The 144,179-nt window shown below is 41.6% G+C and overlaps 2 protein-coding genes across 4 annotated transcripts; one reads left to right on the top strand and one right to left on the bottom strand.

Moving 5' to 3' along the window:
- Positions 1-21,740: 21,740 nt before the first annotated feature.
- Positions 21,741-45,474, bottom strand: slc26a2 (solute carrier family 26 member 2). Of its 3 annotated transcripts, XM_080201633.1 has the most exons (4): positions 45,360-45,465; positions 35,787-35,867; positions 31,068-31,683; positions 21,741-25,828 (listed from the first exon to the last, which is right to left on the bottom strand). In XM_080201633.1, the coding sequence occupies exons 3-4, from the start codon at positions 31,680-31,682 to the stop codon at positions 24,299-24,301; spliced, it is 2,145 nt and encodes a 714-aa protein (XP_080057759.1). In that variant the 5' UTR covers position 31,683; positions 35,787-35,867; positions 45,360-45,465; the 3' UTR covers positions 21,741-24,298. The 3 variants fall into 3 exon arrangements, with proteins under 3 accessions (XP_080057759.1, XP_080057758.1, XP_080057760.1); XM_080201632.1 differs by lacking the exon at positions 35,787-35,867 and having other exon boundaries at positions 45,360-45,474; XM_080201634.1 differs by lacking the exons at positions 35,787-35,867; positions 45,360-45,465 and adding an exon at positions 44,914-44,928.
- Positions 45,475-82,270: 36,796 nt separating this feature from the next.
- pde6a (phosphodiesterase 6A, cGMP-specific, rod, alpha) lies at positions 82,271-136,180 on the top strand. The gene is made up of 22 exons (XM_080201631.1): positions 82,271-82,917; positions 90,616-90,768; positions 92,747-92,836; positions 99,256-99,396; positions 99,503-99,577; positions 99,668-99,732; positions 104,611-104,677; positions 104,821-104,868; positions 106,223-106,372; positions 106,454-106,597; positions 106,707-106,772; positions 107,751-107,897; positions 109,815-109,922; positions 112,676-112,785; positions 112,893-112,980; positions 118,866-118,966; positions 119,101-119,208; positions 119,486-119,549; positions 122,299-122,373; positions 122,585-122,668; positions 127,792-127,948; positions 128,667-136,180. The coding sequence occupies exons 1-22, from the start codon at positions 82,450-82,452 to the stop codon at positions 128,723-128,725; spliced, it is 2,568 nt and encodes an 855-aa protein (XP_080057757.1). The 5' UTR covers positions 82,271-82,449; the 3' UTR covers positions 128,726-136,180.
- Positions 136,181-144,179: the final 7,999 nt, after the last annotated feature.

Below are 144,179 nucleotides of genomic sequence, written 5' to 3'. Positions count from 1 at the left end.
CTTTGGGCTAAGAGCAAACAGGAGCACCCGGAGGAAACCCACGCATACATAGGGAGAAAGTGCAAACTCCACACAATCACTAATCAAGGCCAGAATTGAACCTGGGTCCCTGCGTCGCCATTTCACCCAGGTTACAGAATATTCTGCTAGGAGAAGGGAGTAAGCCAGAAGTTGTGGAACATATCAGTATCAGTATCAACAGCATAGAGAGAACATGTGTTGAGGTCCAATGGGCAGATTTTCGTGAGCTGGGTTGGAAGTTAAAAAGTACGATCTCAAATGTGTAGCCATCTCTGAATTATCCCTACTGCCTTGCACAAGTAAGAGAAGAAGTAAGGAGATAGAGAGGATCAATGCATGGCTAGAGTCATGGTGCAAGAGGAACGTTTTCAGATTCTTGAGTCAATGGGACAAATTCTGGCACAGGAAGTACCTCTTCAAAGATGAGAGGCTGCCCCTCAACAGGATTGAGATGAATATTTTCATGGGGAGGTTCGCTTGTGTGGTTTAAGAAGGATTTAAACTAAATTGCCAAGGGCTGGGTACCAGCATGTAGGGATGGAAAAGAAGATTAAGGTGCATAACTGAGCATGTTGGAAAATACTAGAGAAGGGAGTAGTACCATATTAGATAAGGGTAGACTAAGAAGGAATACAAAGAATAGAAAGACATGATGACAATGTAGATATGTAAAAGCACATAGTGCGGTGAATAAGGTTGGCAAACTACCAACAAAAGGAACCTCATGGAAATATAGTGTAGGGACTGATGGTGAAGACTGGGCACTTAAATAGTCCCTTGATCTGTGCTCCTTATCTCATGGTAGCGTGGTACCACAGTGGTTAGTGCTGCTGCCTCACAGCGCCAAGGACCTGGATTCAATTCTGGCCTTGGGTGACAGTATGGAGTTTGCACATTCCCCCTGTGTTTGCATGGGTTATCTCCGGTTTCCTCCCACAGTCCTAAGACGTGGAGTTTAGGTGGACTGGCATGCTAAATTGCCCCAAGATGTATAGGTTAGGAGAACTAGTGGGGTAAATATATGGGGTTATGAGGGTAGGGTCTGGGTGGAATGCTCTATTGGAGAGTTGATGTAGACTCTATGTCTGAATGGCCTCCTTCTGATAATATGATTCTATGTAATTTGCTATTAGGGACAGAAAGGATGACGTATACTTAAAGGTGCAGGGCAAAGCTAGAATACTTTTACTCAGGAGGAAAAAGCTGACAAAATATTGGGAAACATGGAAATGGTAGAGGTGATGGTCAGGATGAAAACTGGTAAGAAAATTGAATTGGAAAGGCCGGCTATGATTGGAATGGATATGTGGTCTGGCCTGACGACTTGCATCTTTCGCATCTCATCCACCAACTCCTCCACCAAAGAGTCCACTGCAGTGTCAGAGAACAGGGGAGCAGACTCTCTCCCATGTTGCACTATCTCTTCCTGCCAGAACACACCTTCCCTTTAAAGTAGTGTGAGCTGGCGTTGTACAAAGCTGGGCTGCCTACTGAGGCATGCAGTTACTCAACAGTATGTTTAGCACTGCTTACGCACAGCAATCATGAAATTTAGCAGACATCAAGAGGTTGGCTTGCTGCCTGCTTCAGCAGAAGGCCAGAGGTTAATAGTGTATCACAAAAGCTGTGCCCAGTTTTAAGGACTGTCACACTTTGCATCCCCTCCCCTGAACACCCCATTGATGATACCACTAAAGGAATCAGAGTAACTATCTTGTGCTTCTGTCTCGAAACACACAACTGGGGGAGGGGAGGGATTTTTTTTCTATTAATTATAAATGTAACCTCAAAAATAAACTCAAATATTTTTGCAGCCAGAAATTGCTGCTTATAAAGCTATTTGTTAACAAATGGTGCGGATGTAATAAAAAGTATTTTTTAACTGTAATTTTTTTGGATCCTAGAATAACAGTAGCTTAATGAGTTTAACATATAAACAAACCTAACAAAATATACCAACAAGAATGTCAAGAACTGCAACAACTTTAATAGTTGGTCAGGCTCTCCCGCACCCACCTCCCAATGGATAATGAGATTTGAGAAGGCCTGTGACCCAGAGCTGTCATCAACATCGAAACCAGCAGCACCCAGCTGCTTGCTTACTGCAGGTCAGTCGGGACAGAATTACAAAACATCCAACATCCATTATGGTAGGAAGTCACTGCTGCAAGCATTATCTACTTAGTAAAGAAGTCAGTGTAAAGTCCATAGATAGGGTCTTGATTGGTGGAAGGAAAAAGGGATTGTAAAGTCAAACAAATATTCCTGACATAAAACCTCCTGGTAATTGACTATTAATTTTCTAATCTGGCAGCCTGTATAAGGGGAAAGAGTCAAAGCAGATATCCAATAAGTTGGAATGGCAATTGAACATGTGTATTGTTTTTCTTCAGATAGCAATTCCTTTGTACTTGTGTTTGTTTCTGGATATTTGTCCAATGTTAAGCATTCAAAATAAGCTGATAGGTGTCAGTCTGAAATTTGTTCTGGATTGTCAAATGTGACAAATCTCTTTGTCTTGTCAAGACACTGTGAATGCGAATGAGAAATAAAAGTTGTTATCACCAGCAGCTTACATGATAAGAGGTTACGGAACTCTAAACAAATGTTGTTTAAAAGAATTTTGAAGAAAAGTACACTTTGCATGAACAATAATGCAACATTAGTCGAGTAGAAATTTGCAATCCAATTCACCCATGCATAAAATTCTATTTGGATTGCATAAAAGTGAGGAAGTGAGAGTAAAGAAACCTCAAATGAAATATTAAAAGCTGTCAGCATTGAGTGTTTCCTATTCATTGTTGGAATAATGTAACTTGATCCACTCTTTGGAAGATCACATACTCAGGTTTGGCAGTTAGCAGGATGGTAAAACTATCATTGTTACTTTATTCCACATGCACATGGCTCAGAAAAACAGAAAATGCAATCAGTGATCCTAAGCTTCTTCAGAGTACTGCACACCTTCATTTTTTTTCATCCATCCTTAAAATTACAAAGCCAATGCTCAGAGTGGACCGGGCAAATCCAAATTCATCCACTGCTTGCTCCAAAAGCCAAACTCAAAATTCAGTTGAGTCCAATTCAAGGTCCCCTTGACAGAGACAAACAAGATCCAAGCCAACAAGACGAGGCACTGCATCCCATCTTGTGCTTGATCCGACAATGCTTGACCCCAGCCAAAAGGCCAAGGAGTGATTGAGGTTGCCCTCAGACTATAATCCTTAAGCAATTAGTGAACTAACAAAGACTTGCATTTGTGTGCAGTTACATTAAGTCACTGTAAGAATTTTTGTTATACCTTGTTCAGTGAGATGTAATTGGGCTTTAAATGCCATCCTAATGTCATATGGCAGATGTCTTCAGTTGTGGGTGTTTCCAGCCCCCACAGACAAAAGTCAGAAGGGATGCACTCCCACTCTAGAGAGATCTCTATGGACTTTTAATGCTGAAATGAGGCCTTATGCCCATCACCTAGAGTAGAATACCACTTTGGAAAGCTGCCAGCCAACCAGATTGGCAAGCAGCTCACTAATCCCAGCAGCGCCCCTTGACAATGCACTGGTGACTTTGGGACTACACAGAATCCCACAGACCAAAGTATCAGGAGTCCAGAATGCAGGTTAGTCTTGGATCTGTTGATGGGGCATGGAAAGCAATCCAGAAGGGGTAGGGGACTGTGGTGCCATATTACAAAGGCCATGGATGCTTCACCCAAAAGGGGAACACCTTTGGAGAAGACCTTTGATCAGGAGAGAAGGTACTTGAGGAGGCAAGCCCCCGTCTGTTCTCCATACAGTGCAGACTTTTGCAGTTCTCATTTGAGCCCGGCTGCGGGAAAATCCTATCATACCTGACAGTGACTAATGGGACAATTGTCTAACCTCATCAGTTGGCAGGAATCCAAATGCCCCAGAGAATGGGGTATTGGCCAAAATTTGGGATTCCCAACTGGCTGAGGACTCTTGGGATTCAGCTGACCTGGCCCACAGGCTCCGCTCAGTCCCTGTCCAGGGGATGGTAACTCGATAATTATGCAAAAACGCTAATTTGAATGTCTTTTGTGGTTTTGACAGGCCATTCACCAGCCTCCCACCATTCACTCAGTTCACAAATGGAAATGGCACCAGGTGGGGTTGGCAGTTGCTGGCCTTAAGTGGGGGCATGGCATGTTGGATCCCAAGGGTCCAGAGGAGCACCAGGGGCTCCTGTGGTTTCACGTCCTCTTTTGCAATCATTTTGAAGAAATCACAATCTGTCAGTCAGGCTTAGGCTCTTGTTAACATTGCGGCCAGGATCAATGGGATACTTCAGATCCCGTTCAAACGTAAAGGGAAATGAAAATAAACAGCTGGCTGGAGCAGGAATCCATTGAGCGGGCAGCTGAATCTTTTTCGAGACACTGCACATTGAACTTGTTAGAAATCAAAGGGTTCTATTGAAATGAAAAGGGCTTCAAAGAATCCAACTTGCTAAGAAGTCTCAGAAACTTCAAAGCAAAGCTGTGTGCATACATTGCAGCTGAGTGCACAGCTGTGTAGAATGGACCCCCTCCCTGCAGCTTCAATAGATGATTTTTGAAACGTTCGGAAACCAGAAGATATGCATCGGAAATTGAGTAGTAACATTTGACAGGGAGAGGGTCTGTAATGTTCCTGATAACAGCTTAGGGGTCAGTATGAAGTCATTTTGCAGCACTTTTGGTCTGGTGTCACTTGCTGATTAGGAGAGGTAGAATTTGTGCCACAGTTAGTGGGGTAGATGATAACTATAATATGTTTGATTTGATTTATTATTGTCAAATGTATTAGTATACAATGAAAAGTATTGTTTCTTTCACACTCTACAGACAAAAATAGAGAAGGAAATGAGAGCGTACAGAATGTAGTGTTACAGTCATAGGAAGGATATAGAGAAAGATCAACTTAATGCGAGGTAGGTCCAATCAAAAGTCTAATGGCAGCAGGGAAGAAGCCGGTCTTGAGTCGGTTGGTACATGACCTCAGAATTTTGTATCTTTTTCCCAACAGAAGAAGTTGGAAGAGAGAATGTCCGGGGTGCGTGGGGTCCTTAATTATGTTGGCTGCTTTGCCGAGGTAGCGGGAAATGTAGACAGAGTCAATGGATGGGAGGCTGGTTTGCGTGTTGGATTGGGCTACAGTCACGAGCTTTTGTCGTTTCTTTCGGTCTTGGGCAGAGCAGGAGCCATACCAACCTGTGATACAATTGAAAGAATGGCAGCTATGATAGAATTGATACATTGGGGTTCCACCCCTAGTATATTCAGCTCCTTGGTATGGAAAACACACTCTGTCTTCATTCCTTACTGCAAGGGGCATCAAAAGTTCTGTGAACACATCCAGGTGACACCCAGCAAGACCTTGCCAGGAGACTTTACCAATATGTTGACATTTAAACTCTATTACCAGACTTGCTATAACGTACATAAATAATAAATCATAAGACAAGTGCCCAGTGTACTTAAAATGTAAGCTAAGGAAGTCAAATGTGTATAAGAATGTCAAGGGTGTTAATTACAAACTGGGTGGCAATTGTGGTGGGAGAAGTAGATGCAGGAGGATATTGGAGTCTGACAGGGGTCATCTAGACTCAAAATGTTAGCTCTATTCTGTCCCCACAGATGCTGTCAGGCCTGCTGAGATTTTCCAGCATTCGCTGTTTTTGCTTCAGATTCCAGCATCCGCAGTATTTTGCTTTATCTTCGAGAGGATGAAAGTGTTTTGGAGTTGTGGGAAGCAGTTGGTGCATCAATTACCCTTGCCCAAAGTTCAATACAAGAAAGGTTAGTAATGAGGGTGTTGCTTTAAGAAAGTGCTTTACGTAGCGAAGAGTGGACTGGGAGAGCATGCTACACTTGCATTTTGTTCTGTGATAATGCCAGCAGGTAGCACAAACTGATACATGTACCAAAGTTTGGTGAATGACAAACCAAGCAATGTGAGGCCCCAGGGTCTTACCCTTCTTTGATTTGAGTAGGAGACGGTCATCAGCCAGTTGTGTTTCTTTTGCCTGCTATCTTGGCGCAGTACCCAATTAGCCCAGCAGGAATCATAGATTAACAGATTGTGTCTAAAAAATGCTATTCAATAAATTGGTGGCAGCAAAACCACTCGTCAGCCACTCAGCTCTTCAAGGGACAGTGATCTGTTGATGCCAGGAATCTTTGGAGTTCTTTTAAAGGGATACAAGGTTGTCACATCCAAGTTTGTGTGGTACAATTTACAGTTTCCACACTTCAACATTAAGAATGGCCAATGAATTGTCTTGGCAGCAACACCCACAATCTACAAATGAATAAAAGCTCGCATTACACAGGTTACATCAGAATTACAAGGAACAATGATGAGGCCCAGACCAAGTACAAACCAGTGTGCAAAAAAAGCCACAAAAAGTAGTCTGCGCACTTAAATGCTGTCTAGAAGTAAAAAAATGAAAAGAGGGAAAAGGAGGCTGTTGAGGGAAGTGATATTAAACAAAATTGAGGAAAACAAATGCAGAATGCAATTAATTCACAATCTTCCAATATTTATGCCCCACACATCCTTCACATTCTGCCCACAAGAGCAACATTCAGGAAGCAGAGCTTAGAAGAAAAAAAACACATTTCAGTTCAGACAACGGACAACATACAATCTATCCTCCAAAATTCTCAGATCTGACCTATGATGTGGAGAAGCCCCATTTTCAATCCCCCTCAGATTTCATCATCCTAACAAAAAAAACCTTCAATTTCTGCTTTGTTCTCAGAATAAACATTTTCTAGCCTGCAATTTTAATGATTCATTATTCCATGCAGCCTTGTGTAGTTGAGTACTGCTTGACACCAAGGTGACTACATGAGTATTTAATAGAGAAGTGGAAAAGTTTCAAAAGACCAGGAGGAGGGAGAGGAGGGTAGTTGTTTTAAAATTATCATTTCACTCGACCAAAATTGAAAATGAATATTAAAGTCTCCAAAACTAAATTAAATGCAACAGACCTTTTTCACCGATATGAAGCCACGGAGCACAAGCTAATAAATAGCCGATGAGACCCAATTCGAGGTTAAGAACATAAGAATGAGGAATTTTGGTCAGTCAAGTCTGTTTGGTCATTCCATATGATCATACCTGATGTTGGGTTCCACCTCCACGGTCCTGCCCACATCTCTTAATTCCCTTGAGGGACCAAAAAGCTGTCTATCCCAGCTTTAAATATTTAATTACTGCACATTCACAAACCTCTAGGGTAGAGAGTTCAAAAGATTTATCATTCTTTTGGTGTAGAAATTGCTCATCTTTGTCTTAAATGATTGGACCCTTATCCTGAAACTTTTGTTTTAGATTACACAGCAGAGGAAACAATCTCACAGTTTGTACCCTGTCAAGCTGCTGCATAATCATCAATGTTTCATTGAGATCACCTTTCATTCTTCTGAACATCAGACAGAATAAACCCAATTTACTCTGCATCTCATCTTAGGACAACCTCTCACTCTACAAATATACCTGGTGAACCTTTGTTGTACTACCTCTAATGCAAGTATAACCTCTGTGAAATATAGGGTCCAAAATTGCACAGTATTCCAAGTGTGGTCCTGTGATGGTGGCAAATGGCACAGTGGTGAGCATTGCTGCCTCACTGCACCAGGTTTGATTTCGGGCTTGGATCACTGTCTGCGCAGAGTCTACGTGTTCTCCTTATGTCTGCATGGGTTTCCTCCGGGTGCTCCAGTTTCCTTCCACAGTCTGAAAGACATGTTGGTTAGGTGCATTGGCCATGCAAAGTTCTCCCTCAGTGTACTCAAGCAGCGCCGGAATGTGGCAACTAGGAGATTTTCATAGTAACTTAATGTAAGCCTATTTGTGACAATAAAAAACAAACTTATAAATGACTTTGGTTTGAGTTTAAGTATAGCAAATCTTGTTTATTTTTACACTCACTTTCTCTTGTATTAAAGACCATTTGCTTTACCAATTGCCTGCCATACATTTATGTGAACCTTTTATGCTCCATGTGAACCATGTCTCTCTTAACATCAATGTTTACAAGTTTCAAACCTTTCAAAAAATATTTTGCTTGGGCGTTACGAGCAAAATAATTAACACTTCCCTAGATTATACTCCATTTGCAATTTTGTTGTCCACTCGCTTATCCTGTCTATACCTCTTTCCAACTTCGCAGTATCCTTCCTACAGCTTACTTTTCCACCAAAGTTTGTATCATAAAACTTCCTTAATAATATATTCCAGCATTTCTCTGGTGATTAATCAGGTGAACTGGCCTGTAGTCCCCTTGCTTCCTTTCAATGTCCTTTCTTGAATAGCAGCATTACATTTGCTAACTTCTAATCTACTGGGCCTGCTTCAGAATCTCAGAAAGTTTGGAAATTCATAGGAAGCACATCCACCATCTCTGCAGCTGCTATTTTTAGAACACTAGGATATATCCTAAGGATTGGCCAGATTTCAGTCACTTAGTACTTTTTTCTCTGCCACTATTAGTTATCTCAATTTCCTCATTCTTATTAGCCCTCTCTTTCTGTTACGAAACCTAATGCTTCTACTACTAAGATAAAATATTTGTTCAATGTCTCTACCATTTCCTCATTACCCATAACATGTTTTCCTGCCTCTGCTTCAAATGGATCAACAATTACTTTAGCTACTCTCTTCCATTTTGTTTATTTGTAGCGCTCTTACAATGTTTTTTATATTGGTTAGTTTATGCACATTTTATTTTTCTCCATTTCTATCAATTTTTTGGGACATTTTGCGGGTTTTTAAAATGTTCCCAATCCTCAATCTTACTACTTTTTTTTTGTAACATTAAAAGTCTCTTCTTTTAATGTCATGCTATCCTTAATCCCCTTAGAGAACCATGGGTGGATTGTTTTGGCTGAGATTCTGCTTTTTAATGAAATGTATTTTTGTTCAACATTTTAAATTGCTTCTTTAAATGTTTCCCACGGCTTCTTTATCACCATATCATTTATTCTATTTATCCAATCAACCTTAATCATCTCTCTCCTCAAACATAGCTTACCAAACAAATACACAATTCTTGTTTGCAATTAGAGGTATGTCCTTTTCCAACTTAATGTGGAAATCAATTGTAATCACTATATTCCAGAGGATCATTTAGTATGACATAGCCAATTAACCCTGCTTCATTGCACAATACTAGATCCAAAATAGCTTTATCCACTTTTAGCTTTACAGCATATCGTTCTAAGAAAATGTCATGAAAGCAATCTATGAACACATCTTCCTGAGCACCTTTTGGAATTTTTTTTGGTTTGGTGTACATGAAGATTAAAGTCCCACACATAATTACACTGCTATTCACTGAGGATCTGGGGAGGGAGTATGAAAAGCTGGGAATGGAATTAAAAAGTAGAACCGACAAGGTGGTTATCTCTGGACTATTGCCTGAACCGAGTGCAGACGGGCGTAAGGTTGATAAGATTAAGGAAGTGAATGGGTGGCTCAGGGATTGGTGTGGGAGGAATGGGTTTGAATTTATGGGGCATTGGCACCAGTATTGGGGTAGGTGGGACCTGTTCAGGCGGGATGGGGTTGGTCTGAACCGTGCTGGGACCAGAGTCCTGGCGAATCGTGTAAATAGGACTGTAGACGGGGCTTTAAACTAATTGGGGGGGCGGCGGTGGGGTGGAGGGTGCAAGGGTAGGTGACATTACGGGGGCTAAAGTTAAGGAGACGGCACAGGTAAGGGAAGAGGCCGAGGATGTCCCAATAATAAAGGGAGTAGAGGGCGTGAGTATGGTTGGTGGTGTTCTGGCAAATAGGGTCCAGGTGAAGGCTGGGATGAAGGCACTTTATCTGAATGCACGAAGCATTCGGAATAAAGTGGATGAGCTGGTGGCACAGATCAGCACAACTGGATATGATCTGGTGGCCATTACAGAGATGTGGCTGCAAGGTGACAGGGACTGGGAGCTGAATGTCCAAGTTATTATCAAGTGTTCAGGAAGGATAGACGGGAGGAAAAAGTGGGGGGCGTAGCTCTGCTGATTAAGGATAGCATCAGGGTGGTAGCAAGGGATGACATAGGTACCAAAGAGCAGAACGTGGAATCGTTGTGGGTGGAGATTAGGAAAGCAAAGGAAGGAAGACGCTGGTGGGTGTCATCTATAGGCCCCCGAATAATGATCTGGAGGTGGGGCGGGCTGTTAATGCGCAAATAAGTGCGGCGTGCAGGAATGGGACGGCCGTAGTTATGGGAGATTTCAATCTGCATATTGATTGGTCGACCCATGTTGGATGCGGTGGGCTCAAGGAGGAGTTCTTGGAATGCTGCCGGGATAGTTTCCTTGAACAGCGTGTGTTGGAGCCGACGAGGGAGCGAGCTATCTTGGATCTGGTGATATGTAATGAGGCGGGTAGAATTAGGGACCTTGCGGTGAAGGATCCTCTTGGGGAGAGTGATCATTGTATGGTGGAGTTTCTGGTGCAGGTGGAGGAGGAGAAAGTGGGTTCCCAGACACGCGTCCTTTGTTTGAACAGAGGGGAGTACGGTAGGATGAGAGAAGAATTGGCGAATGTGGACTGGGGGGAGCGCGTTGGAAGGTAGGTCTGCTGAGGAGCAGTGGATGATCTTTAAGGAGATCTTTCTTGGTGCTCAGCAGAAATTTATTCCGATGGTTAAAAAGGACCGTAGGAGGAGAGGTAATAAGCCGTGGATAACGAAGGAGGTGAAGGAAAGTGTTAAATTAAAAGCGGAGGCGTTTAGAGTAGCTAAGAGTAGTGGGCGAGAAGAAGATTGGGAGAGGGTTAAATGTCAACAAAGATTGACAAAGAAGTTGATAAAGAAGGGTAGGAGAAACTATGAAGCTGGGCTAGCGCTTAATATAAAAAAGGATAGCAAGAGTTTTTATAAATATATAAAAAGGAAGAGGCTGGCTAGGGTGAACGTTGGACCCTTAGAGGATGAGAGGGGGGACTTAGTGGTAGGGGATGGGGAAATGGCTGAGGTCTTGAATAACTTTTTTGTTTCGGTCTTCACAGAGGAAGACGTGAATAATTTGCCGGGTGTTAGCGATGAAAAGGTGGTAGGACTGGAGGGTCTCAATGACGTTATTGTTACTGGAGAGGCAGTGCTCAACAGACTGGAGGGACTGATTGTGGACAAGTCCCCAGGACCGGATGGAATGCATCCGAGGGTTCTGAAAGAAATGGCGGAGGTGATAGTGGATGCCTTGGTGGTTATTTTCTAGACGTCGCTGGATTCCGGGGAAGTGCCGGAAGATTGGAAAGCGGCTAATGTTACGCCGTTGTTTAAGAAGGGTGCCAGGCAAAAGGCAGGGAATTATAGGCCGGTTAGTTTAACGTCTGTTGTAGGTAAAATGTTAGAATCCGTCATCAAGGAGGAAATAGCGAGGCGTCTTGAGGGGAATTGCTTGATAGAGCAGACGCAGCACGGTTTCGTTAAGGGGAAGTCGTGTCTGACAAATTTATTGGAGTTCTATGAGGATGTGTCTAGGGCGGTGGATAAAGCAGAGCCGGTGGATGTGGTCTTTCTTGATTTTCAGAAGGCGTTTGACAAGGTACCTCACAAGAGGTTATTGCAGAAGGTAAGGGGGCATGGAGTTGGGGGTAGGGTGTTAGCGTGGATAGAGGATTGGTTGTCAAATAGGAGGCAGAGAGTGAGGGTTAATGGGTGCTATTCGGATTGGCGGTTGGTGACTAGTGGAGTGCCCCAGGGGTCGGTGCTGGGGCCTCAGCTATTTACCATTTATATAGATGATCTGGAGGAGGGAACCGAGTGCAGGGTGTCGAAATTTGCTGATGACACCAAGATTGGTGGAACGGCAAATTGCGCGGAGGGTGTGGAGAGTCTGCAGAAGGATCTAGATAGGCTGGGTGAATGGGCCGGGAAATGGCAAATGGAATTTAATGTTGGCAAGTGCGAGGTGGTCCACTTTGGTGGGAATAATGGTAGGAAGGACTATTACTTACGGGGTGAAAAACTGCAGCAGGCGACGGTGCAGAGGGACCTCGGGGTCCTTGTGCATGAGTCGCAAAAACCCAGCCTGCAGGTGCAGCAGGTTCGTGATAATGGGATGCTGGCTTTCATAGCGAGGGGGATTGAATATAAAAGTAGGGAGGTCTTGCTGCAGCTGTATAGGGCATTGGTGAGGCCGCAGCTGGAGTACTGTGTGCAGTTTTGGTCGCCGTATTTATGCAAGGATATTTTGGCCTTGGAGGGAGTGCAGAGGAGGTTTACTAGGCTGATACCGGAGTTGAGGGGGTTGAACTATGAGGAGAGGCTGAATAAACTAGGCTTGTACTCGTTAGAGTTTAGAAGAATGAGGGGAGATCTCATTGAGATGTATAAGATGATGAATGGGATGGATAGGATAGAGGTGGAGAGGCTCTTCCTGCTCAGAAAGGACAGTAGGACTAGGGGGCACAGCCTCAAGATAAAGGGGGGGCGGTTTAGAACGGAGTTGAGGAGGAACTTCTTCACTCAAAGGGTGGTGAATCTCTGGAATTCTCTACCCGTTGAGGTGGTGGAGGCTGCCTCGCTAAATATTTTTAAGACGCGGGTTGATGGGTTTTTGATAAGCGAGGGGATTAAAGGTTATGGGGAGAGGGCAGGAATGTGGAACTGAGACATGACAGATCAGCCATGATCTTATTGAATGGCGGGGCAGGCTCGAAGGGCTAGATGGCCTACTCCTGCTCCTATTTCTTATGTTCTTAAGTTCAGATAAATTGCAGGGAGGATGTTAAACGGTGAGCAAAAAAAAATATTTAAACAATCAAATTGCAATTATTCAAAACACACTTCACACTGGAATTAATGGATTCCAAAACAAATTAAATGCCCTTAAAGTGGGGTATCTTACTTAATGTTTTGTCCAACTGTTAGGGTGCCTAGAAACTATTGCCATCAATATAGATTATTGTCAGATTTTCTCCACCCTATAAGGATTTTCTGAGCCACAGGGCAAGATCTTGCCGGCTGTTCATGCTACTGTTCTTTGCAGCGAAGTCTGAGAATTTGGCATCCAGCCAAATCTCCGTTCACTGCAGCAGGATGGGAAAATCCGGCCAAGATAAATGGTGGGAACATTCGGCCCCAGTCTTTTCTCACTAATGTCCTTATGTCATAGTTTATTATTAGGACAACCCCTCCTCCTTTTTCCACTCTGTCTGTCCTTTTAAAATGCTGTGCACCCTGAAATATTTATTTCCTAACTGAGGTCATTTTGTAACAATGGACAGGATTCTCCGACCTTGTCCGTACTCGCCCAACTGCCAACAAGAACAGAGAGTTTGGCATTCAGCCAAAAATTCGTTCACTGCAGCAACACTGGAGAAACCCTGCCACAGATAAGATCAGAGATTTTTGGCCCATGTCTAATGGTGACTAGATCTAAATCATTTCTCTATTTGTGTCATGAGTTAGTCTTCTTATTCCAGGTAATCAATGCATTCAGATAAAGTGAATTAAATTTTATTTTCAATTATTCAATTGTACATTTGGAAAAATGCCATTATGTGTTCAAAACTGAAGAAAACAGTGTGCTGATGTCTATGGTGCTTTAAATCCAAAAACAAACTTCTCTGTTGCTTTCACTTAGAGAAAAACAGATTACATTGATTGATGGCCCTTGGATGTAGTTTAAAAAGAAAAACTAATTATATGTTGTTTCATTTTCATTGTTATGTTTGTAATTGTTTTTACCAACTAAATCTATCATGGATGCTTGCCTGTGTTTCAAAAGTCCTGAAAAACCTCTCAGCAGTTTGGTTGACATTTTTCAGTTATTTGTGATGATACTGTGCCTTTAAGAAATGTATTTAGCGGGGTATGTTTAAAAATCAGCTCTTGTTTACCTGGCACCAATCTGTGTGAAAATCAAGCAGCTTCATGTTGGGAAGGCAGGTGAATAACTGATCCTAGATAATGGGGTATTTGTTTAAATTTGAGCTAAGGGATTTTTGTTTATTTTTTGGTTTTTCCCCTTGGGTTTCAGAGTAAGGTTTAATTAGGTTGATTGACAAGAGACAAGGTCATTTGAATAGGCAGAACTAAGCTTACAAGGGAAAATGTTTTAGTTTCTGCTTGATCCTGAAAGAAACAAGAAGTGTTTCTTTCTCTAGAAGACAGGTGTATATCTCTATAAGTGTTCAATGGCTTGAGGACTGATGGCCCACAGACCAGAATGTAAAATTGTTATTTGCTTGAGGGGTTACGTCTGTGAGGAATATTACTTAAATTGGAATTAAGAGACATAGTTAAAAATTTTATCTTGTCATGTTTAAAGACTTCAATTGGTAAAATTTAAGCTAATTCATTTTGTTATAGTTAAACCGTACTGTTAAAGCTTGTTTTGACAAGTTTCCTAGTGGGTCAATGGAATCACACCTAGGGTGGAACATCTTTTCCTCATACTAATGCCAAAATCAAAAAATGATTGGGTCTAATTTAACTTTATAATCTACCTTGGGGCTTCCGATTTGGTCCTTAATATTTTAAAAAGATTATTTTTCTTTTGATGTGGTTTTAAGTAGGTGTTTGTTTCTGTAACTGATTGCCCAGTTGAAAGGATTTAACTTTGCTTTAAGTTTATTTATTCCACGATAGTGTATGTTTGAGTTATGCTTTGCTCACCAAGTAAAATCCTTCCCATTGCTATCACACATCTCCTGATGTCTGCCCCAAGTGGAGACTGAGTGATTGGCTCTGGAGGAAACATCGATGGGATGTGGAGCAGGCATGTAGAAAGTATTCATTAGTCACAACTAAGCTTACATTAACACTGCAATGAAGTTACTGTGAAAATCCCCTAGTCACCACACTCCTGTTCAGGTACACTAAAGGAGAACTAAGCATGGCCAATGAACCTAACCAGCATGAATTTCAGACTGTGGGAGGAAAACCAGAGTACCCAGAGGAAACCCACGCAAACACAGGGAGAACATGCAGACTCTGCACAGACAGTGACCCAAACCGGGAATTAAATCCAGTTCCCTGACGCTGTGAGGCAGCAGTGCTATCCACTGTGCCACCGTGATGCCCGCTGTGGGTTATACAACTGGGCCAGAGTTCCAGTAAGTTGAGGCAGGCCTTGATTGCCTACCTCCACCGCCACCTTGAGCCTTCCTTCAGCACAAGGAGCATACATTTGTAAAATTTACCCTTAGAACATGTTTACAAAGTCAGAGGTTTCCTGACACAACCTTCCCACCTCCATGTAAATCTAGCCATTTAAATTCTAACTTTCACATTACCCAAAACATTGGAGTCAATGACACTGAGGGTTAGTTCAGTGAGATTGTAAATCTTTATTCTTACCAGATAAAATGATCAGATGAGTTAAATCAAATTCACTTGAAAGATAATGAAATCATGACAATATTTGTTCCAATGTCCTACAAGTAAAATATCTCCTAGTCAGTGGGAGAGCACCATCCCAATTAAAAGCCCACCCAGGGCCATTCCAAGATGCAATCTCATCACTTCTGAAGCTACACAGTTTAGTGGAACAGATACTGGCCTTCCCTCTCTGGGACCTTGCTCCAAATCTGGCAGGGATCAATTTGACAGCTAGAAGTATGCCACGCAATGCCTGGAAATATCTGTTGGGCAATGGGTTTGAGTTGTATCAATCTATTTCCTTGAATCATGAGCCTATAGCACAAACTAGTGTTAATCTGGCCCCAACAGTAGTGTCGCTCACTTAATCTGAAAGGCGGTTGGTGCGGAAGATGGAAATTGTTCGCACTGATGTAGAAGGGAGTGCTTTCTTCAACTGGCCCATGAGCTTCACGGCAGTTCTATTCCAAATGTCAAAAGTGAGAATTATTTTCAGCTTTTGATCATTATTATAAAGAACAAATATTCCTAAACAATTAAGCAAATATTAATAAAGAAAAAACCAATCAGTAGCATAATGTATTTTTTATTTAATTAGGTCAATGGAATGCAATCAAACTAATCAAAGTAACAGTAAAACATTTACAAACAATTAACAATCCTCTAACAAATATTCTTTATAAAACATTAAGTTGGTAAGACATTTGACAACAAAAAAGATTTATTTACAAAGTATTTTGACTGTATAAGTGAATACAAGCATGTTGTAAAGCAAAATCTCTTTCCCTTTTGACTGAGCCATACCATAACACTGGACTGAATCTTGTGCCCTTTAAAAAGAAAGGGAGGAGCAGGACCATTTACAGGTGCAGATCTTACACTGATTGCCAGTGTGGGAGATCTTTCTGGAGATGGCCAATTTTTTTGGTTGTCTTTAGATGAAGTGCCCAATTTATATTTGGATCCCCAGGCTAAAGGCCCAGCAGATCTGCACGCTGAGGAGGATAGCAGCCCCACCGCATGATGGGGATTGTGAGGGCTCTTCCATTTTGAGGTGTGCTCTGAAGACGTATTCAACTGAATAAAATAAACAGGTGATCATTGCTGGTAGGCCGCTCCTGGGGTGGGGAAATTGTGCTACAATATGGCCAGTAGCCACAGCAGTCACCTACTCATAACTGGCTTCTGAGTGTGGCGATATGAGTGAGCTCACAGCAGAAGGCCTCGCAGGGTCACCAGACCAGCCACTGCAAGCTTTCTCTGGAGAATCCCTTCAATGAACTCAATCGATCCACAAATGACAGTTAACTGTTCAAATTGATTGTTTGCCATTGCCTTGAGGAAAGCCATTGCTGGTGATGACTTGTCTCTGGCAAGATCACCCAGAGGCAGGAATGCCTTCAAGCATACCCCCAAGGGGCCTGGAAGGTTTCAGCCATTGTACGCAGTCATATTGTTAGTCATGGTCCAATTTGTAATGAATAGCAAAGAGTAGCCATGAGAGTTTCCAATTAAATTCATTCTGCCTTGGACAATGCCACAAGAAATTTTCTGGTAGATTTAAAACCTATTGTAAATACTTAACTTTTATACTGTGCTTAATGCTAAAGTTCAATATATTATCTGACAGAGATTCTTCAGAACTTTTAGGCAGGATATGAGGCAACTAGAACTTTGTACTTGGACAAACCTTGGCTTGCAAAATTTCAGTCTGATGCCTGTGAATAGAAAAAGTGTTTAACTTTCAACTGAAAATTAATTATACCTTCCCGTTAATACATACACACTAGTGCTGTGCTCAAAATCATCCCACAAGGTCTCATTCTTAATGCATTTAAAAACAACAAACCTTACAGTTAAGTTTCCATGCCATTTCATTCAATTTGTATTGAAACCATCAATAACACAGGACTATTCTATACACATAACATATTATAATTTGATACAAACACAGGATTCTGATGTTAAAAACATTTCAGTAATACATCTCAAGGACTGCATCATTCACAGGGGACGTTACAAATAAACATTCAAAAGGTTTGAAACCAAGCTATGATTAAAGAACTCCATTTCAAATCCAGTTGTTTGATTTTTTTTTCTTTAAAACTTGTTTCAAACCCTTGGGTGTAGGGATTTTTTTTTAAAAAGCAATTCAGCATTAATTTTGTTGAACATCAAAGAGTATACGAATGAAGTTTCAAGCACTCTCCAGATGAATCAACATTAGGCACTGAGTAACAAAGGTATTGATAAAAGAACTAGCCCGTTCCTTCAATTCTACAACAACAAAGATAGAATCCCTGCAATAAAGGAGGCCATTCAGCCCATCAAATTTGTACTGACCACATTCCACCCAGGCCCTATTTCCCTGATCCCACACATTTACCCTGCTAGTTCCCCCGAGACTAAGGGATAATTTAGCATGACTGATCAACCTAACCTGCACATTTTTCCAGTGTGGGAGGAAACCAGAGCACCTGGAGGAAACCCACACAGACATGGGGAGACTGTGCAGTCTCTGCACAGGCAGTGACCTGAGGCCGGAATTGAGCCTGGGACGCTGGCGCTGTGAGACAGCAGTACTAACCACTGTACCACTGTCCTGCCCCATAGAATCATTACAGTGCAGAAGGAGAACATTTGTCCTATCGAGTCTGCACAGACCACAATCCCACCAAGGTCCTATGCCTATATCACCAAGTATCTAGTCTGCTAGCCTCCCTGACACCAAGGGGCAATTTAGCATGACCAACCAACCTAATCCACACCTCTTTTGGAATGTGGGAGGAAACTGGAGCACCTGGAGGAAACCCACATGGACATGGAAAAAGTGTGCAGAGTCTGCAAAGACAGTGACCTGAGGCTGGAATTGAACTCGTGACTCTCATGCTGTGAGGCAGCAGTGCTGACCCACTGTGCCACCATTCCACCCTTAATCCTAACAAGGTACATTAAAGGTATGCCCTCATGGGAACTGGCAACTGCCTTAATGGGGAGATATCTCCCATCCTGTCTGCCATGGGAATTATAGTGGAATGGGGGCGGGGCGGAGGGGGAGGCTTTGCAAAGGTCCACTGAGCTTGGGTGGGATTCTCCAGTTTTGGGGTGAGTGTGGCTGGACGATCCCACCTAATGACTTTGTTAGATAGCTTGATAAAATATGCCAAACACAAAGAAATGGAACGGACTAGTGTTAAAAAGAATGCAAATCTGTTGCTAACAATGGGAGGGGACATACTGGTCCTTGGCACAGCAAGTAATGGTGGTAAACCAGAGTAAACAAGATTATATAACACCATGGGCTGGCAATCTGAACTAGCCAAAAGTCAAAAAGCAAGAGCATACTGAACAAAACTGCAAGGATAATCAATGCTAAATGTAGGTTATCTCCTGAAAAGAAAACAAAAATCAGGCAAACATTCAATGAATAGAAGAACAAAAGGCAATAAAATAAGAAAATGTTTCTTTGAAATGGATATATATTTATTCATCTCTTGCTACAAAGACTACAAAACCTCAAACATTAAACACGTTCAAAACTTCAATTATTCAGTTTGTTGTTAATTTGGAAAATATATTCCATGAATTATCAAAATTAGCTGTGTGAACTATATGCCAAAATCACTGGCAACATTACACCATCAAAAACATCTTTGAGACAGTGGACAGAAAATTCCTCCCTACCACTTCAAATTTGTAATCTTTAGCCAAGTTAGGAAAAGCTTTGAAACTATGATTTCCCCATTCAAAAATAAATATTGCAAATTGGGTATAGCATTAAGCAGTATTCACAGTAAATGTACAGTACATTACAATATTAATACTTTAGCACTATGCACACACAAATGTCACCTGTCCCACTGATAGACTGGGAGTAAAGCAGTAGGTATTGATTACTACAACAGAAGCAGTTTTACAATATCATAACGCATTATCATCTTCATTCAATAGGCATGCAGCAAATACAATAAAATATTTGCAACCAGACTGTAGGCAATATAAAAATATTGCATCTTTCAAAAAATTTCTATTGATCAGTGTTATAGGTATCAAACTTAAATAGATAATTCCTTCTAAGGTCAACTGCACTCCTACAATTCCAGTCTCTTGTGCATTGTTGTGCAACTCCCTTTGCCTGACCACTATGTTGTCAGCTGTCTAGGCCTTGAACTTTGGATTCTCCTCCCTAGACTTCTTAACTCTTATTCCGCCTTTAACATGCTCCATAAAACCCAACTCTTCGACCAAGCTTTTGACCACCCGTAATCTAATCTCCCCTTTGACTTTTGTTTTGCTGTTGTTTGACTGCACTCCTGTGAAGAACGCTGCAATATATTAATCCATTCTAGAGGCTACACAAATGAAACTTGTTGTTGAAAAATCAACTAGAATATTTCTCGCATTGAATTAAGTTTGGCTAATAACAATCATAATTGGCTGCAGATGAAAATGAAAGTGAGTAAAATGTTGTGTGAAAGGTAGCTCTTGGTTTTGCTGTGTAAAAAGTAACAATGAGTCAAGTCTTTTATCCAGAATACTTTACAATTTGGAGCATCTCCATGTGCTTGTACAATATGTAGAATAATATTTTTGCCTGAGAAATTACTGATGTTGGCAATCTAAATTATTGGTATAGTATATTTCTTGGGAATCCCTGAACTTAACTGAATCACAAATAAAAAGAGCAGCATCAAGAGTGTAGAATTTTTTTTTGTAAAACTAAATATACAATACAAACTTTTAAAAAAGAAACACTGGCCGGAATTCTACAACCTCATCCATGGCTGGGATTCTCCTGCCCTGCTGCAGTGAATGGAATTTTGGCTGATCGCCAAATTCTCCATTCTCGCTGGCAGCTGACGGGATGAACGAGATCAGAAAATCTCGGCCATTATAAAGTATGCGTCTGATAACGTAGCAGTCACATATTCCACTTCTCTGCTTGCTCCACAATCACATGGGGTGTTGAATCTCAAAACATCAATATGCAGGCATCATGAACCTACCCAATCCTAAGTGGGATTGCTAAATGATTTTTTCACAGGAACAGAGACAAACGGTTTGTGCCATTTCTCCCCATAATGGTGTTGGATAGAACCTTAACCTAAAAATTCAAGGTTGCTAAGTATGATAATGTAGCTTGAAATATTTGACATTCAAAATAAAAATAAGACCTTCTATCATTATGAGACTGTCTGCAGCCTCAGGGTAATAAAAATCATCATGGGGGAAACAGAAAGGGAAGAAAAATAGGGACAGGGAAAAACAAAAGACTCAGTAGGGAAACCTGTTCTGCCTTGAAATGCTAGCTCACTGCGAATGGCAAAGTGTCAGGGAAAACATGTCAAAAGTAAAGGAGAAAAGATGCTGCATGATATTAAAAGTCAAAACTGGAAGTTTTCATAAAGGCAAATGTACAATTTGCAGTAAGGATTGCAACTAATAAACATAAGAATAAACAATTAAATGGATTAAAATATTCATAATCAGTTTGGATGATAAATATATAGAAATTTATGCTATTTTTTAATTTAATGCTTTAAATGCACCATATTGCACAATTTAAACTTCATAGTCACAATGGGTTTCTTTAGTTGTGCCAATCACTTCTTTTCAAAAAACATGAGCGAGTTCTAGCAGCTCCGTTCACTACAGGTTCAGACACCAGATCTCGTGAACAGCCAAAAATGGGATTTGCACAGGCGTGATCCTAGCTTGAAATCTTCCACACATCTCCACTGGCAGCATGATCAGGTTCATGCTCGGAAATGGAGCGAACTTGATTTCCATCAAGGACTTTATGCTGTAGCTTCCACCCATGATGCATCCCCCGACCCAGATGCGAATCACTACTGGTTTTCAAAAGAGAAAACCAATTTTGATGGCCATGTTGGGGGATGGGGGTGGGGGCAGTGTGCAGAGGTGCCTGGAGGCCCCAGGGGTTGAGGGAGAAGGTTGAGCATTGTTCTAGGTACCCACTGTGCCCTCAGGCAGTGCCAAATGGGTAATGCCAATGGGGCTCCAGCAAGAGGCTTAACCCTCCTCCTAAGGGGTTGGTTTCCTTTATGCGTGGTGGAAGGGGAGAACCTGCAGAGAGGGGAGAGGGTGTGATGGCTGTGAAGGGTTTGAGTGCCCACAATACTGCCTTAGTGGGGGGTGTCACCTGGATGCTTTTGGGAGTGCTCTTCCTTGTCTATGGGGTAGGAGGATGCAGTTTAGGGGAATTCTATTTTAAATGCAAGTTGAAGTGTCCTTTAAAGATGCTGCCTCAATTTTTATGAAGCAGGCCTAATCAGGCTGCGTCAAGTTGATGCCATAAACCACACCTCCCCCCCGCCCTCCACCTCCCCCCCCAACCCATCCCACCACCCCCCAGACATTTCTGCACTAAATGTCAGAAAACCTGGGCTGAAAACTTGGCTGCGCTTCTGGAGAGAAGCCTGACACTTAAACAAATTTTGGGAAAATTCCGCCCTGTTTACACATTGAAATGTAGAAAATTAAAACAAAGGCTGCAAAATGGGACAAATGGACATCTTGTTTTCTGTCCACGTCTGTCAAACAACTTGAATTCAAGTTAAGTAAAAATCTAAAACAGTTCTAGATAATCTAAAACAGATTCCCCTTTCAGGCCATATCGACGATTTCAAAACAGTGAGTACCTTCATTTTATCAGTGTTTTATTTTAACAAAGGCAATTACTAAAAAGAATCACCATTTTCCAGATATCTTCACAAATCCAAAAATTTATATTTATCTAGAACTATGCAGAGGCGTAGGAAGGAATATTTTTGAATATTCCTTCGTACACCTCTAATTGAATTAAAAAAAGCTCTTATTCTTATAAAAAAAAGAATTTTCGAATGCCACAAGTGCAATTATAAGGTAGGATATGTCATCTGAACTCATGCAACCTCCAATAAAAATAAGCAGTTATGCAATGTTACGGTCTCTGTTTTGGAAGTACTCTACACTTGATAAGATGTTCAGATTTCAGATATTTGTCTAGGCTTCTTACAAAGAGTTTCTGTGCTGTGTATTAGTATTTGAGTCTATTGTTTCGAGCAATGGGAGTACTTCCATGCTGTCAATGCCACTTACTGTTGGATTAATTGACCAGCTAAGCTGTCTGACTCTTTCATATTGCTTTACAATGAAAATGGTTAAATATAGCAGCTTGATTATCCTTCAGAACGCCCATCATTAGTGCAAAACTAATTACTGTTCAAGGCACATTGCAGAAAGACTACTGCATTTGCAAACTGAACTTCAGCTCCCCATTGTTGGCAGAATTATACACATTAAAACAAAAATCAATAGATTAAACCCCAGGTTTTTCAATTAAAAACCTAACAGAAATAAGGGGAAAACTTACAAGTAAAATAATGAAGTAATTCTCCTACAATTTTCTTAATGTAAGCTAATGATTTACAAGTTATTGGAATACTATCAAAATATATACATTATAAACCATGGTCCTTGACATTATGGGGTATATTTAAAAACCATCTCTTCAAGTTAACCTGCAGACTTAGCTAGTCAGTAATAAGGAACTAAGTATTTTAATGATAGGTGTATTCTTAATGCTAAGATCACGATAGACTGAATTTGCGACTTCTTAAAAGTAAAGTTTGTTATATAAAGTCACTAGCGGGTTTCCAAAGTTAAAAATGAGTGTCTTTCTTGGTTTAACTTTGAAAAAAAACAAAATAAATGACTGATGTAGTCATTCCACTGGTTAGGTCAGTGAAGCATCAAGTTGCTAGTGCATCATCCGGAACGTGCAGAGTTTGATTTCGGGGTCAGCTGTGCCAAAGTATGGGGATTTGTGCCAGCGCAAATCATTTGGCATTAGGTTCCTGGGCTAAGGAAGGGAGATAACACCAAGTCAGTCAGGTCTCCTTCACTTTATTGCTTTAAGGCAGAATGTATGCATGACTATAAACTGGAAATCGGGCTCAGTTATGCACTATTCCAAAGTTGATGTCAAGCCGACACTCAGGCATCACAAAAGGAATAAAACAGCAGCAAGGACGAGGTGGGAAATAAAGTATATCTCACCAAGAGTTAGCACCTTGTCTTTAGGTGGGAGGGAAATGAAGAGATCAAGAGTGAAACATGGAAGAAAAGTTCAGAATAAATTACAAATTTATGCATTTCCATTTTCTATTTTAAAAAAAGAATCATTTATCTCGAAAACTACTGCTGTTTTGGATCTACGCCAGCACAGAGACACCGCAGCATATATTTCTTTTTTCTTGACACATTTTCCCAGTTGATGCATGGTAGAAGTAGTTGTAATTACATTTGTTTCTGCACCTGGAATTCACAAATAAAAGATTAAAACCGAGAATCCCTAAAAACTATGTAAAATTGAAACTGTGCCCCCAAGTTAAACACTTGAGAGTATGATAAAGGCATAAGCACATTATGAGTTGAAAAGCTAAATACGGTTTAAGCAGTACTTCATCATTAGCCTGCTGAAAAGGGCAGATCTATTTAGTTCATAGTCTGCTTGACATTGACTATGGACTATGAAGGTGTTTTTTCATATTATCTTTCTCAAAATTCACTTCTCAACTCAGCAGCCTCCAGGAAAACGTTGCTAACAACCAGTTCAAACATTAAACTTCACCAATGTTAAGCATTTAAAAACCAGAAGCTTCCCCTGAAAAGAAAATGAATTTAATTTAAACAAAAACTATTCAATATTATTGCTTAGAAACCTCTGCATTTCCTAATCCCATCTCATAATAAGCATCCTGACCAGAAATATACAAAAACACATGTGAAAACAAACATTCTGCAGATGCCTGTAAAATAATGAACCAGGTGAAGAAATTATTTCAGGTTGCTTTGAAACTACATGTTCAAGTTTCTCAAGCTAACAATGCTGGACAGTATTCCTGTATTTGGTCACAGTTGAATATTAAAAGATGTTGTTTGCTTCCCAATCACCATTCTTTTGGCGTACATTTGAAGCAAACATGACTGCATCATGAACGCTGTAGAATACCAATGTGTGGATGTCACCATTTTCAAAATAGCCTCCGCTGCGAAGACTGTCAATAACTGATGCATTACAGTTTGACAGGAGAAGTTGGATTCCAATCTGTTTGTAATCTTTATAGACTTCCTTCACCGTCGCTATACCTGCCGTATCCAGGAATTGAATGACTGAAAAATCAATGATAACTGTATGGAATTCAAACTCTTGCTTGGAGAGCTGCACCGTAGCCTCAGTCTTCCCAGTAGTGTGACAATTCACAGTCGCCTTCTGTTTCATTTCCCGGATTATTTTCCTTTCTGCTTTTTTCCTCGCTATGATTATGAGAGTTGGGTTAACTCCTGTCTGTTTGTAGAGGTATTTTTTGAAGAACTCTTTGTTTGCGTAGTACAATGGGGCCTCAAATCTAAATATTTTGACACCAGACAAATTTTGAAGATTCTTATATCTTCCCACATCTTCGTAAATTTCTGTCCCCTCCAGATGGCCGAGCAGAGCGGCTCTTGGCACTTGCGTTCGTGCAATGACACAGATCACAGAAAAGCTAACCCCAATTAACAGTCCTAACTCTGTGCTGACTAAGGCTGAAGATAACATTGTGACAAACCATATGACAGTGTCCACCTTGCTCACCTTCCACATTCTGGGCAACTCAATAAATTTTCTCAAAGCACCGCGGAGATTCACAATGGTTATGACACCTAGTACACACTTTTGAAGAGAGTAGAAAAGAGGTGCAATCACAAGAAGCACAAGGAGAAGCACTAAAGCAGTCACTATACTTGAGAATTGTGTCCGGCAACCCGTGGACTCTTTCACAAGGGTTTTGGCAAGAGCAGCACTAGTTGTGAAGCAATGAAAAAATGCCGGTATAATGTTACAGGTCCCAATGGCAAACATTTCTTGATTGGCTCTCACTGTATACCCATGCTTCTTGGCAAACATCTCTGAAAGAGAAACGGTAATTGCAAAACCGATTATAGAAATTGGCAGGGCATCAGCGGCAATTCGAGGTATCAAATTCCAGTCTGGTGAGGTGGGGGCCATAAATCCAGTGGGAATGTTTCCAGCAATGGTAGAATTAAACTTGGTATTCAAGTCAGCATAATGAGAGACCAGAGTAGCAAAGACTACAACCAGAAGCTCGCCTGGAATTGGTGCTTTTAACTTGGCTTTACAGCACTCATTTATTTCTTTTAAAGGCACTAGCACCAGAAGGCACACCAGGCTGGTGACTAGATCGCAGATGTTAGTAGTGTGGATGTTTTTGAAGATGTAAACCCAGGTTTTCACAAGTGAACCGGGACCATGGGCGCGTGGAATGCTAATCCCCAGAAGATACTTAACTTGTGAGGTGAGTATAGTGAACGATGCTCCAGTAGCAAATCCACTAAGTAAGGAGTCAGACAGATACACTGATATAAAGCCCACTTGGAAGATGCCCATGGCCACCTGCAAACAATGTGAAGAAAACCACTGTAAGTAACACAAAGGTCAGAGAGGTAGAAATAGTTGACTGACTACGTTCATGTGGTGGTTGACACTTAATCCCCTTTAGTTTTGCACATGTTGCATTCTTCAAAAGGCTTAACATAACAATTAAATTAAATAACCAAGCAAGATATGTTGTTAGAACCTTGTTATTCAATTGTACAAATGAAAAGCAAATGGATGCTGGAAATGAACAAGAAGAAGAAAACATTGCAAGTGCTCAGAGATCAATTAATATCTGGAAAAAAGATGAGTTGGCACTTCAGGTCTGCACTCTCTATCAGAAATTATTGAACTGCACTGGTCTTCTAATAAGAGTCAGAGAAATTGAGTTTATTTGTTAACGTCACAAGTAGGCTACATTAACACTGCGATGAAGTTACTGTGTAAATTCCCAAGTTGTCACACTCCAGTGCCTGTTCAGATACACTGAGGGAGAATTCAGCATAATCAATGCAGCTAACCAGCAAGTCTTTCAGACTGTAGGAGAAAACCAGAGCACACAGAGGAAACCCATGCAGACACGGGGAGAACATGTAGACTCTGCACAGACAGGGACCCAAGCTGAAATTGAACCCAGGCACCAGATGTGATCTTCGTGAAGCAATAATGCATTGAAATTTCCCTGATGTATGGAATTGTGGCTATAATTAGGACAACTAGGCAAGCCCTTTAATTGACTGCATTGGACTTCACATTCTTACTTTCAGAGACACTATTATTTCTGTCTGGCACCAGAGCATTACAGTGACAAGTACTAGGGCATCATTTATTGAGCTCAGTTATCTTGAACTGAGACTTAAGTCATATAAGGTAACAATGTCCTAGTGGTTTTTTTGTACAAATCATGAGATAGATTTAGAAAAATAAAACGATGAATGGAATTAACGGCAATCAATATTTCAGGTATCCTGTAACTGTCTTTTAGGTGGCCCTTATTTGGTTTGGCCTATGTGACTCCAGCCTTGCACAATCCCATACTAACATGGTTGGCTCCTAAATGCCTGAACAAGCCATTCAGATGTGCCAAAGAAAACTCGTTACAAGCAATAAATGTTGGCTCTGTCAACAATGCTTACATTCCATAGAATTCCTACAGTACAGGAAGCCATTCTGTCCATCAAGTCTTCAGCAACTCTCCAAAAGAGTATCGTACTCAACCCCTAGCTCCACAACCCCCTCTCCTCCACCCCAGTGACCATATCCTTGTAACCCTGTGCATTTACCATGCTAAACCACCTAAACTACAGGACACTAAGGAGCAATTTAGCGTGGCCAAGCAACCCAATCGCACATCTTTGGAGTGTGGGAGGAAATCGAAGCACCTAGAGGAAACCCACGCAGATACAGGGAGAACATGCAAACTCCACACAGGCGGTCACCCAAGGCTGGAATTGAACCTGGGTCCTTGGTGCTGTAGATTTAAAAAAAAATCATACAACTAGAATTTGTAAATTTAAGGTTACCAACAAGCAAAACTGCAGATCGAGATTGATCAGCCGCATTTGGTTGGCAACAATGTTGCTTACTGTCACAAAGATCCAGATTCAAATCCACACTCGGGATTCCAGTACATTCCTGTGCGGGTCAGAGTGTATGCATAACTTTTGGAAATGCCATTTTTTAGAAGAATTATTCATTTACAGGATGTCGGCATTGACAGCCAGGCTAGTATTCATTACTCATTTCTAGTTGCCCTTGAGAAGATGAAGGTGAGCCAGTTTCTTGAACTTTTGCAGTCTGTTAATCTGAGTCCCAGCATTTTTTCTTGGGTGGAAGTATTTTGAAGGAGAACAAAGAGATTACCTCCAGTATTGGCTTCATTGACAGCACAAAAATAGATTGGTCATTGTCATATTGCTCTAAGTGAAGGTTAGCTGGGCAGTACTACATTGTTTTGAGATATCCAATAGTCATGAAAAGTGTTACATAAATGCATATCACTCTCAATTGCTTAAGGGTCCAAATAATCTGCTTATGAACTAATCCTCATATTTCAATCATTCCCTAGTTCTCTGCCAAATCTCAGTTTTGCCCTCCACATTGATACCAGACCTAAGGGCGGCAAGGTGGCACAGTGGTTAGCACTGCTGCCTCACAGCGCTAGGGACCCGGGTTCGATTTCTCAGCTTGGGTCACTGTCCGTGTAGAGTTTGCGCATTCTCCCCATGGGTTTCCTCCAGATGCTCTGGTTTGCTCCCACAGTCCAAAGATGTGCGGGTTAGGTGGATAGGCCATGCTAAACTGTCTCTTAGTGTCAGGGTGACTAGCTAGAGTAAATGTAGGGAGTTATGGGGATTGAGTCTGGGTGGGATTGTGGTTGGTGCAAACTCAATGGGCCGAATAGCCTACTTCTGCACTGTAGGATTCTATGGTCAAAAGATCTGCTTATGGTTGTCAAATTCCAGCCTCCTCAGCCCAGTGAGACAAAAACCCAGTACCATCCCCCCGTGATGCTAAATTTCAGGGCCATCCTTGAGCAATGACAAAGCCCACAGCATTTCTCAGTACTACCAAAGTGTGTGACAAGCCCAGTGCAGCCAAGCTTTACTTCTCAACATCTACACACCAATAAATATCAAACAACAACTGTCTCATTTGACTGTTCCCTATTAAGCACTAAAACTGATAAGGGATAATGTTTAAGAACATAAGAACATAAGAAATAGGAGCAGGAGTAGGCCAACTAGCCCTTCGAGCCTGCCCCACCATTCAATAAGATCATGGCTGATCTGTCGTGGCTCAGTTCCACATTCCCGCCCTCTCCCCATAACCCTTAATCCCCTCTCTCATCAAAAACCCATCAACCCGCGTCTTAAAAATATTTAGCGAGGCAGCCTCTACCACTTCAACAGGCAGAGAATTCCAGAGATTCACCACCCTTTCAGTGAAGAAGTTCCTCCTCAACTTCGTTCTAAACCGCCCCCCCCTTTATCTTGAGGCTATGCCCCCTAGTCCTACTATCCTTTCTGAGCGGGAAGAGTCTCTCCACCTCTATCCTATCCATCCCATTCATCATCTTATACGTCTCAATGAGATCTCCCCTCATTCTTCTAAACTCTAACGAGTACAAGCCTAATCTATTCAGCCTCTCCTCATAGCTCAACCCCCTCAACTCTGGCATCAGCCTAGTAAACCTAAGTATAAAATAAAAGAATTAAAACATTAAAAAAGTTGTTCATTTACAGTTTTCAAAGAATAAAAGAGCTGAACTATGAAACATGGGGCTAAAAGTGCCAAGAATTGCATGAAATGAAAAGGGAATTTGAATTGTGGAATCATTGTCAAGCAATGTTGTTTTTTGCCTGTGGCCTAGTTACCCCTACCATTATAAAAAGTGCTGACCCGATGCAAGTAAAAGCATGGGAAATCTGCATGTTGATCATCGCAAAACTTTTCATTCCCTTCTGCTTTATTTTGTAAAAGCATTTTAATCTTAACTTTAAAACTATTTTAGTTATTCAATTTACTATGGGAGTTTTGTGTCTCTATTTGAAGAAAAATGATCTGCTAGGTCCCAATTGAAATTGGTAAACTATTTTGAAATTGGTAAACATGCTAGGGGGCATGCAATAGGCAAGGGACACACTATTATAAGTAACTGAGTGAACATAATAGCATGGTACATAGCGACAGAGATAGGCCATATGGCACCTTGCACTGGCTCCATTATTCATGCAGATCATGACTGACTGATATAGGCCTCAATTCCATGCTTCTATTCAAGTGCAGAAGCAGGGTCTTATTGGACTCAGAATGATACTCTATTTCTATCTCCATATATGCTGCCAGACCCACTGAGTTTTTCCCTAGCATTTTCTAATTGGATTCCTACTTTTCCACTGCTCTCAACTCCACTATAGTTTAAAAATCTTGTCCCAAGATTTGAATTTTATCTTCCTTTTATAGAACCAAGGCACTTGGCCTTAAAATTTTTGACTTGCTACTTGTTCCTTATTTTTCCAATGACAGATGTGAGAACAACTCTTTTCTGTCAACTCCTTTGCTTGAATAGAGGCATTACATTTGCTATTTTCCCCAGTTCACTGGAACCTTTTCAGAATCTCAGGAATTTGGGACAATTAGACCCCATTCCTACACTCTCTTTTAAGCTTGTGGATTTAGGCCATCCCAATAGATGTGAGCGAGGTTGTTTTCTGAAACACATGTAAATATTGTGTGTCACTATCCATCAAAACCATTCCTATTGGGCTTTTTTAGTTTAATAGTTTTACCGCTATAATGATGCTGAATTTCCACCATAATAGAGGCCAGAAATATCTGCACCTTGGGCACAAACCAATCACATGGCTTAAGGTTACAACATTTTGGGTGCAGGCTAGGCAGGCAAGTACAATGATGCACCAAGATATTCCTTGATCCTTGATGATCCAATCAATTCTACCTCAGCATGTCTCACCTGGTGACAAAAGTTGTCTACCCCAATCATTACAGAACCTCATGACCACCCTGATCATTACAGAACCTCATTATTTCTCACAATCACACTTGCTCAGGGTCCTTTCAAATTGTGATCAGATTTCCTGGTACAGCTGGTATCTTGGTCTTCATAATAATTATTGGGCATTTGTATTTTTAATTTATCCTTATTAAGAGCTGCACCATATTTCTTGGGTACCCTAAAATGGATTTAGTTATGCACACATCATATTAAAAATTAAATAGCTGCCATGACAGTTTGTTCTTAAACATATACTGAGCCTATGTTTGTGAATGAAGGCTAAATGAATTGTAAATTTAAATTTTCATACAGACTTTCATTTGACCAACTTTTTTTCATGTTGATTTACAGTTGAATATAAAAAGTTATTAGCAGAAAATTTAAGTGTAACTGGATAATCAACAGAATGGTAAAGGCAAAATACGTGGATGCTGGAATCTGAAACGAAAACAGAAAATGCTGAAAAATCTCAGCAGGTCGGACAGCATCTGTGGAGAAAGGATATAGCCAGTGTTTTGAGTCTGGATGGCTCTTCACCCGATCTCTGATGAAGGGTCATCCTGAATCGAAATGTTTGCTCTATTTTCTCTTCACAGCTGCTATCAGACCTGCTGAGATTAATCAACAGAATGGGTTCAATATGAATCTCAGATTGCCCTCACTGAGGAACTTCCAGATTCATAAATACATCACTGCATTGATTCAGGGTTTAAAATGGTTGGCCAATGTTCACCTTACCTGATAAACCCCAGCCATAAAAGTCAATGTTGTGGCAATGCGAACGGCAAAACAACTTCGACCACATAGACCAGCAGACTGATTGAACGTTTCAGATTGGTAAGTGCTATTACCATCATCATAGATGTCAAACCCAGCCAACTGTAGCTCCCGATCCACCACCTGACCAATCATTAAGCAAAGCACACCAAAGATACCAACTGAAATGTGCTTTGATGTTCCCATCAGGAAGTAGATGATGCAGGCAAAGAATGAGGTGTACAGCCCATATATTGGCTCCTGCCCTGCGAGCAATGAATAGGCTATTGACTGAGGAACGAGTAGGATGCCCACTATCAGACCAGACATAATATCGCCCAAAATCCATTCTTTCCATTTGTATTTTGGAAACCATCGTATGGCAGGAAAGAAGTCAAGAAATAAGTTTTTTACTCTGGTTGGGGTGCAGGAACAACACTTTTTCAGCCTTTTCACTGCAATCTTCTTCACGTCTAACGTATTCTTTTCTTGCTCTTCTAAAATAATGGGAGAATATTTTCTGTTCTTCATATCAGGAGAGGCCATGGTACTGAGTGCCAACATGCTATCAGCATTGTTAGCTTCTGTGGAAGCCATCCTGCAAACCGTATAAACACATAGAAGAAACTGGTCAGTCATGATTACAATAACTGATGTAGTAAATGACATTTGTAGCAAGATCAAGCATTTTGAATGACTTTACCAACATTGACCAAAATTGTATCCTCGGTCAACTAGACCACACAAGTTTGAATCATTTATCTGGAAACCATGTCTCTTAGAATTATTTAGCTTATCTCAAATAGCTTGCTTATTCCTGCAACCAAAAAAGGAGTAAATGGTGTGGCTCAGTTGGTAACACTCGCACCTCTGACACCCAAGTTCTGGATTCAAGACTCACTCCAGGGCTTGAGTGCATTGAAAAACAAAATCAAAGCTGACACTCGGGAGCAGTAGAGGGAGCACTGCACTACTGAAGATACTATCCTTTAACGTTAAACTAAGGATCTACATGCCCTTTTGGTAGGCTGTAAAATATTCCATGCCTATCTTCAAAAAAGAGCAGGGAAATTATCCCTCATGTCCTGATTGATATCTTTCACTCAAATCAACATCACAAAACAGATTGTCTAGTCATTATCATGTGGTCAGTACATTCATAAAGTTGACAGAATACACTTGTTAGTCTGTTATGCAGACAGAATGGAAGCATGAATGTGGTAACAAATAAATTTCTATCATTTGACTAGAGCAAACACGATGATTTGCAATATGCTCCAAGACACCCAATATCCTCCCCCCACCCCACTGGAGTCCACAGGCATCCAATTTGCCTGAAGTAGGGCTCAGATAGAGATTGTTAACAAAGGGGAGCTACATTTAAACATTCCCTCTACACTCACTCTCAGTTAAGCCAAGATGATGGCTGCAAGAAGACCAGCTCCATGTTTCCAGGAGGCAAATCCCAACAGGATGCAGTGGAGGAGAGGTGGGCCACTAAATTGGATAGAAGAACTAAAGCTAACCAGGCTAAACCCTCTTGGGATGAAACAGCAGCTGCAGTCATTGCCAGGAGCCTGACAAGGTATCCAATGTCAGAAAAAAAATGAATGATCTCATGTGTCCTCCTGGCATCAATCCTCTCTGTCACCCTGGAATGTACGTTAAGAAGTCTCACAACATCAGGTTAAAGTCCAACAGGTTTATTTGGTAGCAAAATCCACTAGTTTTCAGAGCACTACTCCTTTGTCAGGTAAGTGGGAGTTCTGTTCACAAACAGGGCATATAAAGACACAAACTCAATTTACAAAATAATAGTTGGAATGTGAGTCTTTACAGGTAATCAAATCTTAAAAGTACAGACAATATGAGTGGAGACAGGGTTAAGCACAGGTTAAAGAGATGTGTATTGTCTCCAGACATGACAGTTAGTGAGATTTTGCAAGCCCAGGCAAGTCGTGGGGGTTACAGATAGTGTGACATGAACCCAAGATTCTGGTTGAGGCCGTGCTCATGTGTGCGGAACTTGGCTATCAGTCTCTGCTCAGCGACTCTGCATTGTGTGTCGTGAAGGCCATCTTGGAGAATGCTTACCCAAAGATCAGAGGCTGAATGCCCGTGACCACTGAGGTGTTCCCCAACAGGAAGACAACATTCTTGTCTGTTGATTGTCGAGCGGTGTTCATTCATCTGTTGTTGTAGCGTTCCTGGAATGTCACCATTATTACACTCCCTGCCAATTATCAGCCTCCCAACACCTGACTCTCACAGACCTTAACCCTCACCCACCCATCTCCCCCCATCCACCCTCATCCGACCAATGTGGCCAGAAAATTACCCCAATAATGCATATAATTCTTTTTAAAGATTATGATAAACACTTCAGGAAAAGCATATATAACAACAAATCTACAAATTATTGCAATCCTTTGGTCATTGCCACCACACAAAATACGATCCCAACACAAGTTTTACTTTGCCATATTTCTTTGCCTCAAATTCCTAAAATGAACGTCATGAAATTGCTTGAATAAACAAATCTTGAAAATCATTTAGGCACAATTTAAAAATCTGACAATTAACAGTGGGAGGGGGAAAAAAAAGCAGTAAATGAATTAGTCTCCTGTGCTTTCTTTGCTCTGAAGTTTCTAATTTCCTCACCTTACAATAGTCTTCAGTTTGTGAATGCCGAGCAGGAACCAGTGAGAAGCATCTATTTATCAAGCAGAATTTCACAAGAATACAGTCCCCATTTCCCGGTACTCATTTGTTAAAGGGTATTTAAACATTGCAGCATTCCATTCCTGGAGTTGCTGTTTATTTTGCAACAATGCAAAATTTAGAAAAAAAAAACAAGTGCAAATTATGGCCAAGTTCCTGAGATGCCAAATATTGGGCCAGAACTTCCATGAAGTATCCATCGCAGTCCGATTGCATCTCTGCTCCTATTTGCTTAGATTGAAACACAGCCATACCTTTCTCACCTAATCTCCCAACTTGGGCCAGGTGAGGAAAGTGTAGTTCAGTGGGTTCCAGTGTCCTTCAGTCAAATGTAGGAAAGTTTTTTAAAGTTTATTTATTAGTGTCACAAGTAGGTTTACATTAACATTGCAATGAAGTTACAGTGAAAATACCCTGTTGCCACTCTCTGGCGCCTGTTCAGGTACACTGAGGGAGATTTAGCATGGCCTTTGCACCTAAGCAGCATGTTTTTCGGATTGTGGGAGGTAACTGGAGGAAACCCATTCAGACATGGGGAGAACATGCAAGCTCTGCACAGACAGTGACCCAAGCTGGGAATTGAAGTTGAGTCCCTGGAGTTGTGAGGCAGCAGTGTTAACCACTGTGCCACCCAAATATGGAGCTGGGTGGGTCGGTGGGTGAAGGTCAGGTGTTGCAAGGCTGAGAAAAGTCAGAGAAAGTAAAAATATACCCCTAGGTAAGTGGGTAGGATAGGGTAAAGTGTTTGGGGTGGGTACCTAGGCCAGTTGCCAGAAGGGTAGTCTTGGGGAAGGGTTTTTGGAAGGGAGGGTACACATGGGAGGAGTTCAATACTCTAGTAGGCCAGAAGTTAGAAGTGCTTTTAATTCTTTTAACTTTGCCTGACTAACTATTTTTGTATGACAATCAGAGTCATCTGAAGTCTCATGATTTCAAAATCAGAGTTTTGGATGATTCCAGTGCAGGGTAAATGCCCCAGAGGTATTTGAACTCCCCAGGCAATTGCCCGGCAATTCTCACTCGGAGTTCCGAGGGGTGGGAGTCTCAACTAATCTTTGGGGTACCTACAGAGTACAATGCTCTTGAGATCAGACTTTATGGGTCAGTGTTAATGCCCACAAAGTTCTCTTTTAATATTGGCCTCTGTTGTAGTAGGGACGGCATTTGAATGAGCAGCATGGTATATTGTGCATACTGATTTTCCTAGCAGATTTTCCTCCCCATCATTCAGAAATATCGCACCTTCTGACTCTCTGAGATCGGTTATCGAGATAAAATCTCTTACATTACATGGCTGGGATAAATGTCTGAGTAGGTTTTTGTCTCACTTAAGCATGTCCCTTTGACAAATGTTTAAAATACATCAAGTCTTCTATCAAGCACAAATATACTTAAACAATCTAGATATGATGCAAAAGTAGAAATAATTCCTTTGCGTGTATCTTCAGCATCCCTCATGGTGAATTTTAAAAGATGAACCAGAGAGAGGGAGTGATGTTGCCTATGGAGACATCTACAGGTGGGGCTTTGCCAGATCTCCTAGGTGAAGAATTGCCCAGCTTTTGAGTGGCCTATCTAGAAATTGATCAAATCTACAACAGTCACAATCAGCCCTTTCTCTGTATTGTGATGTATAGGTATTAGCTGTTATGGTCCAACATAGAATCATAGAATCCCTACAGTACAGAAAGAGGCCATTTTGCCCTTCGAGTCTGTATCAAACACAATTCCACCCAGGCCCTATCCCCATAATCCCACACATTTTTCCTACTAATCCTCCTGACACGAGGGTCAATTTAGGCAATTATATATCGACTGTAAAGATTAAACACGCAGAACCAGAAATAGAAAACAAATAGAAAAACATGAAAGAAAGTATAGAAAAGAAATATTGCCAAAGGGGAAAGGAAAAAAAAAAGACAAGGAATGAATGACAGATGAAATCCTAGCAATAATACCACACAGAGAAAATAAACCCACCTGAGTATGATGAAATTGAAGAGAAATTAAACACAGTCTAAAGAGAGCTGGTATAATGAGATGTCTGATGAGGTATTAAAGCTGCAAAGGAATCACAAAATGAGAATTATGCACCAGAAAGTGAAATCTTCGACAGATAAAGAAAGGGATAACAACAGATAGTGGGCGCAGAAGAGGCACAGGTGGTGAAAAATTGTTTGAAAGAGGCAAAAAGATGGACAGATGTGAATTGTACAATGGTCCACAAGTAAAGCATTCTTCAAGATTTGGAGGCAAATGATGGGCCAGAGGTATAGAATGTGAGAGGAATAGAATGCTTTGAAATTGACAAGTACAGGAAAAGCTCCTGGTATAGCTGAAATAAGAACAGAATATCTAAAAGCCCTTGGAAAAACAGATTTAGAAACTATCATGATGTTTACTGAACGATGCATTCCCAAGAAACCTAAAGCAACAGACAGTAATTTATAACTATCAGCTTACCCAATCAAACTGATCTTGAAATTCATAACAGAAAATTAAGCTAGCACAGTTCCAGTGCATCAATATTTCTAATTGTACTATTTTTCCATTCCTGGAAGACATGGGACACAGATTCAATTCCCAGCTTGGGTCACTGTCTGTGTGGAGTCTGCATGTTCTCCCAGTATCTGCATGTGTTTCCTTTGGGTGCTCTGGTTTCCTCCGACAGTCCAAAAGCAGTGCTGGTTAGGTGGACTGGCCATGTTAAATTCTCCCTCAGTGTTCCCGAACAGGCGCCGGAGTGTGACAACTAAGGGATTTTCACAGTAACTTCATGGCAGTGTTAATGTAAGCCTACTTGTGACACTAATTAATAAACTGCACCTTAGTCATGTCACTTGCAATTGGAGGTCAATTTTCACCTTTACGGTGAAGATACTAAGCTCTTCTCTCAACCCTCTGGCTACACTCTTCCTGTCAGAAACACCATCTCTTATCAATTCTTGGATGAAGTACAACTTTCTGAGGCCAATCATCAGGAAAATTAACACCACTGCCTTTGGTCCCAGTTACAGACCCTGTCCCCTCACCACTGATCCCTTCACTAGTCAAGCTACGTGCTTTAGGCTGAACCCTGGCCATTTGCATTCTTGAATCCTCACTGACTCTGGACTGGGCATCCTATTGATCATGATGTGGAGATGCCGGTGTTCGACTGGGGTAAACACAGTAAGAACTCTCACAACACCAGGTTAAAGTCCAACAGGTTTATTTGGTAGCAAATGCCACTAGCTTTTGGAGTGCTGCTCCTTCTTCAGGTGAGTGGGAGTTCCGTTCACAAACAGGGCGTATAAAGACACAAGTTCAATTTACAGAATAATGATTGGAAGGTAGTTTTTACAGATAACCAAGTCTTAAAGGTACGGACAATGTGAGTGGAGAGAGCGTTAAGCACAGGTCAAAGAGATGTGTATTGTCTCCAGCCAGGACAGTTAGTGAGATTTTGCAAGTCAGGAAAGTCGTGGGGTGTTACAGATAGTTGTGACTTAGTGTGATCTTGGGTTCATGTCACACTATCTGTAACTCACATTGTCTGTACCTTTAAGATTTGATTAGCTGTAAAGACTCAAATTCCAATCATCATTCTGTAAATTGAGTTTGTGTCTTTATACGCCCTGTTTGTGAACAGAATCCCCACTCATCTAATGAAGGAACAGCGCTCCAACAGCTAGTGGCATTTGCTACCAAATAAACCCGTTGGACTTAAAATGTGTTGTGAGACTTCTTACCATCCTATCGATCATCAGCACTGCTTTATTTATACCATTGAACCACTGGCTCAGGTAGAAGCCACGTAGCCATTGAAAAACCAGATACAGTTCCTTTAATTTTGAAATCAATATAAAAAAGTCACTTATTAGAAGCTGAACTACCACCCACTTATTAGAAAATGGGTAACCAGCTGCCATTTGGCCAAGGAATCAGACCTGCACTGATTTATCAAATTAGAACACAACAGAAGAAACGTAGCTAAAACTGATAAATAAAATAATTTAAGCATATCGGATTTAGATGGCAGGAATTTAACACAATTGAAATGAAATTGTTGCATGTGAGAAAGGATATAATTGTATTAGGAACAGTTCAGAGAAGGTTCGTCAACTGATTCCCAGGGCAAACGGCTTGTCTTATGAGAGACAGGTAAGACCTTTCTCCATCAGTATTTGGAAGTTTGAGAGGTGATCTTATTGAAACATACAAGGTCCTGAGGGCACTTGACAGGGTGGATGCTGACAGGATGTTTCCCCTTATGGGGGAAGTCTAGAATTGGCTTTAAAAACAAGATTTTAAAATTGAGAGGTGAAAATCTATTTTTCTCTCAGAGGATCGCTAATCTATGGAATTCCCATTCCCGGAAAGCCGAGCAGGCTGGGTCACTGAATATATTCAAGGCATAGTCAGATAGAATTTTGTTCAACAAGGGTATTCAAGGGCTATTGGTGGTGGTGGAGGCGGCGGGGGAGCAGGAAGTGAGAGAATTCAGGGGCAGGGGAAGATAGGGTACAGACAGGAAAGTAGACTTGAGGCCACAATTAGATCAGACATGATGATAAACAAGGGCATCAAAGATCAGGACCTATTGGTGGTGGTGGGGGAAGGAGGGGATAATAGAGGAGGGTAGGGGAAGATAGGGTACAGACAGGAAAGTAGAGTTGAGGCCACAATCAGGTCAGCCATGATGGTATTGATTGGCAGTGCAGGGATGATGGGCTGAATGGCCCAGCTCTGCTCCCAATTCTTAACGTTCTTGTGAGAAAGTTTGGATTGAACTGTACTCGAGCCTTAGGGCAAATAACCTTTCAATTGGTCATGCCCAAAAGGATCTAAATACTTTGAGACATATGATAGGTAGCCCCCTCATCTCAATCAGAAGCTTGTGGGTCAAGCTTCCACCCAAGATCCAGACACTACAAGTCAGGTCTTACACTCTCGTGCAAAAATCAGAATGCTGCATTGCTGGAAAACCTATCCTTCAGCCCCTAGTTTCCAGACAAACAGTTTAGATGGATGGTAAAGAGCTCATGTAACAATTCAAATACAGCAGGTAGCATTTCCCACGATCCTGAACAACATTTCTCCTGAAAAAAATTTCACCATTTTGCATAAATTGCCAAGAGGCAGTAGTAATAATCACAGACACTGGCAAGGCGATGGCTTGGTGGTATTATTGTTAGACTATTAATCCAGAAACACAGCTAATATTCTGGGGATTCGAGTTCAAATCCTGCTTTTGAATTTGAGTTCAATTAAAAAATCTGGAATTAAGAATCTATTGATGATCATAAAACCATTGTTAATTGTCGGAAAAAAAACATCTGGTTCAATAATGTCCTTTAGGGAAAGAAATCTGCCATCCTTATCTAGTCTAGCTCCAGCGCCACAGCAATGTGGTTGACTCTCAGCTGCCCTCTGAACAAGAGCATCTAGGGATGGGCAATACATAGTGGCCAGCCAGCAATGCCCACGTCCTTCGAATGAATAAAAAAAATTTACTCAGAGATTCTGGCAAGCATCCATGTTACCAAATGTTCCTGGCTGGAGAAACAAATCTGACACTGCCCTAATGTTTTACCTTCAGTTATATCTTCCTGTGAAAATACTCAAGCCAAGAACATTCAGTAACGTTGATTGAGTTTTGGATAGGGACAGTACAAGTTAATATTTCACTTTATTACCACAGTCGGATCGCTGTACTTTGATAACATGTATTGCAGCTATACCTGCATTCTTCACTTTCATATAGACCTAATCATTTGAATGCCAAATTCAAAGTCATTCTTTTCAGAGCAGTTAATCATTTTAGATCCAACTCCAACAGTCATTTCAGTTCATGCATTCGACCTAGTTAATTTGACAGTTTTACATCAGGATAAAATGTCTTATCAATCTGACAGCAAGTCATTAGAAAAATCAATGATTAAAGCAAGTTAGCGATGAAACAAGATCAACTTGGACAATTATACATGTAAGATTACAGAGCACTTCAGTGAGTGTACATTAATAGAATAATGACTGAGATTATGAGTTTTTCAGCATAAAAGATCTAATGCATTCACAGAATAATCCTCCAGTTTAGTAATTGCATCTTGCATCTTTTATGCTGAGTGATAATATGAGAGTGTGAATTTATGGTTGATTATACTCAAGTAACAAGATTAGCAATGTCAAGTTACAAACCTTGCTAACATTTGCAAATTTCCCCTTTATATAGGTCTGGAATTTGGATTTGTAATGATGGCAAAACTCTCAGCACTCGCTGCCATTGTAATATCCAGTGAACTGCAATTTCTGGCATCTACTCATGCGGTTAAAAGTGGAAGTTTAGAAATCAACAGTCATTTATGTCTTCATAGATGCAATCAGTACAGAACCAGTGAATGAATATTAAGTTCATTTTTGAGGGTTTTTTGCATTATTTTCACAGTTAAAAACATTGTTTTATCAGGTGTTACTGAGTTTCTAAACTTCTGAACAAGTTCTTTGGTCCTGAAAAACTAATTTTACAAGCATGGTGTCTCATTCTCTCAAAATATTAATTAAAACAAAAAACAAAAATCATATGATATTTCGGTTCATAACTTTAACCAATGTGTATGTCTAAATCTTTGTTTTATTGTTTCTTTGCAATGGTTAAAGCATGAATTATAAGCCGTGTTTTGCAATCTGTGAAAATTCTTCAGCCTGATTGGCGGCGCATCACTGTTGCTGGATGCCAGAGATTGGACCAAGTATAAAGCCACATCAGAATAGAGCTTTTCTTTGCAAGGTCAGTGGTGAGTGCTGTCCCTTTACCACTGATCACGGAAGCCAGGTCTATATATGTAGTGACACAAATTAGTAAAGGAAATACAAGCAGAAACGTTCCTGCCTCAACCCGTCCACCCCCTCAAAAGAAAACACTAATTGCAAAGGCATAAATAGATAACTCAAAATTATACTGACAAAAGGCACGGGTAATAAAATCCATCTTCATAATAGAGATATATGTAACTCCTTATACTTGTTGAAAAGCAGAGGACATGGATTGAAGACAATAGTCAGTAATGCAGAAAAGAGCCTGAGATTAGCTTACTTTCTAGATAATCCTAGAGAAGTTAATGCCTCATGATTACATAAAACCAGTTTACAAGTAGTTATTATTGTTATATTAGGTGAACACAGCAGCCAATATAGGTTTAGTTAAGTCTCTTGACCATCACGTTGATTATTAATTCATTCTGTTATTTGATCCTGTTGGTTAAATACCAGTGACTTTTCCCTGCCATAAATACCTAAACCAACAAATCATTTGGGACATTGGGTAATGGTCATCCAATAATGCAATAGACTCTCATAATGCCTTGACTTTGTGCCAATTCCTAGTATCAGACTTGAAATCACAATCTTCTGAGCCAACAGCCAAGAGTTCTACCAACTGAAAAAAGTTTACACTCACCTTTAGCATCTAGTTACAGGAGGAGAGTTTATTTACGGCTTAATTGGGTTTACTGGGACACAGTAAGGTAGTGAATTTTGATGCAGTAACAAGTTTTACAGATCACAAGAAATTCAATTACAAACCAGCTTACTTATTATCAAAACATGGCAGTTGTATATACCATACACAGTAAAAGTTTGCTGCAGTCATCACAAGGTGGCAAAACCATATTAGAACTATAGCTGGTTATGGTGGGGTTGCTGCCTCAGTTTAAAATTAGTTTTAATATTCAAATGTTAAAATGAATTCAGTAAGTTACATCTGTATTTTAATTTAATCAAAAAAATAGTGCTCTAACTAGATTACAGAACCTCTAAACAGCAGCATCTGGGGCAGCATTGGCTCCTAGTGCTGTGGATCCATCCCACTTATACTGTAGGCTGGTTTCGTCATACCCGTGGCAATAGGCAAACAGTTGGACACACCCAATGCTTGACAGTCACAAACTTATTTTATGTTTACCAAACCTTTATTAATAGCTCATATGATCCATGTCCATGTGGGACGTGCATTCTTGGCTGTACATCCTTTCTGCCACCAGCGAAATTAATTCTGTTGCTACTCTGGATATTGTGACCTCATGAGAAGCTGACAGAAAATATTGCTTCAGGTGGGTCCAGCATCCCTCAAGAGACAGAAACACCACCTTATTAGCTTACTATTCTAAACCAGGCGTCCAAGCATGACCCTGCTACCTTGTCTTCTTATATCATTCTGGTCCACTGTTTGGAAACAATTAATCAAAAGATTACCTTGTTACATTTTATCTACCATTTTGGTTGCAAAATTCCCAAAACATTAGCAAATAATGAAGAATATTTCAAGTGGAATTATGGCAACAGATATGCAAGACAAATTTACAGTAAACAGCAAGATTAGCAAAATAATGTATATATTGTGAGATTACATCCTCTGATGGAGGTGGGGATGGGGGTGGGGTGGGAGTGGTGTTGTTGGTTATCTTATTTAGCTAGATATGCATGCGGATTAGGTTAACGCCATCACACTGGCTTAGATTTTCATTCTGGCTAATGTGGACTTGGGATCTGCCTTCCCACCCCACCCATGGTTAAAAAAAATTCTCACCACTTGCCGCAATTCAGAAAATAATTACCAAAAGAACTTGGGCCAAGAACTCGAGAAAAAGAATATCCTTTAATGGAACAATTCCCTCTTACATATGCAACTGCAAAAAATTAAAGGCTGCAGTTATTTATTTAAAACATATCAAAAACAGAACTTCAAAGGTTTGCAGAATTCGTATATTCTATAAACTATTCGAAAGATTGAAAACTCTTCCACCATGCCAACAGAAAATATTGGTCTAGCCTGATTTTGTGAAGCCATGATCAGTTGTCTTTTACAGTATTAAACAACAGATGCTTTGATGGCACACACTTACATTCTTTTGGATTACACAGATGTTGTGGTGTTAATAGGACATTAGCAGGTCTGAAAATTTAAAAAATGATAACGATAAGGGTGAACCTGTCTACCATGACAATATTAAGAAAATTAGCAATACAATAATTGAACTAAATAATATATAATTTAGAGCAACATAAAGTTATTGGCTCAGCTGGTAACATTCTCTCTGTTGAGTCATGAGATTTTTAAAAATTTATAAAGTTTATCAGTGTCAACAGTAGATTTACATTAACATTGCAATGAAGTTACTTTGAAAATCCCCTAGTCACCTGTTTGGGTACACTGAGGAACAATTTATTATGGCCAGTGCACCTAACCAGCACAGCTTTCAGACTGTGGAAGGAAACCAAGCACCTGGAAGAAACCTATGCAGAGACAGAGAGAATGTGCAAAATCCACATAGATAGTGATCCAAGCCAGGAATCAAACCCAGATCCCTGATGCTCCAAGGCAACAGTGCTAACTGCTGTGCCACCATGCCGTCTAGGTACTAGGGCAGCACAGTGGTTTGCACTGCTGCCTCACAGCACCAAGGACCCAGGTTTGATTCCAATCTTGGGTGACAGTGTGGAGTTTGAACATTCTTTCTGTCCCTGTGTGTTTCCTCCACTACCCTTCCACAGTCCAAAGATTTGCAGGTTAGGTGAATTGGCCACACTAAATTGCCCCTTAAGTGCCCCAAGGTGTGTAGGTTGGGTGGAGTAGCAATGTAAATATGTATCATTATGAGGATAGGGCCTGGGGAGGATGCTTCGTTGGAGTGTCGGTGCATGACTTCCTTCTGCAGCATAGGGATTTTATGATTCTAAACTCCATTCTTGACCATAAGCACAAAAATCAAAGCCAACTGTTCAGTGCAATACTGAGAGACTGCTGCACTGTCAGAGGTGTTGAAGACATCTTAAACCTAGACCCATCTGTCCAATTACATATATGCAAAAGATTTCATGGCCCTACTTCAAACAAGGGCAGGGTAAATTATCCCCAGTGTTCTGGCCAATAGTTATCCATCAATTAACTTCACAAAAAAATTATCTGGTCACATTTCACTTATCTCAACTAGCCTGAGTACTCTTCCAGGTTTAAGCCACACATCAGGAAATGAGCACACAAAAATCAAGGCTGACATTCCAGTGCCATAGAGGGACTACTGCACCATTGGTGGTGCCATTGTTTGGATGCGACATTAAATTTGCCTGCTCAGGTGGATGTAAAAGATCCCAAGGCACTATTTCAAAGGAGAGCAGGGGTTTTATCCCCAGTGCCCTGGCCAATATTTATCCTCAATCAACATGACAAAAATAGATTATCTGGTCATTATCAGATTGTTGTTTGAGGGTGTTTACTCTGCACACATTAACTGCCATGTTTCCTATATTACAACAGTCCCCACACTTCAAAAATACTTCAATGGCTGTGAAGTGACTATGCCGGTCATGGGGTCATGAAAAGTGATAAAGACAGATCTTTTTGTTTTTTCTTGTATGTCTGTGGACAACAGAGCAGCCTTTCAAACATGGGCAACTGCTAGCCTTTGCAGAAAGTTACACCACGACCTTTCATTAGAGTTAGCCTTTTAGGCATTTCTTTTATAAGTGAGTACACCAAAGCAACAACCCCTCCCCTTAAATAAACGCCAATTGTATTAATATTATTTGTAGGATACAGTTCATACTGTAGGGACATTATTCTCCATGACTAACAAGTATTCAGCTGAAACCGGACTGTTCCTAGAATAAAAATCACGTTTAAAATGCTTATTAAATCTAAGTTTAGTACATTCTATGGAAGACCAATAATCATTGTGCACCCCTTAAAAAATAAACAACATTCGGGTTGCTATAACATTTCGGTTATCTCAAGGATGCATGCAACAAAACTGCAATATCTTGATGGAAACCTAGTATTGACCCTGTTAATCGTACTCTGCTGTAGTCTGTTCCTAACGTCCCAAAATGGTAAAAGAACTTGCATAGTTAGTTTCAACTCACTTACAAAGGAAATGCCTAAAAGGCCAACTTTGACGAAAGGTCATCGACCTGAAAGGTTACCTCTCCCCACGGATGCTGCCACAATTGCTCAGTACTTGGAGCATTTTCGGTTTTGTTTAATTTTAAGATTCCCCTCTCCCTGGTTAGTTTGAATTTGATGTGGAGATGCCGGCTTTGGACTGGAGTAAACACAGTAAGAACGTCTTACTAGTTTTAATTTCACAGAAGCCGGCACAAAGTTGGGAATGTCCATCTATTTTTTTTCTCCGAGAAGGAGCAGTAAACAACAACTATGTCAGAGGTCGATTTCGCGCAGCATGCAATGGATGTTTCAAAAAAACATTTCCTCTTGAGCAGGTAACCTGCCACCTCACAAAGGGATCTACTGTTAAATGTCACAAGTCAGTGGTGCGGATCAGGGAGAACCCCAAATTGTCTTTAGCTTGCAATACAGTAGCCTCTGACAACAAGCAGAAGTGTAACTCAATCTACTTTCAGAGCCACGGGAATGGATTAGATCACATTTTAAAAAGAACACAATGAAACTGTTGAGTAATTTACAACATGGGAAACAGAAGGCGCGATCGCGGTGCTGCTCAGTCAATTTCATTGCAGCTAAATTGCTCTGCCTCGCTGTACAATGAACTCACTCACCTCAGCCAAGCTCCTGGCTAGCGATGATCACAGTGTAACAGGTAATCACACTCCAGCCTGACCTGAAATGGAATAATAAATTGTAGCAATATTTCTTCCAGCTGATATCACCCAGCGGGCCATTGGCCACGTACGGCGCCCCCGCTCAACGTCAGCGCCACCTGGCCATTCCATTGGACATGGCTGAAGTGAGCCCACCCACTGGCGCCGGGGCCGCCCTTTCATTGGCCGGAGCTCCGACCATGTGCTGCCAAGCGGACCTGTATGAGGCCTGCACTGCTTGGCTCAGAGCCCCGGCCCACTGATTGTCACTGTATCCAGTCTGCTTGTTCCTGCAGCGCTGATTCTTCTGCTGCGACTGAGTGCCCGGAGATTCCCTCCCCCTTAGTGATCTCGCTTCTCTGTCTTTTGACTAATATCAAGCCCAAGCAGTGCCCTATTTTGTCAGCTTTGGATCTTGTTTGTCCATTTTATGGGTACCTTGAATCGGATTCAATTTGAATTTGGTATTTTAGAACAAGCAAGGAATGGATTAAGGATGCATCTTGAGCGTTGGTTTTGTAATTTAAGGATGGAATAAAAATTTTGAAAAACATTTCCTTTGTGATACTCCTAAGTGCACAATTTGTAGTAACTTGGTCAAAAGAAGCACAGGGCTGGCAGCTGAATATTCCAGTGTGTAAGTATTTTAGACGAAAAAGAAGAGGAGCTAGAAGAGGTGGGGAAGTAGCAATACTGGTTAGGGAGCATATTGCAGCAGTACAGAGGGTGGACAATTTGGAAGGATCATGTAATGAGAGACTGTGGGTAGAGTTCAGAATCAGGATGGGCGCAGTCGCTTTGCTGGGAGAATATTACAGGCCTCCCAACAACCCACGGGAAGTTGAAGAATGGATATGTAAGGAGATTCTGGATAGGTGTAGAAAAAATAGTTTCAGTGGGGGAACATGTGACATACAGTGACCACAATTCTGTAAACTTTCAGATAGTCATGGAAAAGGAATGTTGTCCTCTGGGTAAGCTGCTGTATTGGGGAAAGCTTACTGCAGCCAGATTAGGCAAGATTTGGTGGTTGTTGATTGGGAAAGGCTATTTGAGGGTAAATCCACATCTGATATGTGGGAGTCTTTTAAGGAGCAGTTGATAGGAGTGCAGGACAGGCATGTGCCTGTAAAAAGGAAGGATAGGAAAGGTAGGATTCAAGAGCCGTGGATAACCAGAGAAATTGTGGGTCTTATCAAAACGGAAAAAGAGGCATACATAAGGCCCAGGCAGCTAAAAACAGATGAAGCACTGGAGGAATACAGAGAAAGTAGAAAAGAACTCAAACAGGGAGTTAGAAGGGCAAAAAGGGGTCACAAAATATTCTTGGCAGACAGGATTAATGAGAATCCCAAGGCATTTTATACATACATGAGGAACAAGAGGGCTGTCAAAGAGTCGGACCTCCCAAGAACAAATACTTTGCATCAGTATTCACAAAGGAGAGAAACGCGTTGATTGGTAGTGTCTCAGAGAGATGTGTAGACCTGTTAGAACAAATCACAGTTACAAGGGTGGAAGTGTTAGGTGTTTTAGGAAGCATTAAGGCAGACAAATCCCAAAGGCATCTGTCCTAGATTACTGAGGGAGACAAGAGATGAAATTGCTGGGCCTCTAACTGAAATCTTTGTTTCTTCATTGGACACAGGTGAGGTCCCAGAGGATTAGAGGATAGCAAATGTGGTCCCGTTATTTAAGAAGGGTAGCAAGGATAACCCGGGTAATTATAGGCCAGTGAGTTTGATTTGCATGGTAGGGAAATTGGTGGGGAAGATTCTTAGAGATAGGATCTATACACATTTATAGAACCGTAGAATCCTACAGTGCACAAAGAGGCCCTTCAGCCCATCGCGTCTGCACTGAACACAATCCCACCCAGGCCCTACCCCCATATCCCTACAAATTATACCCACTAATCCCTCTAACCTATGCATCCCTAGATACTAAGGAGCAATTTCTTAACATGGCCAATCAACCTAACCCGCACACCTTTGGACTGTGGGAGGAAACCAGAGCACCCGGAGGAAACCCACGCAGACATGAGGAGAATGTACAAACTCCACACAGACAGTGACCTGAACTGGGAATTGAACCCAGGACCCTGGAGCTGTGAAGCAGCAGTGCTAACCACTATGCTACCGTGCCACCGCACAGTACTAACAGAATAATCTCATTAGCGATAGACAACGTGGTTTTGTATGAGGGAGGTCATGCCTCACAAATTTGGTTGAGTTTTTTGAGAATATGACAAAAATGATTGATGAGGGAAGGGCCGTGGATGTTGTCTACATGGTTTTAGTAAAGCATTTGATAAGGTCCCTCATGGCAGGCTGATGCAAAAGGTTAAATTTCACAGGATCAAAGGTGAACTAGCTGGATGGGTACAGAACTGGCTTGGCCATAGTATAGGGTAAACAATAAATGGCAGAACCGTCAGGAGTATAGATATACAGAGGGATCTGGGTGTGCAAGTCCACAGATCCTTAAAGGTGGCAACATAGGTGGAAAAGGTGGTGAAGAAGGCATACGGCATGCTTGCCTTTATTGGACGGGACGTAGAGTATAAAAGTTGGCATATGATGTTGCAGTTATATAGAATGTTGTTAGGTCACATTTAGAATACTGTGTCCAGTTCTGGCCGCCACACTACCAGAAGGACATGGAGGCTTTGGAGAGAGTACAGAAAAAGTTTACCAGGATGTTGCCTGGTATGGAGAGTCTTAGCTCTGAGGTGAGATTGAGTAAACTAGGGTTGTTCTCCCTGGAAAGACGGAGGTTGAGGGGCGACCTAATAGAAGTTTATAAAATTATGAAGGACATGGATAGGGTGAACAGTTGGAAGCTTTTTCCCAAGTCGGAAATGACAAACACAAGGGGTCACAAGTTCAAGGTAAGGGGGGCAAGGTTCATTACAGTTATGCGGGGGACGTATTTTACACAGAAGGTGGTGGGGGCCTGGAATGCACTACCAAGCAAGGTGTTTGAGGCTGACATGCTAGGATCATTTAAGACTTATCTAGATAGCCACATGAACAGACTGGGAATAGAGGGATACAAACGGATGGCCTAGTAAGAAAACACATGATTGGTGCAGGCTTGGAGGGCTGAAGGGCCTGTTCCTGTGCTGTATTGTTCTTTGTTTGTTTCTTTGTTAGTACATAAGAACATAAGAACATAAGAAATAGGAGCAGGAGTAGGCCATCTAGCCCTTCGAGCCTGCCCCGCCATTCAATAAGATCATGGCTGATCTGTCGTGGCTCAGTTCCACATTCCCGCCCTCTCCCCATAACCCTTAATCCCCTCTCTCATCAAAAACCCATCAACCCGCGTCTTAAAAATATTTAGCGAGGCAGCCTCCACCACTTCAACGGGCAGAGAATTCCAGAGATTCACCACCCTTTGAGTGAAGAAGTTCCTCCTCAACTCTGTTCTAAACCGCCCCCCCTTTATCTTGAGGCTATGCCCCCTAGTCCTACTATCCTTTCTGAGCGGGAAGAGTCTCTCCACCTCTATCCTATCCATCCCATTCATCATCTTATACGTCTCAATGAGATCTCCCCTCATTCTTCTAAACTCTAACGAGTACAAGCCTAATCTATTCAGCCTCTCCTCATAGCTCAACCCCCTCAACTCCGGAATCAGCCTAGTAAACCTCCTCTGCACTCCCTCCAAGGCTAAAATATCCTTGCGCAAGTACGGCACCCAAAACTGCACACAGTACTCCAGCTGCGGCCTCATCAACGCCCTATACAGCCGCAGCAAGACCTCCCTACTTTTATATTCAATCCCCCTCGCGATGAAAGCCAGCATCCCATTCGCCTTCCTGACCACCTGCTGCGCCTGCAAGCTGGGTTTTTGCAACTCATGCACAAGTACTTGAATCCTAACATGGAACTTGTATGCATGTCAGAAATTTGAGCACACGTTTCCCTCTAAAGACTTTTGCTCAGCTGTAAACCAATATCTTACCTAGTTACGTTAAGAAATCTGACCTGTTTGCATGCCATTATACGCTCAAAAACAAGTTACATATTTAAATGAGTTTGCAATCTGTTGCCAGCCATAAATATTGTTCAATCAATGTTGACAAATCTAAAAGGAACATTAAGAGTTTAGAATCTTTACTGCATTAATTAATAAAGCTATCTTTGAAATTCTGGGGATTTATTCATCGTTGTTGCACAGAACTGAACATCATCTCAGTCCTCCATTCCAGCAGTGACTATACTTCATTTCATTGCCTGCAAAAGACTTTGAGAAAGTCTGGCGGTCATAAATAGCGCTATATAAATGCTGGTCTGTTTTGTATAACGACTCATACAGGAGGTGACCATCTATTTCAGTCACTGACATACAGTTTTTGATTTTGATTTGATTTATTATTGTCACATGTATTAACATACAGTGAAAAGTATTGTTTTGTAAGCGCTATACAGACAAAGCATACCATTCATAGAGAAGGAAACAAAAGAGTGCAGAATGTAGTGTTACAGCAAGAAATTGCATTAAAGCATTGTTGGAGAGTTTAAAAGAGAATGGAGTTTTAGAAGGATAGAAGGAGTGTAAAAGATGGAATTAGAAGGTATACTGGGCACAGCTTGCAAGAAGTTGCCTTGCTCTGGATTGACACTGGAGTTTTACACTGGAGTGATAAATTAAAGATCACACTCTTTGATTAAATGGATACAATTTTGGATTGAGGCACACATAAAGTGATCGGTCAGCTCTGGGCACTATGCTCGACAATGCATTTGTAAAGAGACCATATAATTTCCAAGGGCAGATCACATCTACATTGAACCATCAAGCTTCCAGCATTCACACCCTTTTGAGTAAAAATCAAATACTGTACATAAATTAACTCATAAATTAACAGCCTCAAATGTAACAAAAATCAAAAAATTCAACAGAAACTTATTAATTTCAAATGGCATTCCTGGGTCTGACGATGGACTCCAGCTTCTGCGATGCCTGTTAGTCATGGAAGGTCTCAAGTTATAGCGTCATAGAGGTTTGCAGCATGGAAACAGGCCCTTCGGCCCAACTTGCCCATGCTGCCCTTTTCTCTTAAACCTCTAAACTAGTCCCAATTGCCTGCATTTGGCCCATATCCCTTTATACCCACCTTACCCAACTAACTGAATAAATGCTTTTTAAAAGACAGAATTGTACCTGCCTCTACTTCTACCTCTGGCAGCTTGTTCCAGACACTCCCCACCCTCTGTGTGAAAAAATTGCCCCTTTGGTGACTTTTGTATCTCCTCTCTCACTTTAAACCTATGCCCTCTAGTTTTAGACTCCCCTACCTTTTGGAAAAGATATTGACTATCTAGCTGATTTATACCCTTCAATATTTTACAGAGCTCTACACGATCAACCCTCAGTCTTCTGTGCTCCAGAGAAAGAAGTCCCAGTATACCCAGCCTCTCCTTAAAAGTCAAACCATCAAGTCCCAGTAACACCCTAATGAATCTTTTCTGCACTCTTTCTAGTTTAGTAATATCCTTTCTATAATAGGGTGACCAGAATTGCACACAAGTGTGGCCTTACCAATGCCTTGTAGAACTTCAACAAGATGTCCCAACTCATGCATTCAACGTTCTGATCAATGAAACCAAGCATGCTGAATGCCTTCTTCACCGCTCTGTCCACTTGTGACTCCACTTTCAAGGAGCTATGAACACGTACCCCTAGATCTCTTTGCTCTGTAACCTTCCTGAATGCCCTACCTTTAGCTGAGTAAGTCCTGCCCTGGTTCAATCTACCAAAATTCATCACCTCGCATTTAGCTAAATTAAACTCCATCTGCCATTCATCAGCCCACTGGCCCAATTGATCATGTGTACTTGTGGACACTGCATGCTCTTTATCCAGGGACACCTGGGTTCAAACATAGCTGTGAAGCAGAGGCAGATAGTGTTGAGCCAAGCAATCTCCTCAACCATCCACTGCCTAGACATTCAATGGTTTACCTTGACTAGGCCTGGGAGCAGGCTAACAAAGAGGTCGACTGTCCTACCCATCTCCCTCTCCCTGCACACTGGGTGACCAAAGATCAGGAGTGTGGGGCTGAAGCGAAATAAAACTTTAAGATTGAAGCTCCCTCAAATAATAAAATAGGGGCTGCAATCTTGGGCAACCTAAGTATATAGAAAACATGGACTCCTCTAGATTGCAGAAAGTACACGTGTCCTCGGAGTCCTAGAACCATTTTAGTCTCCTACTGCACAGGACTGCTGCATGGAACATCTTCCATACCAAATCCCTGATGGAAAAAGGGAGCACTTGCATATACAGAGCCTCCCAAAAGAGGCTCCCACCACCTCCAGACAACATTTCTAACAATGTATTGTTCACCTTAATTGCAGCTTGCTTGTTAAGAAAGTAGATAATCAAGCCAATGTTGAATAGGCCTGGTGCAGGACTTTAAAAGACTGTACAGGAGCTGTTGGGCATAAAAAGAGCAGCATTTTTTATTTTCAGGGAAAATTTTAGTGTCAGGGAAAGCAACAAGTTCAAATTATAGAAGCTGATAAGGCTTCAAGCACACAGGCAAGCAGAATAAAAGTGATTATCAGGCCCGTCTCCAGTTTCCCCTTACATTCAACTGAGGATCACTTTAAGTATGGCTGCCTCCCAACTTATAAAACAAATGGTTTGACGGCAAGTTGAGATGGAAATTGAGTTAGAGTCTTAACTATCCCAGTTGACTCCAATTTATATGTATGTAGTAAAAAGCCCCCTCCTCCTCAAGCCACAAATGTCCCCCTGCCCCCGCCCTCCCCCCACTCATCCCTATCGGAGCTCTGATTGTCTAAACCCCAAGGTAGCATAAACATTGGAATGCATGGACAATCGGCAGTAGTTTGTGAGTGAATCCTTCACCTGATTTTGTTCCTATGACTACTAATTTTTAGCTGCAAAGAGAGCAATGTCAGAACAAAACATGGCACAAAGATTTGGAAACTATATTTGCTTAATATTTTTAAAAATCTTTTAATCTAGCACATCTGTCATTTATGTCAACTTTACTCAGTTGGCAACATTCTCGTTCTGAATCAGAAGCATGTGGGTTTCAGACTCAATTAACAATTGAAAAGACAGAACCTCAGTTGAGCTGCCATCTTTCAGATATATTAAACCATGGCCCAATGTGTCACTTCAGGTAGATGTTGAAGATCCCAATGTCACTAGTTGTATAAGAGCAGGTAGCTGTCCCTCAAACATAATATATGTCCCTCAAACAAGCTAACAAACCGGCCATGTCACTACTGCATGTGGGATTTTGCGTGTGTGTACAATTCCCTACTGTGTATGCCTGGTGAACAAAATAACTCCTTCAAATAAATAAAAGCAAATTATTGCGGATGCTGCAATCTGAAACCAAAAGACAAAATGCTGGCAAATCTCAGCTGGTCTGGCAGCATTTGTACAGCGAAAGGAGCTGACGTTTCGAGATGACTCTTTGTCAAAGCTAAAAGGCATAGAAATATTTAAAGGTGGGCGGGGGGGGGACACAAAAATCCTGTCAGAGAGAAGAGCAGTGCTGTGGGCCAAGCTTAACAGTTTTAAATAAACAGGTTCTGAGTGAATTGAAATTTCACAAGAATGTCTTCAATCATACCATGGGTCATCCTTCCTCAATCTTCTACTCATGCTGATTTTCTTTTTCATTAATGCAGTACATAAACATTCAAGGGTCTATTTCTTCATATTTTATACCATACATTTCTGCTTAATTGAATGAGGTGCCCTGATGGGAGATGTTTGAAGGGTCCCTAAACATTTTTGCTGCCCAAAATCTCAAGAATTCTGAAGCGGATTCTTTTTCTTTTAGGCTTCAGTCTCAACCAAGTCCTAAAATGAATTTTCCACCCCCAGTCTTCAAATTCACAGTTGCCTTTTCCAATGTGGCAGCAGCTCCCTTGCTGGGCAGGGAGAATTCCAGCCTCAGAACTCATCCTATGAAGTGTAGCTGGAATGATTAGGCTTTCCAAGAAGCCAACTCGATTATTTGTTTCCTAAGAAAGAAATCACAAGTGAAGACACATAACTACAAGGAATCCAATCTCCCTAAGGCAATTACAATGACATTTGTAGATTGTGGACCAGTTTCATCTGAACAAATGGCCACAAATATGTTCAGTCATATTTGCCAATCCTTATGCATTGGTGCATTGTCTGTCTGATTTTCCTCCCCTTTCCCGAGATCCTTTATATTTAAAAGCAAAATAAAAGTTTATTTATCTGCTTACATTAACACTGCCATGAAGTTGCTGTGAAAATCCATACTCCAGCACCTGTTCAGGTGCACTGAGGGAAAATTTAGCATGGCCAATGCACCTAACCAGCACATCTTTCAGACTGTGGGCGAAAACCCATGCAGACGCAAGGAGAACATGCAGCTCTGCACAGACAGTGACCCAAGCTGGGAATCAAACTCTGGTCCCTAACATTGTGAGGCAGTCATGCTAACCACTTCTAGGGATTAAGCTGAAGGGTCCACTCATGAAAAACTAACACATCTGTCCTCCTCAAAAATCCTACCTGACCTGCTGAATATTTCCAGTGTGTTCTCATTTTTTCCCCAGTAAATGTCAATCTGGCTACACTTGGGAGAAAAGGGAAAATTCTTTTACACCAATGAAGATCTAATCACTGAAACCGAGATTAAATTATTTGTCTCTTTCTCAAGCTCCCTGCCAGTAATTTCATTATATAATTCTGCACAAAATAACTAACACTTATTTGCTTAACATTTAGATAAAAAAAGTAGAATGAGAACATTCAATAGAATGCAAACTTCAATCACTGGCAGCTTGTTTTTATCAGCTCTTTCCCCATAGCTGTTACCATTGTGAAAATAAAATCACTTTGTATGGATCACACAGAAGCCAGGTTGAAATTTCAATGCATCAAGTTCCATTAATATAAATGTATTAAGGTTGGAGTGGTTGGGGAGGCGGGGGTTGGTGCAAGGATGGGGGCAATCTTAGGAGGAGGAAAGGAGGATAGGAGCGGAACCACATGCATTTAGGATATGCTTTTACTGTCAACCATCTCTGAGTGATAACATTCTCCACTCTGGGTCAGAAGGTTATGAGATCAGCACCCACTGTAGAGACTTGAACTGATTCAAGTTGCTGTTGTCATTCTAGTACTGGTATAGTTCAGTATTGAGGAGTATTTCACTGTTTAAAATGCTGAGGTTTTGGATGAGACATTGAGACCCCCATCTGCCCTCGCAGTTAGAAGTTAGGATATTTAAAATGGTCCAGGAGAGATGTCCTGATTAATATCTCGCTATCAACCAAAACTTCATTGCTGTTTGTGTGCAAGTCAGTTGCTCTATTTCCCTGCATTACAGCAGTGACTATGGACAAATTTTTACATTTTGATTCGGGATCCCAACATCAGGATTTAAAATGGGTCTTAATTCTTCAATGCACTGGGAGCAGGCACCTGACAGTGATTTTTCCAGAATTGGCAATTCAGAATCAGAGAGCAGATTTGTTGTCCAGTTAATGGTGGATGGTTTCACGAGGCCCAAAATTATGGAAGAAACTGGGCCTACCTTTGCAGGTAAAGGGAAGCAAGAATGCCTTCATGTTTTGTGGTCTTTTCAGTAATTAAAAAAAAGTTAAAAAAGGCAACAGCTGCTTGGTCACTAACGTGGAGGGAGAAACCCTCTAATGGGCTGCTCTGGCCAGAAAGGTGAGCAGGGTCTCAAAGCCTGCCTGGAGCACTGGACCCCTGGTCTGGTGCTGGGGGTCCATGTCCAAACAGATGGCCTGTTCCTGACACATTCTGATAATTAGTCTTAATTAGCCATAAACCTACTTTAATTGGCTAGTCACTGCTTGTGGGCAGATAGCCCTACCACCGCCGTGTTCTGCCTCCTGGAAAATGGGCCTCATGTGGCTGCCACTATACTTACCCTATCTGAGGGCAAAAATTCTGTTCTAAGCTTCAAAAAAGCACTGCATCAACTGTAGTTTTGAGTATGCTTAAGTTAGATGGGGCGTTGTGTAAATGAAAAGGGATAAAAATTCGTCAGAGGCTCTAGTATAATAAAACAGGCTGTATCACATAGACAGGCCATAGTACACAGTGCTTAATATTCAATTCAAATGCATATCTGTTGCTGCACAGATCCGACACCGCCCATTTTGCGCCACCACCCCAACAAAATTTTTAACTCATGTTCCTCCTTCAATTCCTCCTAATCGTGCCAATGTCCCAAAGATAAAAGGGCAGTGTTCTAATCCACTGTGACACCTAATATGCATCACTCATATTTGTTAGCTTGTGGGAGACATCTTTCCCTTTGATTAGCTATAAAGTATAACTTTATATCTTCACACATTTATAGTTAACTGTTGTCTGGTACTGCAGCTATTACATTCATGTTGGTTCCTCATTGCACTCAGCGATTTAATGTGTAAAATATATGAGGCATTTCAATATGGAAAGACATTATGGGTGGAATTCTCTCAAGCCCCCGCCAGCAGGTTCAATGTGCGCATGGGGGAAGAATATGACGGCAGAAATCGGTTTCACACTGCTGTGAATTTACAGCAGGGTCTTTTGATGGTTGGGGAGTTGGAGGACGGGGTGGGGGGGGGTGCGAAATCCCCACCGGTTGGTGTGAACCTCATTTGCAGGCCCGGCAATGTATGGATTTTGCTGCCATCACTGGTTTTCCACAGGTACAAGGGGCAAATGATTGCACACATGTGCCACTGAGATCTCCCTCTGATCAGACAGTGGCCCTTATAAACCAAAAGGGTTTTCTCTCTCTGAATGTAATCACTGGAAACAAATCCTTCAACGTTTGTGTAAGTGTGCTACGCAGGCAACTCTGACCATCCTCACCAACGCGCAGGCACCACAAGTGTTTATTTCCCCCCTACCCATGGCAGACCTGGCTAACAACATCATTACAGAACCCATAAAATGTCCCAAAGGAGAGATACATGATTCAATAAGGGTAACAATAGAGCAGACTATTTGATTGGTAGATATGAGATTCTGCTGCTTGGACCACTGAACTGGAGTGCTGCTATGAAAGAGTGTCCAGGATTATTGTCAACTGCTGCACTCTGCACATAACCTCACTCAGCAAAGGAAGCAGGAATTTGCAGAGGGGGGAGAAGGAGGAGCTGGATGCCTCCCCTGATGAAGAGGAAGGGGAAGACAATGCTGCTGATGAGGGAGTGGATGCAGCGTCACTATAGGTTATCGATCTCTGGTAGGTGGGAACATAGGATTCTCTCATGGGAACAGACATCTTTGCTTCATTTGCTTTTGTTTTACTGGCTGCATTAAAATTGATGTTTTCACCTCAGCACCATGATCCTGTGTACATGCCGATCTGAACTAAAATAAATACTACTGGCACTAGTTGTACTGCTCAATTGCCATGTTCGTGCCAACAGGACCAGGGCAGTACCTGTTTATTACTGTATGTTCCCACCACTTCTGGCACCTGGAAGGAAAAGTGCTGCAGGCCCTTGGCACAAGCAAGCCAACATGCATAATATATTGGAAACTACATGCATTGGTTATTTGGCAGGAAGTAATAGATGTTTCAATGATACATTCTCCAAACGGGGACAATACCTTGCAAAGAATGCTGTCATGTGCACACCTGCTAGATTCACAGTAATCTGGCTGTTGACACTGCTCAGAGAGGGTTAACACCACCTGCTGAATTACCAGATGCATCCCAAGCCCTTGGCTTTACAAATGAAGCCCAGCGTTGAATCCTACACATGTCAGGGTGCTCAGAGGTTCCACTACAAACAACGAATGGTGTATTCAAAGGCTCACACCATCCGAGACTGAACAGGAACTTAAGTGCCCATGACTGCTACAGCAATCAGCAACATAATAAAACTACATGAATAAAGTGAAATTGAACATATAAATACAATTGAACTGTACATATTCAGTGATAAGATACCTGTATCTTTTGTTGTCATTACATTTTTTTCATCTTTCTTTTCCTATTTAGTGCTAAATATAATGGTGCAGTCTCAACATCCACAGCCTGCTGACTGCTATGCCCTGTTGCCTGACGTGACCTTGGTAGCCATCTTTTGGTGGTCTGAGGCTGAGAGCGTTCCTCCCTGCTGGTGTACAATAGGACCTCCCTAACTTGTTGAGGAGAAGGAGCACCTGGGGGGTGGTTGAGATATCGGATCTCTCCTCATTGCTGCACCGTACCTAAGCCTGGAGTGGTAGGGCAGATCCAAGTGATTATTCGGCAGCCACTATCTGGGACTGGCCCTCCAAGATGTCAAACACCAATTCCTTGGAGTAGCCAAGCACCCACAGACCGGAGCCATGACAGCAGACAGATCTTTGTGGATTTTTCTAGCCTTTGGCCAGTCTGCGCAAGACCTCTGGCAATGCTGCCTAATGTTCTCCTACCTGTCTCTACATCTCCAACAGGTCCCTAAGGGTCAAACCCAGAGACAAGCTATCTGCTTTGTGCTCAGGAGCGGCCTGGTGTCCAGCAGTCCTCCGAATGTCAGAGACAGTAGCCTTCACACTTCCCCATCAGCTGGGAGCACGTTTCTGTGATGTGCTCACCAGATGACCCTGAGCTTAATCTAAAACATGCAGCCACTGAAGTGACTGTACCTATGTTGATAAAGGGTGCAGGAGAATGCTGTGAAGGTGCTTCCTCTGAGATTCTGAGACATCATGCTCACAGGTAGAGCTCGAGGTGGAAGTGAAGCTGGGGGAAAGATGTCTCTCCTTCTTGCTGCAAGAACCTGTAGGGCAGAACGGAAAGCATTAGCTGATGGTTATGCACAATCCCTTTTCTCTACATTGTATGAGGTGTTAATCCTGTATGTTTATTTGTGAACACCAGATTGAAGGCATATTCATTGGATTGCCTATAAACTCCAGTCTCTCCATCTGTGAATGCTCATTCCTGTCCCACAGATGATTCAAGCAGAAACCTGACATAGTCACACTCAGGAATACCTTACTGACAATGTTGTCGACAACATAATTTCCAGCCCTTGGAATGGGATGGAATTCACCCCATGAATTACAGCAATTCAAGAAGTTAGCTCACCAATATCTTCTCAGGGGCAATCAGGGATCAGTAATAATGCTATGAAGTCTTGCAGCACAATGGCAGCATCCCTACCACTAGCCAGAAGCTTCAGTTTCAAGTCCCACTTCAGGACTTGATGGCCACAGAAGGTGCATTCATAACATGGCCAAACAGTTTGACTATCAGCCTGTGAATCCCTTCAATACACCTGATGGCAGATCATAAGAGCATGAGTGGCCAGTCAAACTGCAGAAAGCATGGCAAACCAGTGCAGTGCTTTGCCACACATGATCATGGACCAATCCCAAGGAAGTCCATGGTCACCACTACCTTCATCAGGCATCATACTTGAAGGATGAGGAGGAATAAATGCTGGTCAATCAGTAATACCTATAGCATGTGAATTAATAATGTGTCTATATTTTATTTTATAACTTCCAAAGAAAAAATATCTAAATTGACGATTGTTAAGAATCAATAAAGATCTGTGCTTAACCACTGTTATCTGAATGGTAATATTAACTTGATTAAATCTGTTGCCAAGGTTATTTATTATTGTCACAAGTAGGCTTATATTAACACTGCAATGAAGTTACTTTGAATATCCCTTGGCACCACACTGAGGGAGAATTTAGTATGGCCAATGCACTTAACCAGCACATGTTTCAGACTGTGGGAGGAAACTGGAGCTCCTGGAGGAACCCCACGCAGACATGGAAGAACCTGTGGACTCCAGATCCCTGGCACTGTGAGGCAGCAGTGCAACCACTGTGCCGTCATGCCACCTCCTAGATAAAGATGAGATTTTTTTTATTTTAATCCTCTATGTAATCTTCTCACAGCTGAAAGTGAGTCAATGATTGAGCCACAACAATAAAACTAATTTAACATTTAATTACTATTCTTCAGTAGGAAAAGCAAAGGCTGTAATTTACTTCACTGCTTTGTGAAAGCAAGTATCATTGGAAGTACTTTCAATTCATATTTACATCAACAAAATAAAAGGTTTATTACTCTGAAAGGTGCTAAACTGCAAGAACACAATTCGGTTTACGATTTCTATACATGAATCATGGAAAATATTCATAATTCAACCACTTAAAATATTGTATTCTGGGGGTCTTAGTGGAGTAGCACCGAGATATCAGTGTTCTATGTCTAAGAACAATTGACAATGGTTCATGTGCCACACACAGCAAGTGCCTGTCCTCCTTCACACCTTTAAGGCAACAGGACCAGTGAAACTGGATATAAGGGAATATACCAGAACAGTAATCTGAAAAATAAAACTCAAGAACCATTGATTATACCACATATACTAACATAATGTTTCTATATTTCATTAGAACAGGAATAACTCTGAAAAACTTCACAGTGATCTCACCAGAATCACTCTGTCATCCTGCATTTACTTTCATTTAAAGTTTTTTTTATTCAGTTGTTGGGTATGGGCATCGCTGGCCAGCCAGCATTTATTGCCCAACCCTAGTTGCCCTTGAAAAAGTGGTGGTGAGCTGCCTTCTTGAAACGCTGCAGTCCACATGCAATGGGTTGACCCACAATACTATTAGTGAGGGAATGCCAGGATTTTGACCCAGAAACTGTGAAGGAACGACGATATATTTCTAAGTCAGGATAGTGAATGGCTTGGAGGGGAATTTGCAGGTAGTGGTGTTTTGTTGCCTTTGTCCTTCTAGAAGGAAGTGGTTGTGGGTCTGGAAGGTGTTGTCTAAGGATTGTTGGTGAATTTTGCAGTACACCTTGTAGATAGTACACACTGCTGCTACTGAGTGTTGGAGGTGGAGGGAGTGGATGTATCTGGATGTGGTGCCAATCATTAAGATAAAAGTGAGATTTAGTTTTTAGCACTTAATTGAAAACATAATGAGGATCTGTAAGGTATGGCATTTTTCAAAACTCACTTGCAATCTAGGAGATTGTGAATTATCAGGTTGATGTATTTGAATATTGTGGCCGCATTACATATTTCCTCTATTTACATTATAAATAGGAAGTGAACAACTTTGGTCTCAAAGCAATATGGGCCAGCTGGCGTTACATGTACATAACACAAAAGATTTACCTTAGATCAATCTGGAGATACCACATCGTCTTGTTGCACAATTGGTAGTTCCTGCAGCTAATGTCTATGAAATGGAATTCTTATGCTCAAGTACATTAACAAGTGGATCCATTAGCTCTGAAACACCTTTAAAACATTTCACTATGTCTGGAATACCAAAGTACATTTAATGATGTGGAAATGCTGGTGTTGGATTGGGGTAGGCACAGTAAGAAGTCTCACAACACCAGGTTAAAGTCTAACAGGTTTATTCGGTATCACATGCTTTCGGAGTGCTGCTCCTTCCATCAGGTGAGTGGTTGCAGTGAAGAGGTCTTTATTGAACTTGATGCATGAAGATGTTGGTATATTGAACTAAAGCCAACAACTGCCAATCTCCAAATGCACTACTACAACTCATCCGCTTCATCCTGGACCACAACATCTTCACCTTCAACAACCAGTTCTTCATCCAAACATATGGAACAGCCATGGGGACCAAATTTGCACCTCAATATGCCAAATCTTCATGCACAAGTTTGAACAAGACCTCTTCACCGCACAGGACCTTTAACCCCCACACCTGATGAAGGAGCAGCACCCTGAAAACTTGTGATACTGAATAAACCTGTTGGGCTTTAACCTGGTATTTTACAAAGTACATATACTTATCTTTTAATCATTTTTCTCCAAAAGACTATATTGATTAAACTGAATGATCCATTGAGTTGGATTGTTTGATAATTAATCTTGCATCTTTTCCCAGGCATGATACTGTAGGTGGAAAAAAGTAACCAGAAATTAACTATTTCTGTTTATCATTTCTTTCATTCGTGGGACATGGGTTTCGTTGGCTGGCTAGCATTTATTGCCCATTCCTAGTGGCCCTTGAACTGAATGGCTCACGAGGCCATTTCCAAGGACAATGTAGAGTCAACCACATTGGCTCTGAAGGCATGTGTAGACCAGACCAGGTGTTCCACCCAATCCCACAGTGGGTAAAAAAATTATTAAAATGCACGTTACCTGAATTCTGCGCCTTTCTGTTCTTTGTCACGCAAAGTTGTCCTCATCAGCCTTTGCCTTCACTGATTAAAAAAAACTGTTCTTTAAAAAACTTATCTTTGCATCAAGTAAAATATTTCACTGTGCAGTGCACATTGCTGAAAAAGTTAACCTTTATACTGCTTATATTTTCTTTGCTGCCGCTTACTTTGTAAATCACAAATAGAGCAATAGGTTAATGATGCCATTCAGGCTCATGGTGCTGAATTTAACTGGGAATGGGGTGTATTGTTTGACCCCCCCACCCCAAAAGAAAAGTTGATTGCAAAGTGGACTGACTTTAAACAAGGCCACCCCACAGTGGTAACACGCTGCCAATCACCCAAACAAGCTGAGGGTTGGACCTCCACCTTAAGAATGGTCAGCAGCAGCTCTGACAGTCAGCAGCACCAGAACTCAGTAGTGAACACTGGGACTACCACAAAGTATCATAGTCACCAGAGACAAGTAAGTTGGGCCTTTTAGGGTGGAAAGTGATCGGGGAGCCTAAGAGCAATGATGGGGGGGGACGGGGGGTGGTGTTTTGAAGGCCAGACAAGGAGTACAGTGTGAGGGTTATGGTCTTAGAGGGCTTCCCCAGATGCATACATGGCATCCCCCTTCCTGCCTATTTTTCTCTCAACTTTGGTGAATAACATGGCCAACCTGCTTGCCTAAGTTCTACTACTCGGGATATTATGGCAGTGGAAGTGGGTTGAGGTTCTTAAGTAATCAGGACTTAAATAGGCCTAAATGTTGTTGGGGGGGGGTACTAGAAAGTGGGCATCTCACTCACCCCTCTACCACCATATTATGGGGACTGGGTCAGGGGAGGGTGGGAAGGCAGTAGGATACCCTGCCATCATATTTTAGGTGTCACTTCTACCCTCTCCCACCACTGAGAATGTGCCTAGATTGGGGAAGGGGGGTGTTGGGGGCGGGGGGGGGGGGGGGGGGGGGGCGGGTGCGGGTGGAGGAGTGGGGGAGCAGAGTGCATAAGATCCAGCCAATGGATTCTCAGTATTTAAAAGATCTCTAACTCTTCCAAATCATCTCCCAACACCATGTTAAAACACCCTGAGCCTGAAAACATACTTGTTCAGTCTATGGAGATCTGTTGAAACTGAACCCTGCTCACATCAGCACTCTGAAGAAAGGAGATGCCTGTAGTTTTCTTTTGGGTGAAGTTGCTTACACTCTCACAGGGAGCAGGAACTTCCTCAGATAGGCTCCGTTTTCATCAGGAGTAGGACTGATACCCTGGGCCCAATTCTCCCATTGCGACCTGCAACTTTTCTGGCAGGTCCAGTCCGGATAATTGGATGTCGGCCATTTTGCAGGATTTGTGCATGTGTCGGGAATGCACATGTGTCTTCCAGTTTCGGAGAACAGTTACAATTGAGACTGTACTTGAATCCATCAGAAGAAGTCATTTCTTCTTTTAATCATTTAAATCATCTTTTTTAAATTAAATATATTTTGTAAATATATTTTGATTTTTGGGCCCAGCATAGAACTTGTGGGGCCTGGTAGCATCTCCCACTGTGCCAGGAGTACTTCATTCTGGTGAGGTTTACAGTGGCTCCCCGCATTTGGGGAACCAGCTGGAGACCCCACCAGAATGAAGGGGGGCAATCATGGCCCCTAGGGGATCGGATGGCAGGGGTGGTGCCCCCTGGGCATGGACACACTGTCAGTGCCAGTCTGTGCCCCCGGCACTGCCCAAGGGGCAAAGTGCTCATGCCCAGGGGGCACATTGGCACTGTCCACCAGGCATTAGGCAGTGCCAAGGGGGTGGGTCCTGTTGTGGGCAGGGCCTAGGGGCGATTGGTGGGGGTAGAGGGTCTTGCTGCCATTCTGCATGGGGATTGTTTTGGGCTGGACGGAGGACAGTGATTGGAGGGGGCTGGGGGGTGTGGTGGTCTGCAAGAGGGGTGGGCTCTGCCTCCTGGGGGAGGATCAGCGGGGAGGGATCTGCCAGGGTGAGGGGATGGGGGGGTTTGCCACTGCTGTGGGGGGCAGCTGGGCTTGACATTGGGGCAATCTGGAATGGGGAGGTTCAGGGCTGGTCTGGGAATTGTTGTGGGAGCCATGATGGGACTGTGGGGGGGCTGGAGGGGCAGCACTGTGGGGGTCCCAGGATGGCTTGCGATTGAGCTGGCCAGCAAACGGGGAGACTGACAGATAGGAGTTACTGTGCATGCTCAGAGTTCTGGAACTGGCAAACTCCGGCACGAATAGCAACCCCCCCCACCCCCCCAACCCCACCCCACCCCTGCGATTTTAGTGATATTCATGATTTGACCTCTGCATTGCACAGAGTGGGGAGATTCAGGTCTGAAGTTGCACTGAAAAAAACAGTTGTGATTTAGAGCAGTTTTCTCACCAATTCGGCACTTTTGGGAGGATCCCTCCCCCCACCCCCACCACCTCTGTTTTCACACATGCAGGCAAAGGAGAAATTTCCCAACCACCTGGTTCTTGTGCCACAACAAACTTCATCAGAACAAAATTCAGAAGTATGAAACAGCAGAATTAAAACAGCTAAAGCGGCAAAACAGCTGTAATCTACAAAAATGTTAGTAAAAACACAAAACCCCTTATAAATTGCCGTTGGCATGTGTTAATTCTGATACACAAATCTTGTTAATCAATATTTTATTCATTTGCGAATACCGAGGATTAGGAAAAGTTGGTTATGAAAATTTGTTAGTATTTTATATCTGGGAAGAGCTAAATTGAGATAAAGAAATTGTTTCATTGGAAATGAAGATTGGTTGTTTCTAGAACACAAGGCTGATTCATGAAGCTTGTTTTATTACTGTAGCAAATTGAAATTCCACCCATTCTGTTATTGTAACACAATTTCATTATCCTGACAATGTAGCTTTATAGCTCAAGGCAAACATTATTATGTTACCAAATCTCAATGTATTATTGCTGACTGAAAAAAATTGAGCACCAGAAAGACAAGTTACACAGGTATTGAAATATATTTTTAAGCGTCAGCAAAGTTCACATAACAAGCTGAATGGGTAACAAGTGCTGACAAAGCCAACAACACGAACACCCTGTGACATCTGCAGCTGGAACTTCCAGAGTCAGTGTCCTAGAGGTCGTCCATCTTCCAGTCTCAGAATGTTCCTGGAGATCCATTGTCAGTCTCAGAAGATCCATCTCCCAGTCTCATAGTGTTCCCAGAGATCTATCCTCATTTTCAAGAGGTCCATCTTCTTTCTTCAATGGTGGGTTGGTGCAGTTGCGCGCCTTTCCAACATTGTGCCTCGACATGATGGCTGACTATGCACCATCCATGTTAGCCTCACCATTGAATCCAGAGCAAAATCGCTAGGTGCATAATTTTGAGTTTGGGAGATGGAAGATTTGATGTGTTTTCCCATCAGCTGCCACAATGTGTGACACTATACGCTCCCACCACGATTGGTCTCAAAATTTAAGAATTCTGCCCTCTGCATTGAGATTCTAATGTAGCTCCAATATTATTTTTAAAAATCCAGTCCATTATGATCTATAAACACTGGCCCATTGCTGTGGTGTTCCAAGCTCCAGGGTTGGGGCTGTCTCCATTTTTAACACTGGAGGCAGCCCCAGGCATTGTTCAGATGAATCCCAACATTTGTATGCCACATTATATGAATGTCTTGCATGCTGGCATCATTGATGAAGCAGCTGAAGATTTTTGGGCCTAGGACACTATCTGGAGGAACTTCTGCAGTAATATCTACAGCTGAGATGATTGACCTCCAACCACCACAACCATCTTCCTTTGTGTCAGGTGTGACTCCTACCAGTGGAGTTTCCCCCGGTTCCCATTGTGCTAGGGGTCATTGCCACATTCGGTCAAATGCTGCCTTATTGCCAAGAGTAGTTACTCTCATCTCATCCCTAACATTTAGCTCTATTGTCCATGTTTGGAACCAAGCTGTAATGAGGTAAGAAGCTGAATGATCTTGGCAAAATCCAAAGTGAGCATTCATGAATAGGTTATTGCTGAGTAAGTGCCACTTGATTACACTGTTGATGACCCCTTCCATCACTTTACTGATGATTAAGAGTAGACTGAAGGGGTGATAATTGGCCAGGTTAGATTTATCATGTTTCTTGTATACAGTATATACCTACACAATTTTCCACATTGCTAGGTAGATGTCAGTGTTACAGATATATTGGAACAGCTTGGCTAAGAGCACAGCAAGTTCTGGAGCACCTCTTCAGGACTATTGTCAGAATATTGTCAGGGCCCATAGGCTTTGCACTATCTCAGGTTTCTAAATGAAGAAAGACACAAGGGTTTGTTTGAGGTGAAAGGGCAAGAAGAAATGTAACCAATGCATGCTTACAGCTATGCAGATTGTAAAGCAAATGATGGGTTGAGGGGGCTTTGGGATGTGAGAAGAGGATTTGCCATGAGTATGTTGTCACCTTGAATGGATTTAGCTCTGCCACTGGTCGCAGCCTCAGCAATGACTGCTCCAATTATGACATCATCTCCTCTATGCGGTTAAAGTCTTGCATATTCATCTACCCCCCCCCCCCCCCCCAATTACTTTGTCCTATCTCCAGTTACGCATATCCTTGTTATGGAAGAGAGAGGTGAGCTTGCCAGTGAGTGTGGCACAATGTGTTTGGATGATGTGGATGTCATGGTTGAATATCTATCAGTATATGAAAGTTTGTGGATTAGAGACTTGCCACAGTGCTAAAGATGTGATAGTGCGATATGGCAAATGAATTATAGGTATGAGCTCTGATAAGGATTGTTGATAAATGGGCAAATGAATGTTGGATATGAGCTGTGATAAAGAATGCTGTAAGTGAGCAAATGAATGTTAGGTACGAGCTGTGATAAAGATTATTGATAAGTGAGCATTGAGCAATGTTTGGGGTCAATTGGGCAACTTGTGGATATGACTCGTGAAGATACGTTCACTCACATTGCCTATACCTGTGAGATAATTGCTGTTTCTATTGATGCAAACTACTGGAGTTGACCACCATGGCCAGCTTGACCCACTGCCATCTGAGAGCTCGTCTGGAGGAATCCACATCCCTTTTGATTAGATCACATATTTCCTTCTCTTCGCCTCCTCCAGCAGGTCAGCTAATGCAGTATCAGATACCAAGATACATACTCTCTCCCTTGTTGTGCCATAGTACACTTTTTTTACCTACACAAACTACTTATGTTCGGATGAGATTGGAGGGCTCAGATAGTGCACTAGAAAGCTTTAGATTGGCTAGGAGGGAGTTGAAGAGTGAGTTGAGAAGGGCTAAAAGAGGACATGAGAAGACTTTGGCTGATAGGATTAAGGAGAATCCTAAGGCATTCTATAGGTATGTCAAGAACAGAAGGTTGGTCAGGGCAAGATTAGGGCCAGTTACAGACAGCAGGGGGAAGTTGTGTGTGGAACCGAAGGAGATTGGAGAAGTATTGAACCAATATTTCTCTTCGGTGTTCACGCAGGGGGACATGAATATAGCTGAGGAGGACATTGGGTTGCAGGGGTGTAAAATAGACAGTATTACGGTTGATAAAGAGGATGTGCTGGAAATTCTTGAGGGGCTGAAAATAGATAAGTCCCCTGGTCCGGATGGGATCTACCCTAGGATTCTCTGGGAGGCTAGAGAGGTGATTGCAGAGCCTCTGGCTCAGATCTTCAGGTCGTCATTGGTCTCTGGTGTAGTCCCGGAGGATTGGAGGATAGCGAATGTTGTCCCATTGTTTAAGAAGGGGAACAGAGACTTTGCCGGGAATTATAGACCGGTGAGTCTTACTTCTGTTGTGGGCAAGGTTTTAGAAAAAATTATTAGGGATAGGATTTATAGTTATTTGGAGTGTAATGAATTGATTAGAAATAGTCAGCATGGTTTTGTAGCGGGTAGGTCGTGCCTTACTAACCTTATTGAGTTTTTTGAGAAGGTGACCAAAGAGGTGGATGGGGGTAAGGCAGTTGACGTGGTATACATGGATTTTAGTAAGGCGTTCGATAAGGTTCACCATGGTAGGCTTCTGCAGAAAATGCAGATGTATGGGATTGTGGGTAATCTAGGAAGTTGGATCAGGAATTGGCTATCAGATAGGAGACAGAGGGTGGTGGTGGATGGTAAATATTCATCATGGAGTGCAGTTACGAGTGGTGTGCCTCAGGGATCTATTTTGGGGCCACTGTTGTTTGTAATTTTTATTAATGATCTGGATGAGGGTATAGTTGGGTGGATTAGTAAATTTGCTGATGACACCAAAGTTGGAGGTGTGGTAGATTGTGAGGAAGGGTGTCATAGTCTGCAGGGAGACTTAGATAGGTTGCAGAGCTGGGCCGAGAGGTGGCGGATGGAATTTAATGCGGAGAAGTGTGAGGTAATTCACTTTGGTAGGAGCAACAGATGTGTCGAGTATAGGGCTAATGGGAGGACTTTGAATAGTGTGGATGAACAGAGGGATCTAGGTGTGTGTGTACATAGATCCCTGAAAGTTGGGAATCAAGTAGATAAGGTTGTCAAGAAGGCGTACGGTGTCTTGGCGTTTATTGGTAGGGGGATTGAATTTAGGAGTCGCAGTGTAATGTTGCAACTGTACACTACTCTAGTGCGGCCGCACTTGGAGTACTGTGTGCAGTTCTGGTCCCCGCATTACAAGAAGGATGTGGAGGCGTTGGAGAGGGTGCAGAGGAGGTTTACTAGGATGTTGCCTGGTATGGTGGGGAGGTCCTATGAGGAGAGACTGAGGGATCTAGGGTTGTTTTCGTTGGAAAGAAGGCGGCTAAGAGGGGATCTTATTGAAACATATAAGATAATTAGAGGTTTAGATAGGGTGGATAGTGATAGCCTTTTTCCTCGGATGGAGAAAGCTAGCACGAGGGGGCATGGCTTTAAATTAAGGGGGGGTAGCTACAGGACGGATGTCAGGGGTAGGTTCTTTACCCAGCGGGTGGTGAGGGATTGGAATGCCCTGCCTGCTGCAGTTGTAAATGCGTCTAGTTTGGGGGCGTTTAAGAGATCTCTGGATAGGTTTATGGACGAAAAGGGATTGGTATAGGCTAGTGGGTCATTGTTTTTGTAACTGGTCGGCGCAACATCGTGGGCCGAAGGGCCTGTTCTGCGCTGTAATGTTCTATGTTCTATGTTCTATGTTCTACTCCAGTAGCAGTTCCAGTGCCTGCTGTAGTCAGAATAAACATCCCCTTTAAGTGGTACAAAAACTCAGCTGGAAAATCTCAGCAGGTCTCACAGCATCTATGGAGGAAGAATTATGCCAATGTTTGAGTAAGAATGGCTCTTTGTCAGAGCATGTCAGAGGTCAGAGTTTTAAGTGGTGCCAGCCTTACCATGAGTTAATCAGGCTTCCAATTAAGTCAGACAGCTACAAAGGGATTTTCATGCAATTTAATAGACAGCACAACTTTGGTGTTCTGCTTGTACCAGTAGCAACCGGCATGATTTAGTTGCTTAGTGCAATCCTCAAATTTGTTTACGGGGGCTATCAAACTTCCACCCTTATGTAGACTGTTTGGCCAATCACAAAAAAAATTCACCAACCCTCTTGCAAAAAGCAACCTAACTCACTCTTAAATATATCTATGCTATGTGTCTCCACTGTCTATCTGGGCAATTCACCCTTTGCAGAAAGCACTTACTCAAAACTGTCTGTGCATTGTCCCCCTTCTGAGCTGCAGCTTTTATTCCTGGTTCGAGAGTTTGTGAAATCTTAGTATCTTGGTCACTGCTAAATGTTTATTTTTAATATATGCAGCATTAAATGATGGATAAATGTAAACAAATGTAAGATAATGCCTGGTTTATGGATTGATTACAATATATTAAGTTATCTTTTGTAACAAAAAGTGTAACGTTACAGGGCAGACATTGAATGCAGTAAATTAATTCAAGTATAGCATAGATGTTGCAGACATTGGCTTTCTTGGCATGAGAAAATTATAAAAGAGTCAGTCAGAGTCATGGTTTATGTTGGCCACAAGCCTTCAATTCACGGCTGCTTTGCTACAAGAGTCCTTACAGTTCTACTTCTTATCGTGAATCAGGCGAAACAGATAGGCCCTTTTGGTTTATAATTGATTGAAATGGAAACACATTGATTCATGCTTCTTATTAACAGCGTTGCCTTGTCACACTTAAAACCAATTTATTTACAAAGTACTGCACTCTTCACTTCATGTCCTAAAGATAATTGACTTTCTTTAAACCTGTAAGTTTACAATTAGGATGCAAAGGAAAGTGGGTTGGGATGTGAAATGTTTTACGTTACCAGTATTTAATATTGGCATATTTACAAATTATGATGTTTTGTCAGAATCCTAAAGAGTAAAAGTGGAAATTTATGGAATATATTTTCTACTGCCAATAAACATATTAATTGACAATGAACATTTTATACTGAGTACTGTGAAATCAGAACTTATTCATTAACTTGGAAAAACATTTTTTGGGAGTTAGAAATGCTAGAAGGATTGCAACCTGGCAATGAATCCAGGTTTCAGTTTGTATTTTTGTAAGGAAATGGAATGGTTTAGTTCATGTCTCAAAGTCTAATGAGTCAGAGTTTGAATGATTCACTTATTTAATAATTCATTTACTCCAAAACGTTACAAGTGGCTGTGCCTTTAAACAGATGACCAAACTAAAAAAACAGTTGCAGTAGTTTTAATGTTCATGAGCTCAGAAATCTTTTTCAACATTGTAATTTGCCAATACCCATTTTTCATTACGGAACAAAATCGGGAGTAACTCCAATAAGTTTGAGTTTCCTATGAGGAGTAGGTGGTCGTGATAGCTGAAGTTCAGGGAATTGTTACTCCAAAGGCCAAATTGGTTCCTCTGCTACAGGGTTTAAAGATTCAGGCTTCACAGGACCTGTGTATAAAAATACTTTCTGCCTAAGCAGACATGTCTACGTGGGTCACTTGTGTCTATGCAATGACTGGTGAAGGGCATGCAGGAATTCATTAGCCATAAATCTATAGTCAAAGGATTTCCTATACCGCACACTACTAGCAACTCCTGAGTTACATCTAGCAGAGTCCTTAGAGGTGCAGATCTTGTAGTCATAGTAACTGCTAATGATCAGACTCCTGCTGTAGAAACCTCATCCTTTATATAAAAGAGGAATGGTTTCTTATCTGGCTTCAACATGTGTCAAGATCACACTGATGCAGGGATTCACTATCTTTAGTGTTACTCATATCCCCGTCTATACAGATCAGTTGACACGCTGAAGTGTCCCAATAGAAGTCTGCCAGTCTGTTATTCAAACATAATGAGATCCTGACTCTTATGAATACTGACATCTCTCAGTGTCTCATAATCTAAGATATATTCTACTTTTCTATTTTTACTATCAAAATGGATAACTTAAAATTTCTCCATGACTCGCCTTTGGGTCTTTTTCTGATTGGTTTGATTTGATTTATTATTGTCACATATATTAGTATACAGAGAAAAATACTGTTTCTTGCGAGCAAAACAGACAAAGCATATTGTACATAGACAAGGAAAGCAGAAGCTGCAGAATTTAGTTTAACAGTCATAGCTAGAGTGTAGAGAAAGATCAACTTAATACAAGGTCCAAAAGTATGATGGCAGCAGCAAAGAAACTGTTCTAGAGCGGTTGGTACGTGATTTCAGACTTTTGTATCTTTTTCCTGATGGAAGAAGATGGAAGAGAGAATGTTTGGAGTACATGGGGCTTTTCCAAGGCAGCAGGAAGTGTAGACAGAGTCAATGGATGGGAGGCTGGTTTGAGTGGTGGACTGGGCTTTGTTCACGGCCATTTTAATTTTTTGTTGTCTTGGACAAAGGAACAATACCAAGCTGTAATTGTGAAAGGATGCTTTCTATCGTGCTTCTGTAAAAGTTGGTGACAGTAGTAGTGGACATGCCAAATTTCCTTAGCCTCTGACAAAGTAGAGGGTTGATGGGCTTTCTAAACTATAGTTAAACTAGAAACTTAAGCTCTCTACCATTTTCACTTCATCCCGGTTGATGTAGACAGGGGCATGTTCTCCACTATGCTTCCTGAAGTCAATGACTATCTCTGTTGATTTACTGACATTGAGGGAGAGATTATTGTCATCACCAGTTCATCAGCTTCTCTGTCTCTTCCCTGTACTCTGTCTCATCATTATTTGAAATCTGACCCACTACAGTGGTGTCATCTGTAAACCTGAAAATTGAGCTGGGGAGGATCTTGGCCACACAATCGTAGGTGTATAAAGGGTATAGAGAGGAGCTGAGGACTCAGCCTTGTGGAGCACCGGTGTTGTGGATAATCGTGGAGGAGGTGTTGTTGCCTATCCTTACTGATAGCGGTCTGTGGATTAGGAAGTCTAGGATCCAGTTGCAGAGAGAGGAGTGGAGCCCTAGGCCATGGAGTTTGGAGATTAGTTTTATAGGGATAATGATGTTGAAGGCTGAGCTGTAGTCAATAAATAGGAGTCTGACATAAGTGCCTTTGCTATCCAGGTGTTCCAGAGTTGAGTGTAGGGCCAGGGAGATAGTGTCTGCTGTGGATCTGTTGTGGTGAAAGGCAAACTCTAGTGGATGCAGGTAGTCTATGTGGACGGAATTGACTCGTGCCATGACTAATCTTTCAAAGGACTTCATAATTGTGGATATCAGAGTCACTGGGCAATAATATTAAGCAACTGCCTGGCATTTCTTTGGTACAGGGATAATGGTTATCTTTTTGAAGCAGATAGGGACCTCAAGTTGGTGTAAAGAGAGGTTAAAGACATCTGCAAATACCTGCCAGTTGATCCACTCAGGATCAGAGTGCTCGTCCCAGTAACCAACCAGGTCAGTTGCTTTCCATGGATTGACTTTCAAGAAGGTTGCTCTGACATCTGCAATGGTGACTTGGATACCGGTTCGGCTGAGGCTTCCAAGGGGCAAGGCATGCTCTCGCTGACCTCTTGCTCAAAATGGGCATAGAATGCTTTCAGTTCACTGGGGAAGGGTGCATTGGTGCTGACAATTCTACATGCTTCATCTTGTAGCCTATTATGAAATGCAGACCTTGCCATAGTTTATGAGAGTCTGTGCGGGTAGCCTGAGACACTAAGTTGGCAGGCAGTGACTAGTGGGATGCCACAGGTAACTGTACTAGGACTCCAACTGTTCACGTTATATATTAATGATTTGGAAGAGTGAACTAATTGTATTATTTCCAAGTTTGCAAATGATACAAAGTTGGTTGAGAGGGTGAGCTGTGAGGAGGATGCCGAGATCCTTCAGTGTGATTTGAGCGGGCATACGTGTGGCAAATGCAGTTTAATGTGGATAAATGTGAGGCAATCCATTTTGGCAGCAATAAAAGGAAGGCATTATTATTTGAATGGGTGTAAATTGAGAGTGGTGGACACTCAGTGAGACTTTGGTGGCCTTGTGCATCAGCCGCTGAAAGTAAACACATAGATACAGCAAGCAGTAAAGAAGACAACTGGCCTTCATACGAAAGGATTTGAATATAGGAGTAGGGATATTTTGCTGCAATTGTTCAGAGATTGATAAGGCCGTACCTGGAGTATTGTGTGCAGTTTTGTGTCCTTATCTGAGGAAGGATGTCCTTACTATAGAGGAAGTGCAGTGATGTAGAGGAGAAATTTCTTCATCCAGAGAATGAGGAACATGTGGAATTCACTACCACAGAAAGTGGTTGAAGCCAAAACGTTGTGTGGTTTCAAGAAGAAATTAGATATAGCTTTTGGGGCTACTGGGATCAAGGGATAGGGGGGGAAGATCTTGAGAAGAATTGTTTGATAGAGCAGACGCAGCACAGTTTCGTTAAGGGGAAGTCGTGTCTGACGAATTTATTGGAATTCTATGAGGATGTGTCTAGTGCGGTGGATAGAGGGGAACCGGTGGATGTGGTGTTTCTTGATTTTCAGAAGGCGTTTGATAAGGTGTCGCACAAGAGGTTGTTACAGAAGGTCAGGGGGCATGGAGTTGGGCGTAGGGTGTTAGCGTGGATAGGGGATTGGCTGTCAAATAGGAGGCAGAGAGTGGGTGTCAATGGGTGCTATTCGGATTGGCGGTTGGTGACTAGTAGAGTGCCCCAGGGATCGGTGCTGGGACCTCAGCTATTCACCATTTATATAGATGATCTGGAGGAGGGAACCGAGTGTAAGGTGTCGAAGTTTGCAAATTGGGCGGAGGGTGTGGAAAGTCTGCAGAGGGATCTAGATAGGCTGAGCAAATGGGCAAGGAACTGGCAAATGAAATTTAATGTTGGCAAGTGTGAGGTTTACCACTTTGGTAGGAATAATGGTAGGAAGGACTACTACTTGCAATGCAAAAAGCTGCAGCATGCTACGGTGCAGAGGGACCTGGGGGTCCTTGTGCATGAGTCGCAAAAACCCAGCCTGCAGGAGCAGCAGGTGGTCAGGAAGGCGAATGGGATGCTGGCCTCCATAGCGAGGGGGATTGAATATAAAAGTAGGGAGGTCTTGCTGCAACTGTACAGGGCACTGGTGAGGCCGCAGCTGGAGTACTGTGTGCAGTTTTGGTCGCCGCACTTGCGCAAGGATATTTTGGCCTTGGAGGGAGTGCAGAGGAGGTTCTCTAGGCTGATACTGGAGTTGAGGGGGTTGAGATATGAGGAGAGGCTGAATAAACTAGGCTGGTACTCGTTAGAGTTTAGAAGGATGAGGGGAGATCTCATTGAGACATACAAGATGATGAATGGGATGGATAGGGTAGAGCTGGAGAGGTTCTTCCCGCTCAGAAAGGACAGTAGGACTAGAGGGCACAGCCTCAAGATAAGGGAGGGGGGCAGTTTAGAACAGAGTTGAGGAGGAACTTCTTCACTCAAAGGATGGTGAATCTCTGGAATTCTCTGCCCGTTGAAGTGGTGGAGGCTGCCTCGCTAAATATATTTAAGACGCGGGTAGATAGGTTTTTGGTAGGCAAGGGGATTAAGGGTTATGGGGAGAGGGCAGGAAAGTGGAACTGAGCCACTTCAGATCAGCCATGATCTTACTGAATGGCGGGGCAGGCTCGAAGGGCTAGATGGCCTACTCCTGCTCCTATTTCTTATGTTCATATGTTCTTAGATGGGACCAGAATATTGAATTTGATGATCAGCCATGATCAAAGTTAATGGCAGAGCAAGCTCGCAGAGCCCAATGGCCTACTCCTGCTTCTATTTTCTATGTTTCTATGTTTCATCAAGGCAATATTTCACCATGTGTGGCAACAAGGAGTCTGAGGAAAACTGAATAAATGAGACTCAGGATAGAACTCTCCCTTTGCTATTGGTTGGAGCCATACCTCGCGTGAGGGAAAATGGTTGTAGTTGTTGAATATCAATCAGCTCATTCCCAGGACATTGCTGCAGGAGTTCCTCAGGGTAATGTCCTATATCCAGTCATATACAACTGCTTTATCAATGACCTCCTCTCCCTCATAATGTCAGAAGTTCACTGATGATTCCATAACATTCCTCACATTTAGGAAGCATTTAGATGAGCACTTGAAACATTATCGCGTACAACGCGACAGATCAAGTGCTGGAAAATGGGATTAGAATAAACAGTGCTTGAAGGCTTGTGCAGACATGATGGGCCAAAGGGCCTCTTGCTGTCATGGAGAAATTTCAAGTTATGCATTTTGATAGTAAAAATAGAGAGGTTGAATATTTCTTAGATGATGAGATACTGGGGAGATGTTGACTTTCAGAAGAATCTGGATATCCTTATATTTGAATTACACACATTTAATATGTCGGCAAAAGTAGAGAGTATTGCTGATGATTGCATTATTCACTTCCATTCATAATTTCTAAGATAATTAAGCATAAAGAAAGATTTGGACCATAAGTTTTAAGTTTATTTATTAGGGTCACAAGTAGGCTTCCATTAACACTGCATTGAAGTTACTGTGAAAACCATGCTCTGGCACCTGTTGGGTACACTGAGGGGGAATTTTGCATGGCCAATGTACCCAGGCGAAACCCGCACAGACATGGGGAGAACCTGCTACAGACAGTGATCCAAGCTGGGAATTGATCTAGGGTCCTTGGCATTGTGAGGCAGCTGTGCTAATCATCGTGCTACCGTACTGCTGATAAACCACACAAGCGTTAGGCAATGACTATCTTGACTGTAATGTTCAGTGCCATTTTCAATTCATCAGATACTGAGGTAGTCTATGTCCAACAAGACCTGGGCAATATCCAGGCTGATAAATGGCAAGTTACATATGTGTCATGCAAGTGCCATGCAATGACTGTTTCCAACAAGATTCTATTTCTAACCATAATCCCTTGACATTCGTTGAATCCCCTTCTAACAAGAACCTATTATCTAAATGCTTCGTAAATGTGAGGAGTGTTGTGAAATCATCTGGAGGGTTTCCATTGATCAAAAACCTAACAATACCAGCCATAATATTGTGGTTACAAGAACAGGTCAGTGACTAATAATTCTGCAGTGTGTAACCCATCTCCTGACTCCCCAAAACCTGTTCACCATCTACAAGATACAGATCAGCTGTGTGATGGAATATATTTCACTTGCCTGGATGAGTGCAACTCCAACAACACTGAAATCTCCAAACCATTCAGGACAAAGTAGTCCATTTGATTGGCACCTGATCCATCACCTTAAACATTCACTCCTTCCACCATTGATGAACAATGACAGCAATATGTACCATCTACAGATCCACTGCAACAACTCACGAAGGCACCTTTGAAGGCACCTTCCAACCCTGTGACCTCTACCACCTAGAAATACAATGGCAACAGATAAGAACACCTACAACTTGACCTTCAAGCAATGCACCTTTCTGACTTGGATCTTTATTGGCATTCCTAACAGCACTGTAGGTGCAGCTGTTCCAGATGGGCTGCAGTATTCAAGGTGATGGCTCACCACTACTATCTGAAGGAAAGCTGAGGAAAGAAAACAAATGCTAGCCTTATCATGAAGGAAGTTTAAAGACTGATCCAGAAATTGAGTTCTGAATATATATCTTCACATCACTAAGACCACCTGTTTTCATCTCAGTAACATTGCCTGATGTCAAACTTGTCTTAATTGATGTGCTGCTGAAAATCTCATTCACATTTGGAAACAAATGGACTTATTATGTCAGACAACATGGTTTTGTGAGGGGGAGGTTGTGCCTCACTAATTTGATTGAGCTTTTTGAGGAAGTGACGAAGATGTTAGATGAAGGAAACACAGTGGGTGTTGTGTACATGGACTTCAGTAAAGCCTTTGACAAGGTACCTCATGGTAGACTGGTATGAAAGGTGAAGTTACGTGGGATCAGAGAACAGCTGCAAAATGGATTCAAAACTGGCTTGGGCATAGAAGACAGGCGGTAGCAGTAGAGGGTTATTTTCTGAATGGAAGGCTGTGACTAGCAGTGTTCTATAAGGATCAGTTCTGGGATCTTTGTTGTTTGTAATATATATAAATGATTTGGAGGAAAGTACAGCTGGTCTGATTAGTAAATTTACAGACGACACAAAAATTGGTGGAATTGTGGATAGTGAAGAAGATAGTCAGAGTATACAACAAGATGTAGACCGATTGGAATCTTGGGCACAGAAATGGCAGATGGAGTTTAACCTGAACAAATGTGAGATAATGCATCTTGGAAGGTCCAATGCATGTCGGAATCATACAGTAAATGGTAGAACCCTTAGGAGCGTTGATAGGCAGGGAGATCTGGGCGTACATGTCCACCAATCACTGAAAGTGACAATGCAGGTGGATAAAATAGTCAATAATTCATATGACATGCTTTCCTTCATCGGTCAGGGCATTGAGTATAAAAATTGATGGGTCACACTGTAGCTGTATAGAAACTTAGTTAGGCCTCATTTGGAATACTCTGCACAATTCTGGTCACCATGCTACCAGAAGGAGGTGGATGCTTTAGAGAGGGTACAAAAGAGGTTTACCAACTAGTTGTCTGGTCTAGAGGGTGTTAGCTATGAGCAGAGGCTGGATAAACTCAGTTTGATCTCAATGGGATGACAGAGGTTGAGAGGTGGCCTGATAGAGATTTACAAGATTATGAGTGGCATGGACAGGGTTGAAAAGTAAAGTACTAGGGGACATAGGTTTAAGGTGTATGGGAAAAAGTTTGGAGGAGATGTGCGAGGCAAACTTTTTATACAAAGAGTAGTGAATGCCTGGAACACACCGCCCAGCGAGATTGTGGGAGCAGGTACAACAGCGGCATTTAAGGGTCATCTAGATAAATACATGAATAGGAGGGGAATGGAAAGATATGGACTCCATAAATGCATACGGTTTTAGTTTAGGCAGGCGTCATGATTGGCACAGACTTAAAGGGCCAAAGGGCCTTGTACTGTACTGTTCTTTATTCTTTATGATATCTATATGATCTTTCTACTTGACTATTGCAATGCAATCCTGTCTGACCACCTAGTTCTTTGCCTTCACAAGCTTAGAATCATTCAAAACCACGTTGCCCAAGACATACTCTGCACCAAATTCCACTCATCCACTTTCCCTGTGTTACTTTGAACAATCACTGAAACAACATCAATAAGTTCCACCCCATCATCAGACTCACCATGGACTATTCTCTGGAATCGGTTGCATTCTTGGACACACACATCTTCATTAAGGAGGTTATCTCAGCACCTCACTATACTGCAAGCCCATGGATAATCTCACGATGCTCCACTTCTCCAGCTTCCACTCTAAACACATTAAAGAAGCTATTCCCTACAGACAAGCCCTCCGTATACACAGGATCTGCTCAGATGAGGACGATCACAACAGACACCTCCAGACACTGAAATGATGCCCACATAAGAATAGGATATGGCGCTCGACTCATCGATCGACAGATCCGATGCACCACCGTGAAAAACTGCACTGACCTCCTCAGAAGTCAAACACGGGACACGGTGGACAGAGTATCCTTCATTGTCCAGTACTTCCCTAGAGCAGAGAAGCCATGACATCTTCTCCAGAGTCTTCAACATGTCATTGATGAAGACAAACATCTCGCTAAGGCCATCCCCACATCCCCACTTCTTGCCTTCAAACAACCGCAAAAGCTCAAACAGACCATTGTCTACAGCAAACTACCCAGCCTTCAGGAGGATATTGACCACGACACCACACAACCCTGCCACTGCAACCTCTGCAAGACATGCCAGATCATCAACATAGATGCCATCATCTCACATGAGACACCATCCACCAGTACACGGTTTATACTCTTGCGACTCGGCCAACTTTGTCCACCTGATACGCTGCAGGAAAGGATTTCCCGAAGCATGGTACATTCGGGAGACCATGTAAACATTACGACAACAAATGAATGAACACCGCTCAACAATCACCAGGCAAGACTGTTCTCTTCCTGTTGGGGAACACTTCAGCGGTCATGGGCATTCGCCTCTTTTCAGGTAGGCGTCCTCCAAGGTGGCCTTCACGACACACGACAATGCAGAGTCACTGAGCAGAGACTGATAGCCAAGTTCCACATGTGAGGACGGCTTCAACCAGGATCTTGGGTTCATGTCACACTAATTGTAACCCCCATGACATGCCTGAGCTTGAAACATCTCACTTACTGTCCTGTCTGGAGATAATACACATCTCTATAACCTATGCTTAATGCTATCTCCACTCACATTGTCTGCAACTTTAAGACTTGATTAGCTGTAAAGACTCGCATTCTAATCAGTATTCTGTAAACTGAGTGTGTGCCTTTAAATGTCCTGTTTGTGTTCAGAACTCCCCACTCACCTGAAGAAGGGGCAGAGCTAGTGGCGTTTGCTACCAAATAAATCTGTTGGTCTTTAGCCTGGTGTTGTGAGACTTCTTACTACTTTGAAGAGACCAAACATAGACTGGGTGATTGTTTTGGAGAACACCTCCATTCAGGATGCAAGCATAACCCTGAGCTTCTATTGCTTGTCATTTTAATTCTTCATTTGCTCCCACCTTTCTATCCTTGACTTGCTACAGTGTTCCAATGAAGCTTAGTGCAAGCTCGAGGAACAGCACCTCGTCTTTCACCCCGGAACTCTACAGCATCTTGGACTCAATATTGAATTCAACAACTTTAAATCATAACATCCTGGTATGTGCATAATTTCAGTCAAACACTTGGCATCAGCCTCTCCATTATGAGCCAAATCCCAGCAGGAGGAGACATTAAGTACTCCCTCCTCTGCCCTTGATAGCAGGCAGGGGTGGGCAAGCACCAAACACAGCAACTCCCATGGTGTCTAATTTCATGCTCCTCCCTTCTGTCATCCCACTTCCAAAATTATGCCCAAAGCAGAAACTTTATCCCTGAGCATTCAGCTAGGGTAAAGTAGGGAGCTGGGGAACATCAGAAAGCAGCAATCTGGTTGCACAAAATTGTTGTGAAAATACATTACTTAATATAGTGCATAGGATCCTAGTGATTATGATGCTACAAGTGAACACCCTTTAAATCCACTTTCCAGTCATGTCAGTCAGTTTGTGAAGCCAATTCAGCAGCTTTGTCCTTGGTTGGAATTTCTGCGGGGACAATTCTCCAAGCTCGCTGCACTGTTCAAGTAGCAATCGAGCTGGCCAGTGACCTGGAGCAGGCAATGCGGGGCCACAGTACATACACCGATCTCCATGCTGGTAGATTGGTACATGCACAATGGCCCACTCAGGGCTAATGCTATCGGCCTCTCAGGTGGGTATAAGGCCTGCCCCCCGATTTCTGGTGTGAACCAAGCTGAGCACTCTGTGATGCACAGAGTATCAGAGATTCATTCTGGAAATCTCGCTAAAAAAATCTAGTTAGATTTTCTCCCATTTTCCCGCACGTTGGGGACTGAGAATTCTTTGGGACAATCTCGGCCCTGATATTCTAAGCTGTGCAAAAATTTAAATCCTGAAGCAGCATGTGATTTCCTGCCACTCATAAGTAAGTTCGAAACTGACCTCCTGGGCCTACAGGGTTATTCTGGTACTTTGTACTTCTGACTTGGACAGTCAATAGTTGAATACACACTTTTGGACAGGAATCACACATGATTTTATGATAATCAATTTCTAAATAGTTGGAAAGCAGCATATTTACCTGAGTAACATTTATAAGACCCTTGTCAGACCCCACTTGGAGTACTGTGCGCAGTTCTGGTCGCCTCACTACAGAAAGGATGTGGAAGCTCTTGAGATGGTGCAGAGGAGGTTTACAAGGATCTTGCCTGGATTGGGAGGCATGCCTTATGAAGATAGGTTGAGGGAGCTAGGTCGCTTCTCCCTGGAGAGACGAAGGTTGAGAGGCGACCTGATAGAGGTTTATAAAATGTTGAGAGGGATAGGGTGGATTCTCGGAGGCTATTTCCCAGGGCTGAAATGGTCACTACGAGAGGACACAGGTTTAAGGTACTGGGAAGCAAGTACAAAGGAGATGTTAGGGATAAGTTTTTCACTCAGAGGGTGGTGAGTGAGTGGAATCGGCTGCTGTCGGTGGTGGGAGAGGCAAACTCGCTGGGGTCTTTTAAAAGACTTCTGGATGAGTATATGGGATTTAATGGGATTGGGAGTTACAGACAGTTCTATGGTCTGGTAGGTATGGTGCAACTTGTGGGCTGAAGGGCCTGTTTGTGCTGTAGTGTTCTATGTTCTATCAGTTCCTAATGTGTCCATCCAATGACTTGTACACCTTAAAGGCATCTCCCTTACACTTTTGGAAAGTGTGATTTCTGCCTGATGGGATAATCTACTCTGTAGTGACACAGTGGCACAGCAGTTAGCACTGCTGCCACACAGCACCCAGGTTCAATTCCTCAGGTGATTGTCTATGTGGAGGCTGCATGTTCTTCCTGTGTCTGCATGGGTTTCCTCCTGGTGCTCTGGTTTCCTCCCATGGTTCAAAGATGTAAAGGTTAGGTTGATTGGCCACGCTAAATTGCCCTGTGTGTCAGGGAAATTATCAGAGTAAATATATGGTATTATAGTAGGGCCTGGGTGAGATTGTTGTCAGTGCAGCCGTAATAGGCCAAATGACCTCCTTCTGCACTGTACAGTTCTATCTTCAAAACTGCATTTTCAATAACTTGTGTTGCTCTGTGTTAATGTCGAGTGTTTCAAAATACATTTCTAAAATAGTGTCAGCTATTACACCTACTCACTGCTACCATTACAAGAATAACCTTGTACCTGTAAGGCCCATGCAGATAATCCGCAGATAAAGATGTCTTCATCCTGTTATAAGCATTTAGATCAACAAGGGATGACAGGAGGATTTTCTATTCAAACCCAATCCAAAATGTTTCAATTCTTTATTTTGTGGGAAATGTTTCAGGTTTTAATTCAAGTAAAATGTGAACAGAATTTGAAAGTGTATCCTTACATTAATAATGCAACATGCAGGAATATAAATTCTTGTGTTTGTTCCAATTCACACAGGGTTGATTAAAAGGTTACGTTATGCTACAGGAGCTTACTACTCATTAACTGAATACATTTTACTATGCAAAGCTACAAAGAGTTGTTTCAATTCTTTGTATAATTAAAGAGACATTGGGGATTAGTAGTTAAGATTTGACATACACAATTGCTCATCTCTTAAATTGAAATATAGCTTCTTTTGATTAGTTCAGGCTTAATCAATGTCATGTGATCATCAATTGTAATCCTACTTTCACCTTCAGCATCACTGAAAGCTGTTAAGTGGTGCAACTTGCCTTGGATCTAAGTGGTGTTAGTAAGCTTGCTGTTTCCATGAAGCACTGTTACTCCATAAACTCTGGAATGGAAGGAATGATTGTATGTTGTTAGTTTATTTCGGAAAATTTATTTTGTTACTGTGCGTGGCAAAGGAAAGGAAATATACATTCCAAGATGAGTGCAACGAAAGAAGAAGTGGAGAAATTCCTGGACAGTAATCCTGCCTTTGCCAAAGAATACTATGATTCAAGACTGCGATCTCTACATGTTGCTAACTTGCTGGGATCTCAACAAACAAGTATAGATGTCGAGACTCACCGGAAGGTAAACTGTGTCGAGGAAAGTGAAATAATTTTTGAGCTGGTTCGAGACCTGCAGGATGTTAATATGGAAAAAACATTGTTTAATATACTCAGGAGGATTACATTTCTCCTTCAAGCAGATCGCATGAGTTTGTTCCTGTACAGATCCAGAAATGGCACCCCTGAACTTGCCACCAGGCTGTTCAATATTCAGAAAGATTCTACTTTCGAAGATTGTTTTGTTCAGCCAGATTGTGAAATAGTTTTTCCTCTTGACACTGGGATCATTGGATATGTGGCTCAGACTAAGAAAACAATAAATGTCCACGATAAAAGAACGGTACTGGATGTATTTTTTTTTAATTTCAATGATGCACTATTATATATGATGCTGTAAATGCATTTAATATAATGGCATAAGTTTATCTATATACTTTGCATTACAACGTTTATAGAAACTCCATTGCCAAGCAAAGGAATTTACCCGCATATTTAATTTTCATTGTTTATACTTCTCAAAACCATGAAATGTGACTTAGCAAGAGAAAACAAAATATTCAAATTGAGTAAAGGAATAAAGTATACTGAGGAAGTAGATATAAAGAAGACAGGGTAAAATGGACTTGAAGAAGCTAACAGAAAGACAGGGTTAGCAGCATTATGAAGAAGTTATGATAAGGAAAATCATGTGAAGGCAAATAATGAGTGTCTCACTCATTTTTTTTCAGAGTGCAAAAGCAATAAGAAATAGAGTTATCGATTGTGAGAGAAACAAAGAGTTACAGGAAAGAGATACACAAAATTATCTATAAATGTCATTAGAGGTAAACTAATATGAATTAACATTTAAATTTTAAGGATTAAAAGTAGGTGTGTTTACTTAAGCAATAAAATTGAAGGGGAAAGTGTGATGAATGTATAACAGCAATTTTGTTATCAGAAATGAATAACTAGTACAGCATTAAAAAAAAGTTCAAATAGGACTTGACCTGCTGAATTCTTAAACACAATTATTACCTATAATGAAGCTTCTGCTGGCACTGGACGGAGAGCTGTCATATACTAGCAAGTATGAGAATCCAATTTTATTTTCAGTAGCAATGAGTGCTTCCTAAACCACATCTCTCCCCCTCCTCCCCACCACACCCCAAACATTGCATAGTTCTTTTATGCTATTTCAGCAGATTTTGCAGCATAAAGGACCTACATAATTTATTTTCAGCAGAAGGCATTTTGAGAAGCTATTGTTGTTCAAATGCAAATCAGATTAAGAGTACGTTAAGATATATGACCAAAAAAACAGCAGATTTAATTACATGAGCACTGCATTGAATAATCAAACAGGGAAGATGCAGAATATTATATGGAAATACATAGCAGAAAAAAGCTTAACAATTCGCTGGAGAAACTGCTTCATGCTTTGTATGTCTCCCCATTATATTTGTGTAGTCATGTAAATAGGTTTAAGATATCTGTAATTATTTCCACCTAATCACATCTGCAAAGGACAATTTTTTTTTCCTACAAATACAGATGATCTAAAACAAATACCAACTGGTTTTCAAGCAGGTACTGTATGTACGAATAATAAATCAGTACTTCATTGGTAATAATTAGGACCGACAGAGCTACTGTAGGACCAGTGCAGCGCCAGTTGTAAGTGAGAAATTTTAGCTTCTTATATCTCTACATTTTAGATTCAACTCCACATGTAAAAGGATTATAAAAATGTAATGCATCACAAAATGTGTTTTTAAGAAAGCATGGTGAAAATACTTCATTTACATAACTCCATTCAATTGTATAAAGAAACCTGATTCTATCCAGATGAGTTTTTGACACGTAAAGCCTGCCAAAGCAACATAAAATGGAATAGATAAATGTAGTTTGCTGAGTTTATTTCTTTAATTCTAGCTGCAGATTATGTAGAACTGATGTGATTCATAAAAATTCATATTTTGCAATGTAATGGGAAGAGATGGGTGACACGGTGGCACAGTGGTTAGCACTGCTGCCTCACAGTGCTAGGGACCTGTGTTCAGTTCCAGCCTTGGGTTACTGTCTGTGTGGAGTTTGCACATTCTCCCTGTGTCTGTGTGGGTTTCCTCTGGGTGCTCCAGTTTCCTCCCATAGTCCAAAGATATGCGGTTTAGATGGAGTAGCCATGCTAAATTGCCCTTTAATGTTAGGGGGATTAGCAGGGCAAATAGGTGGGATTATAGGGATGGGGCCTGGGTGGGATTGTGGTTGGTGCTGACATGATGGGCTGAATGGCCTCCTTCTGCACTGTAGGGATTCTATGAAGATGTACAATGGACCAAAATGAGAATAAATGTGATATTTTATTCCTCTTTGATACGGGTAGTAGACACAATATTACTCACAATAAGTATTCCAGGAATTTGCTCCAAAAATGTCATCTTTCTGCTTATTTAAATATAATTTTAAATGCATTATTATAGTAGGTAAGAAGGTATATTGTAACAAAACATTAATAGGTGACTCTCACTGACAGCAGTTTGCATATTCAGTGTTAGTCTGTAGCATTCTTTCTTACAAATATAAATTTTCAGTGGCCCCAAAAAGCCATTTAATCAATAGTTACAGTAATTACTACATGATGATTAGTGATGGAAGAAAACCCACTGGAAATGCACAGCAGCTAGTCAGCAATTGTGAAAAGATAAGGCTAGTTAGTTGTATTTCAGATTTGCATAATATGCTAGGCTGTATTGATTTTATAGATGTTTCATAAAGACTTGAGTATTAAAATGAAATGATCAAATCTAACTAATCCTGTCACACTTATAGCTGCAATGGATTATTTTGTAGGTCATACTCTACAAGCTGATTTAGTGGGACATCTTTGTCAGCACAGTTACTAGTTGTAAATTGTAACTTTTCAAAACATTTTGCATTTTATAATCAGAAAATTAAACTACTATGATTGAGTATACTTGATCATTTATTAATTTCAAAATGAACTTTCAAAGTAAAAGCAAATGTAATCCAAACCTTTATACTTTTATGTCTTAAATCTAATGTTGTACATATATCCCAGATATTATCTTACTTAGTATTGTGATCAAATTATTTTAATTGAGAGATCAATAACTCACTTTTGAATCATAGAATGGTACCGCATGACATAGAAAAGCATCAGTTGGTCTGACAAGTCTGTGCTAGGATCGGACAATACAAAAGTTTCTTGTTCCCTATAACACTTAGGGCATGATCCTACCAGTCATTCATGCCATGTTTTGCTGCAGCAAGGCTGGAGAATTTGGCGCCCAGTCAAATCTACATTCACTGCAGCAGGATGGGGAAAATCCCACTGGCATGAACAGTGATAAGATTCTGGCCTTAAACTTTCTAAGCTATCAGAGATAATCACTACCTTTTGTGACAGGAATGTCCTTTATTAATATTTATGGTTATAATTAGGGATGTTTACTTATTTTTCCGTGATTCATGATTCATTATTGTGCTTTCTTATATGCTCGAGCACATATGCTAATATTTTCCAATATGATTGGGGATTTCTACAATCATTTTCATGTATTGTTGGAAGTTTTTTTTTGTTTCAGTTAAGGATAATTATTATCATATTCATTGTTTTAGTTTTACTTTGTGAATTCAAGTTACGTACAAAATTGTTTTCCGATATAGTTGACTCTGTGAGAGGGATATGGGTGATCCCGGTATTATTTTGAAGGATAGATGTGTTTGCTACATTTCCAGGTACAGGCTTTTTTTAGACATAGATATGTTTGAACAGGCACTGTGTCTAATGGGTAAAAATGTTATTTTTTAAATTCATTTGTGGGACATGGGTATTCCTGGCTGGCCAGCATTTATTGCCCATCCCTAGCTTTCCTTGTTAGGAGCTTAGTTGAGAGTCAACTACATTGCTATGGCTCTGGAGTCACATGTAGGCCAGACCAAGTAAGGACAGCTGATTTTCTTCCCTAAAATACATTAATGACAATTGGTTTCATGGTCATCTATAAATATTTAATTCCAAACATTTTTTATTGAATTCAGATGCCACCATATGCCATGGTGTGATTTGAAGTCAAGTCCCCAGAACTTAGCTGACTTTCTGGATTAATAGTCCAGCAATAATATCACTAGGCCATTGCCTCCCCTTATAATGGTAGGCATCATGGAAAGAGAAGAGATTGTGATGACAATGGCCCAAATATGGGATCAGAGTTTTGGGTCCAGTATTTTTATGTCAGGAAATGAGCATGTGGATCCCTGAATGAAAGACTATGTGGTGGTACTCAAGGTCCAATTACATTATATAACATTCCAGTAGTTATGACAGGATACTTCTGTATCTAACTACATTTAATTCTGTCTGTCTCAATCCATTGTTAAGGATTGTCACCCCATTGCTGCTGATGGAATGGCTATCAAAAAATTTATCATTGCTTAATATTTAATGTATTATAACTCAAATCTGTGACAGAGAACTGTAAAGCAAAGAAAATATTTTGTGATCATGTATCATAACTCACACTTGTTGTCATTACTAGTAGGATATGCAATTGGAATATATTCTGAATATATTCCATAGTCTAATTTTTTCCATCATTAGAAAAGTACCTTTGCAGCAATATAATTAATGAAAAGTTTGTTAACCTGCTGAGAAAAACATTTTGATGCTTCAGGAATAAGTTTAATTCCACTAGATGGAAGTTGCATTATAAAGTGTGAACAGATAGGATATGCTCATAGAATCCCTATAGTGCAGAAGGAGGTCATTTGACCCATCGCATCTGTATCGATCATAATGCCACCCAGGCCCTATTCCCGTAACCCCACTCATTTACCCTGTTAATCCCCCTGACATGAGAGTAAATTTAGCATGGCCAATCAACCTAACCCGCACATCTTTGGACTGTGGGAGAAAACTGGAGCACCCGGAGGAAACCCATGCAGATACAGGGAGGAAGTGCAAGCTCCACACAGACAGTAATCCATTGCCGGAATTGTACCCAGATCCCTGGCCCTGTCAGGCAGTAGTGCTAATCATTGTCCCATCATGTATGCTATAAATGATAATGTACCACTGACACTAGACTGTCATGTGTTAGACTCTTCTTTTTCCTCTCAAGACAGAGAGAGAAATGTCGTAACTATGCCTAATTGCAACATGTCTACTCTGTAACCCGTTTAGAAATTGTATCAATAAACATGTGTTCAGCAGATACCAGAGTATGTCTACAGTCTGAGTACCAAGTCCCATTACTAATGTCCAAGGTAGAAGGGCCCTATCTCACAACATGGTGACAATGAAAGCGGAATAGATGGGATTTTTACAAAAATTGTCGAAGTATTAGACTCCCTTCAGAATGAGAGAAATCCCCACCAATCCCCTCACTCCACCCACCACTATGGAAGTTTCGGAGGGCACTCTTCTCCTTCACAGCCATTGATATCAGGACTCTCCCTGACTATCATCAGGACTCTCCCTTCCGCTGCTCCCCCATTCTGTCATCAGGCTCTTCCTTTCACCTCCACCACTCACCATCACACGTAAGGGGAACCCACACCCATGGAGAAGGGTTACACTCCCCCCATGCCAGAGCCCCCTGGGCATTTCCCACTTTATGCACCTAATTGGCACTACCACTTGGCAGTACTCCCTGATGATCCCTGACACAAGGGTGCAATGCACATCCTTGGCACCCAACCTCCAGGACCTCCTTGCACCTCTGTCTCTGGCATGATTACCATGACTGGTTTCTGCTTTTAAAAACCAGTAGTGATTTAACTGGCATGGCATCATGCCGCCAGGGCAGGGAGGATACGTTGTGGGTGGATACAATGGCATAAAGCTGATTAGTTATATTAAAATATATTCAGATACATGGAAATCAGATTCATGCTCTTTCTGTGCATGAACCGGATAATCCTTAGAAAGGCAGGGGAAGATCTCAAACCAAGATCTCACCAGCGCAAATTCTGTTATGGCCACTAAATCTAGCAAATCTCTCAAAATGGGATTTGCACCACTGAGGAGGGAGGGCCTCGAATGTAAGTTTGAGATCAGTGTGCCCATTCTCAGAATCCTGGTGTTACTGGTGTATTTACGCCCCGCCCCTCCACCTGACTGTTTGACCCTCGCTGGCACTCTGAAATTGCACTGAGTACTGTAAAATCAGTGAGAAAGGCACCTATGAAGCCAAAGAATTTCACCCCACTTCTCTCATCTTATCAATTACCATGCAATTTTGCGAAGATTGCATCCATAGGCAACTTTTTGGCTCCTCTTGCCGCCGTGAATGCAAGTTTGAAAGGCCTGCCTTCGTGGAATTTGCAGCACGGGCCAGATAATCATAGTCATAGTTTCATGTTATAAAGTAAGATAGCATACTTGAGGGCAGTATGGTATAAAGGGTTAACAGATTGGATCTGTGAACGTGTGACGTAGATAACAACATACCACTAGCCTGTCACGTATTCAACTCTTTCGAGAAATAGAGAGAAATGGTGGAATCATGTCTAAAAGTTATGTGCCTACTCTATAACCTGTTTAGAAGCAATACCAAAAGAAGTGTTGAGCTAATACCAGAATACATCTACAGACTATCTAAGTCCTAAGTTTCATGCCTGGACCCCAAGACAGAAAGACCTGATCTCAGAACAGAAGTGTGATAGACTCCTTACTTTTTTCCTACTGTCCAGCTGTTTCAATGTCACTGATCCTTAGACAGTTCAGGTGGCTGTTTGAATAAATATAAATTGGCACATATCATTGAAGTATTTGGAGTACAGTTCGTTTTTAATTGGCTGCTGAGTGGTCTCCATCATTGCCTGCTTACCAAATAAAACCTGACACAACACCTTGCAAAGCCCTTTGAGACAAGTTTAACACACATGGACCCACAAAGAAAATTTGGACCATTGTCATTATGGGTGTCTTTAGGCCCTCCAACAGCACCTTCATCACCACCTCACCCCTTCTCCTACCCCCTTCAAGACACCATACACATCTTGCTCCCCAATCCCGTGGAATGTAACCATATTAAATTTGGCCTTCTATCATTGCAAGTTCAAAGCCTGGTCCTGGCTTTGGATGCCTGCTTTGGTCACTCAGATTGTCAGTTTAATGAGGGAATGAATATTAAAATTGACTGGGCCTTGAACTGCTAGTGTATTACACCAGCTTTCCATTCTTGAGTTCAAATTCTTCCTTTTGTTAAATGTAATGCCGAATCAAAATTTTCATATGTTAAATAATTCTGTATTTAGCCAGTACTAAGATATTTATCGATGATCGTGTTGAATTGCTATCAATAAATAAAAACATGCCAATATCCATTAATGACAGATGATTACACTAATTAATACTCCCTATAGGAGAATTTTTATTAAAGACTACTCAGTAGTTCCGTGGTGCTTGTTGAATAGGCCTAAAAACCACTGCTGGCCCTCTTCCACTCACCTGCATCTTTCACCAGACTTGCTATTCTGTGAACTGACAGCAGTGGAATGTTGCCAAGTTGAGTTTCAATTCCTAAATTTCCCAAAAAGAACACAAGGATTCAAAATCGTTCCAGTTTTCACACAGTTGAAAGAACCCTGTACATTAGAGATTAATTGGTCTACAAGTCTTAATGACCGTTGACAAATATTCTAGGGAATAAACTCTAAGCAGGTTCATATACTCACTTTTAAAGCTGGGATTCCTCTTTTTAATTTAAATGTTGCATATTCCAGCCAAAATGCTGTCTGACTTGGACAAGCTGGAGTTGATAATTTGCCTCACACTGACCTGCTTCATAGTGGTAAAGATAGTTTAACACATTAAAGTAGGAAAAAGTCCTTTGGAATTTAGGACCTGATATAGTAATGATACTTTCTGGAGGTGTCCATAATAGATTTTGTGATATATTTTGAGAGTGTTCAAATGGCTGCAATTTTCACATATAGTTGTCAAAATTTGATGAACTACTATCAGTACAAGGAGGTATGATCTTTGAACATTGTTTTCCATTATATTGATTGACTATTTTCTGTTTTGTAGGATGATCGTTTCTGTGACTTTGTGGATGTCCTTACAGAGTATGAAACAAGAAATGTCCTGGCAACCCCAATACTGAATGGAAAAGACTTAGTTGCTGTTATAATGGCTATAAACAAAATAGATGGAGATCATTTCACCACAACAGATGAAGACGTAATAATTTTTCAGATTTTTGGACAAATATATTGTATACACTTTTGTCTACATGTATATTTTGAAAATTAAGGCATTGAAATTCCACATCTTTTCCAACACATTTTTAGTAATGATTTTCTTTTTTGATGACTGAAAGATAGGATGAATAAAAATTGTGCTGGTTTTCTGGCGTACAATGACAGTTGTGCGTCTCTACTGCTGTTTGAGGCCCTTTCATAATGCTTTAACTAATGCTTTTAAAGGGTTATTTAATCATTGGCATTCTGGAAACCCACGAGTGTTTCCCCCAAAGCATCAAGCGTAATTATTCCTCCAATACATTGGGTGTGATCTTGCCTGCTGTTCATGCCACGCTCCCGCTGCAACAAAGTTGGAGAATTTAGTGGGCAGTCAAACCTCTGTTCACAGCGGTAGAATGGGAAAATCACACCAGTATGAATGGTGATAAGATTCTGGCCATTGTCTTTTATCCAACTGTCTACCATAGTCTTTTTCACTTATTCTAGCTGCTCTGACATATAAGCTCAGGGTTTAGTGATCATGTGGTATGAAAGGTTCAAGGGATTGAGATATATTTTACTGTCATGCAGTTTGTATTGGGAGCTGATACTGACTGTACCTTTAAAACTTGCCTCACACTGAAGTGTTGCCTCTGTTGTATCATTTGCTTAATATTCTGAGGCTGAGAAATGACATACTCCCGGTGTCTGATATCCACTGAGTCATGAATCCATAGGATCCCTACAGTGCAGAAGGAGGCCATTCAACCCATCAAGTCAGCACCAACTCTCCAAAAGAGCATCTTATCCTCTGAAAGATCATCTTATCCAGCTACAACCACTACCCTGCTCCGCCCTAATCCCTGACCCTGCACATTTACCATGGCTAGCCCACCTAACCTACACATCATTAGACACTGAGGGGCAATTTAACATGTCCAATCCACCTAACCTGCATTCAGCTATAGACCGATATATGCTAAGACACCTGTATGGACTTGTCTTCACTATGCACTTCCTAATTTCCATCATTCTGGTCTATCGGAAAAAATGATGCCAAATACTTGTGGACCTGCTTTTCTAAAGGAAGCAGCTCTTGAGGCCTTTTACTGCTGGCTCTAGTCTTTTTACCCTTTCATTTTGTGCACCTTACTTTTGTAACAAGATTGAGGGAATTAGCTAAAGGCTAACTTTTGAGGTGTTATCCTCCAGATGTCTATGTTTTTTATATGTATGTTGATATAAAAAAAGTGGAGATGTACATAATACATAAGTACATTGGTTTCACTCTGTTAAAATGGAATACAGATTTTTTTTTCAAGAATAGCATATTTTTCTCTCAACAGTTCTGAACTTGTTATTATATAGTTCACTGGTTACATGCATAGTTCATTCTGGGTAAATGGACTTGGAAAGGCTGTGAGTTGGCATGAAAGATATCAAGTGCCATGGGGAGTGGCGGGAGGACATGAGTATAAGAACTTGTGGGTGTCACTAGTTAGAGTGCTTCAGATGGCACCGAGTTGTAAAGCAGAGGACATGAGGGTCATGGAAGGATAATGAAAGCATGGGTAAGTCTTTTTGAACTTTGCTTTCAAAAGGTTCCCGAATCCAGACTATATGGTTCACAACTCCACTAAGGGGCTGTGAACCACTAATCATGGGGAAGGTGGCCCACACCATGAAAATTGCAGGAGTGAGGAGATGCTGACCCCCCCCCCCAATGAAACTGACACGGTCAGGGGCCAGCTCCTACCTGCATCCTTATCTCACATAAATGAAAATTTGGGGCATTGAGAATGGAGTTAGGAATCCTAGAAATGGTCTTGACTGCCATTATTAAGTGGCTCTGGAGTCATTCCAGCTTTGCGAACATTTGAGCCCTAACATCAGGGCAAATAGACCGGTGAAGTTTAGAGACATATGTTTATTAGTTTTAGTCCATTATATTAAAAATGCATTCTTTTTACTTACAGATTTTGTTAAAGTATGTCAATTTTCTCAACTTAACACTCAAGATCTACTATTTGAATTATCTCCATGGGTGTGAAACCAGGAAAGGGCAGGTAAAGCTAAAATAAGGCTTCCTTGATAAAGGATTGGAAATTTCTGTGTAAAGTATTGAATATAAGATTTGACATACTTTATAGTTTAAACTTAATAACATACTTATGACAAGTATGAACAATGATAGAACTGTTTTTAATCAATACCTGTAGACAAAAGTTAAGATCATTCCTAAATAATGATTTGTCATTATCATACAAAGAATTTGGGTAAGAATTTCCCTTTATTCTTAATGAAAGTATAAACATGCTGTCAGAGTTTTCTGCTTGCTCAAATACTAGTTATGATTTTTCCACCTTCCATTTTAATCGAGAAGGCAATAGGAGCTGGCAAGCAGAAACAGAAATCCCATGTAGCCACTATCTGCACACAAGTCTCCACAAATGCTGCACTTAGCAAATAGATGGAATCGTCTCTCATGTATTTAATGTTTGGTAATTACACAATGGAAGTAATCTGAACCAAAGAACGATTAAAATGAGTCATCACCGATATCATGAAATGTGTTTCTCTCAGTCTATTTTACACTGCTTTTCTTTTTTAATGCCCAATTTTCATCTCCATTAGCTTCAATGGATTCATTAAAGTGTAGATATAGCTGATTACATCCCTGTTGGTGTTTTTATATATCTACATGAACCATCTACCTAGTTTTACTGCTGCGTTTTTCACATATCCCATAATATTCATTTTCCAAGCAGCAACTAATTTGCTTTTAGAGGTAATTACGGAATCTGTTTTGACAATGATGCTTTGGAGAATATTACATTCCAGTCATCATTTGTGTACAGTGTTTTTGAACTAACTTATTAATTTTCCTAGTGTTGACTTTCAATTGTGAGTTGGCTTTTTACCAGCCAATGAAATCAATCTACCATTATTTGTCTTATCTTGGAAGTCTATTGGATTTTTATTTAACCGTCGCCACTTCAGAGAAAAATCTCGAACACCATCCTTGATAATCTACAGCAATGGCTCTATTGATTTCACATCACATTCTCAAGTTATGAATTTGCCTTCTAAAGGGGGAAGCAAATTTGTACACAATAATCCAACAATAGCCTAATTAAATTTATCTAGAAATTCAAATTATCACTTTGCTTTTGAACCCTATGCCCTAGATCAGATTTTAGCAAATGTTACTTATTGCTTAGATGCTTCCAGATCAATCTGCTGCCTGTGTACCCCTGCCAGCACAATGTTTTAATATGTCAATTCCTTTGTTGCACAAAATGTACCAAATAAAATACATTCAAACATCTTAGTTGTACCATGAGCCATTAGTATGACCAGTGTTTGTTCAAGCTTAGGCACATAATATTTGAAACAATGGCCGCGATTCTCCCAAAAACACTGCATTTCAGGATAATTTCTAGATCCTGATTGTTCTGTCAGCTCTGCTTTTCACTTGAATCTCCACACTCTGTGCACTGCAAAGGTCCCAGTCATGAATCTTATTAAAAACCTGGGCATGGGGGAGTGGGTGCTATTTGTGCCAGAGTTTGACAATTCTGGAGCTCTGCATATACACAGTGGTTGAGATCTCTCAGTCTCCCCATTTGCTGGCCAACTCAATTGCTGGCAAGCCTGGGACCCCCACAGTGCTACACCTCCAGCCCCCACCATGGCCCACCCGCAGTCCACAGCAATTCTCAGGCCAGTCTTGATCTTCCCTGTTGTGGAGCGCCCCAATGTACAGCCAGCCACCCCCCCAGCAATGGTGATCCCCTCACCCCGGCAGATCCTCCCGCCCTCCCTGATCCCCCCGGCAGAGCACCAGCCCACCCCAATTGCTGCCCTCCCTCCATCCCATCCCAGACTGATCCTGTCTGCAGAAGTAGGCAATATAGCCTTCAAGACTCTCTATCCTAGCTACAGGGAACAGTGTCTATGCCTCTAACAATGTTGTCCCCGATTATGACTGCATTTCTCTTTTCTCCCCCCCACTTGAGTGGCTCCCTGTACTACGGAGCTATGATCAGTTCACTCATCCTCTCTACAGTCCCTGATCCCATCCACACAAGGAGCAAAAACCTCAAACCTATTGGACAAGGGCTGGGGCTCCTGCAATTCCTTTACAAAGAACAAAAAGAACAAAGAACAACCCAGCACGGGAAACAGGCCCTTCGGCCCAACGAGCCCGCGCCGCCGCATCACCCTACACCTATTCTACCCTGTGTGTCTACGAATGGAACCCCTAACTTAGCCAGATTCAGGGGAGAATAGGGTCAATTTGGTAAAACCAATCAGCCTAAGAGCACATCTTTGGGGTGTGGGAGGAAACCAGAGCGCCCGGAGGAAACCCACGCAACCACAGGGAGAATGCGCAAACTCCCACAGACACAGGCCCAAATCCATGTATCTGCACAGCTAGCAGTGCTAGTCACCGAGTTGTTGCGGCGCCCGTCTACCGGTCCACGATCAAGCACACACACCGACACGAAGTACTAGGCCACTCCCGGAACTTCCAAGAGCAGCCCACGCACGACCCACCGTGTGCATGCCCCTCGTTTGACATGAGGTGGACCTCCACCTGCGGAATAAAAAGACAAAAATGTTAATCTTACAAGCCTGCTTTTCCGGTGTCTCCCAAGGTTCTAACCTTATTTAATCGCCCCTACCAAAACCCTCCATCCTCGTTTCACTCATGTGTCTATCTAACTGAACCTTAAACGAGTCCAACGTTCCTGCCTCCACCACCCTACTCGGTAGCGCGTTCCACACCCCCACAACTCTCTGCGTAAAGAACCTTCCTCTCACTTCCAAATTATACCTCTCCCCCCTCACCCTTAAATCATGACCTCTCGTGTTTGTACCCAGTCTAGGGAGCAGTCTCTCACTGTTAACTCTATCTATTCCCTTCAGTATCTTATATACCTCTATCATGTCCCCCCTCAATCTCCGTCTTTCCAAGGAGAATAGTCCCAGTTTCTCCAAGCTTTCCTCGTAACCCAGCCCCTCCATGCCAGGCAACATCCTGGTAAACCTCCTCTGCACCCTTTCCAGAGACTCCACGTCCTTCCGGTAGTAAGGTGACCAGAACTGGACGCAGTACTCCAAATGCGGTCTAACCAACGTTCTGTACAACTGAAGCATTAGACAGCAGCTCCTATACTCTATACCCCTTCCTATAAAGGCTAACATTCCATAAGCCTTCCTAACAACCTTCTCCACTTGTGACGCAACTTTCATGGATTTGTGAACCTGCACTCCCAGGTCCCTCTGTATGTCTATACTCCTAATCTGTCTACCTTTTATCACATAGCTCCTCCCTGCATTATTCCTTCCAAAATGCATCACCTCGCATTTGTCAGGATTAAATTCCATCTGCCACCTATCTGCCCAATGCACCAACCTATCTATATCCTGTTGTATCACCTGACAATCCAGTTCAGTACCCGCCAATCCTGCCATCTTGGTGTCATCAGCAAACTTGCTGATCACACCACCTACGCTCTCTTCCAAGTCATTTATGTATACTACAAAGAGGAGAGGTCCCAGTACTGAGCCCTGCAGCACACCACTGGTCACTGGCCTCCAGCCTGACAAGGTACCCTCCACAACTACCCTCTGTCTCCTATTACCCAGCCAGTTCTCAATCCACCTAGCTACCTGGCCTCGTATCCCATGCGCCTTAACCTTTTCTTCCTTTAGGGGCGTCTTTTTGTAGTTTGACTCTATTTGATGCTTGTCTCTCTTCTGCCTTCCAATTTTGCAAGCTACCTTTCTTTCCACAATTACCAGCTAAATAAATAAACAGAAAAATTACCACAGATGCTGGCATTGAAGTCAACCTTTGAAGCCTTAAAAAAATCCTTCAATTTATACACTATCACAATCTGGTTAGGGACCAGTTTCTTTTTTGTTTAAAATAACTGAAGTTTGGAATCCCAGGTACTCACTGGGAACATAAATTTACAAGATTTCACAATTTTAAACAAAGTAAACTGCACCATACGTAGTCAGAAAAGTAAATTGATGTACAAAAATCTCTAACATTCAGAGTTAACATGTGGTACGTATGAATAACAAGCAAATTATGTTCAATTAAACTACACTGCACATTAAAATCATAGAAATCATAGAAATCCTACAGTGCAGAAGGAGGCCATTCAGCCCATTGAGTCTGCACCGACAATCCCATCCAGGCCCTATTCCCATCACCCACATATTTACCCTGTTAATCCCTCTAACCTACACATCCTGGGACACTATGGGGCAATTTAGCATGGCCAATGAACTTAACCCACACATTTTGGATTAATGGCTAATGTGATTAAGAAAGATCCCGGAGATTTCTCAGCACCCGTCTAGATATCAGTGAGTTATACAATCACATTAAAAGTCTATCTATCTTATAAGAGATTTCAGCTCTCTATTTTTAAACAACTAGACACAAAAGTCATTCTGAATCAGACTTCCTCAATTATTGTTCACCATCTGATGGCTCAATCTCCTATCCTGCAACTGCATTCCACATAGTGCTCAAAATTACAGCCCTACCTCTGATTATTGGCACACATTCAACTATTTTGCTGACTATCTTCACTAAACTGGAGTGCCCAAAGTGTCTCCAATTTCCAGTCTCACAGCTGCACCAATTTGCACCAAGCTATAAAGGGCTCCCAGAGATTCTTCTGAACTTTAACGCTCTCCATCACAAAGCAATCATCTTCCACCAATGCCTCCTTAGGACTTTTTCTGAGCCCTAACTGCACAGAACAACTCCCTGGGCATCCCTATGAGCTTCAGAACACACAAGGTCCAAACTGCAATGAATCCCCTCTCCCAGCAAGTGCATAAATGAATTGAAAACCAGTTTCTTAAGCTCCACCAATCTCCATGCTGATGTAGTTTGTTCCTGTTTATCCTCAAACTCACCTGTAAGCCAGTTATCTCTTCTTCGCAATTTCTCCAACGAAGTAATTCCATCTGCAGTTTTATCTTCTGTTCTGACTCTATTAAACTTGGGTAAACTTTTGAACTGCCATTTTCTTTTTAGAGTTCTGGCAATCTCTAAAGCCCAGCATTTTATTTACCTTACCTTCTACAGCTTTAATATTGCTAGACATAAGAATTACTGCTACAAGTTTAACATGAATAATGAACTAGATATGAAACAAAAATGTTGAGTTTAAATGTGAACCACCAACATGGGTATGGGTTGTTGCAATTTTGAAATATCATTGGTATCCAATGAAAAGAGCAGGTGTTTCTTAAACTCCCATTTACCATAGCTACAAAGTCCTTATTATCTGCTTGGTCCCTTGCACCCAGTTATAAGGTGCAGGGAGATAAAAGTTGCCAATGTGTGTACAAAGTTGAGGCTGACTGTTATTACAAGTACAAAATGTTATGGCTGAAAATTGGAGTCAACTTATGTGATGCAATTTATAGTAATGAAAATATCTATCATTATTTCTCCAGGATACACTCAGGAATATGTATACCACAGTTTTGGGATCCATGCTTTAGATGTAAAAACAAGAGATCTGTATGCCTGTCTTAATGACGTTATCTACCTGTGCTGCCATCAGTTTTTATTATTCGTTCATCGGGTGTGAGCATTGCTGGCTAGGCCAGCATTTATTGTCCATTCCTAATTCCCTTGAGAAGTGTCATTTCTTGAATCGCTGCAATCAATCTGGTATAGTTTCACTCACAATACAGTTAGAGAGGGACTTCCAGGTTTTGACCCAGTGGCAGTGAATAGTGGAGATATAGGGGCTGGGATCTTACTGGCTTGGCACGCCAATCGATGGACAGAGCGAGCAGTTAAAATCACATAAGAACTGAGAAATCAGGATCACACCTGATCCCTCGGTTTCCGCAATCTTCCGAGAGCCGGAATTCTGGCGAGGTCAGCCTCTCGACGGAAATGGGCAAGAGGCTGAGTAAGTTATTTAAATGATTTACATTGTTAATTTACATGGCATTAGCGAGCACAGTGCTCCATTGTCCAGGTTCACCTTCCTTTATGGCCTCATTGGGAGAGGTTCTCTCCGGTGAGGAAAACATCTAACCCCCATGAATGGGGAACAGTTGCGTTGGCCTCGTTGGTAGAACTGGAGGCCATTGAGGCTCCCTGGGGAGGCCAAGGGAAAGGGATGAGGACCCTTGGGCAGTATCTTCCTGGCACTGTCAGCTGGCACCTTGGCATTGCCCAACAGGGGCAGACCAATTTGGGGGGGGAGGCTACTGTGCACTCTGCCTGTGATCAGATGGGGGAAAAGGGCCTACTATAATTCCACAGGTGATCAGTGGGGAGGCGGGGTGGGGGGGGGGGGCCTGCTCTGCATCACAATCATTGCAGGAGTGATCACAATCACTCCAGCAAAAACAATCCTAACTTAGTCAATCTCTTCCTCATATAACACTCCTACAGGTACAATTAAATCCACATGCATTTATTTCACAGGTCCTCTTATGGTCTGCAAGCAAAGTATTTGAAGAGCTGACTGATATTGAGCGTCAGTTTCACAAAGCCCTGTATACAGTACGCGCCTTTTTGAACTGTGACAGATACTCAGTTGCACTTCTGGACATGACAAAGGAGAAGGTTTGATATTTTTCTGCATCCGTATTTTAAATATGGAAACATTGACTTTACTGAAATATGTCCAACAAACTTCCTACTCATTTTGTTTTTGTTCTTTCTACTGTAGGAATTTTTTGACCTTTGGCCAGTACAAATGGGTGAGGTACCACCATATGATGGTCCAAGAACACCAGATGGAAGGGTATGCTTTACAATTTATTTTGTGAGTAAATGTTACTGCTTTTGTTTCAATATTTTTATTCTTAAATGCTTTGTTTTCTTTTCTCCACAGGAAATAAACTTCTACAAAATAATTGATTACATTCTTCATGGAAAAGAGGAAATTAAAGTCATCCCGTAAGTTTGTGTTCAATAAAAGATTGAGAAAGTGATACACTTTTCTGAGTTAATGCAACTTATTTGTCGGGTCCACATTTTGGTTCACCAACAAAGAAAGGGAAGAAATGCATTGGGAGAAAGGGGTGTGACTTTGTGGATAATTAGAATGGAATATTATTTAGAATTTTCTTTCAGTTTTTGGCACTGAATTTGCCCACCTAGCAAGCAGAAAGACAATTGCTATGTACAAATACAGAAAGACCTGAATAATATCTAGGCTTGGTCAGACAAGTGGCAAATAACATTCACGCCTCATAAGTTCTAGCAAATCACCCTCTCCAAGAAGAGAGGATCTGTAGCAGTTTAAGAAGGCAGTTCACCACCACCTTCTCATGGGCAACTAGGGATGAGCAATAAATGCTAGTCTAGCCAGCATCACCCAGGTCCCATAAATGATCTTACTAGAATCCAATGAATTTTCCAACCAACGCTTCCTCTATTTCTGCGACCATTTCTTTTGAGACCCGAGGATGCAGACAATCAGATCAAGGGGACTTTCAGTGTTAGGTCATGTTAGTATTCCCATTACCCAAGAGATAGTGGAAGTAATATGGAAGGTATGGGGCATGAATTGGCACGAATGGTATTAAGGCTCATGAAGGGTGGGTGGAGAGTACAGGGGGTATGAGATGTGAGGGATACTTGCCCTATCAACCTTTTAAACAGCTGAGATTAGGCCCCAAAGAACTCAGTTGGGGCCTTCTAACCAGCCCATCTTGGTTCGCCTGTGGTTGTCAATGCTTTACAGCCAAGGTCAGTGGGCCCAGCCGCATTCTGCATCTGCTCTTCCACAGCAAAGGTCACACATTCAGAGAATCATAGAATCCCTACAGTTCAGAAGGAGGCTATTCAGCCCATCGAGCCTGCATTGAGTTTCTGAGAGAATATCTCTTCCAGACCCTGTCCCTTGCCCTATCCCCATTGTGGGGTACATTTTAATCAAGGCAGGCCTGGCAAATGGGAAATTTTCCAATTTGAGCCAAAATCCAGCTTTCAATCATTGTTATTAGTGACTAATTTAATTGTTGCTATGTGGTGCTGTTATACAGAATAGCATGAAATAATAATAGTCAAGTGTGAAATATGCTAAAGTCATCTTCTATATGAGGAAATTACTGCAGATACTGGAATCTGAAACAAAAACAGAAAATGCTGGAAAACGTCAGTAGATCTGACAGCATCTGTGGGGAAAGAATAGAGCCAACATTTCGAGTCAGGGTGACCCTTCGTCAGAACTGGAGACAAGGAAAATCAGATAAGGTTTAAATTGTAAAGATGGAGTGGTGGGGTGCTGTAATTAATAGGAATGGCATAGGCAAAAAGACATTCTGATCTCTTAATGGACACTCTTAGCACCATTCTCAGCCTTTATCATCACAAGATTCCCTTTGTCTTTTTGTCTATGCCACGCTTTTACTTTCAGAGCTTTAGTACTGGGGGATTAGTGAACATTCCAAATAAGCTTTTACAGAGTGGTTATATACTAGACCAATAAACTCGAGTCCTGTCACAATCCCAGCTTGGCCAGTATGGGAATTAATGTAATAAAGCTGTTACTTTATGGACTGGCACTAGGAAAAAGGATTCAAATGCTGCTGAAATGTAACACAAAACTGGTTCATGGATGTCCTTTAGGGAAGGAAACTTAGCATTCCTAATTGGTGTTCTACATGTGATTCCAGCATCTATTTCTACACCACCTTATATCGCCATTGCCTCAGTTCATCATTGAAACCATTATCTTTTGTTACCTCTAGGCCAACCTCCAGTGTTCTACCATCCATAAACTTGAGGTCAACCAAAAGTCTGATTCTTGTATTGCAACTTGCACGAAATCCTAGCACTCCTGTACTCACTAACTGACATTGAAACCTGGTTAAGCAATTTTAAAATTTGCATTCTTGTTTCAAAAACCTTCAAGGCTTCACTCTCCTCTATCCCCAAACTCTCCTCCAGTCCCACAACCCTCAAAGATAGCTGCATTCCCCTAACCCTGGTCTCTTGAACATGTCCGATTTTAATCGCTGGTCCGCTAGTGGCCGCTTCTTCACCTGCCAAAGCAACAGGCTCTGAAATTCCCTCGATAATTCCCTCTGCCTTGCTACCTCTCCTCCCAGCTTCAAGGCACTCCTTTAAAACTTACCTCTTGAACCAAGATTTTAGTCACCAATATCTGCTTATCTGGTCTGGGGTTGGATTTTCCTTTATAATGCTCTTGTTATTGTATGATTAAGAGCGCTAAGCAAACACACAAGATGTTATTGTTCCACATTATCTGATTGACTGTAAAATTTCTGTGTTCCTCAGTTTCAAAGGACATTTTACTTACTTTAAGTAAAAGTGATGTTAATGCCTTGCAATTAATAGGCACATTGCAGGAAATTATCAATTCTCCTTCTTAGTCACACATTCCCCCACTTCTCCCTTTCATCATCAATGTTTTAAGTTTCAGCCTTGGCTCAAACGTAGCATTCTTACTTTTAGTCAGAAAATTGTGGGTTCAATCCCACTCCTGGGAGCTGGTGTGCTTCAGTGCAACAGAGAGAGAGAGAGAGGTGCTGTCCTTCAAGTGAGCTGTTAAAATGAGATTCCAACTACAATCTCGGGTGAAGTAAAAGATCCTATTTTAAGCAAAGAATGAGAGTTCTCCTGCTGTTCTGAATATAATTAATTCTCCGCTAATATCACTAAAACAAATAATCTTGCCACATTTCTATCTGTGATACATGGAGCTTTGTGTGTAAATTAGCTGCCACGTCTGTCTATATTGCAACAGTGACTGGTTGTGAAGCGCTTTGAAATGTCCTGAGGATGTAAAAAGTGTCATATAAATATTCAGTTCTTGGTTTTATTTCATTCCATCCATTTGTCCCTTCACCATTGTCATTATTGTTTTCCATTTCTTCCATTCCTGTCATTTTCATCCTTGAAAATAAAAGAGCAGCCTGGAATATTGCAATATGTTCAAGTCCAGAATGGAAGCAGAATGTTGATCTGTGTTAGTATTTCCTTTCCCCTCTCCCTTCATATCAATCTGTTCCATTGTCCTATGTCTATTACAATATATCTCTCCCTTCCATATCACAGAATTTAGTCTAGGAGGGTGGCTTGCCTATCGGCTAGACAGCCAGCAAGAGCCAAGCCTCCTTTGGGGGAGGCTCATTGTAATATGTCCCAATCATATAATTAGATGGCCTGTAGCAGAACATCCCGGGGTAGAAATCCCATGCCTCACTCCGAGACCTGGCAGAGGCTAGAAGTTCTCATTGCCATCAGTGCCACTGTGGCAGAGGTGGTAGCTGCAGAGAAGGCACCCAGCAGCGACACAAGATCACTGAGGAACACCGACCACATGTGAGTGAGGGCAGGATGTTAGTTACAGATTGGGGGCAAGAGTGATGCAGGATTGGGGTGATCTGATCATTTTTTTCTTACATTTTGGAAGAAAGGGCAGGAGGTGTCTCTCAGCAGTGGCTCAACCCTTCCCAATGCTGGGTTCCTCAATTAAGCACTTGAGTGCCTGAGAAACGTTTGCTTTTGGGCTCCCTGCATGATGACTGCCCAGCCACCGGTAGTGTTGAATACCAACAGAGGCCGGATGAGGCCCCTTTGGCCCTTAAGGATCTCAATTGGCATTGCGGCGGGAAGGCTGTCCATGAGTCTTACCGACTCGGACTTAATCGGGCAGAGGTGGGAAGGCGCCTCTTCAAGCCCAATTAAACGCCCCCCACACCTCCAAACTCACCTTGGAAAAGGGCATTAAATTCATCTCAAAGGTTCAGATTTTGGTTACTTGGAAGTGTGTGTGATGCAAAAATGGAATTTGATGAAATCTGGCAGAAGTTTCATGAGGAAACAATATTAGGGACAATGACTCTTGCCTCCCGATGAGAATAGTTAAGTCAATAATTCGGGAGGAATCATTATTAATTCAACTAACTTAAACTTGTTGCATACCAGAAAATTGGAAGATGACAAATTCAAGTGAGAGTGACAAAATACAATTGAAATAGTTTAAATGTCTTCAGTTTGTGGTAATTGCCATGTTTTCTAGTTGATGAATTAATTCATTCATTTGAACCAAAAGAGTAGCATTTTCAAAATAGTAACAAACGAAGAGAAAAATGAACACAAAACAGTTACATTTGTTCATCAGTTATTTATAATCAAGTCCCTCCTAAGTGAATGGGAATGGAAAGAGGTGAGGACAGGAGGCTGGGCTGTCTTTCTCCCTAGCTTTGTTCCTCCTCCAAATTCTAGGACAAGCAAAGTTGCAAATTAAAGGATGATTTATTTTACTCATTTGTGGAACATGGGTGTCACTGGCTGGCTAGCATCCTTATTTGGGCACTAAATGCTGGCCAGCCCAGGGCCATTGAAAGTCAACCACATAGCTCTGGAATCACATGTAGGCCAGACCCAGATAAAGATGGCGGATGTCCTTCCCTAAAGAACATTAGTGAACCAGATGGGTTTTTTCAACAATCAGTAATGGTTTCATGGTCATCAGTAGATTCTTATTTCCAGATTTTTTTAAAATTGAATTCAAATTCCACCATTTGTTGTAGCAGGATTCAGAAAATTAGCTGAGTTTCTGGGTTAATATCTAGCAATAATACCAATTTGAAATGGGATTTACAGTTTTTGAGGCATTTTCATTATAGATGTGGTCTGTATTTTGTTTTTGTTTCAGGTACTGTGCAATCAGAATTTCTTCTTTTCCTTGTTAAATATTGGACCTATTTGGTATTTACTTGCCTGTAATTAAAAAAAAAACTGCATTTACCATTTCAAGCTAGACCTTCACATCTAATGTAGGTGATTTATTTTCTTCAGGAGCCCGCCAGCAGACCATTGGGCACTAGTTAGTGGATTGCCAACGTACGTTGCAGAAACCAGTCTTGTAAGTGTTTTAATCTGAGAGCAGGTGCGACAGCACTTTGCTGTGTTTTGGCATTACTTAAGTGGAAGTTGTTGTCACAAATCAGTTTGTCCAATACAGGAAAATGAGTTAGGAAATAATTTCTACGTTTCATGTTTTCCCAGATATGCAACATTATGCATGCTGCTGCTGACGAATTCTTTCAGTTTCAGGTAAGAAACAGCAAAGAACAAAAACATGGGTTGGATTTTCTGGAGCCCGCCTGAGCAGGCAAAGTGGTTGGGCAGGCACGGAGAATTGGGCAGGAGGCTGCGTGTCAGTCTCTCGTGGTAGAACTGTAAGCGATTAAGTCAGCGACGGGAAGGCAACAAAACAGGAAATTCACCTATTTGTGGCAGCTCATTGATATGCTTAATTGGTGACTTGCTTGTAATATAAATGCAACATGGTGCAATTTAATGCTGCCTCCTCAATTTAGTGAAACTCACACATGTCTGTCATGCCTTCAGTAACCCAACCAGTGAAAGCTGGTGACTTAAATGTGGCTTCCTTGACACACTGTGAGAACACTTTGAACTCCCAGGAGACTATACCACAGAGCACTGGATTGCCTTGGATAAATTTTCTCTCTGTAAAGTCTAGCTGTGCTGACATGCTGAGCGGCAGAGCCTCAGGCAAGAAATACAGATCCTAGAAGTAGTTGTCCAAAATTCAAAGGAGCAACACATGGATGAGATGTAGAGTGGCCAACCCTTAAAGTGGCAACACAGATCTGAGTCCCTCAGGGGAGGACACTTGGGAGACCATATGCAAGAAAAAGAAGGGGTAGTGGCAACACGGGAGTCATCTGCCTTGTCCTTCTTCATCCTTGAGTGCTGAAGAGGTTGTGCTGACTCGATTGCAATATCTTAAACCTCAGTTGAACCAGTCTACGTCTCTGAATTAAATTGTGAGAGGGAGAGGAATCTTCTCCCTCAACTTTGGAACATCTTTTTTATGCTGGAGCAATAGAAGTTCAGATGCTGGAGATTTAAACCGCAAAGCTTCCTTCCAAAGCCGGCAAGACACTTTCCAAATCTAACAACGCCAGTTGAAATGCACTGCCATTGGAGGTGGTGGAAGCAGGCACATTAGCAATGTTCAAGGTGTATCTTGATAGACACATGAATGGGAGGCGAACAGAGGGATAGAAACTGCGTATCGGCGCAGGCTTGATAGGCCAAAACGCCTGTTTCTATGCTGTATTGTTCTTTGCTCTTTGCACAAGCATTAGGGGATTCCCAATGTCAGAGCTGCTGCCATGTAATCCACTGGCAAGCCCATGTCAACCATATTCATGAACTTGCCACCATGCATTCAACATTCAGATGACCACCAGGGAGCTGTGCCAGATCCCAATTGACTTCCAGCCTGCCAGCGGGTGACGTGACAAATATAGACATATTTGTGCCAAGATGGATGGATAGATCGGAAATGAAAATACAGTTTCTCATACATTATTATTACATGATGGTATTAGCCACAAATTCTTATGTCTCTTTTAATCAAATTCTGTAATGTTCACAGAAAGAGCCACTTGATGCTTTGGGATGGACAATTAAGAATGTGCTGTCGATGCCAATAGTAAACAAGAAAGAGGAAATTGTTGGAGTTGCCACCTTTTATAACAGGAAGGATGGGAAGCCATTTGATGAAATGGATGAAACTCTGATGGAAGTAAGGTTCAATTAGGTATCTTTTAGAATCCCAATCTAAACCACAGAAAGTTACGTACTGACCACTCCTTATCTTTTTCAGGCCTTGACACAGTTCCTCGGGTGGTCCGTTTTGAACACAGATACATATGACAAAATGAACAAACTTGAAAATAGGAAAGACATTGCCCAAGACATGGTGCACTATCATGTTAAATGCTCTAAAGATGAAATACAAGACATTCTGGTATGTTGGAGCAATTTTGAAGAACTTTGCTTAGTAACATTATGTGATATTGAAATTAAATTTCCTTCAATTTCATTGTTCTGAAAATAAGTACAATTACATTTATCAGAAAACGAGAGAAATCTATGATAGAGAACCAGATGACTGTGAGGAAGAAGACCTTCAAGAAATATTGGTGAGTAGACCAAGTTGAAGTCAAGATTGTACAACAATTTCGTATTTTTGTTACACTTTAAGATGTCATGAATACAGATATATATTTTATATATACTGCAATGACAAAATAAGAAGACTGAACAAAATACTCAGAGCAAAAATTCAGCTATAAAACTGATTGCAATAATTATTAAAAATAATGGACTGAGAAGATTATTTGTACTTTATTTCTTAAAAAGGCATTTTCTCCCTACCCTTTATGAGAAATCACCCATTGCCACAGCCAGTCCCATACAACGATGCAAAGTTTGAATTGTCTGGGACTGCATTTTGTCTACCAAGACAGCTAGCTCGAGTGGGGTAATTTCCTGACTTGCAGGACTTGCCTCACAGTTATACAGGCCTTAGCCAAGGGCATGTCTGTCCACTCCACGGATTCATGACACTCACACTAGAGTGTGAGACCCTGGCTCAAAATGAGATCTGTTTGATTTCAGCACTAGGTTCAAATGGCTCTGTTGATTTTGGGTTTCCTTCCTGTGTAATTCTCACTCTTCCTCCTTTTCCCTGTGAAAAACTTGGATCTTTTGTAAAGGGGGGTGGTTGTCCTGCAATCGGGTCCCCTGCCTGCCACTTTTAAAAATCCACAGGATCATTCTGACTTCGCAAAAATCGAGCCCCTACTCTCATACCTCACCAGTCTTCTTGCAAATTTGCCACTTGAAGGTTTACGTGAGAGTTTGAAGAGACTTGTCCCTCAGATTGCACCATTCCAACCCTCTTTCTAACCCCCTCCACCCCAGTTTTTCTTATCAAGCAATGCATACCTGGAACTTTGCACATTCCCCTTACAATTTTGGTATTAGATCAACAAAGATCTGTCATCCCTCCTTGGTTTCCACAGAAGTATTAATAAAGAGGCCAGGATAGAAGCTAGTCGAAAGTCCACTCCATTTTCTATTATTGTTCACCTGTTTATTCTATGTTTATTTTTAAGCTCGAAGAACTTCCAGATGCTGTGGAAGCAGAACTCTATGAATTTCACTTTTGTGATTTTGAGTGGTCCCCATTAGACCTTGTGAAATGTGGAATACAGATGTATTATGAGCTTGGTGTTGTTGATAAGTTCCACATACCACAAGCGGTGAGTAATATTTTATGCCTATACTGCATATCAATTGAAGGTAATAATGAAAAAGAGTAGTAGCTTGCTGCTTAATAAGCACTTTATGGATTTTGTTTGATGTGGAAACAGTCAATGATTTCTGTAAGAATGTGGGTTTAAGCAGTTTATAATTCTAACTTCCCACTTCAACATTGGGTGGGAGCTTCCTTTCTTAGCAGATGCCCATCTCACTGCCTGCAGGATGGGGCAGCCATGAGGAGAGGTGGGCCATAGGAATCAGCAACCAGAGGGAAGATGATGTCACAACCTCCTCACCCCACCACTAGCTGGAATGCACAGTTTGCCAATCATGCAAGTCACATGTTGGCTGGTCCACCAGGGGCTCAGAGGATTTCAATCATTAATCAAAGGCTGTTAATCAACCACTTAAGGACCTCAAGTGGACAGCCGACCATGAGTTTCCCTCCCCAGAGCTTACTTCCAGAGGAGGCAGGAAGGCATTGGATATCAGTCCTGATGTCAACCCACCAAATTCTCAGGCCCCACCCCCCCCCACCCCCCTACCTCGCCTTCTTCACCCCCACCGCTACCCCCCCCGCCCCGCCCCAACCCCCCTTCCTCACCTGCTGCAGAGGCAGAAGTTTCCAACCATTATAGTCAAAACATTATCATTTTAAAAAAATCTTTCAATCTGAGAAAAGAATGGGTGAGCTTTAGCATTGGCTGTTCTCCAGTTAATATCATTGGATATTGAGATTGGTTGGAGAACCCAATAACTGTCTAGATTAGTGATGTAGAAAAAGCATCAAAATATCTGCAGATAGAGGTTATGGCAATGGCTTTGTATACTTCAAATGTTGTGGTAATAAAATGTGATTTTTTAATCTCTCCAAACATTTTCTAGCATGTTTAATTATGGATTTGGGTTTTCCTTTTTTTATTCTGAACCTTAAATTGGGAAAGGTTTCAAGGAAAACAACAGGGAAACCAAACAATGAGGCCTATTGCTGTACAGGTGGTCCTGTATCTGTACCACCTAGATTTTCCTGGGGCTAACTGGTGAGAAATGGTTGGAAACCAACCATGACTACATATTGGCCCCCTCAGGAAACTTAGCCAGAATTGAGATACAGTTAGTAGAGGATAGGCAGAGGTCATGTCAAGACACAGGGAGAAACAACTTACACAATTTGAAGGGGACTGCTAGCTTTGTTTGAGTTTTATCAGCTTGTAATAAGTTTCCAATTATTTGAAGTGTTTTTTTCAATGCCTATTTGTTTATTTGTACATGATTAGGAGGTGCTAAGAGAATTAAATTTTTCTTTAATGGAACTTGCACTGTCTGTGTTTTGACAGTTCATGAGAATAAGTAGGATAATATTGTTCAAAGAGATTTTCATATTTTGTTTCTTAAAAAATTCATGGACATTTCAAAATCTTGCCATTGTTATTTTATGGCTCATTGGTTCTGTACAGGTTAATGGCTCCTCTGAGGAGCTATAAACTGCATCTGAAAAAGCCAGGATGACTCCATTAAATGTGCAGAAGCCTGATGTATCCCAGAATAGAGCCAACAACACTGAAAATGCTACGTGTGCGCTCACTACCTGCATCCTTACCACCACCAGTGAAAATTGCTGGAAATGGGAAGGGAGGTAGGAATCCTGGACTTGTATCCTGCCCACTTTTTTTAAAGCCCTTCTATCTTTGTTCTGATGCAGATGGAGGCAATGAAAATCTGGCCTGTAATCACTGTTCTAATGTGAGGGCTGCTTTAGAAAAACACAATTCAATAGGAAGTAACTTGGTTGTTTTGGACAAATGATCACAAATAATGGCAAACATTACCGAGCTGATGTGAGTTTGGAGATCAACTTATCTCAAAAACATTTTATTACAAATAAAGTGTTGATAAAATCTTCTGCCACACTACAGGTGTTGGTCCGCTTCATGTATTCTCTGAGTAAAGGATACAGAAAAATCACCTATCACAACTGGCGGCACGGGTTCAATGTTGGGCACACCATGTTTACACTGCTCACGGTAAGAATTTGCTTTGTTGCTTTTCCAGATGAAATCAGTTGTAGTATCACACAGTGGTTACGACACAGAACGAGGACATTTGACCCTTTTGTATCTGTAAAACTTTCTGAAAGATGAGAACCCAGAGGAAACTCACACAGACATGGGGTGAAAGTGCAAATTCCATATGGACAGTGAACCTAGGCCGGACTAGAACCTGGGACCCAGCCTCTGTGAGGCAGCAGTGCTAGCCACCGTGCCACCCAAAACTTTTCCCCAAAGTTGTCCTCGCCTCCTTCAAGTTGTCATATTTCCAGAGGCCTGGGAAACCTGTTGAACCATGGTTAAATCTGTAAAACAGGGGGTGTCCAGCCTACTTAAAAGCCAACTCACCTCCTGAATGTAATTTAGCTGCCTACCCCTTGACCCACATCTGTTAAATGGAACATGAGCATGGTTTAATGTCCTATTATGCATAGTCAGCACAAAATTACATTTACAACCCATGCTAGAATGGTGTAACATTTCCTGATACTCTTTTATTGGCTACTCAGTGAATCATATGTTGGAGCCAACATCCCACTGCCATCCCTGGGGACATCCTAACCCAGTAAGAAGTCTGACAACACCAGGTTTAAGTCCAACCGATTTATTTGATAGTAAACTCGCAAGCTTTCGGGGTTTGCCCCTTCGTCAGGCGAAGTTTACTATCAAATAAATCGGTTGGACTTAAACCTGGTGTTGTCAGACTTCTTATTGTGTTTACCCCAGTCCAACGCCAGCATCTCCACACCACGTCCTAACCCACCAGAAATCTGCATGGATCTGGGGTCAAGAGTTTGGATGGATGTTGGCAGATGAGTTGGAGAGACAGTACCTGAAGAGAGGGAAGTGTTAACAATATTTACTAATACAGGATCCAGAAGGAGATGTTGATTAACAGTTTGGTAAGAAATAGGATAGAGGGAGCAAGAGGTTGACCTCATGAATCAACCACATCTGGCCATGAATGGTGATGGACAATTAAACATCAGTTGGGAGGAAGAAGCTCCTTGAACACGCCTACACTCAATGATGGTGGAATATACATGCTAATGCAAATAACAAGGCTGAATCATTTGGAACCATTTTCAGACTGAAGTGTCAAGTGGATGATCCATCTTGGCTTCCTCCTCGCTGGCATCCCAGAAACCTACCTTCATCAATTTTAAGTGACAGCTCAGCAAACAGTATAAGCAAAGGCAATGGGCTCCGTTAACATTCTGGCCCCAGAGCTATGGGCTAGTGCTCCAGAACTGGCCATGCCTCTTGCCAAGCTGCTGCATTATGGCTATGAAACTGGCATCTACCATCCGAGTCACACACAAACATAACTATATTGTCATGCCTTTGTTTTCCCTGGGTCAAAAGCCCGGAGCTCCCTTTTCAAAATAGTGTTGTGGGTGTACCTGCACCACATATATCTGCAGCAGTTCAAGAGGCAACTCACCACAATCTTATTGAGAGGAATTAAGGATGTAGGGACGTGAGCTGGCCATTCAGCCTATTGAGCTATTCCACCATTCAGTTAGATCATGGCTGATCATCTACTTCAATATAATTTTTCTGCATGATCCCCAAAACCCTCAATGTCCTGAGTATCCAAAAATCTATTGATTTCTGATGGAACATGCTCAATGTTTGAGCTCCTATAGCCTACTGGGGTAGAGAATCCAAAGATTCACCACCCTCTGAGCAATAAGTGCTGGTTTTATCAGCATTATCCACGTCCCATAATTGAATAAAGAGAAATGAATATGCTGGTACGCAAACAAGCACCCATTTAAAACCGCTGGGAAGGATCTTGATTGCAAAGCATTTTCACTTTCAGCTAAATTTTCCTTAAATATGTATCAGTGGTGGTGATGCAGATGCTACCTAGTGCAATCTTTTATTAGTATTGTTTGGTTGTTATGAAAAAAATTCATGGGAGCGATTCTCCCAGATGGCTGCAGAGCTATAGTAGTGTAATGGGCTGGAAGACATTAGCAGAGGCCATTTCGTGGGCTTCCTGCTGGGTCACGGCCTCCACAATTCCCCTAGTCCAGGATATTTAGCATCATCAGCTCTGTACTGGAAATTGGCACAGAGCTGATTTTAATACTTAAATTTACATTCCATTAGCATGCCTGGGATTGAAGTCTCTGGGCCTGCTTGAATCCAGCCCCCCTCCACCCCTGCCAAGAGTGGTCCACTTCAATGGGGTTTGCTACTGCTCCCATGAACGGGGAACAGGCGATCCAACCCCACTGGAATCGGACCCAGGTTCCTGGTGCTGTGAGGCAGCAGTACTAACCACTGTGCCACTGTGCCGCCCCTACCTCTATAATCTCTTTGGTCCAGAATGGGAAGCAATCAAGCTGTGATACCTTATTCCTTCCGGTAGTAAGTTCTAGACTTTTAAAAAGTATTATTTTTCTTTTCCTTCCTTGTCTCTTTTCTTTCTCTCTCTCTCTCTTCATCCAATCTTTCTTCCCCTGTCTTAGTTTCTGTTTCTGACTTTAGTTCAGTACATTTCCCTCTGCATTCTGTTGCTTTCATTATTCTTCAATATCTGGGGAAGAAACTGTTGGTCCATTCATTCACCAAATTAATAGGTGCTCTGTTGTCTTTGCAATACATTTTTCTGAGCTGAAGTGTGAGGGGAAAGAAATCTTACTAATGGGGCAAGACCTGAGCTGTCCTGTGCCAAAGAATTCTGGACCATTAACACTATCCTGTGAACTTCTTTTTAGACTGGAAATCTAAAGCGCTACTATACAGATCTGGAGGCTTTAGCCATGGTGACAGCTGCATTTTGCCATGACATTGATCATAGAGGGACAAACAACCTCTATCAAATGAAGTGAGTGACCATTACTAAAAGCAGTTGTCATGCGTTGTCGCACTTATTTTGACCACGATACTATTTTAAGAAACAGTCTTGTTGATAACATTCCATGAATCCAATAGGTCACAGGATCCATTGGCAAAACTTCATGGCTCATCCATTATGGAACGCCATCACTTGGAGTTCAGCAAAACCCTGCTCGAAGATGAGGTATGTCACAACTATGTCCATCTTCGGAAAATGAACAGAAAGGCAGGAAGTTGCGAAGAAGAAGATTGTGATCCTAACAAATAAGTTGAATATGTTTTACAGATTTAAGATACTGTATGCATATTAAATGATTAGTATATCAAAACAGTAGAAAAAGCGATCGAAGGGTAAGATTACATTTGATTTTACAAATGGTGAGAACATGAATTGATGAAGACTTTAGGTGGCTGTTATTTCAATGGCTATTTTCATTAACAGTTTCAATACTTATCGGGGCATGCACAAAAATAGAAGGAAAGTCTTATTACGTTTGCTTATAATTATACCATCAGTGTAAGCTATTTCACACTTGATGCATTCAGAACACCACACATTTTCATGAGGAGATGCTGGCGTTAGACTGAGGTGGGCACAGTTAAAGTTTCACCAGGTTAAAGTCCAATAGGTTTATTTGGAATCACATGCTTTTGGAGCACTGTTCCTTCATCAGTGAGTCACTTGGTAAACTGATGAAAGAGCAGTGCTCCAAAAGCTCGTGATACCAAATAAACCTATTGGATTTTAACCTGGTGTAGTGAAACTTCTTACTGTGCCCACACATTTTAGCATCAAAGCCACGTCATTTTCACTGCCTTTGTGCTAAGCTGAATTTTGGAATCTTTGATGTAAGCAAGACTACCTGAAAGCTATGATTGTGTATTGGCTAAAGTAACAGCCCTCCTCTGTTCTTTCTCCACTTTCTGTTGAGACTGGGGTGGTGAATTTTCACAGTAACTTCAGTTTAATGTAAGCCTACTTATGACACTAATAAATAATAACAAATCCCCTTGCCAGCTCAGCAGAGTTCTCCTTCAAGCCATACACTGACCTATTTGGTACTATATCACTGTTCCTTCACTGTTGCTGGAACAAACTCCAAGAACTTATTTCTTAACTGGATTTCACTACACCAGATGAACTGCAGCAGTTCACCACCATCACCTTCGAGGGCAATTAGGGTTGGGAAATAAGTGCTGGCATTGTTAGTGATACCCGCATAGAACATAGAACATAGAACACTATGGCACAAACAGGCCCTTCGGCCTTCAAGTTGCACCGATCATATCCCTACCTACCAGGCCTATCTATAACCCTCAATCCCATTAAATCCCATGTACTCATCCAGAAGTCTCTTAAAAGACCCCAACGAGTTCGCCTCCACCACCACTGACGGCAGCCGATTCCACTCACTCACCACCCTCTGAGTGAAAAACGTACCCCTGACATCTCCTCTGTACCTACTCTCCAGCATCTTAAATCTGTGTCCTCTCATAGCCACTATTTCAGCCCTGGGAAATAGCCTCTGAGAATCCACCCTATCTATACCTCTCAACATCTTACAAACCTCTATCAGGTCACCTCTCATCTTTCGTCTCTCCAGGGAGAAAAGACCAAGCTCCCTCAACCTACCCTCATAAGGCATGCCACCCAATCCAGGCAACATCCTTGTAAATCTCCTCTGCACCCTTTCAATAGCTTCCGCATCCTTCTTGTAGTGAGGCGACCAGAACTGCACACAGTACTCTAAGTGGGGTTTGACAAGGGTCTTATAAAGTTGCAGCATTATCTCCCGACTCCTAAACTCAATCCCTCAATTAATGAAGTTTAGTACACCATACGCCTTCTTGACCACATGTCTGATGAAAGAATTAAGAAAAGTAGGAATCTCTTGGGGTTGTTTTTTATTTTTGCCCAGAAAAAACATTGGCCAGAACTCTACCACCTCGCCCACCATGGAATCTCCATTGACTTTGGGTGGGAATTTCTGGTCTCGCCCGACTGAGGCCATAAAATCAGGTCCATTAACTTACTTTATCATTGCCATGCCAGTCATCATCACCTAAGCAAAGATGTCAGAAACAAATAAGTGCACCTTTATATGATTCTAACCTCCATCACTAACATAGCAATGCACATTTACTCCAGATTTACTTACAGAAACCTTTTAGTTTCTAACTTCCGACAATCTTAATTTCAATAACCCATGTAGTTGAACCTGCCTAAACAGTATAATAGTCTTCATTGTTTCCATATCCACTAGCTGACCCTGAAGATCAATGTTTGAGGGATTCCTTCTTCTTTTGCCTCCTACGAAATATGACCTGCACTAAGGAGTGAGCATTGGTTCAATTGTAGTACTTTGACTTCAGAGTCAGGAAGTTAGTGGTATCATGCATAATTCTAGATATTTGTGTCTGAGCCCATCAGTTGCATTCCAGTAAAAGAAACGCAAGTCCTGCTTCTGCATAATCTCACTTTATTTTATGTTTCAACTCCACATACACACCCAACTTCCAATGCCACCTGTAACCCCTTTATATTTTCCAATGAGTATGATTAAATAATTAGCATACCAATTAGTCTAACGTGGAAGGTAGTAGTTAACCCATTCCTAACAACTTGGACACATCATTTAGGCTGACACCGCCATGTAATAAAGTTTATTTATGAGTGTCACAAGTAGACTTACATTAACATTGCAATGAAGTTATTGTGAAAATCCCCTAGTGGCCACACATCATACCTGTCAGGTGCACTGAAACAGAATTTAGCATGGTCAATGCACCTAACCAGCATGTATTTCAGACTGCAGGAGGAAACTGGAGCATCTGGAGGAAAGTCATGCAGACATGGGGAAAACATACAAACACCACACAGACAGTGACCCAAGCTGGGAATCGAACCCAAATCTCTGGCACTGTGAGGCAGCAGTGCTCATCACTGTGCCACAGTGCTGCCACTGAGGGTGTGTTGTAGTGTCAGATTTTTTTTGTCAGGACTTTCTGATAAGTTAGCAAACAAAGACTCCATCTACCCTCTGTAGTGGATGCAAAAAAAAATCCCACCATAATGTAATTGTTCAATTATAGGCTAATTTACTTCTCAACCTAAACTATTTCAACAGATCACTTGGCCCTTCATCACATTGTTATTTGTGGAACTTTGCAGTGCAGAAATTGATTAGCATGTTTCCTTAGATTACAATAGTGATTACACTTCAAAAGCATTACTGGGCTGTAATGAATGTCAGGTATTGCATACAGCAGGCACCCATTTAATTACAACACCCATTATGAAATTCTATCTTTTTGACTTTAGCAGGATTGATATATTAGTTTCATTATTGTTGTTATGGCACTGGAAGAGTTTAAGGAAGAATAATGGAATGATTGATGTTGGAAATGATAATATTGATCATTTCAGTTCCAGTTCAATAAAAAAAACTGATGTGTTCAAATTAGCTATCCATTTTATACACCATTTGATTTTATTTCTCACAATGGAAAGTGAGGTAGGAAAGAATGCAAAATATTCAGTCAATGTTTACTATTTTGAGAACTAAATTAAAATAAACATCACCATCATTAATTAAGTGCTAGTGATCAGTTGGCGTAACCTGGGCACAATTTTAGGTAATCTTTTGTTACATCTCATCCAGGAATGTTAAATGTTGGCCACAAAACTCAGTAGGTATGCAGCACTGATATCTTTCAGCTTGATAAACAAACTATTTATCTTTAGAAAGTACATAATTATAAGGACATGGTTCTTTGTAACACCAATTCACAGCCTGATTGATTGTCAGGACAGATGTTTAATCATCTACCTGGAACTATATCCGATTCTGTCATGTTATGAGGGGAGGTGGTCACCAGAGAGTAGATACTTTTTATTGGAGGGTAAGAAAAATCAAGGGCTGCAGCTCACCAAGGTGAACCTGCAAAATGGTTTAAGACAGTCTTTTATTGATAGTATAATAAAAGCAAAATACTGGAAATCTGAAATAAATACAGAATATACTGGATAAACTCAACTCTCAGCATCTGTGGAGATGAACAGAACTAACTAAAGTCTTAATGACACTTCTACAGAACAGCAGTAAAGTAGAAATATAAAGAATTTTATAGTTGGAAAGGGGGCAGAGAAGGTGAAGCAGAATAGAAGAATAGGCATAGGCTGTATTTACTGCTCCCAATGTGATCTCCTCTACACTGAGGAGACCAAAGTGGGCGATAGCTTTGCATAACACATTTGCTCTGTCCACAAGCATGACCCCCAAAGTCCGATTGTGTGCCATTTCTACTCAGCATTTTCTTGTCATGCCCACATGTCCATCTCAGGCCTGTTGCAATGTTTCAATGAAGCCCAATGCAAACTTAAAGAACAAAACCTCATCTTCCGATTAGCATGTTACAGCCTTCAACAATTTTAGGCAGTAAATTTCCCTCTACATCTTAACTTCCCCTCCCATTTTTGTAGTTTATTGTTAGTTATTTTTCAGTTCCCTGGCCTGCCCCAGTTGAACTCTACCTCTCCTTCATACAGTCACCCATCCTTTGCCGTTTAGTTGCTCCCATTAACACATTCTGCTATCTCATGTTTTGCCACTATTATCACTCGTCAACACTTAGTGGCATCATTAACATTCTCTTTCACCTTATGTCCATCTCTCTCGCCATGATGGAAGCCTGTTCTTCTCTTCTCCACATCCTCCATCCCTTTCCAACTATAAAATTCTTTACTTTTTCTACCTTTCTTCAGTTCTATAGGAGGGTCATTCAGACTCAAAATGTTGGCTTGAATTTTACTAATCCACCCACCGCAGGAATCAGAACAGGTGAGGGGCAGAAAATGGGAACGTCCATTGACCTCGGTTGGGATTTTGGGATGAGCAAAGCTGTAAGATCTCACCTGCTAACTCTGATTCCCTTCACAGATGCTGCCAGACCTGCTGAGTTTATCCAGCATTTTCTGTTTTCATTAATAGTATGTTACCACGGCTAAGGAGACAAAGAAGAAGGGCATCATTTAATTGAGTACATGGAGTACATGTAAATAATGATTGCTAGGATATGGGGTTTTAGTAAACAGGGGCAGGCATATGTAATGCTGAGTTCTGTAAATAAACTTGTTATCAAGGCAAAGGAAAGGCCGCTTGGTTTTATATTTCACCACCTGGTTCAGGATCCAATTAACAGGTTTCTTTGAAGCACAGTGTTCAGGGCTGTTACAACAGTTTTCTTGTTGTATTTAAAAACCATCGTTCCCCTCAAGTAGCCACACAAAGTAATGGAGTGGTTTCAAGATGATTTTAATCAACTATAGCTAGCTACAGGACCTTGAAAGTCCATTTAGGGTGAAAAATTTGGAAATACAAAGGCAATTAAAGACTCAGCTTTGATTACAAATAATTAGCACATCCTAATAACTATGCCTGATGGGCAGTGCCTAAGTGTCCTCTGGGCATTGGCACTTTGCCCCTTGGATGCCCATGCCCAGGGGACACCATCTCCCCCCACTGCTTGATCCCCTGTGAGACCCCAGTTGCATGCCCTCACTCTGGCGAAGTTGTCCCGATAGTTCCCCAAAAGTGATGACCTACTGTAAACCCCGCTAAAGTGAAGTAGTCTAGTGGGTTGGGAGAAGATAGCAGACCCAGAGAATTCAGTCTCAGGCCTGTCAATCACATTAAAATGATATTAAAAATAGATGTAAACTATTTACTTGGTGTTCCCGCTGGTTTCCAGCGCAGATTTGATGGCTCTGTGAAATGTGCGCGTGGCAGGAACACATACACGAACCCCATGCATGCCCAGACACAAGATTCTCCCACCACATGTTGTTAGAAAACTAAAGCAGCAGGTTGGGACAATCACCTCCATGTGACGATTATAATGAAGAATTTCACGAAAAAATGAAGGTAGATTAGAATGAATGTTGAAAATTGTTAATACTTTACTCAAAGATATTTTCCTTCTCTTGTTTTTTATTCTAATGTAGATAGTGCTGATTTTAGACTGATTCATTTTTTCCTAGTGGGTGTTATTTGATTTCTTTTGAAACAGGATTTAAATATCTACCAAAATCTCAACAGAAGACAGTATGAACATGTATTCCACCTGATGGACATTGCCATCATTGCTACAGATTTGGCACTTTATTTCAAGTATGTTTTTCAAATACCTTAAACACAGATTGGAGTTTTACCTAATTTTTATTAAATATAAGCCAATAAAAGTTTGCAGTTAACTGATTATTATACAACTGGTGCATCCTATTATTATTTCTATTTCATGACAGGAAAAGAACAATGTTTCAAAAGATAGTGGACCTGTCAGAAACATATGAAAATGATGAAGAATGGGTGCAGTTTATGATACTGGAAACAACCAGGAAAGAAATTATCATGCAAGTACACTTCCAATTATTTTAATGGAATCTCTTTGAAATTCACGTGTGCAATTGGATTTTACAATGTGCTGCAGAAACTTAACTTTATCTTGTAAAATCATAATGTTTTTTAGCTTGAGAATGTTCATTTCGACATTATTTATGCTATGATTCTATCCAAGATGCTTGCTGCAGCTCTGATACCACAGTTACTTGTAAAGGTAGTAATTATCATTGTGGTTATTGTAAAGTTTAATATCTTATCTATATATAATCCTGAACTTTATTAATTTAGGGCCATGATGATGACAGCATGTGACTTATCTGCCATCACAAAACCATGGGAAGTGCAGAGCAAGGTAAAAATGTTATGTCAATTTCAGCTTTATTCCTGCTTTAGTTTTCTTTTTTTGAATAGTTTCCTGAGGGATTGATTGCATCATAATGAATCGGAATAATTCTTTATTTAGTTTAAAGTGGGCATTGGTCGATTGATCTGCCTTACTTAGTAATGGGCAAAATTACAGTAATTAGAGTTTTCAGGCTCCAAAGGCCAAATGGCCTGCTCCTGCTTCGAGTTTCCATGTTTGTGAATTAGGAACAGATGTAGGCCACTCAGTCCCTCGAGCCTGCTCCACCATTCAATAAGATCATGGCTGATCCGATTGTAACGTCCCCGTGGCTGCTAGTCATCATTTTAACACAGCAGACTATAATATATAATTATGTGACTGCTCAACTTTCAATGACAAACAAATCCAACACATTCCTGCCTACTCCCAATAACCTTTCGACCTCTTGTTAATCAAGGAACTGTCCATAATTCATTGTTCATTACTACTGCCAACGAGAACAGAGAATTTGGCACACCAGAGAACCCTAGCCTCAGAGAATCTAGTCCCCTATCTAGCTCTGGTTTACTGTGGAAAAAACGGTAGCCTCTGAGCAAGGTCCCATACAATCTTTCAAGCATTCTTAGTGATGGAAATTATGCATGATGCTGGAGAAATAGCAGTCCAACACCTCTTAAAGAAAAAGGAAAGGGAGAAACTAGTTAACTACAGACCATTTAGGCTTGCTTACCCTTTCAGATTTGTACACCAGGATAAAATTAATACTCACTTGGAAAGTCATGGGTTAATTGAGAGCAGCCAGCATGAATTTGCAAACGACAAATTGTATCTGATGAATTTAGTGGTTTCTGGAAGTATTTTCCCTTTACAAACTTCCTTATGACACTTATGCACTACACTGGGAACCCGTATCCTCTCCTCCTTTGTCAGATACCATGCTAAAACCAGCAGATATAGGAAAATAAGGTTAGGGGAGAACATTGTATTTTTGTTTAGAAAAAAATGGAGAAGACTAACAAAATTCAGCCGGGTTAGATGAATTTGAGAAAAATAGTCCAGCCAGGAAGTCGAGGCAAAAAGCTTAAGAGAAATCTTTGTTGTTCCTTTTCTCCTCTGAAAAGCATTGAAAGCAAACAGCCTTGAACCGAAAGTTTCCCTATAGGAAAAATCGAAGACTGCAGTAATTAAGACTGCATTTTGTTTCCTGCATTGGGAGCACAGAGTTCAGACATTTTCCAGCTCTGCTGTTTCCCCTGGGAAAAAGTGTGCTAGAAGTTGGAATTTTAATCCTGGGATGGCAGGGTTCTCTGGCAGTTGGACTGGAATGAATACAGAAGCTGCCAAGTGTGGAGGGAAGCTGGGCAAAAGACCTGCCTCTGTACTTGAGCACTGGGTCTTAGTTTAAAAGAAGCTCTCATTCCCAAATATTCCCCATCTCCACTATGCCACCTCATGCCCCCAGTGACCTCACCCATGACCCTACATGCCACCCTATACCTGCCTGCCAACCTATGTCCACCACCTTGTAAAAAAAATCCTCTCATTCATAAAAACCATTCATGACATTTGCATTCCTTCAACCACATAATCTCTTATGAGCTCAAATATTGGAATTCATATTCCCACCAGAATCGATAACGACATGGAACAATCAATCAAATTGGGAAATGATGGCCACCTTACTGTGATAATGGAAGGTTGTGAAATTGGCCATGTAGCACTAATCCAGTATTGGTATCCCTCAGGCTCATGTAAACTGATATAAATAGTGACAATTATATATTTTTAAAAACACTTCTGACACGTCTCTTCAAAGATTTGAAGGGCAGGAGTTGCACTTTCCTTCACAGCTTGACAGTTATTTTTAACAGTTGCCTTTTGATAGTTCAAATGAACTTGATAGTTAATGGGAGGAATTTTCCCATACAGCCTGCCACAGGAATTATAGGGGGCAGACCATGCAAAAGTCTGCTGACGTTGGGTGGGATTTTCTGGTTTTGTGGGGAGCGTACCTGGCAAATCCCGCCCAATGAGTTTATGTACTTTTTACACACATGCCTATTTTAACAATCCCAAACTGCACCTGACTGCTCCCAAAAGTATTCTGAAACCATGTCCAAAAGGATTTTCTACCTCTCCAAAGGACTCCAGAAAGTTTAGACCCACTTGCACCAGGTCTAATCTATACATATCGTGTTTCACACACCTGGGTCACCAAAATTAGACACGACTGGAGGCAGCTGCTTATTTGTATGGGGTGCAGCCTCCATGAAACTCGTATGCACAAATCTCAACCCAGGCCCTTTCGCACCCCTGTGAAAATGGTGGATGCCTTGTCTATGGCCATTTCCTCTATTTTCACAGATCTTTGACTCTGGATTTCCATTACACCATCATCATTATCCTAAAACTTTCAAGAGAAATCCACCCAATGTGGATTCAATGTGCACCTTGAATAAAGACTGTTAAATTACTGGAGACATGTTTCCCACTTGTTTGCCATACCTCCATGGTTATCAGCAACTAGTCTCGCCACACTTCTTTGAAATGACTAATGAAGTCTATTATTGCCCCCTGTGACTCAATTATTGCAATAATAACCAACTATTAATAGAAGAACTAAACAACATTTCTTGCATGTTATCAGTACGTGTTACAATTATGAGAAGCCCTGTATCCTTACATTAAAATTGATGGCAGCCAATTCTTTGCTGGTACACTGTCTCAGATCTGATATCTGTTCCTTCTATTTAAGGTAGCTCTTTCTGTAGCAGCTGAATTCTGGGAACAGGGTGACTTGGAGCGAACTGTATTAGAACAGCAACCTATTGTAAGTACTGATACAATGACTTAAAGCAAAATTAGAACATAATATCTTGAAACTAAAAATGACTGCTTTTTTGTTGCAATTTATTTAACAGACCGTAATTCAATAAGTAACTTGAGAACAATGAGTGACAAATGTCAATTGACATAGTTTGAACTGCACACTGTTTCTGTGAATTTTGAAGTTTTACTTTGTCTCTTCATGACTCCTTTAGCCCATGATGGACAGAAACAAGGCTGATGAGCTTCCAAAACTTCAAGTTGGTTTCATTGACTTTGTGTGCACATTTGTATACAAGGTAAGAATATAGTCAGTAAAATATTTGAGGACTGCTTTGCTATATAATTACTGAAATGTTATTTAGAAATGTGAATTTAATTTATAAGCAAGCAACAGGTTTTGTGACCTATTTTCCTTATCCACCAGCCCCAGAGACATTCAATGTTAAACTCCACATTAAGGCAAAAAGTGTTCACATCTAAATGAATGCATAATGAAAATATAACTTTTATATGCAGAGGGTAGTTACAATATGAATAGCCTATCTAAAGACACAGTAGAAATGAAGGTATAGGTTTTAGACAGATGATGGACTGGTGTTGTTGGAAAAGGCAGAGAATATGGGAAATGGGGTTTGAAAAGATGTCTGAGATATTTGGGACCAATGAAATGAAATGGCCTTTCCTGCACCTGTACAATCCATGAACATTTCCTGGGACTTGGGTAATAGAGGAAGAGAGAAGAGAGATATCCAGTGATGCATTACGGTACAATTATGGCCTCATGAAGCATTTGCTAAATGGAGTTCGGGAAATTTCCCATTTATTCCTGAACTTGGCCCAAGTGCTTTGTTTTCCAAATATGTGTTTTGTTAGAAATTAACATTACTAGTCATTGGGCATTGTGATGAATATGTTGTACCTTTTTAACAAATAGTATTGTACTGATTGGTGTGATGATCTTTTCTGATTTTTTTGTGTACATGAACATCTATTTTGACCATACTGTCTTAAGTGGTAATATTATCTTACTAGTTGCTTACCTAGTTTGACATTTACAAGTCTACATCCCAATCTGCACTGTAGCTACTTTCCAGTGTAGTAAACGGTTAAGCACAACTATTATAAACATTGACATTCCATTGTTAACCGAGACCCTTACTCCAGTTAATTGACAGATACAAAAGATTTGGACCAGATTCTCTGATCTCGCTCGCAGCTGGGATTCTCTGGTCCTGTTGCAGAGTAGATTTGGCTGAGTGCCAGATCCTCTGTTCACGCTGGCAGTGGTGACGAGGCATGAATGACCAGAGAATTCTGCCCTTTATCTTTAAATCAAATCACGTCTTTATTAAGAAAATGTAAAAAAACTTAAATACTTATCACTGCTACAAGACTGATTCCTATATAACAAATAAATGCTCCTATTCCCCTATAAATCTACTATAATATCTTTATAAATATAGATTTGAACTACCTATACTTATCTAATGCACCTGTAAGGGTATCTCTATCCACTCATGCTGGTCAGGAATGAAAAGGGACAAACTTCATCAAGTTTAAAGTTCCTTTCTTGCTTCTGTTCCTCTCTTCCAATTCTGTTCTTCAAAACTTCAATATTTATCATTTTGAGTCTGGCTGAAACATATGCATTTCCAAACTAGGCACTGACCATAGGCATATCATTTAAATTTGTTTATTGCAGCTATCTGACCTGTGGGCAATTGTTCTCAGTTATCTTAGCATTCAAAGTCAGTCTTCTGGCTATATCTTGTATCTGGTTCCTATCCATTTGCTCAATTAGAATGAGATTTTTATCAAGAATATGCTGTTTCTATCCTGCCGATCTGTCATAATCAAACCTTCCTTTGAAAACAACCATTATCCAATATCTTGCTGACTTTATTAACCATAGTAAAACCAAAAAACATTTGTCACAAGTAAACAGGGCAGTCCAAATACTCACCTTAGGGTTAAGACATTATTTTCTGAAGTTAGCCATATTCCCCATCAGGCCTTGGTGGTGACATTTCTTTGCTTAGCCATTTCGTAGTAGACTATAGATTGCCAACTACACTATTAAGATTGAATATTAGAATTAATTTTTCATAATCAGGAATGCTGCATATCCTGCAAAGCTCAATGGAAAAAAAAGTCAAAGAAACTGTTTTGGGTAACATGCCCAAGAAAATTTTTCTGGCTAGAAAATCCAAAATGGTATATTTGCTGAAGATTACTTTTTCACTGGTAAATGGAAATACATTTTCTGCAGCTTATAACATTTGACTTTTTACATAACTTTTCTAGATAGAATACTTTCACTGACAACACTTCACCTCCAAAGAAATAGTTCATTGCAATCCTTACTGACACAAAAGCCTAATTATCGTGACTAACCCATTGGTTCTGTTTCAGATAGATTGAATTACTAAACAATAAATCAAAACTAAATTACAGATGGGAAGTCAGAGGGCCAGCACATATAGATAATCACAGACATATTATATTGTACCCCTTTCTCAATCAATTTGGCAGAGTGGTAACACTGCTGCCTCACAAGCCAGGAACCTGAGTTCAGTTCCAGCCTTGGGGGTCAGTTATGTCTGGAGTTTACACATCTACCCCATGTCTGTGTGGGTTTTCTCTGAGTACTCCAGTTTCCTCCCACATTCCAAAGTTATGCAGGTTAGATTGAAAGGCCATGCTATATTGACCTTTAATGTCAGGGGATTAGCAGGGTAAATATGTGGGGTTATGGGAATAGGGCCTTAGTGTGAATGTTGTTGGTGCAGGCTCGATGGGCTGAATGGCCTCCTTCTGCACATAGGGATTTTATGATTCTATGATATGCTTATGATTAATTTGCACATAAGGCTCTGCTGACTGAGTAGGGGATTTACAAAATTTATGACTTGCCAATATTGTGATAATTTTTAAATTGTCTCTGAGGATGTTGCTGTGTTTTCCTGAACCAAAGAAATTAAAGAAAACACAAAATACCCTTCAATTCTTAAACGGAAATGATCATTGTAATAGATAACAATATCTTGTATAGTGCCATTACGTAAATGTGTTAAGATGCTTCAGATTCATTATAAAGCAAAATTATACCAAGCCACATAAGGCAATACTGGTCAGATGACTAAAAGCTTGGACAAAGAGGTAGGTTTTAGAGGAGGGAAGAGGTAGGTGGATGCTGGGATGTAAGGAGAATATTCTACAGTTTAGGGCCAAAACAATGACCACCAATGGTAGTGGATAGCCTTACAACTGGGGAGGCTCAGAAGGGCAGAATTATATGATGTAGTTATCTCAAGAGATTGTAAGGCTGGAGGAGACTACAGAGATAGGGAGGGATTTGAAAATGAAGGCGAGAATTTTAATTATTAAATCAAGGTGTTGTTTGACTGTTTAACCAGGAATAAATATAGGTCAGGGAACGTAGGGATGATAGGTGACTAGTACTAAGTGCAAGTTAGAACATTGGCAGCCGAGTTATAAGTGGCCTCAACTATTCATTCAAAGAAAATAGCTGCTTATTTTGTGAGATATTTGTGACATTCAGGATTGAGTTAATCACAATATTGCCTCACATAGGGGGCTAAATACCAAATTGGCCCATCAGTTAAACTAATTTATACTGATTACAAGACTTTTACCCACTTGTATTTACGATGTTTATAACTGTCTCGTGTGGGATTGAAGGTTTGTGGTATTTTCTATGTTCTATGTTCTATTGTCTCTTCTTGAAGCCATGCAATTGATTGTCAGACTTCTGAAAGGCCTTTTGAAATGTACCCTTCATTAATAGTTCTGATTACCTGTGACAATAAGCTTATTTGAATCAGCCCGTTGTTAAAAGCAATGGAGAAACCAGCTATGTCCTGTGCTCTTAGCTCCCTCGTTACTGTATCATTGTCTCCCTCGTTACCATGTCACCATCAGGACAAAGGCAAGCAAATGAATCAGAGTAATCTTCCTCCATTAAAAGCTAATTCAAAAAAGTATGGGTCAAGATTACAAGAACTATTTTGGTTTCTTGACTTTTGGAATTTTGAAATGATTTTAAGGGGCCGGTGGGAAGAAATATAATTGTAAAGTATTCATTATTGAGTTAGTATGTGGAATGGGTGCTGTCAGATAATCAAAGATGCTGGTAATCAGAGGATTCCATTTGCCATTACAGGGACTTTGGTGCGGCTCAGGGTGAGGGACATGTCGAGTTAACGCGTAGATAAACACAATATGTCTTCTCAGCTTAACTCTGGCAGTTTTGAAATGAATGGGACCACCCTCCCCTCCCTGCTCCCAGTGCGGCTATAATTTAAATACCCAATTAACTAAAGGTTGAACCTAGCATTTTGAATTCAACAGTCAGCTTTTCCAAGCTGTGTGGAACTTGGCAAAGTGTGAGAAATCAACTCAGCTTCTTCAGTGAAATGGACAGATTGGGAAGCCTTCCAAGAATGAAACTGAATAATTGCAGCCATGCCTAATTGAGCGGCTGCTGTTCATAGCACTTCACCTGAGTGGTTTCACTGCGAGATGGATGATTTCTAATTTCTTCAAAGTCAGATCATCTGTCTTGGACTTTACTCATCTTGATCTGCACTTCCCTGCTGTGATCCTTCACTACAGCATTGGTGCAGCTAATGCAGGGCTACTTTGGACATCTGAGGAACAAGATAAAGAAATGGACATGGACACCCAGATTGAAGGAAGCAACCTACTGGCAGCCAATTAGCTGTCTCAACATGTCTGAGTACCAGTGCATCACGGGACTCAGGCTTTCACAACAGGTCATTGCTGACCTCTGCAGCTCTTAGCACAAGACCTTCTTCCCAATGGATAGATAGAGATAGTTTGCCAGAGGATGATATCTGTCATGGGAGGTTTCTGCCTCTTCTGAAGTTTTCCAATCTAGGAGGAGAAAGAAATAGCTGTGAATGTGCAAAATGAATTATGCAGAGAGATGGAAGGATGCAAATGTGCAGAAGATGACAAAGACATCAGTGTGAAATAGTGCAAAGATAAGGGTGATTGTAAGGAATTAAGATGTGTTGCAGTAGGAATAGTAAAGAGACAATGTACCCTTTGGCAGACAAGTGTTTAAATGAGGTAGAGAAACAAGGGAATCTGGGGATACAAATGCACAAATCACAAAAGTAGCATGCAGGTTACTAGACCATAGATAAAGCCCAGGGTTAATTTAAATGTTAGAAAGTTGTGTTAAACATATATACAATCATGGTTAGACCCTGTTAAGAATACTGTGAACAGGACTGGCTTCAAATCCTAAAACAAATGGAGCAGCCTCCTTACCTTTCCCACCATATGCGCCACTTCACATGTATCTATATGAGGAATATTTGATTTTTGTCAACATGCCTTTGCACTAATAATAATATTTCTGTTCTATTAGGAATTCACCAGATTTCATTCTGAAATCCAGCCTATGCTCAGTGGCATACTTAACAACAGAAAGGAGTGGAAAGCACTGGCTGATGTACATGAGGCAAAAGTGAAAGCAATTGAGGAAGAGAAGCAGAAAAAGGAGGAAGAGCTTGCAGCTAAACAAGGTTAGACATCTGAGGATGAAAGAAGAAGGATATGCCTAATAAAAACAGGGTGGGAGGAAGTTTGAGTTTGAGAGCTGTCCAGGATGGAATTCCAGGAGGAGAACGCAAGTGGGGGTGAGAATGGGGTGGTTAAAGATTTAAGTAAATTAAAAATAAGAAACATTCAAGATACTTAGACTCCTGGTGTACCTATATATAAATTTCTGCTTGGAATAATTTATAGACTATGATTTAAAACATTATGCAGCATGGTGACACAGTGGTTAGCATGGCTGTGTCATAGCGCTAGGGACCCAGGTTTGATTCCAGCCTTGGGTAACTGTTTCCCCATGTCTGCGTGGGTTTCCTCCCTGTGCTCCAGTTTTTTCTGACAGTCCAAAGATGCACAAGTTATGCTATGCTAAATTGCCCTTCATTGTCCAAAGATGTGTAGGTTCAGCAAACTGGCCATGCTGAACTGTCCCTTGTCCAAAGATGTGCAGGTTAGGTGGATAGGCCATGCTAAATTGCCCCTTAGTGTCTCAAAATGTGTAAGTTAGGGGGATAGGGCTTGGGTGGAATGCTCTGTTGGAGAGTCAATACAGGCTCAATGGGCCAAATGGTTTCCCCTGTATTGTAGTGATTCTGTGAATCAATGATAATATGAATTAGATCAATAGTTTTATAATCAAACCTGACTTCATTTAATGTGCATTTTCTTTTTCCTTTCAAATTGCAGCTAATGACGTTTCACAAAAAGCGCAAGGTTCTCAGTCTAAGACATGTTTGCTCTTGTAAACTACAGCAAGAAGAAATCGATAACAATTTTGGAATCGTCACTGGCATTGTGATACAGATGTGGAGAAAAATAGGCAACTTTTCAAAGTTCATTTCATCTTTAAAATTGAGCTCAGAAAAGCAAGCGTGTCAGTTAAATTAAACCCTTTAAGCTTCCTTAGTTACAAGAGCCTCAGGTTACATATTAGAAAAAAAGTCTGAAATATCAGGTTAACATCCATTGTGAAGAATTTATTATTTCACCTTATGAATTATCGAACAAAATTAAATGTGTGAAAGAAAATAAACATCTGTTTTAGAAATGGATAAATAAAATATTTTGATCTTGTATTGAGGGCATTAGAATATGCAGCAGCAATGTGAGATGAAATTTGGAGCTTCAGTTGCATTGATACAATCAGTGTTTGATTAGTCCTCGTATTACTGCGTTACAAATGAGAGTGATGGTCCATTCTTTCTTCAATGATCCTGGTTAAAAAAAAGAGCACTTTAGTCCAGGTGAAGCTTGAAGTTATTGCTGCAGTGAAATACTTGGAACAGAGATGAAAGAAAGGTAAAAAGAAAGCAAGAGATAGTGGAGGGCAGCACGATGGCACAGTGGTTAGCACTGCTACCTCACAGCTCCAGGGACCTGGGTTTGATTCCTGACTTGGGTCACTGTCTGTGTGAAGTTTGCACACTCTGTGTGTGTTTCCTCTGGGTGCTCTGGTTTCCTCCCACACTCCAAAGACATGGGGGTTAGGTGCATTGGCCATGCTAAATTGCCCCTTAATATCCTGGGATGTGTCGGTTAGCGAGATTAGCGGGCTAAATGTGTGGGGTTATGGGATAGGACTTGGGTGGGATTGTTGTTGGTGCAGACTTGATGGGATCAATCGCCTATTTCTGCACTGTAGTGTTTCTATGAATTCTATGAAAAAAAAGTAAATAGTACAGAACTGTCTTCTGCCCAGCAATGTAGTATATAGCACCTTACCCAATACCAATGGTGGTTATGTCTCACTAGGACAGAAGAAAAGGGTGTCATGGGGGCACAAATTTGCAAAATCTATCATCTATAGTTCAGACCAACTACAATGGAGTCAGCCATCTGGGCTTGACAGAGGAGTAGGATGTTACTGTTGAGGATTCTATGACTGAAATATGAAATAATGGAAGACTGTATGGCTTGGATTAAAAATATATTAATTTTGCTCAGTTGGACAGTTTTATTGTGCATGAAGCAGAATTTCCATGGGGGTTCTTCAATCATCGACTGCTTTTCTTTTGATAGATACTTGTACACCAGTGCTCTGTGCCTCATCCTGTGCTTTTTTTATCAACATCATTAGCTCCATTTGTGTTGTGTGCTTAAATGTATTGGTATGTTCCAGGTTGGCAGCGGGGAGAATGGTGAATGGTTGACGCAGAGTGTTCTTTGCAAGCTGCTGGCTGTTCACCAGATTCTCCTCATTCTGGAGGAGGCACTATGGGGCCATGTTATATGCAGAGATCTAAATCAGTCCTAAGTGGTTCAGAACTGGTGCTGAACTCACCTGTGTTGTCAAATGTGCTCAATTCTCCAGTTTAAGTTAATTTGAATAATTATTCAGATCTGACATCTGATAGAAAAGATGTTATGCTCCACTCTTAATTCACAATCAATTAATGCAAATTATCCAATAATCTGAATTTTGAGCATTTTAATTATGCAAATTCTTGAATCCTCTAATCTTTGGATAAAAAGTTACCCTTCTATTAATTTATCTTCACGGTTTCTTCATTTTTAAATTGACCAGAACTGATCAAGCACTTTCTTGAAAAATCCGACAGGAAAATTGTGAACTGTGAACTGGTGTATTTATCTCGTGTATTTATATTATTGGTCTGTTGTTAAGTTTGTTTTAATTCTTGAGTTACTGGTGCTGCATGCATTGGTTTTACATATGTTTGAACAAACATAACCAACAGTTGTCTTTGTTCTCTCTTGTTCAGAGTACGAAAGGTCAACGATCAAATGAGATACCAAGGGTGGAATTCTCCTATCCCACCCGCCACGGGAATCGTAGTGGGTGGGACAGAAATTTTGGTAGAACATGCAAAGATCCATTGCGCTTGGGCAGGAATTTCTAGTCTTGGTGTGCGTGCAACTGGAAAATCGTGCCCAAATTGTTTTCTAATTTGTCATACTGGCATGTTAGTTCATCTGATTTATTTGATAGTAAACTCACAAGTTTACTATCAAATAAATCGGTTGGACTTAAACCTGGTGTTGTCAGACTTCTTACTGTGTTTACCCCAGTCCAACGCCGGCATCTCCACATCATGTAAGTTCATACCAGAGAGAAAGTCATTGTAGTTTCTTGTGAAAGCCTTTTCTGATGAATATAACTCAAGATGGCAGAATTGACTGAATCCTTTTTTGTCTTGTGCCAGTAAGGAGGTTCTTAATGTATCTATTTTCTGCATGTTATAGGTCATGTAGTTCACTCGAGTATTCTTGCAGCATGGGCTGTTCTATGTACTTTCCATCAAATCTATCACTGAACATAGTATCATATTTGTGTTGCTTTCAATCCTAGTGCTAAAGAATTTCTTGTCAACTCTTCAGATCTTTAGCTTGTGAAATGCTGATATTATTTGATAAGTAGGGTGGGGTAAGGAGGGGATGTTGGTGGCTTGTCTCTGGCTTAAATGCGGGCATGGACCTGTTGGGTCAAATAGCATATTTCAGTGCTGTAAATTTTTGTAATAATATTTACCTACTTAACCTGTCAGTAAACAAACTTTGTATTCTTTTTCAGGTTATGTCAAGATCTAGGGGATGATTCTCCCAAACAAATTCTAAGTATCGAATTCACGTAAAAACTGGAGTTTCAAAATGAATCTCCCACATTCCGTGCACCCCACCAGATGCCACATCCCCATTAGGCCCTGTCCCTTGGCACTGCCAGATGGTGGGCAGTGCCAAGATGCCCTTTGGGCATTGCCATTTTGTCCATTGTGCCAGGAGGCTAGGCTGGCACTGCAAAGTTGATAATGCCCATAGGCACCTCTCTTTACCACCAGCCTCCTGAGGGGGCCTTGATGGTCCCCTTCATTCTAGTGGGGTCGGACTGCCAGCTCCCCACAATTGGAGAACTGTTGTAAACCGCGCTGGAGTGAGGAGGTTGCCGGGGGAAGTGGGGGGAGGGGTGTGGAGAGGATTTCAGTCCCGGGACTGTTAATAGGAGGAATTCCTAATTTAAATAACATTTACAGATCTGTGCTGGTTTCTAGCATGGAGCTGACAGCATCGGAAATCCTGGACGCCTGAAGACTTGCAGACGCTGCGGCACCCAGCAAGGATCCCGTTAAATGGCCCCCATTTCAGGCTCCCAGTCCGCTGCACTGAAAAAGCAATGCAGTGGGCCGGGAGAATCCCCTCCCACCCCCGCCCCTAATTTCCCATCATTCTTCTTATTCAGTTTTCTTTTTTCACCTAATCAAAGGTTTCCCATGCTATTCTTTTAGTCTTCCTTTAAAACAGATACTAGACATCCATATTGAAAAGTCTAAAGTCCTTCACAGTATTTCTTGTGTAATTAGTTAACTTACCTGGGGTGCTGTACCTGATTGCAGGCAAATACTATCAGATACACATTTCAGTTCCCCCATTTGCTTTCCTACCTCGTTCAACTTGCCAGAAGATGTCAATTCCAAAAACTGAGGCACAATTTCATAGAATCATACAGTCCCTACAGTGAAGAAGGAGGCCATTCAGCCCATCAAGTTTATATCGACCACAATTCAACCCAGGTCCTAATCTTGTAGCCCCACACATTTACCTTGCTAATCTCCCTGACACTAGGGTCAATTTAGCATAGCCAATCAACGTAATCTGCATATCTCTGGGAGGAAACTGGAGTACCTTGAGAAACCCATGCAGGCACAGGGAGAAAGTACAAACTCTACACAGACAGTGACCCGATGCTGAAATTGAACCAAGGATCCTAGTGCTGTAAGGTAGCAGTGCTAACCATTGTGCCGTAGTAAAAAGTCTGACAACACCAGGTTTTAGTCCAACCGATTTATTTGATAGTAAACGCACAAGCTTTCGAGGTTTCCCTCTTCGTCAGGTGAAACCTCGAAAGCTTGTGCGTTTACTATCAAATAAATCGGTTGGACTAAAACCTGGTGTTGTCAAGCTTTCAAGGTTTCCCTCTTCGTCAGGTGAAACCTCGAAAGCTTGTGCGTTTACTATCAAATAAATCGGTTGGACTAAAACCTGGTGTTGTCAGACTTTTTACTGTGTTTACCCCAGTCCAACGCCGGCACATCTACATCATAACCATTGTGCCACCGTGCCAATGTTGCACATTCCTATATTGTAATGATCCTGTAGTTCAGTCTGAGTAGCTTCATTAGCCATTTCTAAACAGCAAGGATATTAAAGGAAGTAGCTACAGAGATAGTGGATGGACTGGTGATAGTCTTCCAAGAATCTTTAAATTCTGGAAAATTCCCAGAGGGATTATTCAAAAAGGGAAGGAGACAGAAATCAGCTAACTATAGGCCAGTTAGTGTAACATCTGTCACTGGGAGAATGTTAGAGTCCATTATAAAGGATGTAATAAGTTAAAATCACCATAGTCCCAGATAACCATAGGTTGCTCTCTCGTTTGTGGAGGAGAGCTGACTGGTAGCAGTTTAACCCAAGGATCACTACACATCAAGCGAGGTTGAGAAGGCAAAGCCTTCATGAATAACCTCAGCTGTTACAGGAATTGAACCTGTTGGTGTCAGTCTTCTATCATAAACCAGCCATCCAACCAACTGAGCTTACCAGCTCCCCAAAGGATGTAATAGCAGAACATTATATTATATACTAATAAATGTTCTGCTATTACATCCTTTGGGGAGTTGGTAAGCTCGGTTGGTTGGATGACTGGTTTGTGATAGAAGAGTGACACCTGTATTAATAAATCAAGCAGAATCAGCATGACAAATTTATTAGAACTCTTTGAGGTAGTAACAAGCAGGATAAATAATGGGGAACCAATAGATGTAATGTACGTGAATCTCCAAAAATGCATTCAGTAAGGTACTGGATGAAACACTACTTAACAAAGTGAGAGTCCATGGTGTTGGGAGTAGCAAATTAGCATTGACACAGAATTGGCTAACTGATAGAAAACCTAGGGCATGACCTAACTACTGTCCACACCATACTCCCACTGCAATAGGGTCAAAGAATTTGGTGCTCAGCCAAATCTCTGTTTACTGCAACGATATGGGAAAATTCCTCCGGCATGGATGGCCATATAACATGCCAGCTAGAGCTGGGATGGAAGGGGCATTTTCAAATATAACTATTAGAGTGCCACACCACTATTGGAAGGATCAGTGCTAGGGTTCCAATTGTTTACAATATATACCAAGAACTTGGTTGAGGGTAGTGAGTGCAGTATTGCCAAGTTTGCAGATGACACAAAAATAGGTGAGAAGGCAAATTGTGAGAATGACACAAATAGTCTTCAGAGGGATATAGACAGGTTAGGTGAATGCACAAAAACTTGCCTGATGGAGTATAACGTAGGAAAATGTGAAGTTATGCACTTTAGTAGGAAGAATAAAGGAGCTGAATTTTATTTAAATGGAGGAATGAAAAAAGCTGTCGCACAGAGGATCATGCATAAATCACAAAAAGCTGGCATGCAAGTTCAACAGGTAATAAGGAAGGCACATGGAAAGTTGGCCTTCATTTCAAAGAGAATGGAGTATAAAAATAGAGAAGTCTTACTAAAATTAGTTAGGCTGGTATTGTGGGAATCGTTTCCAAAAATATTTATACAACATACCTTGGATGTAAAATCATTTTAAGTGGTAATCTACATTGCTTTTGTGTGCCAGTCTTCAATGTGTATAAAGATCAATTGACCCCATGGCTAGGATTCGCTGGCCCTTCCCACTGGCAGGATTTCTGGTCCTACTGAAGGCGACCTCCCCACAACGGGGAATGGCCATCAAGCAATGCAAATGACATTGACTTCAGCAGGACCATAAGATCTCGCCAGCTGCCAATGGTGAGTCACATCTGCCATGGTGGTGTGAGAGCTGGGCGTGGGGGGCGGGGGCAGGGTGTGGAAACTCCTCACCTGTTAGTATGTTCCACTGTTTACTTACATCATCATTGCTAATTTGTATCTCATCTGTATTTACATCTTGATTCCATATCTCTTAATACTCTTACTTGGCTAAAAGTTTCAGATTTCCGCTAACCTTTGTGTAAAGAAGCATTTCTTGACATTATCCCTGAATGGTTTAACTCCAATTTTAAACCTATTCTTCCTTGTTCTGGATTTCCACATGAGACCAAATAATTTCTCTCCAGCTGCGCTATCAAATCTTTCAGCCATCTTCAACATTTCAATGGGGAGGCTATGATGGAAGTGGGCTTTGATGGAGGGGGCAGGGGCCAGCCTATGATGGGGAAGCTACTACGGGGGGAGCAACGCAGAGCAGTGCTATGAAGAGGGGGGGGGTGCCTGTGAAGATGGGTCTGTGCAGGGGGTACTCTGCAGTGGGAGAGTCATGCAGAGGTGGATCAAGAATGGTGTCATGATGGGGTATTGACAATCATAATGAGAGTATGCCAGTGGTCATGACAGATGGGCGGGCATGTCGGGGTCATGCAGTGGGAGTCATCAGAGGGCCCGGGTGCCATGTTGTCGGTGACCCATGTCGGGGAGGGAGAGGGAGAACATGGCACTGATGAAAAGGGGGTCTCAATAACTGTGGGAGGAGGGAGAAGGTCTCCCAGTACACAATGAGATCGGGGCGCTCTTATGCTACAGTGCCTGAGCTCTCTGCAGTCAGGCTTAACAGTGTGTTTAGGCCTGACCCTCCCCCCCTTAGTCCTGTGTGCAGTTTACCAGTTTCTAAAATGGGACTGAGTGTGGGCTGATTGCAGTCCGGAGCACATCTGCCAAATTGACGTGGATTACTCTGGTATTTTTGCCATCACGACACTTTAATTTTTTTGGTGGACATTTCTGCCCATAACTTCCCTGCCACTATCATGGGACCGCAAGGAAATCTTGCAACAAGAGTAGAGAGCAGGTGTAATATTTCCCCTCTTCTTCCTTCTCTGTATTTTGACGTATTGAACATCCCCAAGCAAACAAAGGGAATACTGGCTCCATCGTTTATTGATTAAATTGAAAGTATTTGAAAAGAATATCTTCCCTGTAGTTTGTTTTGATGCATTTCTAATTCTCATAAGACTAATGGTGATGGTAATGGCATAAAGAACTTTGACCCATTAGGATTTCATATTTATATTCCGATGAAAATCTCTAAAAATATTGAATAATGTTCTGCTCATTGTGGTACTTTAAAACTTAATATAAGAATTAACAGAACAAATGTGATTAATGTACATTCAGATTTGGATTTGTTTCCTTCTGTGGTAATAAATACAATTTAGACTTATAAGTTGTGGGCTATTTATTGGCATTTATGAGCTCAAACTCACTTTGGAGATTGTCAACATCTTTGAGAAGGTAAGATTGATGTGTGCCATACCTGTTAAAGGTGCAGCTAGACAGAACTTGTATTGTTGTCACCGTCGTCATCAGTCCTTTGAAATGATGATGACTTTGGCCAGGCCTCAGAGTTTGTGTAACCTTTGGCTGAACTTCAAGTCAGGCCTGAACCATGGTTTATTGTGCAGAGAGGGCAAGAGTTGTCCTGCAGCAATGGGCGTTCTCAAGCCCAGTTTCTCTTCTCTCTCCTTCTGCTTTTGCTGTTTCTCTGCAGCAGACTCTGGGGATTTTGCCCCTCTATCCCCACCCCTCCCTCAGTGGCGTGTTTCCTGGTGACAGAAGCAGCTCGCCATTGTCCACCAGCAGAATCTTTCCAGTCCCGCCGAAGTCAATGGCCATTTAATTTGCTGACCAGTTATGCTGCTGGGGAATCAGCTGTAAGAGGTCACTCTCAATGGGAGTAGAAGATCCCATCAATGGGAAGGGCTGGAAAATCCTGGCCAGAGTTTACGTGGTGTTTGCTACCAAGTAAACCTGTTGGACTTTAACCTGGAGTTGTGAGACTTCTCACTGTGTTTACCCCCAGTCCAATGCCGGCATCCCTGCATCACAATTTATGCGGTCAGTTTTGGAATGTGTTGCATCTTGCTGGGTGAGGTGATGTCACACAGCAAGATTTGCGGTAAGGTCCGCCCGTACGCTAATGTCAGTTTGTCCCCTTTTCGATGAATCATAGAATCCTACAGTGCAGAAGGAGGTCCTTCGGCCCATCGAGGCTACACTGAACACAACCCTGCCCAGGCCCTACCCCCCTATCCCTATGCATTATACCCACTAATCCCTCTAACTTACGCATCCCTGGACACTAAGGGGCAATTTCTTAGCACGGCCAATCACCTTAACCTGCACAACCCGGAGGAAACCCATGCAGACACGAGGAGAATGTGCAAACTCCACACAGACAGTGACCCGATCCAGGAATCGAACCCAGGACCCTGGAGCTGTGAAGCAGCAGTGCTAACCACTGTGCTACCATGTTGCCCTTCAGAGTATCTTTAAAATCTTATTTCAGTCTTCCTTGAGGTCAGATTCTATCCTTAATTTGTGAATAGTGGATTTGCTTCAGTAGCCTATTGATTGGCATACAGACCATGAGATCATCGCCTTTTTAATATTTTAAGAGTTTAACGGGCATTTTTACTCCAGTGTTGTAACCATGCCCTCCGCCGCCCTCCCCCACCGCCCAGCCAGGATTTGCAAATGCTTTAATGCTGACCTCATTGTAAACTGTAAGGTCAGTTTATTTAAATATTCATTGGTAATTAGTCCAATGCAAATAATAAAGTGCTTCATGTGGTTTGGAATTAGGAGCATAGCCTTCAGAAAATCAAAACAGTTGAAGATTGCAGCAGAAAGTTGGCAGAGCAGCAGGTAAGCTTGGAAGTAGTTAGCACATTGTGCGTGTCACAGTGCTGGAATTCATGGCGAAGTTCATGCACTTTTTAGATACCCTGGGAAGGAGGGTGTGAAGATGGAAGAGATTAGTTCATTATCACTTTTAGTGCCTCTTATTAATGAAAATATTTTTGTATGTTGTGTTTTGTTGCAAACTATTTAATTCCTTGCTGATTTACTCAAACAGATAATTAAGCCTTGCATCATCATGTAGGGACAATGAAGTCTGGTGTAATCTGAGTGTAAACTTCACCTCTGGAGTGAATGTTAAGCAGCCAATTGCAGATTAGCCACATTGCTGGTTTCCAGTTTGCACTGTAGGACCCTTCATGGGTGCCATCCTGAATTTAGGGGCAGATAGCATGACTATAAACTGTACAATCAGACAACTACATTTAATACATTTGTCAGCACAGAAGTGTGTCAGCTAACTATGGATGTATGTTTGAAAGTATTGTGATTAATGCTGTGTGGATCTTCTATAGCTGCTTCAAATTTGGAGAGGCGCAAAAGTTGAATGTGGTTGTATTGTTTGTAATCGCTGCATAGTTTTTCAGGAAAAATATCTTCACTGATGTGCTCCTATTTCCTCTTTGATGAAGTACAGACCTCTCATGCAGATCTCCTTATCAAGCTCTTCAAAGGTTATGCTCTTCTCCTTGTTAAGCACAACCTGCAAATTCTTCAGCAAGCAAAAGAAGGTGCATTGGCAATTCCATCCCTGAGCCTTTGAACCACATATTGTGAGTTTGGATAGATATGCCCTGATTGTCTCAGTTGCTCAGACACTTAAATGCAAATCTAGCTTTAGTAAATGAAAATCTCCACACCTTTTCCCTGGCTCTGGTCATCGATAGTCAAACTGCATATCCAACTGCCTCTTGGAATCACTCATGTTTCGGCTATTACTACCCTTGCTTTATAAGAAAGGGTCTTCCTCATGTCCTTCCTGTAGCTTTTACCCCAAAACCTTAAATTTGTGTTTTCAAGTCCTTGTGCCATCAACTAACGGAAACAGCTTTTCTTTGTCTGCCTTATTTAAAGCTGTCATAATCTCTCTTTAATCGCCTTTACTCCACGAACACAACTCTCTCGCAATTCCCTCATCCTTAGAGCCAATCTGATAAACCTCCACTGCACCTTCTCAAGGACAGTCACATACTTTCGAACATGTGGTGATTGGAACAGGACATGATATTCCAGTCGTGGCTGAAGCAGAACTTAAAAAGGTCCAGCATTATTTCCCTGCTTTTTTTCTAAAGTCATTTGTGGGACATGAGTGCCAACATTTATTGCCCATTCCTAGTTGCCCTTGAGAAGGTAGTGGTGAGCTGCCTTCTTGAATCACTGCAGTCCCCACATACTGCAGGTTGTCGCACAATGCCATTAGAGAATGAATTCCAGGATTTTGACCCCATGACTGTGGAGTATCAGCGATATATTTCCAAGGCAAAACGGCGAGGAGGGGAACTTGCAGGTGGTGGTGTTCCCATGTATCTGCTGTCCTTGTCTTTCGAGATGGATGTGATCGTGATTTTGGAACGTGCTGTCTAAGGATCTTCAGTGAATTGCTGCCGTGCTTCGTATAGGTAGTACACACTGCTGCTACTGAGTGTTGATGGTGGAAGGAGTGGATGTTTGTGCTTTTGTAATCAGAGCCTCTATTATTGAAGTACAAGATTTCGTATGGTTTGTTTTGTGTATTTGGAGAATGACACTCAGGAACATTTGAAAAACTTCATTGTGGTGTGTTTTCCCTCATACCTGCTGCTTCTCTGTTTCCTGCTTAGATCGGAGAAACTATGAAGCTGGGCTAGCGCTTAATATAAAAAAGGATAGCAAGAGTTTTTATAAATATATAAAAAGGAAGCGGCTGGCTAGGGTGAATGTTGGTCCTTTAGAGGATGAGAAAGGGGACCTAGTGGTAGGGGATGGGGATATGGCTAAGGTATTGAATAACTTTTTTGTTTCTGTCTTCACGGAGGAGGACATGAATAATTTGCCGGGTGTTAGCGATGGAAAGGTGGTAGGACTGGAGGGTCTTAATGATATTACTGTTACTAGAGAGGCGGTGCTCGACAGACTGGAGGGCCTGATTGTGGACAAGTCCCCAGGACTGGATGGAATGCATCCGAGGGTTCTGAAAGAAACGGCGGAGGTGATAGTGGATGCCTTGGTGGTTATTTTCCAGATGTCGCTGGATTCCGGGGAAGTGCCGGATGATTGGAAAATGGCTAATGTTATGCCCTTGTTTAAGAAGGGTGCCAGGCAAAAGGCGGGGAATTATAGGCCGGTTAGTTTAACGTCTGTGGTAGATAAAATGTTAGAATCTGTCATTAAGGAGGAAATTGCGAGGCATCTTGAAGGGAATTGCTTGATAGAGCAGACGCAGCACAGTTTCATTAAAGGGAAGTCGTGTCTGACAAATTTACTGGAGTTCTATGAGGATGTGACTAGGGCGGTGGATAGAGGAGAGCCGGTGGATGTGGTCTTTCTAGATTTTCAGAAGGCGTTCGACAAAGTACCTCACAAGAGGTTATTGCAGAAGGTCGAGGGACATGGAGTTGGGGGTAGGGTGTTAGTGTGGATAGAGGATTGGTTGTCAAATAGGAGGCAGAGAGTGGGGGTCAACGGGTGCTATTCAGATTGGCGGATGGTGACTAGTGGAGTGCCCCAGGGGTCGGTGCTGGGGCCTCAGCTTTTTACCATTTATATAGATGATCTGGAGGAGGGAACCGAGTGTAGGGTGTCGAAATTTGCTGATGACACCAAGACTGGGGGAACGGCAAATTGTGCGGAGGGTGTGGAGAGTCTGCAGAAGGATCTAGATAGGCTGGGCGAATGGGCCAGGAAATGGCAAATGGAATTTAATGTTGGCAAGTGTGAGGTGGTCCACTTTGGTAGGAAGAATGGTAGGAAGGACTATTGCTTACGGGGCGAAAAACTGCAGCAGGCGACGGTGCAGAGGGACCTCGGGGTCCTTGTGCATGAGTCGCAAAAACCCAGCTTGCAGGTGCAGCAGGTGGTCAGGAAGGCGAATGGGATGCTGGCCTTCATAGCGAGGGGGATTGAATATAAAAGTAGGGAGGTCTTGCTGCAGCTGTATAGGGCATTGGTGAGGCCGCAGCTGGAGTACTGTGTGCAGTTTTGGGCGCCGCACCTGCGCAAAGATATTTTGGCCTTGGAGGGAGTGCAGCGGAGGTTTACTAGGCTGATACCGGAGTTGAGGGGGTTGAGCTATGAGGAGAGGCTGAATAAACTGGGCTTGTACTCGTTAGAGTTTAGAAGAATGAGGGGAGATCTCATTGAGATGTATAAGATGATGAATGGGATGGATAGGATAGAGGTGGAGAGACTCTTCCCGCTCAAAAAAGACAGTAGGACTAGGGGGCACAGCCTCAAGATAAAAGGGGGGCGGTTTAGAACGGAGTTGAGGAGGAACTTCTTCACTCAAAGGGTGATGAATCTCTGGAATTCTCTGCCCGTTGAAGTGGTGGAGGCTGCCTCGCTAAATATTTTTAAGACGCGGGTTGATGGGTTTTTGATAAGAGAGGGGATTAAGGGTTATGGGGAGAGGGCAGGAAAGTGGAACTGAGCAGCGACAGATCAGCCATGATCTTATTGAATGGCGGGGCAGGCTCGAAGGGCTAGATGGCCTACTCCTGCTCCTATTTCTTATGTTCTTATGTATTGTACTAATTCCTTGCATACATTACTACAGCAAGGCTCTACAGTAAACCAAAGGGGGCAAATGTATGACATTTTCCTAACTAATCTCTCAACATGTCCTGCCAGCTTTAAAAATCTATGCTCATGGATACCTAGACTCCCCTTTAGAAGTTATATTGCCTCCACTTCCCATTTCCACCAAAACATATCTCGCGTTAAATTCCATCTGCTCATTCTTCTAGTTGGTGTCGTTGATTGGTATTATTGGGTGAAATTTCCCTTTCTAGAGATTCAGTGCGATTGTGGGCTGGAAAGTTATTGAGATTCCCTCTAGGTGTTAAGACTGTTTAATCCGCACAATCTTCCACTTTTCAATTCATCAATCATGCATTGGTGAGGGGGGTCATCAAATCTCAGGGTGGGTCGGACAGGGATTCGCCTGTCCTGCCCTTACCCCATGGGGTTGACACTGTATTTAAATGGCATCCACACAGATATTCACTCTGGTCTAGTGTATTGTTTCATTCTGTTCTCAATAACACCCAAACCTTATGAATTATAATTCAGCAAGGCCTCCTTAGGGTTCTCTTCTAGTCAATGCAGACAAAGGTCTTCTTTCCTTGAGATGGGAGCTGGAGGTCTTCCCATGTAACCATGCTGGTTTGGGTGGAGGTCACTAAGAAGGTCAGCACCTGTGTCTGAGAAAAAAATAGGACTACCCTGCAGTGCAGGAAAAAAAAAACGGTCAGGCATGCTGTACTGGGGTAAGTAAAACTTCTATCACTCCAAACTCACATTTTCATAAGGACATTGGGCAGTCTAAGGGTTAAAGTCCATAGGGATGTCACACACAACCAGCAGGTGGGCCATCAACACTACATCGCCACTTTAAGACCGCCATCTTACGTAAATATTTCACAAAAGGCATCTTAATCCCTTACTGGGGAAGGCTCAGTGAAAACAACAGGTGTGCATGCTTCTGAACGCTCTTTCATCCATAGTACTCATATTCAACCCACCTGTGTTAAAACAGCCTAAGATTTCTCACAACAGAAGGGAGAGAGGGCAGACTGGAGGGGACATCCTCACGTTGAGGACACTCACCGCCCACGAGAAACAAATACCAGAGTATGCTGGAAAGGATAGAGATCATTCCTTGGCAGAAGATGAGATAACCTCCGCAGACAAACCATTGAGGGTCTGTCCAGTATACATCAGTCAATGTAGGATCATAGAATTCTACAGTGCAGAAGGAGGCCATTCATCCCATCAAGTCTGTACCCACTGCAATCCCACCCAGGCCCTATCCCCACAACTCCATGCATTTAGCCTAGCTAGTCCCCCTGATACTAACAGACAATTAACCTTGGCCTAATCTGGACAGACATGCAGACAATAACTGTGAGTGATTTATAATGTTGGGGATTGCTAGTCAATCACTAATTATCTCTCCCTCCATTCCAACTTCCAGAAAGAAAAGGCAAAGACCATCATCAAGCAAGCATTGCAACTATGGCCTCCAGTCTGGCTCAGATGAGTTTGCTGCACACTTACTGGAGATCTTCACCAACACAGATACACACCTTTCAGAGAGTCTTAGTTCTAGAGTAGGTCAGGACCACATCCTGGTGATTACCTAATGGAGACATATCCACAGCTGACAAAGCCAATGTCTCTGAGGCTCAAAGGATTGCTGGAGATCAGGCCCTTGCTGTATCCCAGTCTGGTGGGCATCTCCGACTGGCCCAGAGAGGAATATTAAAGATGCAATGGGGAAAACCAATCAGACTTGTCCGAGGCCGTCAGCAGGTCAGGATGGAGGAGTCTATTCCCATTCTGTCTGATGTCGTGGCTCCTGCGAGTGCCTCGAAGTCTCCATGAGAATGTTGGCAGCTGCCTTGGAGACTCAGATTCAGCACTTTCTGTCAGATTTGCACATGGACCAAAACACCATTGCTCTAGCCATAGCAATGGTTAGGCAAGAAGAGAACAGGTCATCTTGACAGCCCTCCAGGCAGCCTTTCTCCAGGTGTCATGGAGGGGTGATTGGACACCAAATGGAGGAGGGGTGGCATCCAAACCCCTGGTCATCCACACAGGACACTCCAAGTGTACCTTGCTGTTCCAAATGCCCTCTGCCAGTGACCCCATCAACTCTAATAGGACAGGCCAAGGAGAGTGCACCTGCCCACCAAAGCCATTTCAGATTACAGGACATAGCAGTCAGCAAGCCACCTCCACCTCTGCTGTGTAGCAATTGTAATAAAAAAATTAAGAAGTTTTAAATTCAGAATGAGCGTTCATTCATTGTATATGATCTACAATATTGTAAATGTATTTCTCATGTATCCTTCTCCTAGTCTCAGGGGCTGAATGGCTAATCAATGCTGTGCAAGATCCCACTTTCATTCAAGGGTCCAAAATGGAACATCCTCTTTATCTTCCACCTGGTTCCTCAGTTCGTTAAATCTCAGTCAATGTCATCACGATGAATTACCTTCTGCAACATGAACAAAGATTCTTCCTATATGAAAATGATGGTTGGACAATATATATGTGAGCTCTGTATCTTAGTCAGACATTATTTGGCCTCAGGAGAATAGTTCAACAAGGTTAGTGATTACCATGATGCTGTTATACTGTGTTCTGTGGTTTGTAGATATAACTAGTATTTGCCATGACTAATATTGGAGTCTTTTCTCTGATGTGCACTTTGTAGTGGTGTTTTAGGACAGAGAGTTTTTGGGAAAAGTAGTATTTGTTATCGAGCACAATAGGTTTAAATGCCTCCTTGCAGCATATTTGTGTCTCCATGTTCTCATTCT

Source organism: Carcharhinus amblyrhynchos, chromosome 13, assembly GCF_965287045.1.
Source record: "Carcharhinus amblyrhynchos chromosome 13, sCarAmb.v2.hapA, whole genome shotgun sequence".
Lineage (NCBI taxonomy): Eukaryota > Metazoa > Chordata > Chondrichthyes > Carcharhiniformes > Carcharhinidae > Carcharhinus > Carcharhinus amblyrhynchos.
Note: the sequence above shows the minus strand (reverse complement) of the source record. Positions and strands in the feature narration are given on the sequence as shown.

What these genes read in the sequence shown, in the direction of transcription:
- slc26a2 (XM_080201632.1), bottom strand. Translation starts at nt 31,682, where the DNA reads ATGGCTTCCACAGAAGCTAACAATGCTGATAGCATGTTGGCACTCAGT. An exon ending in TTATGGCTGGGGTTTATCAG is followed by an intron (nt 25,829 to 31,067) that starts GTAAGGTGAACA and finishes CATTGTTTGCAG; the next exon opens with GTGGCCATGGGCATCTTCCA.
- pde6a (XM_080201631.1), top strand. Translation starts at nt 82,450, where the DNA reads ATGAGTGCAACGAAAGAAGAAGTGGAGAAATTCCTGGACAGTAATCCT. An exon ending in ATGAAATACAAGACATTCTG is followed by an intron (nt 106,598 to 106,706) that starts GTATGTTGGAGC and finishes TACATTTATCAG; the next exon opens with AAAACGAGAGAAATCTATGA. An exon ending in CCATGTTTACACTGCTCACG is followed by an intron (nt 109,923 to 112,675) that starts GTAAGAATTTGC and finishes ACTTCTTTTTAG; the next exon opens with ACTGGAAATCTAAAGCGCTA.